We start from the raw sequence: 142,415 nt of genomic DNA, 5'->3' as shown, positions 1-142,415 counted from the left end.
CGTATGGGTACAAGCTGTCTGGTGGGAAAGCCTGTTTAAAGGTGAAAGGCATTACGCTCAATGTGAACAATTGTGAAAAAGTTAACTTTGAGAGTCTGCGGGACTTGGTTTTTGACTATGGCGTTAACCCTTATGCAGAGTGCCGGGAATTTAAACACATTTCTATTCAACAGCCGATGATCGTGCGTGTTAAAAAGGATTGGCGCAGTGAGACCCGGACCTTAAAGAAAACCCAGAAGGTGTTGTATGACAAGCGGGTGCTGCAAGAAAATTTGACATCGTTGCCCTACGGATATTAACACGATGGATGTCAGGTTAAAACACCCTTTTTCATGCATTTTGTCCGGACCCTCGAATTGCGGTAAAAGTTATTTTATAAAACAGCTCTTGGAGAACAGTGATACCGTTATGACTCGTAAACCCGAAAACATAGTCTGGTGTTACAGCTGCTGGCAACCTCTATACGCTGAGTTGCTTGTGAAATTTCCATACATTCAGTTTTGTAGAAGGACTACCGACGTCGTTTTCCGACGACCAGCTACTGCCACCGGATAGAGTAAATTTGATTATAGTTGATGATTTGATGGAGTCTGCGTGTGAAAATAATGAGATAGAAAAAGCTTTTACAAAATACGTACACCACCAAAACCTCAGCATCATGTATATCGTCCAAAATGTGTTTTGTCAAGGCCGGAAAAGTAGAACCATAGCGTTAAATACAAAGTACATGGTGCTGTTTAAAAACCCTAGAGATAAACTACAGATTACAACCCTGTCACGGCATATGTATCCCGGTAAAGCCAGATTTTTTTGGAAGCGTTTGATGACGCTACTAAAAAACCTTTCGGTTACTTGTTGGTGGATTTAAATGCCGACACCCCAGATGACTATCGCTTGTGAACAGGTCTTTTCCCCCCAGATGTACCCGTGGCTTATGTATTTAAAGAATCTAAAAGTCGGTGATCTTGCAACCACAGACTCAGTCAAAAAAACACGTTCGGGCCGTCGTCATGTCTTCACGCGTTCGGAGAAACCTGACACTTACATTTTCTGGTAAAAGCCAGCCCCAGTCACCGGAAAGCTATTCTCTGTGGGGCTGCAGATGATCTTGTACAGGCAATAGCTAAGCCTGCTAAGCAGTTTGGGACCCTGAAGAGAAAGCATAAGCTTTTAAAGACTTTGAGTCAAAGGGGGTCTTTCTCTTAAAAGAAAGAGACTCTTGGTGAACCAGTCCGGCAGTTTTATCGGGACACTGTTGAGTATTGTAGTACCATTGATTACGGAGCTTCTACAACACCGATAATGGACCACACTGAAAAAAAAATGTACCTTGTACCTCAAAAACAGCTCGATCGACTCCTAGACTGGTCCGGCAAAGAAACCGATGTGAGAAAAATAACAATCCGCAGGTTGGATGACGAAATGAGAGACATTTTTCAGAACTCGCATCTGCCTGAATATGAAAACGTGAAATTATATAATCAGGTGTTACAACGGTATTTGACATTAGTATGCCAGGAAGTTTCTGAAGAGGGGACTTTAACTGTTGTACGACCCAAAAATGCACCCGCCGATCTATCACACGCATTACCACAACAGCCGTCATCGACCGACGCTGACTTTGGGTATATTTTAGACAGTGCGTCTCAGTGGTTCCAGAGAAATGCCGAGATATTGTTAAAGACTATGGCACACAATAAACCGTTAATAGCCGGGAATTAAAGAAAATTTGTGTACAAGGGGGCACCCGTTGAGGGCTCTCACATGATTGATCTTGTCAGGGCTCTCACACAACAGCAATCAGTTGAGGCCGGTAAGAAGCTAAAAGATTGGGATGTGTTCACGAGGGCAATGGCCGAAATCAACGTACCGGGCACCTTGCTAGCCAATGCTGGTAACTGAGAGCTACTTGAAAAACTCAAGTCTGCCCCACTGTGGTGTGCAGCGTCTGTCAAAACTTTAAAACCCCATGTCCCACCCCCTTTTCAACCAATGGTGTTATTATAGGGTGGATGTCCCTCCTTCCCCCACAGAGCAGTAGTGTGATAGAGAGGTTTAACCAAACTATTAAAACAAAAATGTGGAGGTACCTGACACACAAAAACACCTTTCGATATCTCGATCTGTCTGATCTTATTTACTTTTATAATCATAGTTACCACATGACTATTAAACGACCCACGGCTTCTGTTACGACTGATAACTCCCTTGAGATGTGGAGAACCGTCTATGGCTAACACTTTAAGCGAAAACCGTCAAAGTTTTCATTTAATGTAGGTGATCATGTGCGGGTGTCCAAAATAAAAGGGAATGTTTGAGAAGGGGTATAAACAGACCTTCACAGATGAAATTTTCATTGTCAAAGAGCAGACCCCGGCACTGAGACCCTATTACAAACTGCAGGACTACGCAGACGATGACATTAAGGGCTCCTTCTACACAGAAGAGCTACAGAAGATAAACCCCACTGCTGAGAGCGTCTGTCGCATCCAAAAGATTTAAGGGGTGTGGTAAAAACAAACAGCTTTTGGTAAAGTAGCGCAGATAGAGCGATAAATTCAATAGTTGGGTAAAGGCTTCTGAGGTCAGAGAATTATAGAGGTGCTGAAAAATGAACCCCAATGTCTTCTATGTTACACTGCCCAGTAATTCATCCTCAAAGATGTTTCCAAAGAACACCAGCACATACTTCACAGAGCATCTGGCAAAGGCAATTGACCTGGACGGGAACTGTGAAGTGGGTCTGGTCGAGCTGCACTATCCGCATAAGATTTTCTGTCCATATAGTCTCATCGCTGATGAACATGTACCTTACCTAGAGGGTACTACTGCAACATCGATCAGCTCATACATGAAATGAAACGTGCTGTGGAAAAAGTTCTGTTAAACCTCTCTATTACACTAACCTTCACATCACTGGCCATAATGAATTGTTCAATATTCTCACATTTGAGAAAATTTTGGAAGGTCCTGTTAAGAAATTCTTTTCTGTCATCAGTTTGTTGCATTTTAGGAGTACGACCCTCTTGAAATATTTTTCGGAAATCACTTGTCACGACACCTCCAGACTTTTCAGTGGCACGGCCCAGGCATATTTAGACAACATGTCTATACGTGATAAGATGTAACAGAAACCATTGTTGAACTCACTGTAGTCTCTCATGTTCACCAAGTCGGCCTGCCACTGCCAGTCCATTTCAGGTACCAGCGTCCTGTTTCTCTTAAAGCTCACACGTGCTGGCTTGTGTAGCGTATAAGCCAGCTGGCCGGACAACTAGTCTGACACCAGGCTGCGGCTGGCACTCACACCCCGGGAAGTTGTGGCCCTCACCAGACTCCCCACGCTGCCGTAACTTAGTTGGCAAGACCTGGGTTCGAGCCTATACAGTGAGGCACGAACTAGGGTGGGAGCGGCAAGTGCACAAGCCCTAGAACCTGAATCCATTATAATAACAAAAGGACAGAATTAAATGGGGTTAATTTCGAAATCGCAAATATGAGATACCATAGCGCGTTTTTTTTCCCACTTCCTGGCGGAAACGGGCTTCCGTAGTTTTGTGTATTCTTGATGCATCACAAGGAGGTACAGATGCAGCCATTCAAAGTGCGCGGTACAGACACGTACCGGAGGTAATTGGCTACGGTGTCGTGCATCGTGACGCAAGATGACGCTGGGTACCGCGTTACGTGATTGGTTGACCGACAGGGGCACTCGTGGTCCGTTGGTCTGTCGTAGAAAGACTTACAGTACAGTAAACGTCTTTACTGTGCCCGTTGTAGATATTGAATTTTACCACTGAAGGGAAATCTTAGTAGCTGAGTATAAAAAGAATAGGAACATACTATAACGAATGTGAAGGCCATAAACGATATTAATTTTGGAACATAAACATACAGTATATGGCTGGTCTTGGTACTTTAAAGTAAAAAATACACACCAGTATTCCATTTCTCCCTAAACATTTTAAGCATCGAAGTCTTTAACTAAAGAGATACCGGAGTCAACAAGCATACTTTTAGAATTTGATTAATAGGGAATATAATATGGAATCGCGTATCTAAAGAATTTAATAATGATATGATTATAGTCGTGTACTGCGACAGGGCTGTGTAGGGCTGTTTCGCCTCTTTCTTCATACGACTTCCCTTGTAGCCTACTGGTCTACGTGCCTGACTACCAACTCATGGGTTGTGTGTTCAAATCCAGCTGGTGCTGGACTTTTCTTTTAACAAACATTTCTTAGAAAAAATAGAATAGTGATATTATGGACAATCAATTGACTTTTTTATTTCAAAGTATCACAACATGATCGATTCTAAGTCATTTTTGATAACAATGAATAGTCACCTTCTTGCCTTCTGACAACGGTCCCTGCTTCTGCTTCCTGCTTCTATTGTGTGTGTGTGTGTAATAGAGTAATTTTTTATAGAGAAATGGAGGCTGGACAGTATGCGTTACAATATAAACATTTATATTGATTTAAATCGTGTTTTGATTTAAATCGCAAACGCGTGTTTAATTATATGTGTTTTTTAATCATAATCAGGCTAATGCAACATAAATTGATACAGTATCTTTGTCTTCTAAGTATCTTAATAAACTTTCAGCATAGCTTTCTACCTGTTTAGATTTATATTTCTTGGGATTTTGGGATCAAACGTGGAAGGATTAGATTGTAAACGTTTTTATTTTTCAAATACGTTTTAGAAAAGTGTAATCTATACCTGCCCAGACTGTACGCCTTCCTAAACCCCGCCTTTCATTCCTGTAATGCTCTTCCCCACGCACCCCAGCCAGGCGCTCTTCAGCCTCTGTCCGGGACAAATGTATATTTTGATATTTACACCCGGCGCGGCACCGAGGGAGCGTCTGCATTTATAACTTAGTTTTTAAAATTAGTCAAGCAATATGAAGCATCTCCTTTTACTTTTAAGTCCCTTAAATACATTGAGCACAGCTTTCTCACCACTTAAGATTGCTTTTTGATACCATCCTTACACAAAGCAGAAACTTTCCGATGACATACAGTACAAGTGGAAAGATTACAGATTTTAATCGTCTTTAATTTTGTTACGTTATACGTTTTAGGAACATTTCATCTAAACAAACACCACAAAACTATTCTCGATTGTATTTCTGAGTGTTATGTTACATCTACAGTAGTTCACTGCTTTAAATACATTGAATTAAGAAAGTTAGATGTAGCACTTGATCTTTTTTTTCTGAACCAGGGAAAATCTGATCATGTTTCTCTATAACAATAATAAAAAACATTATTTTACATATCACCTTTAAAAGTGGCATCTCAAAGCAAAAACGTAGATGGGAAAAACAGTTAAAAGGGACAAAAGTAAATACCAGACAAACGCAAACGCGTTTTTTATAAAAATGCTTTTATTCATTCAGCAGAGAGTGAGAGGGACATCCAGCAGAGAGAGACACACACACACAGGTTTCCATTGACAAAAGTAATTGTTTTTTTACATTCCTCTTGTCTAACAGGAATGTTGTGTTTGTGGACAGACTGTTAGACGAGAGGAAAAGAGCACCTCCTTCTACGAAGCATTTCGTTGATCCGATCACGAATTATTTTCCAGTCGCACAAAGTAGGGGTTGAGAATCTCCGATTCACCATGCTACTAATGGTTTCCCGGAGATTGCAAGGCAAGGCACTTTTGCCTCTGGACCCATCAAAATTTACAGACGTGGTCCACCCCCAGTAAATTTCAAAAGTCACAAGATTTCGAAACATGAGGGTGGCGTAGCGGTCGGCTCTTGTTTTCCCGTCTATGCCGATGCACTGCAAGTACAACCCTCCCTCCATCTCCTGAGTGATGGGTAGCAGTTGGACATCTGGGAGAATTATTTTTCCCACTGGCGTCTGTGACTTCTGCTGTGCTTCCTGGGGGGAGATAGACGGCGGGGACAGCATCAACCAATTCCCATGCGGTGGTGAACGGAGAGGCCGGGATGGAGTGTCCTGAGGTGGTGTGTGCTCTGCGGGGGGCAGAGCTTCCGCCAGGCATTGCAACCTGCGCGGCGGGGAGAGGCACTTTTCGAGAGACAGCTGCTCAACTGTTTGACTGCTGGAACATACTGTCTCCTTCCTCTGCATTTTCAGGAGTGTCTCTAGCCTCCCAGTCCTCCCCAGTAATGCGTTGTACTGCTCCCGCTGCTGCCGAAATGTCTCCACACAGGTGCTGCTTCTACAGGTTGGCACCCTGGCCAGTGGCCGAGAGCAGAGACCCACGGCCTGTGGCAAAATAACATAATTCATGTAAGAAATAAAGTCACACAGTAGTATTCATCAGTCGCGGAACAGAAGTCAAAATAAACTTTTCTTTTTTTCCGTCTTACCGCTTTCTTTTTTACTGTCCTGGTGGTAGATCGTTTCGCCCGTGCGGTGTTTTCTTGAAGAACAGGCTACAAAGAAATAATTATAATTGAATTTAAAATTCAAAACGGCAATAATACCTTGTAATATACGCTGTAATAACGTATTTCAGATGAAGTCTGCTGTATTTGCTTACCCTTCGCTCTTTGGAAGCTGGGGCGGCAGAAGCACCCCGTCTCTTCCCGTAAAAGGTCTTGGTCTCCATACTGTACTGTGGTCGCTGTAGTGCAGGTTCGCAGTTTTTTTTGTGATGGGAGCTCACCCAATCCCTTTGTGTATTTATGCTATATTCACATGTACGGCTAGAATGTTCATTGGCTTCCAATGAAAGGTGGGTGCCTCTTGCCGAAGTCGGGAGACATTAGAGGCTTGCCACACCCGGACTGTTAAACCAACGCATTAGCACGTCAAAGCCCATTGAGGAGCCGGGCGCAATAATTGTTTTGTCCCTTGATTTACTGATCTGCATTAATTATGGAAATCGAGTTCCTGCTCTTTGCAGACGACCTGGTCCCGCTGTCGCCCACAGAACAGAGGCTGCGCCAGAACCTGGCGCTGCTGGAGCAGCACTGTCAGACCTGGGCGCCGACAGTCAATCTGGACAAGACCAGAGTTATGGTTTTCCAGAAAAAAAGCCAGACCTCAGGGAAACAGGTACAAATTCACACTTAACAACACATTAACACCAAACAACGTTTGTATTATATTCCCTATTAATCAAACTGTAAGAGTATGTACCGGCTTGTCCACTCCTCCCGCCCCTCTCTGTGTACAGTAGAGCCTACTGTCCAGCCAGCACATGTCCACAGACATTCACAACAGTGACTTATCATAAAACGTTTGCACATATAGTTAAATTATTAGTTGTTTTTCAGGAAGTTAAAAAAAACACTTGAAATACTTATCCAGTCTCTCGAAATAAAGTTATTTTTCAAGCAATGCAACAAACGTCTGGCAATGTGTTTTTTTTAATCCAACATTGACAGCCACATCTTAAATCTTGCCAGTCAGCTCTTTTTTCTCTATTTGAATTGTGGCTTACACTTCGCACGACTTTAAAAGCTAGAAAGACAGGTTTCGATTCATATTAGCTGGCGAGCCTTGTTAACAAAAAAACAGACAATACACAGGGAGGGGGAGGTCAAGCCAGAGAGAGAGTTTTTTACCCTCTGTCTAAAAACCCAAATAACCCGGGACTGAGACTCTGGGGGGATCATTGCGTGGTACAGAGCGAAGCTCAGTCAATTCTTATGGAATGTGTTTTCTTTCTTCTTTTTTTCAGCATGGAATAAACCTGTTGCTTGATTCATATGGATGCCTGGTTCCGCCGGGGATTCAAAACATTTTTTATTTTTTTTTTAATCGGGTATCAAAGGGAATAGCAGTATAACCCTGTTCATGCACAAACAGTGGCATGTTACATTATTAATTTGGGTGTCTCCTCTTCCCAGAAAGCTCTAAATTGCATTTTGAGCGCGGTTTTTGACTTTTTTTAAATTGCATTTTGAGCGCGGACAGCACACACATAATACTGAGATTTTCCTAAGATACGCTGCACAACTGGTCGCATTTGTGATTGTCACTTCTCTGCTTCAGCAAGGTCAATAAAAGACTCTGAAAGTAGTAGAGAAAAACTGAATTAAAATCATATTAGCAAAAGACGGTCATGCGCACAGAAAAAAGACAGTGCTGATTATTTTTCTGGAGACGGAGCACTGATGACCTATCCGAGCCAATTGATAAAGCCCACCCAGTGGATACTCTAGCAGAACGTGGTAGAACGATCACCATTGTAACCGAGGCAACCACAGGAACAACATCAAGAAGCACAATCAATTCCCCATTTAAATCTTTCGTGTTAGGTATGCCATGTGAAAGCATGAAGTAAATCCTCTGATCTCTTTTGAACATGGACAAGGTATTTCTGATGGAGAGCTATGAGCAAAGATTTAATAAGCTACTCCTGCCGATGATTCAGCTTAAAGAAGTAAAAGCTTCACAAACAAAAGCAGCTCGCTACCACAGCCAATATTAAATGTACTTGGTGGCACATTACCATTTGCACTGGCTCAAAAGTGGGCTTGGCAGACGTTGTTCCCTACGTAAAGCTGAAAGCGCCAAAGAGCATTTCCATTGAGAAAAAAAATCTTTCTTGATGTTAAACATAGAGAGCCTGCCTTTTAGAAGTTCTCCCTCTAAACACCTTGTGCAGCCTCCCGACAGACTAACAAAAAGCGCCTTTTCACCAACTCAATTTATAATATGCCCCTCAAAACTCACAACCGAATAACAATCCATCCGTATATTTGATTTCCAAGATCCATTCAAGGCAACTTGGCTCTTCGCAAGCAAATCATTTCAGGGAAGAAACTCAGTTTAGTCAACTACTGGTGCATTCAGCACACCACTTGCTCTTGCTTGTCAGGGTGGCCGAGTGGTCTAAGGTGCCAGACTCAAGGACATGTGTCTTTCCAGCTGGCTTGGGTGTTCTGGTCTCCAAATGGAGGCGTGGGTTCAAATCCCACTCCTGACAGCTTCTGTTTTTACCTCTCTTGAATTGTTCCAGTGCTAGCTGACAGTGAATGACTGAAATATAAAAGCAGCAGAAGAAAGCAAGCAACTCAGTGCAATTTGTGAGTATTCTGCACTGTTAAAATGCACAGGTTTTCATACTTTTTGGAATTTGTAGCTCAAGAAGTGACTCCTGTTTCATTTTCTATTCACCAACTCGATTTGCATTCCGCCCCTCACACCTCACAACAGAATAACAAACGGCTTCATGTGCCACAGCATTCCCCTGTAGATTTGGTTTGCACTATGAATTAGGCGACCCCGAATGAAATATTTTAGTGTTGGCTCAAATGTGAGGAATTTCATGAACCCTCAAAAAGGAACGCTTGCAGAAAATGCCAGCAATTCAAAGCGTGTAGGCAGCATGAACAGACCAATTCTGCAATTTCTTTTATCGCGGGCGGTGCTTTCCGAGTCGATGGCTCTGCATTAGAAATGAGAAGTGCTGAACTCTAAACACGTTCTTGCCATAACTGCTACTCCTGCTGCTACTCCTTCGTCCTCGAAAAAAGAAAAGACAGGCATGTTTTGAGTCTCAAAATGATCTTCTGGATCCACAAGAAACATGTAAATTTGATTGATTCCGCAGTATTTTGGATGTACTGTACTTATAACTTCCATCGAAGAGAGATTTCATCAGTTGCATGAAATTGAAACTTCCGACTTTTTGTCTGGTATTGAAAATATGTTAAAAAAAAAACATAAACAATTTTCTAACAAACAACTCATGAATTATTGCCAGGATCTATATTTAGCGTTCGGTGGTGATAACACTGCTTATATTGATTGAGTAGAAATCTATGATGTATTGACAGCTTTATCTGAAGCGAGAAGTCCTAGAACGCCATCTATGAAGTTTTAGGATTCATACCAAGAAATGCCTTTTGTTTCCCACCCCAACTGCTGCTTTTGCATTACACATTATGTGAACGTTACCAGTTTTGGTAGCTTCTGGGCATGATTAAACTGAAACTGAAACTTATTATAAAATTCTTAAATCAGGACTAATTTTAATATCAAATGAAATTACTATAGAAGAAAAGGTTTAACTGAAATATGATATGCAAGCCTGAAAAATAGAACAATTCAATTTATACAGATGCAGCCATTCAAAGTGCCCGGTACAGACACGTACTGGAGGTAATTGGCTACGGCGTTGCGCATTTTGGCGGAATATGATGCAAGATGACGCGGGGTACCGCGGTACGTGATTGGTTGACCGACAGGGGCACTCTTGGTCTGTTGGTCTGTCGTAGAAAAATTTACTGTAAACGTCTTTACTGTGCCCGTTGTAGTATTGAATATTCATATGGAATTTTACCACTGAAGGGAAATCTTAATAGCTGAGCATAAAAAGAATAGGAGCATACTGTAAGGCGTGTGAAGGCCATAAACAATATTAATTTTGGAACATAAACATACAGTATATGGCTGGTCTCGGTACTTTAAAGAAAACATACACGAAACATGGTTTCATTATGACCAGAATCGGTCTTGAGATATTTTTAACTTGATTTACAGTATTTGAGAGGTATGTCTTGACACCGATACTACGTAAATACTGCTCACGTATATGTTTCTAGGTTTATATTATGCATTTCATACGGTCAAATTACTTTTGAGCATCTGATAAGAAGCGCGAAACGGTATGCCCAGGGCGTTTTAGTTTCGTTTTGTGCGGGGACTCTGCTTTAACTATATCGCCGTGGATTGATTAGAGATATCAAGTACATACAAGTATTACTTTGTTCATGCACAAACAGTGGCATGTTACATTTTTAATTTGGGTGTCTCCTCTTGCCAGAAAGCTCTAAATTGCATTTTGAGTGCGGGTTTTTGACTTTTTCTAAATTGCAACCCATAAATAAACTGCGACACTTTAAACTGCGACACTTATCATTCAACCAGAGCTCGAAATACCACAAGGACCCTCAAGAGCACAGCAAAGACTGTATTAAAAGACTGTATCACACCTAAAGAAGACTATTTTAAGTTTCCTGGCGCAGTTCATTGTGCAGTTAACCCTTGTATGTGCTGTCCGCGCATATACAGGGTTATACTGCTATAACCTATTAGTATTACTTTGCAAAAGACCTGAAACTGGGACGGAGATTTATCTTCCAACAAGACAATGATCCCAAACATACAGCAAAATCTACAAAGGAATGGTTCACAAATAAACGTATCCAGGTGTTTGAATGGCCAAGTCAAAGTCCAGACCTGAATCCAATCGAGAATCTGTGGAAAGAGCTGAAAACTGCTGTTCACAAACGCTCTCCATCCAACCTCACTGAGCTCGAGCTGTTTTGCAAGGAAGAATGGGCAAGAATTTCAGTCTCTCGATGTGCAAAACTGATAGAGACATACCCCAAGCGACTTGCAGCTGTAATCGCAGCAAAAGGTGGCTCTACAAAGTATTAACGCAAGGGGGCCGAATAATTTTGCACGCCCCACTTTTCATTTTTTTATTAGTTAAAAAAGTTTAAAAAATCCAATAGATTTCGTTCCACTTCACAATTGTGTCCCACTTGTTGGTGATTCTTCACATAAAATAAAAAATTTATATCTTTATGTTTGAAGCCTGAAATGTGGCAAAAGGTTGAAAAGTTCAAGGGGGCCGAATACTTTCGCAAGGCACTGTATATAATCTCGAAGAGATGCAAACACAAAGAGATACACAACAGAGAATATATGTCAATATATATCGTTCGGTTACCAAATCGCTAAATAGTGTTATTACCCACTGTTACTCTAAACTCGGAAGTAAATGCAATACTCATGAATTAAATTGATAACAACTTGTGTTGAGGTACAATTGAATTCTCGAGACGCAATGTAGAACATGGAGTTTACTTATCCACTGTGTATGGATTTGGAATTTCCAGGCACGAACACCAAACCAGCTGACAGGCTCTGTTGCAGCCTCGGTTCCAGCGGTTGTCCAATGGGCGTTGTCCCAGCGTCCTCTGGCTACCGGCCAACCAGTCGAGGTGCAGCTCGGAGTTGGACGGGCGGAGGAATCTAACCGCGGCGCGCAGGGCAGTTGTTGCTCCGAGGGGATCTACCAGCAGTCCGGCTGGCTAGTAGAAAGTATCTATGCACAGAGTGTGACCGCAAGTCCTCACAAGTCACTCTTTTGCCCGGGAAGAAGCTGGTTCGTTCCCGGACCAGCGCTGCTTCTGAATAAGCTATTCAGGTTGTCGACGGGGGTCCAACTGTAGGCTGCCATTGATCAAGCAGAGCATTCACGTTGGTAGAATTCTGAGTACGTACGGGATCCTCGGCCTCGCGCTTAGAACAAAGTCCAAGTCCCAGTGCAGACAACAGCAGTTGTCACGTGATTGTCTCTGAGGATGCGCGAAAATGGCCAAGGAGAGCCCCGATCTGAGCTTCCAAGTCCCAGTGCAGACAACAGCAGTTGTCACGTGATTGTCTCTGAGGATGCGCGGAAATGGCCAAGGAGAGCCCCGATCTGAGCTTGCGCTCCCTTTTTGACCAAGACACAGATGTGTGCTGATTGGTTGAGAGTTTGGCGGGCATTGGAGACCCACGTGGTGTTACCACGCCCTGCCAATCCCTGATTGGTTGATCAAGGTGAGATATGAGTCACTTACTCCTGACACTTAGGAATACAGTCCAGATGTCCATTCAGCACTCCCTAGACAGATAGGCGCCAATGGATGACCATTGATCATGATAGTTAGGCTTAGCTAAGTGCATCTCCGTTTAAGAGCTGTACCTTATCAAAAGAAAACATCTTAAATCAGCCTGCATGAATACTTTCTCAGTGACTGCACCACAGAGAGGGAGAGTGAGATGGGGCCTCATTTAGGAAAGCTCAGCAATGCTTAACTCTGTCTTATTAACAAGCATTGCCGCTACAGCTGTAAACTTATTTGGTGAGCATGGACCTCTGAGAAGGAGTCTGAATCCATCAAGAAGACAGGAATTCTAATATCGCACTGCCGTCTTGTGTACAAAATATTTGTTCAGCTCTAACGTCTGTGTGCGTTGACAAGGCATCTCAAAAGGACGTATTAAATAAGAAAATTATCCTTTCTGTTACCATTCCTGCGGTTGGAGCGTTGTTTCACCCTTTTACGTTCTACAATATTTACAGACAAGGTTTTATCACTGGAGTTGTGAACAAGTGTGCATCAGTCCATGAAAATCATCAGTACTGCTGTTTTACTATGCATAGTTTAATCAAGAGCACTTAAAAGATGCAAAAGATGGATTGTGTTCTGTGAGCACCTGCACATCTCTAAGTCACTTCCACAACCTTCTATGTCGGGGATGTTCAGATGCAGCCATTCAAATTGGGTGAGGTATTTCGCGGCATACCGCGACACGCCCACCGGGGTATCACGCGGTTCACGTGTGTCACGTGACTAACTATCCGGCGTCGCCTTGTAAAACCGCCAGGGGGAGCTTAACGTCTCATGTACAGCATTTGAGCCTTTAATTTTGAACTGTGTATTACAGCATGTTAATCATCAGTCATTAAAATGTTGGTATATTTTATGAAAGCAAGATTGCTCAGTTGGACAAAAGTACACAACCTACCTTTATCAGAAATATTTATGCATCAAAGCCTTTACTGAAGATATTACTAATAGTATTAATAATGGATGACTTTGGACAAGCTGTATACTCAAAGTATAATTTCTTTAGCACATTTGTACAAGCACTTGGAATCTGTCCAAGCCATACTTTGTCAGGCATTTTGTTTTACTTCAACGGGCATAAAAACTTCCTTGCTTTTAACAGGGCGTTTCATAATTTCTAACTACGAAAATGATTTAAAATGCGACACCTATCATGAAAAGAAAAAAATACACACCAGTATTCCATTTCTCCCTAAACATTGTAAGCTTCGAAGTCTTTAACTAACGTGATACCGGAGTCAACAAGAATACTTTTAGAATTTGATTAAAAGGGAATATAATATGGAATCGCGTATCTCAAGAATTTAATAACGGTATGATTATATCCGTGTACTGCGGCAGGGCTGTGTAGGGCTGTATCGCCTGCCTGTTCATGCAAGCTGTCTTGTAGCCTACTGGTCTAGGTGCGTGACTACCAGCTAGCAGGTTGTGTGTTCGAATCCAGCTGGTGCTGGCCCTTCCAGTTTTATTTATTTATTTTTTAATCGCGTAACATAAACATATTACCGTATGCAAACTGTACTGTATACAATATGTATATGTATATTTAATGTCTTAACTGTGCCCGTTTAAGTATTGAATATTCATATCTAATTTTACCACTGAAGGGAAATCTTAACATAAACATACAGTATATGGCTGGTCTCGGTACTTTAAAGAAAAAAATACACACCAGTATTCCATTTCTCCCTAAACATTGTAAGCTTCGAAGTCTTTAACTAACGTGATACCGGAGTCAACAAGCATACTTTTAGAATTTGATTAAAAGGGAATATAATATGGAATCGCGTATCTCAAGAAATTAATAACGATATAATTATATTCATGTTGCAAAAGAACTGCAACGGACATAAAAACTCCCTTGCATGGTTTCATTACGACCAGAATCGGTCTTGAGATATTTTTAACTTGATTTACAGTATTTGAGAGGTATGTCTTAACACCGATACTACAGTGCTTAAGTACTGCTCACGTATATGTTTCTAGGTTTATATTATGCATTTCATACGGTCAAATTACTTTTGAGCAACTAATAAGAAGCGCGAAACGGTATGCGTTTTACTTTTGTTTTGTGCTGGAACCCGTGGATTGATTAGAGATATCAAGTACATACAAGTCATTTTTTAAATGTTGTAGTTCGTCTTGAAAAAATGTTACGAGTACATCATCTATCAACAATCACACAGGTTCTGTTTCCATATTGCGGATTTTGGTTAGGTATTATCAAATCCAGTGGCGCTGTGTGTTACTTTACTGAGTCCTATGTCACATGGTCTGTGATTGAAACCTGTAAAACCGGTTTAATTCGTCACAGCCAGCACTCTTCAGGTGTGAGGGTCTTCTGCTCAGAATGAAACGCTAAAATGTTTGTGTATATTCTAATGGTAGTGGGGGCAGGGTGTGTGGGAACAGGTTTGGTTGAAATTGCATTGGAGATCTATGTTCTTCACACCTGAAACATTTTCTCTGAAAGCATTTTCTTCGCAGTTTAACCGATCTTGCTACAGCATGTTACAGTTTACTATTATTAACCATATTAATTTTAAGTGCTTAATGTAAAATCTTGTGAAAATATATTTTCATTGTTCAAATATACATTAAGTCTGACTATCATATAATAAGTTAAATACAAAACTAAAGAAAAAATAGGGTTAAATATAATTCAAAATATTTTGCTAACAATGTTAACTGTTTATGAATAATAAAATGTATTAACTAAGGAGTAGGATGGCACAGTTGTTAGTATGTTTTTTGTTTTGTTTCTTTTTCATAAATACAACAGTAGTACCTGATGTCTCAGTGGCTTTCAAAATTAAATTATGCATGCAAACCTGTGAACTAGAAAGATAACTAAGATATCCATCCATTATATTCCATAATATCCATGAAATATATGGCGCCAGGGCACCTCACCGTGTCAGGCCACCAGTGTGTCACACATATTTCAGCGCCATATACGCGATTAAAAAATAAATAAATAAAACTGGAAGGTCCAGCACCAGCTGGATTTAAACACACAACCTGCAAGCTGGTAGTCACACACCTAGACCAGTAGGCTACAAGACAGCTCGCATGAACAGGCGATACAGCCCTACACAGCCCTGCCGCAGTACACGGATATAATCATACCGTTATTAAATTCTTTAGATACGCGATTCCATATTATATTCCCTTTTAATCAAATTCTAAAAGTATGCTTGTTGACTCCAGTATCACGTTAGTTAAAGACTTCGAAGCTTACAATGTTTAGGGAGAAATGGAATACTGGTGTGTATTTTTTTCTTTAAAGTACCAAGACCAGCCATGTACTGTATGTTTATGTTCCAAAATTAATATCGTTTATGGCCTTCACACGCGTTACAGTATGCTCCTATTCTTTTTATGCTCAGCTACTAAGATTTCCCTTCAGTGGTAAAATTCAATATCTACAACGGGCACAGTAAAGACGTTTACAGTAAGTCTTTCTACGACAGACCAACGGACCACGAGTGCCCCTGTCGGTCAACCAATCACGCACCGCGGTACCCCGTGTCATCTTACCTGCGGTACGTGTCTGTACCGCTCACTTTGAATGGCTGCATCTGTACACACATAGACACCGCATCCACTCTTAGGTACAGATACACTATAACTAACACTAATGCAGATACTGCCAATATTACAACACTAACACTATCATCAAACCCTATCATTGTTACTAACACTGACAAAAACAACTACTAGACTAATAATATGTATTATAACAGTAATACTGTCATGAAACCTAACATGATGATGAGTGTTAATACTCTGACACTAACAGTATAATTATCACTAAATTTAACATGAAAACTAGCATTAAAACTAAATTTAAAAGTATCTATCATCACAACGTCACATGTATACTTGTATTATTAGTAAAACTACCAGATATACTCTCACTAATATTAACATGAATACTAGCATTAATACTGAAACTATCAGTAATGTCATGATCATTAATACTCTTATAGACACTACACACAGTCTATTTCCCTGCACTATTTCACTCTTGCTTCCTTCCAATAAGGACGGAGCTGCGGGAGAAAAGGCGCTATAGATGATCGCTGTGAAGAGCTGCTGCTGTGCTTTGACATCTGAGCTCTGTGGAAAACGATCTCAATACAATTCTGAAAAACGCGACTCCCAGAACGCCAGCCGAACAAGTCTCCACAGCCGAAGCTGTATCTGCTAGGCGGCGCAGTCGTCGTGCACAAAGAAGGCTTTGAAAAGCATCAAAAGCATGTCATTCCGAGTTGGTCGTTTGTGTTTTCCGTTCAGACGTGAAATACCGGGAGACAGAGAGAGCGATGTCTTCCTCGTTAGAGACCATGGTTCGATTCCCCGACAGCGAGTTGCTCTCCTTCTACCTCCGTAGAGAAAGGACTGCCTTTCACTTCTCTGCATTTTCTTTCACAGCGTCATGCACCTTTTCATTGCTCTCACTTTCAGAGCCTGTGCACAGCACACGACTCGACATCAGGATTCGCATTGAAGTGACAGCAGGAAGCTTTGCGACATGCACTGTGCAGATCCCATAGATCCCCACACTAGGAATCCCCAAACAGTGAGCGTGGCCACTGTGTTTCCACCCGGTTTTGAACCAGCGACCTTTCGCGTGTGAGGCAAACGTGATAACCACTACACAACGGAAACGATGGGAAACCATGCACAGTGACCCAGCGCTGAGCTTCGCCAATGCGATTCAGCTGCTTCCAGTGCCTTTATTGGAGTGCGCTGATTGACCGTGCTCACCAGAGACCAGCATGCCTGTCATGGACGGAGCAGGAAAGGCGGCGCCACATTCTACAGCCCTCTCCACGGAATCGACGCAATCGGGCTACTGAAGTGGAGAAAATCTCCTCTCCAGAAAGTGCAAATATCATCTTGGAGAGTATAAATTCTATTGCCGAAGGTCAACACTATCTACCAGAGTCACCCCTCCCACCTCCTGCAGGTTTCCGAGCTGCAGTGATGATCACTTCGGCTCACAAGCGAGAGGTCCTCGGTTGGAAACACGCGCCCCTTCTTCTTGTACGTTTTGCACATGATCGAGTGGTTTTAGTGTGGCTCCTTCGTACACGGTGCTGATCTTTTGGAAAGCAGGAGGCAAAACTGACACATTCCCATACCGGGAAATGAACCTGGCCCGCCTGGGTGAAAACCAGGAATCCTAACCACTAGCCCATATGGGAGCATGCAGCCTTCTTCCGTGTGTCATGCAAGCAAACTGTAATTGCTGTTTGCACTTAGAGTGTCGAAGGGTCGATGTATACTGGGGCTCAGTTGAAATGCAACATCAGGACTTTTCCGACTCCTGTCACACGAAGAGAGCACAGCCTTTTCTGCCCTGCACGTGTGTATTGGTAACTCGCCGTGATTGTATAGTGGTCAGTACTTTGCGTTGTGGCTGCTACAACCCCGGTTCGAATCCGTGTCACGGCAGAATAGGGGTGTCTGCTTTTACTACTTGCACAAATGAAGGCAAAAAAAAGCCTATCGATGTGAACAAACGGCGGAGTACTGCCTGAGTGGATCGTTGATGAACGACAGAGGCCACTCTGACCTCTTCTCGGTTTTCTTCAATGACTTACTAAGGATCTTCTTCACATTTGCCCATGCAGGGGAAGCCAGTTACACCAAAGCAAATGCAGGAAAGTGCATTTCAAGCAGAGACCAGTGCATTTCAAGGAGGGACCTGTTTACACCGAGAGTGGTCGGAGTATGGAACAATGCGCCAAATGCTGTTGCTGTATACGATTCTTGATGAGATCTTGGGCTCACTAAGCAGGTAATGACAGGTACCGCTCGCTCCCAATGCTCGCTCGAAGACAGCCTTTTCCATCGGCCAGGGCCCCTGGCACTTTACTGTCATTCCCATTCCCTCCATGCTAGCCTATCCCGATCCGTGGTTACCGTATATCCTGGATACCGATGCAAGTGACTTGGGGGTGGGCGTGGTGCTGGCACAGGAGGGGCCAGATGGGAGCGGGTAGTTGCCTACTACAGTCGGGCTTTGAATAAGGCTGAACGGAACTACTGCGTGACCCGTCGCGAGCTTCAGGCCATACCTATTCGGGACCCGATTCCTGTTGAGGACCGACCATGCGTCCCTCACCTGGCTGCTCCACTTTAAGGAGCCGGAGGCGCAGATGGTGCGATGGATAGAGGTCCTGCAGGAGTATGACTTCACTGTTGTGCACCGTGCTGGATCTCGCCATCTCAATGCCGGCATTCTCTCGCGGCACCCCTGTGAGGTTGCGGACTGCCACTACTGCGCCCGGTGGGAGCAGTGTGAGGGAGCCGTCTGCACAGTGACGGAGGCGAGCACCTCGGCCACAGCCCTGGAGGGGCTGCTGGGGGTGGGCATGTCAGACCTGGCACAGCAACAGGCAGCTGATCCTGACGTGGGGCCGGTGCTCCGCTGGAAGGCAGCAGGAGCGCGGCCTGTGCGAGAGGAGCTCCCCCAGCACCCAAAGTCCGTCAAGGCCCTCTGCGTCCTGTAGGAGGCCTTGGAGGTAAAGGACGGGGTGCTGCGCCGGGGGTGGCAGGTACCCTCCAGTGGCGAGATATGGTGGCAGCTGGTGGTGCCACAGTCGCTCCACGCGGCTGTGCTCAGAGTGGTGCATGGCCAGCCGGGCATGGGGGATTTCGGCTGTAAAAAAACCCTGCAGCGTCTCCGAGGCCATTTTTATTGGGGTCTTTGCCACCGGGACGTGGGGCGGTATTGCCAAACGTGTGCGGTGTGCGTGGCGCAGAAAGGTCCCCTCGAGTGCTCTCGGGCCCCCCTCCAACAACACCAGGTGGGGGCTCCTATGGAGCGGGTGGGGGTGGATGTTTTGGGCCTGTTTCCGCGCACCGAGGCCAGAAACCACTATATCCTGGTAGCAATGGACTATTTCACGAAGTGGCCGGAGGCCTATGCCCTCCTGGACCAGAGTGCCCCCACGGTGGCCGATGCACTACTGGAGGGGATGTTTGCCAGGCTGGGGGTGCCGGAGGAGTTACACAGTGACCAGGGGCGTAACTTCAAGTCCCAGGTCTTCGCCAGAGTGTGCCAGCGCCTGGGGATCTCTAAGACTCAGACCATCCCGCTGCATCCCCAGAGCGACGGGTCTGTGGAGCGGTTTAATCGGACGCTCCCCACCCAGCTGGCCTCCCTGGTGTCCTGTCACCAACGGGACTGGGACCGCCACCTCCCCCTCGAGCTCTGGGCTTATCGGACCACAGTCCAGGAATCTACCGGGTGTACCCTGGCCTCACTTATGCTGGGCCGGGAAATGCAAACCCTGGTGGACCTGGTCTTCGGCCCGCCGCCCGGAGACGAGTCGGCACCACCAGCTGGACCGGACTACGACCGGACAGCTTAACCCGGACCCATCTGACTCAGGCGGGAGTCCGGCAGAAGCGGCACTACGACCTGCTCTGCAGGGGGCCTGCCTTCCTGCCCTGGGACTTGGTTTGGGTGTACAGCCCGCACCGCCGCAAAGGCCTCAGACCTAAGCTGGCGCCTTTGTGGGAGGGGGCCGCTGAGGTCCTCAGGGTGGTAGGCAAGGACTGCTACCAGGGGAGAGTGGTGGTTCTGCACCGAGACCGCCTGGTCCCCTACTGGGACCGGGAGGAGGAGCCCCGCGGGGAGGCTCCGGAGGAGCAGCCAGGGCCGGAGCCGACCGACAATGGGGTGACCGCGGGCCGCCGGCAACCACCGCTTCGTAACAGCTGCTCACGCAGAGTTCCACAGCCTTTAGCCTAGTATGAGTATAGCCTGAGGGGGGTGTTCGATGTCGGCGGGACGCCAGACGCTTCAGGTGGGGACAGTGTAACCCCCCTGGCCCGGTGGTGAGGAGGAAGTGCACCTAGGCACTCATGGTACCGTGGAGCAGGTTGGGAGATGTAGCCGGGGAGAGTGAGGGTCAGCTCGATGACCAGCAGCTGACTCTGCATATGTGAATAGTGTTATAGTAGTTTTAGTGTCCTGTGTAGCCTTATAAGTGTATAGCCTGTTGTTAAGTAATTACCACCCTAAATATGTGAACGTGTTCCATCAGTCTCCTCATGTGTGTGTATGTCCTGTGTTTGGTTTTGTGTGGTTTCGATAAAAGAATAAAGCTGTCGCTTGGTTAACTATCACGTCGCCACTTGTCCTTTTCCTGAGGGAGCCTGAAAACAGTACAGTATTATAGCATGAACCCCTGACGATTTTCTTGATACGTTTTATGTGCTCGTTTGTATTGTATGTATTTTTGTTGTTCAAATTAAAAGTAAAAGACACAACTTTCCGGATGCGGCTGCTGTAAAAATAAAATGACATCAAGGGTGCTGTACGCAGAGGTCTGAAACCTGCTCCACAGAAGATCTTTATCCAGAGGTGTTAAAGAAGTCGAGATCTCGCCATGAGAGGGGAAGCATCTCAGAAAAAGCAGGTGCAGTCGGTTCCATGGTCATAACGCCACTAAGTCGGGCGACAAGAGCAAAACCCACCCGGCTTCCTCCGGGCAAGTAATGAGCAATAATATTTCAAAATTACAGTTCGGATTTATTAGAAAACTTCACAAGCATTATTAGGTTAGGACTGTAAAATTGTTTTTTAATATCTTGGTATATTTACCTTCATTTTAATATAGATATAACCATAAATGATGTTAAGCATATTGAACTTTTGTCGTACTTTTTAAAACATTTTAGCTGAGGACACACGGCGACTATTATACCTTGTGATACATGCAAGACATCTGTAAACGAAGATGTAATTACAATAAAATTGGCAATTAACAGAAAACCACAATTTGTATAATATTATTCCTCGATATCAATGATCAATTGAAGGATTTGAAGAAACTATCAAAGAAACAGCAGCAATAGCAGATGATTTTGGTTTTGAACCCATCTTTACACCTCAATAATCCATTTGTCCTCGAAAAAAGAAAAGACAGGCATATTTTGAGTCTCATAATTATCCTCTTCTCGATCCAAAAGAAACGTTGATTGCTTCTGTAATTTTTTGGATTTTCTTACGAAGATCTCACGAAGTATTGCCAGGATCTATATTTAGCGTTCGGTAGTGATAACACTGCTGATATTGATTGAGTAGAAATCTATGGTGTATTGACAGCTTTATCTGAAGCGAAAAGTCCTAGAACGCCATCTATGAAGTTTTAGGATTCATACCAAGAAATGCCTTTTGTTTCCCACCCCAACTACTGCTTTTGCATTACACATAATGTGAACATTACCAGTTTTGGTAGCTTCTGGGCACGATTTTCCTAAACTGAAACTTATTACAAAATTCTTTAAGATGAACCATGTCCAAAAATTGTAAATCAGGACTAATTTTAATATAAAATGAAATTACTACAGAAGAAAAGGCTTAACTGAAATATGAATAAGACTATGCAAGCCTGAAAAATAGAACAATTCAATATTTATAACTTATTTTTTTATTTTTTGAGAAATGGGCTCACACACCGGAAGACACTAACATTTCTCTTCGTTAGAGTATGTGAATAACAGTTTAAGCCCAAATGTTTGTAATTGTGATTCTGTTCAAATTAAAAAAAGCATCTATCAATAGTAAGAAATTATTAAGAAAGTAAGAAATTGTGTTATTTCATAAACTGTAAGACATGAAGACATTTACAGGTTATATCCTTTGCTTTGTCTTTTAACGCAAGCGGTCAGGATCCAAGCCCATGTTCGGACGGTTGTGTTTCTCTTGTACTCATCAAATGTCATTGTTTTGTCCGTCAGTTCTTTCTCGAGTTGTACCATGGATATTTTATACCATCAATACTTTTCATGCTCTTTCGCATTTTTCTTCACATACGGAAAAGAACTCAAGGCGTTCTTGTCACTGTGCTGCACAGTACAGGACACGCAGTGAGGAATTCGCTAACATAAGAGATACTCACATAAAGTGCTTTTACTGACCATATTACAAATCACAGGAAGTAAGGTCTTAAAACATTGGGCAGTAGTGGGATTTAAACCCATGCCCCTGAGAGAGTGGAGCCTAAAATCCAGCATATTAGACCATTCAGCCACACTACCTCTGGCCCCCTCTCCTTTCCTCACGTTGCTGAGTACAGGGGCCTTCATGAAATTGAGCCAGGTTTGAATCCCAGCCAATGCATCTCCAAATCTTTTCAATTGAATCTGTGATCCTGTAGCACATCCTCTGAAACCAGCAATCGAAATTGGAAACGTCTTCTTCAACACTGAAAAGCTCAATTAGGACGAAGCAGTTGTACACAGGACAGCAGTACCATATGTGTTCTTGATTGATTCAGACTCGTTCTCAGTGGTTCTTGCTCACCAAAAATCTTAAAAGCTAAATGAGGCCCCATCTCACTCTCCCTTTCTGTGGTGCAGCCACTGAGAAAGTATTCATGCAGGCTGATTTAAGATGTTTTCTTTTGATAAGGGACAGCTCTTAAACGGAGATGCACTTAGCTAAGCCTAACTATCATGATCAATGGTCATCCATTGGCGCCTATCTGTCTAGGGAGTGCCGAATGGACATCTGGACTGTATTCCTAAGTGTCAGGAGTAAGTGACTCATATCTCACCTTGATCAACCAATCAGGGATTGGCAGGGCGTGGTAATACCACGTGGGTCTCCAATGCCCGCCAAACTCTCAACCAATCAGCACACATCTGTGTCTTGGTCAAAAAGGGAGCGCAAGCTCAGATCGGGGCTCTCCTTGGCCATTTCCGCGCATCCTCAGAGACAATCACGTGACAACTGCTGTTGTCTGCACTGGGACTTGGACTTTGTTCTAAGCGCGAGGCCGAGGATCCCGTACGTACTCAGAATTCTACCAACGTGAATGCTCTGCTTGATCAACGGCAGCCTACAGTTGGACCCTCGTCAACAACCTGAATAGCTTATTCAGAAGCAGCGCTGGTCCGGGAACGAACCAGCTTCTTCCCGGGCAAAAGAGTGACTTGTGAGGACTTGCGGTCACACTCTGTCCATAGATACTTTCTACTAGCCAGCCGGACTGCTGGTAGATCCCCTCGGAGCAACAACTGCCCTGCGCGCCCGTCCAACTCCGAGCTGCACCTCGACTGGTTGGCCGGTAGCCAGAGGACGCCGGGACAACGCCCATTGGACAACCGCTGGAACCGAGGCTGCAACAGAGCCTGTCAGCTGGTTTGGTGTTCGTGCCGGGAAATTCCAAATCCATACACAGTGGATAAGTAAACCCCATGTTCTACATTGCGTCTCGAGAATTCAATTGTACCTCAACACAAGTTGTTATCAATTTAATTCATGAGTATTGCATTTACTTCCGAGTTTAGAGTAACAGTGGGGAATAACACTGATTAGCGATTTGGTAACCGAACGATATATATTGACATATATTCTCTGTTGTGTATCTCTTTGTGTTTGCATCTCTTCGACATTATATACCTTGTATATTGATAACCCTCACAGTAAGTTCTGCCGCTTGTATCCAGGCAGACTGGTATATGTTTGGTGCACAATTTATATTAATAACTGTATCTCGTGTATTGAACCCGTGTGTGTGCGTTGTTAGTTGTTCTGGCGATTGATTTTCTAAAAGCCACAACGAATCACCTCGTGATTACTGCTGCAATGAATAATTGTCTCAGTAAACCCATCAAACCTCTACACAGCTAAGGAAGAGTAGCTCGGAAAATACCCAACTCAACAAGCGAGCGCGTTGGTTGCTCTTGCTCTTAATGCAAGGAGCTGTTTTTTTTTTCGCATTAATTATTAACCAGAAACAGCTGCACAACTGGCCGCATTTGTGATTATGTCACTTCTCTGCTTCAGCAAGGTCAATAAAAGACTCTGAAAGTAGTAGAGAAAAACCGAATTAAAATCATATTAGCAATTCTGAGCGATATCTGCATACAGGCAATCCAATAAGAACGTTGAAATCTTTGAATATCATCTCTCTATATATTGCGCTGCTTTTTACTTGGAGTAAAACTATTGGATTGAAGGGTTAAAATGTATTGTTGTTATTTGGAGAAATCAATGAACTCGTGATTTTATATGTTTTAAAAGACGGTCATGCACACAGAAAAAAGACAGTGCTGATTATTTTTCTGGAGACGGAGCACTGATGACCTATACGAGCCAATTGATAAAGCCCACCCAGTGGATACTCTAGCAGAACGTGGTAGAACGATCACCATTGTAACCAAGGCAACCACAGGAACAACATCAAGAAGCACAATCAATTCCCCATTTAAATCTTTCGTGTTAGGTATGCCATGTGAAAGCATGAAGTAAATCCTCTGATCTCTTTTGAACATGGACAAGGTATTTCTGATGGAGAGCTATGAGCAAAGATTTAATAAGCTACTCCTGCCGATGATTCAGCTTAAAGAAGTAAAAGCTTCACAAACAAAAGCAGCTCGCTACCACAGCCAATATTAAATGTACTTGGTGGCACATTACCATTTGCACTGGCTCAAAAGTGGTCTTGGCAGACGTTGTTCCCTACGTAAAGCTGAAAGCGCCAAAGAGCATTTCCATTGAGAAAAAAAATCTTTCTTGATGTTAAACATAGAGAGCCTGCCTTTTAGAAGTTCTCCCTCTAAACACCTTGTGCAGCCTCCCGACAGACTAACAAAAAGCGCCTTTTCACCAACTCAATTTATAATATGCCCCTCAAAACCGAATAACAATCCATCCAGCCAATGCATCTCCAAATCTTTTCAAATGAATCTGTGATCTTGTAGCACATCCTCTGAAACCAGCAATCGAAATTGGAAACGTCTTCTTCAACACTGAAAAGCTCAATTAGGATGAAGCAGTAATACACAGGACAGCAGTACCATATGTGTTCTTGATTGATTCAGACTCGTTCTCAGTGGTTCTTGCTCACCAAATAACTAAAAAGCTGAGGAAGAACGCTACGAAAAAATACTAATCAAAATACAAAATAATAATCAGTATTAACCAGAAACAGCAGAAAAACTGGTCACAATTGTGATTATGTCGCTTCTCTGCTTCAGCAAGGTCAATAAAGGACTCTCTGAAAGTAGTAAAGCACTAAAGCACTGCAAAACTGAATTCAAAATCATATTAGGAATTCTGAGTGGTGCCTGCTTACATGCAATCCAATACGGATGTTGTCTTTAAATAAGAATTCTCTATGTTTCCCTGCCTTGTCCCTGGAGTGAAACTATTGGATTGAAGGAATTCTTCTGACAGGTTTACAAGGTCCCGTTGATATTTGGATAAGTCTATGAACTCGTGATTTTTATATACTTTAAATAACTGCCATACACACAGAATAAAATGACAGTACTGATGATTTTTCCTGAGATGAAGCACAGCTTATCTTTCCAAGACTGCTTATAAAGGCAAGCCAGTGGATACTTTAGCAGAACATGGAAAAACGTTCAGCTTCGTAACCAACAAATTCCCCATTTAGATCTGACATGTGAGGTATGCTTTGTGATTGCTTGAAGTGAAACCCACAATCTCTTTTGAACTTAGACAAGTTATTTCTGATGGAGCGCTATGCGGAAAGACATAATCAGCTCTACCCCTGAGGATGACTCGACTTGAAAATGCAGAACATTAACGTTTCACAGATAAAAGGAGCACAACCGACATTAAAATTGAGGGCGCACTGTGATTTGCACTGACTCAAAATTGATCTTGGTAGACAAACTTCCCTGCTGAAGGTGGAACAAGAATTTGTGTTGAGAAGAAGAAACACTTTTTTCTCCCTGCTTTGATGTTAAGCTGATAAAGTAGCTTTTAACACATTGCTCCACTTGGCGGTTGTAACACAAAAACTCTTAGCAGCAGTGGGATATAAACACACACCTCCAACGAGACTGGAGCCTTAATCCAGCACCTTAGACCACTAACCACTGTGTCCTGTCTCTTTGTCTCATTACTTGCCCGGAGGAAGCTGGGTGGCTTTTGCTCTTGTCCGACAGTGGCGTTATGACCGTGGAACCGACTGCACCTGCTTTTTCTGAGATGCTTCCCCTCTCATGGTGAGATCTCGAATTCTTAAACACCTCTGGATAAAGTTCTTCTGTGGAGCAGGCTACAGACCTCTGCATACAGCACCCATGATGTCGTTTTATTTCTATAGCAGCACCCATCCGGAATTTTTTTTTGTTTTACTTTTTATTTGAACAACAAAATAGATTCAATATAAACAAGAGCACATATAACGTATTAATAGACTCGTGAGGGGCACATAAATAATTCAATTAGACTTTATGGAAAAAAGATTAAACAAAGTAAATAAAAACAAGGTCCACACAGCTTTCATGTTCCTACATTTCGAAAGACTCTGTAAATATCCATTTACGTCTATTTAGAACTATTCAAACATAGAACTCTTTGCTGATTTAGGTGGTTTATTTCCTCAATTACAGGACAGCACAAACAGTTCTTAATGCAGAAATGGAAGCCTGTCTAAATTTTCCTTTCTGTTAAAGACATTTTGGGAAGCACTTTTTTTGGGACACTGATTTTTCTCCTTTGGGGAGCTAAAGAAGACTATAGGGTCTGGAACAGTGGTAATGTAGCTGATTCTAGCTCAGAAAGTTGTGAGTTCAAATTAGGTTCAGGTCAGCTAAGAGTTCTTCACCATCTGCTGGTGCTGAACCCAGACTTCTCACCATGTAGTTGAGTTCTTCTCAGCATCTCCAAAACATCATGTCCAACTTTAGAGACAGCTACATCAGACAATGAAAGTTTGAGACCACTTTATTATTACAGGTTCTAGCAAACCTGATAGCTAAGGCGTTTCAGGTCACTTTTTTAATTAAAAAAGTGTCTGAAGCCTCTAAATAAAATTAGGCTTTTTTAATTGTGTATGAAATTCACTCCCATGGGCTCTGAAAGGGGAAATATACTGTTGGGATCCTTGCAAGTGAGGTGTCTCTTCTTGTGGTGAAGCACAGTCATACCTGACTTGTTCGGAATGACCCAAGACAGACTTTATCCAGAAGTGACGGCACCACTCCAAGTAGAATGAGAGAGAAACACAACACGACACAGGGAGTCAAGAGGCTCCCACAATTCACCTTTCCTCACATTACTGATTTCTTGACTAACATTTTGACCGTTTTACAATCATAATGACCGTTTCACATTAAATAAGTTTTTAAACCATCAATATTTAAGAAAAAAAATAGTACTTTTTTTCAGTTATTTAAAAAAAACATTAAATGCCTTGATTGCATAAAGTTTCACAGACAGAAGCAGCACGCCAGCACAACCAACATTAAAATGGAGGGCACACTATGATTTGCATTGACTCAAAAGTAATCTCGGCAGACGTCATTCCCTGCATAACGCAAAAGGTGGCAAACCGCATTTGGTTTGAGTGGACGCAAGAAAGTTTTTGTTTTTTGCCTTGATGTCAAGCTGACAAAGTATCTTTAAACACTTTGCTTAGTTTCTCGAGAGACTGCCAAAAAGCAGCTCCCTCCCTTTTGAAGTCAGTTGGAAGGGGTCTGAACAGAAGCACCTAACAAGGTGAGATTCAAACCCAAGCCCCTGAAGGGGCTGGAGCCTTAACCCAGCACTTTCCACTGTTCAACCACAGTTACCACTGTACTGTGTCTCTTTGTCCCATTACTTGCTCAGAGAAAGCCAGGTGGCTTTCGCTCTTCTGGTCAGACTTAGTGGCATTACGACTGTGTAACGAACTGCACCTGCTTTTTTTGAGATGCTGCCATTCTCGTACTGAGATCTCGACTTCTTTAACACCTCTGGATATAGTTCTTCTATGAAACAGGCTTCACACCTCTGCGTACAGCGCCCTTGATGTCATTTTATTTTTACAGCAGCCGCATCCGGAAAGTTGTGTCTTTTACGTTTTATTTGAACAACAAAACTACATACAATACAAACAAGAGCACATATAACGTATCAAGAAAATCGTCAGGGGCACATGCTATAATACAATTACACTTTATGTAAAACATTTACACGACGTAAATAAAGATAAGGTCCGCACAGCTTGTTCTTACATTTCGAAAGAGTCCGTAAATACCCCTTTACGTCTATTTTGAACTGTTCAAACGTAGGACTCTTCCAAGACCATTTCACTTTATACCACATTCCGAAACGAGGATGCATCTCCTGTTTTAGAACTATTTTGGGCGGTATGGCTTATACAACACACCCACAGTATTCTAATGGTGGACTGCAGATCTGTGCTATAGTTCAGTCGAATTCGAAGGATCCAGCAATCGTACTGGATTTGACTGGGATTCTGAAATGTCTCTTGCAAAAGTATTCGGGTTTGCTTGAACCTTTGATAAAAAAAGTGATCTAATCTGAAACTACCCAGCTTACAATCTCTGAGGTAGTTGTCACTAAACTCGGACGTGATGTGGCACACATGTGCCGTGTGCCTTTACTTTTGTAAAAAACTGATATCGGGAAAAGTTTCTTAATATTTCTTTTGATTAGCATGCAAGAAAATGTGATCATTACCTATGGAGCCTGCCTTTAAGAAGTTCTCCCTCTAAACACCTTGTGCAGCCTCCCGACAGACTAACAAAAAGTGCCTTTTCACCAACTCAATTTATAATACGCCCCTCAAAACTCACAACCGAATAACAATCCATCCGTATATTTGATTTCCAAGATCCATTCAAGGCAAATTGGCTCTTCGCAAGCAAATCATTTCAGGGAAGAAACTCAGTTTAGTCAACTACTGGTGCATTCAGCACATCACTTGCTCTTGCTTGTCAGGGTGGCCGAGTAGTCTAAGGCGCCAGATTCAAAGACATATGTCTTTCCAGCTGGCTCGGGTGTTCTGGTCTCCAAATGGAGGTGTGGGTTCAAATCCCACTCCTGACAGCTTCCATTTTTACCTCTCTTGAATTGTTCCAGTGCTAGCTGACAGTGAATGACTGAAATATAAAAGCAGCAGAAGAAAGCAAGCAATTCAGTGAAATTTGTGAGTATTCTGCACTGTTAAAATGCACAGGTTTTCATACTTTTTGGAATTCGTTGCTCAAGAAGTGACTCCTGTTTCATTTTCTATTCACCAACTGGATTTGCATTCCGCCCCTCACACCTCACAACAGAATAACAAACGGCTTCATGTGCAGCATTCCCCTGTAGATGCGGTTTGTACTATGAATTAGGCGACCCCGAATGAAATATTTTAGTGTTGGCTCAAATGTGAGGAATTTCATGAACCCTCAAAAAGGAACGCTTGCAGAAAATGCCAGCAATTCAAAGCGTGTAGGCAGCATGAACAGACCAATTCTGCAATTTCTTTTATCGCGGGCGGTGCTTTCTGAGTCGATGGCTCTGCATTAGAAATGAGAAGTGCTGAACTCTAAACACGTTCTTGCCATTACTTCTACTCCTGCTGCTACTCCTTTGTCCTTGAAAAAAGAAAAGACAGGCATGTTTTGATTCTCAAAATGATCTTCTGGATCCACAAGAAACATGTAAATTTGATTGATTCCGCAGTATTTTGGATGTACTGTACTTATAACTTCCATCGAAGAGAGATTTCATCAGTTGCATGAAATTGAAACTTTCGACTTTTTGTCTGGTATTGAAAATATGTTTAAAAAAAACCATAAACAATTTTCTAACAAACAACTCATGAATTATTGCCAGGATCTATATTAAGCGTTCGGTGGTGATAACACTGCTTATATTGATTGAGTAGAAATCTGTGATGTATTGACAGCTTTATCTGAAGCGAGAAGTCCTAGAACGCCATCTATGAAGTTTTAGGATTCATACCAAGAAATGCCTTTTGTTTCCCACCCCAACTGCTGCTTTTGCATTACACATTATGTGAACGTTACCAGTTTTGGTAGCTTCTGGGCATGATTAAACTGAAACTGAAACTTATTATAAAATTCTTAAATCAGGACTAATTTTAATATCAAATGAAATTACTATAGAAGAAAAGGTTTAACTGAAATATGATATGCAAGCCTGAAAAATAGAACAATTCAATTTATACAGATGCAGCCATTCAAAGTACCAGGTACAGACACGTACCGGAGGTAATTGGCTACGGCGTCGCGCATTTTGGCGGAATATGACGCAAGATGACGCGGGGTACCGCGGTACGTGATTGGTTGACCGACAGGGGCACTCTTGGTCTGTTGGTCTGTCGTAGAAAAATTTATTGTAAACGTCTTTACTGTGCCCGTTGTAGTATTGAATATTCATATGGAATTTTACCACTGAAGGGAAATCTTAATAGCTGAGCATAAAAAGAATAGGAGCATACTGTAAGGCGTGTGAAGGCCATAAACAATATTAATTTTGGAACATAAACATACAGTATATGGCTGGTCTCGGTACTTTAAAGAAAACATACACGAAACATGGTTTCATTATGACCAGAATCGGTCTTGAGATATTTTTAACTTGATTTACAGTATTTGAGAGGTATGTCTTGACACTGATACTACGTAAATACTGCTCACGTATATGTTTCTAGGTTTATATTATGCATTTCATACGGTCAAATTACTTTTGAGCATCTGATAAGAAGCGCGAAACGGTATGCCCATGGTGTTTTAGTTTCGTTTTGTGCGGGGACTCTGCTTTAACTATATCGCCGTGGATTGATTAGAGATTTTTTAAACGTTGTAGTTCGTCTTGTAAAAATGTTACGAGTACATCACCTGTGAACAATTGCACAGGTTCTGTTTCCATATTGCGGATTTTGGTTACGTAATATTATTTTCTAATTTCACGTTGTGAATATATGATTTGGGCAAACAGAGCCGCAAAGAAGTACATTATGGGTTGTTGTTTTTTTTTTTGCAGTTTTATCTAGAACAAGCGATGCTTAAACCTTTGTCTGATTCTTGTGAAACTATCCACACGAGAGTTACCTAGGAGTTGACTTCAGTGATGTCACTGATAGGATGTTTCTAAAAATCCATCCACTGTAAAACGTCTTCTCCAGTTGTCCTGCATATGTATTTGCTAATGAAGCTGTGTGTTCTGAGCCTGGTTCTCTACATTTCTGTATGAACCAGCTTAGAGGGCTAAAGCCAGCCTGTGTTTAAATTGAGTGTAAGGTAATTTATGCTTCTAAAGTCATGGTCAGCATTTATTATTGTACTGTGCTGTAAACTTGTTCTGTGCCTAATTACATTATTTTATAGCTTTATCAAATCTGTACATTGTCTGTTGATAATTTTTCTGTAGTGCTTTTTCAGCCCTCAGCATGTGACTGTGCTGGTGGTGCTGTGGGTTAGTTTCCTGATTCCCATGTAACTATGACTTTATTTTTTAACAAATATTTCTTTGAAAAAATGAAACGTTTCCCTTGGTCAGAGATTAAATAAAACCTCACTCGCACCAAACAAATTTATATTTCTAAATATCACAACATGATCGAATTTAAGTATTTTTATTAACAATGAATAGTCACCTATACGTTACAAAATAAACATTTATATTGATTTGAATCGCGTTTTGATTTAAACTGTAAATGCGTGTTTAAATATATGTATTTAAAGGCAATATACTGTATAAAAGCGCTGATTCTTATGGAATGTGTTCCGCCGGGGATTCAAAAAATTATTTTTTTTTAATCGCGTATCTAAGGGAAATTGCAGTATAACTTTGTTCATGCACAAACAGTGGCATGTTACATTATTAATTTGGGTGTCTCCTCATGCCAGAAAGCTCTAAATTGCATTTTGAGTGCGGTTTATGACTTTTTCTAAATTGCAACCCATAAATAAAGCTGATACAGTTTAGACTTACTGTATTCTAAACTGTATTACAGCAGCACATTGGACAATGCAACGTAAATTGCAAAAATGCACTTGGAATCTGTCCAAGCCCTACTACAAAAATTATTTAAACTGCGACACTTATCATTCATCTTTAAATAAACTTTATTTTATATAGCGTTTTAAGCAAATAGGTAATTAGATTGCTCATAAACCTAATCGCTTTTTCTACATAAACACAGCGTGATTGCTCTCTGAAAATGCTTTTTCTTTATATTTAGGCTCAGATTTCAACTATAGATCGTATTATTATAAACTTTCTTGGAAAAATGTCTTTTACATAAACCATGTTTGCTATTAATTCATTTAGGGCTAGAATACATTCATTGTCTTCTAATCGAATGTTAAAGCGATTTCATTGATTTATTTTAGTTAAAATTTTATATATCACCTTTAAAAGTGGAATTTTAAAGCAAAGTAAATACCCGACACTGATTGTACCCATCTGTCATGCTAATAAAACACCTTGAATTGAATTGAATTGAGGGAGAGAGGGGGGGGAGGGCGAGTGAGATAACCAGGACGTAAGGCAAATAAGATACAGTACACTCCACAGACATTCACAACAGCGACATATGAAACGTTTGCACATATAGTTAAGTTATTACTTGGTTTGCAATGAAATACAATATTGTTGTTGTTGCTGTTCTTGTTGTTTTTATCCTGTAAAGCGTTTTGAGAAGCCACCTTTAAAAGCGCTGATTCTTATGGAATGTGTTCCACCAGGGATTCAAATTGATTCAAAGCTCTAAATTGCATTTTGAGTGCGGGTTTTTGACTTTTTCTAAATTGCAACCCATAAATAAACTGCGACACTTTAAACTCCGACAATTATCATTCAACCAAAGCTCGAAATACCACAAGGACCCTCAAGAGCACAGCAAAGACTGTATTAAAAGACTGTATCACACCTAAAGAAGAATATTTTAAATTTCTTGGCGCAGTTCATTGTGCAATTAACCCTTGTATGTGCTGTCCGCATTCAAAATGCAATTTAAAAAAAGTCAAAAACCACGCTCAAAATGCAATTTAGAGCTTTCTGGCAAGAGGAGACACCCAAATCAATAATGTAACATGCCACTGTTTGTGCATGAACAGGGTTATACTGCTATTCCCTTTGATACCCGATTAAAAAAAAATAAAAAATGTTTTGAATCCCCGGCGGAACCAGGCATCCATATGAATCAAGTAACAGGTTTATTCCATGCTGAAAAAAAGAAAAAAGAACGCAATGATCCCCCCAGAGTCTCAGCCCCGGGTTATTTGGGTTTTTAGACAGAGGGTAAAAAACTCTCTCTCTGGCTTGACCTCCCCCTCCCTGTGTATTGTCTGTTTTTTTGTTAACAAGGCTCGCCAGCTAATGTGAATTGAAACCTGTCTTTCTAGCTTTTAAAGTCGTGCGAAGTGTAAGCCACAATTCAAATAGAGAAAAAAGAGCTGACTGGCAAGATTTAAGATGTGGCTGTCAATGTTGGATTAAAAAAAACACATTGCCAGACGTTTGTTGCATTGCTTGAAAAATACCTTTATTTCGAGAGACTGGATAAGTATTTCAAGTGTTTTTTTTTTAACTTCCTGAAAAACAACTAATAATTTAACTATATGTGCAAACGTTTTATGATATGTCGCTGTTGTGAATGTCTGTGGACATGTGCTGGCTGGACAGGAGGCTCTACTGTACACAGAGAGGGGCGGGAGGAGGGGACAAGCCCCTCTCTGTGTAGAGTAGAGTTTGATTAATAGGGAATATAATACAAATGTTGTTTGGTGTTAATGTGTTGTTAAGTGTGAATTTGTACCTGTTTCCCTGAGGTCTGGCTTTTTTTCTGGAAAACCATAACTCTGGTCTTGTCCAGATTGACTGTCGGCGCCCAGGTCTGACAGTAGTGCTCCAGCAGCGCCAGGTTCTGGCGCAGCCTCTGTTCTATGGGCGACAGAGGGACCAGGTCGTCTGCAAAGAGCAGGAACTCGATTTCCATAATTAATGCAGATCAGTAAATCAAGGGACAAAACAATTATTGCGCCCGGCTCCTCAATGGGGTTTGAAGTGCTAATGCGTTGGTTTAACAGTCCGGGTGTGGCAAGCCTCTAATGTCTCCCGACTTCGGCAAGAGGCACCCGCCTTTCATTGGAAGACAATGAACATTCTAGCCGTACATGTGAATATAGAATAAATACACAAAGGGATTGGGTGAGCTCCCATCACAAAAAAAACTGCGAACCTGCACTACAGCGACCACAGTACAGTATGGAGACCAAGACCTTTTACGGGAAGAGACGGGGTGCTTCTGCCGCCCCAGCTTCCAAAGAGCGAAGGGTAAGCAAATACAGCAGACTTCATCTGAAATACGTTATTACAGCGTATATTACAAGGTATTATTGCCGTTTTGAATTTTAAATTCAATTATAATTATTTCTTTGTAGCCTGTTCTTCAAGAAAACACCGCACGGGCGAAACGATCTACCACCAGGACAGTAAAAAAGAAAGCGGTAAGACGGAAAAAAAGAAAAGTTTATTTTGACTTCTGTTCCGCGACTGATGAATACTACTCTGTGACTTTATTTCTTACATGAATTATGTTATTTTGCCACAGGCCGTGGGTCTCTGCTCTCGGCCACTGGCCAGGGTGCCAACCTGTAGAAGCAGCACCTGTGTGGAGACAATTCGGCAGCAGCGGGAGCAGTACGATGCATTACTGGGGAGGACTGGGAGGCTAGAGACACTCCTGAAAATGCAGAGGAAGGAGACAGTATGTTCCAGCAGTCAAACAGTTGAGCAGCTGTCTCTCGAAAAGTGCCTCTCCCCGCCGCGCAGGTTGCAATTCCTGGCGGAAGCTCTGCCCCCCGCAGAGCACACACCGCCTCAGTACACTCCATCCCGGCCTCTCCGTTCACCACCGCATGGGAATTGGTTGATGCTGTCCCCGTCATCTATCTCCCCCCAGGAAGCACAGCAGAAGTCACAGACGCCAGTGGGAAAAATAATTCTCCCAGATGTCCAACTGCTACCCATCACTCAGGAGATGGAAGGAGGGTTGTACTTGCAGTGCATCGGCATAGACTGGAAAACAAGAGCCGACCGCTACGCCACCCTCATGTTTCGAAATCTTGTGACTTTTGAAATTTACTGGGGGTGGACCACGTCTGTAAATTTTGATGGGTCCAGAGGCAAAAGTGCCTTGCCTTGCAATCTCCGGGAAACCATTAGTAGCATGGTGAATCGGAGATTCTCAACCCTTACTTTGTGCGACTGGAAAATAATTCGTGATCGGATCAACGAAATGCTTCGTAGAAGGAGGTGCTCTTTTCCTCTCGTCTAACAGTCTGTGCACAAACAAAACATTCCTGTTAGACAAGAGGAATGTATAAAAACAATTACGTTTGTCAATGAAAACCTGTGTGTGTGTCTCTCTCTGCTGGATGTCCCTCTCACTCTCTGCTGAATGAATAAAAGCATTTCTATTAAAAACGCGTTTGCGTTTGTCTGGTATTTACTTTGGTCCCTTTTAACTGTTTTTCCCCATCTTCTTTTTTGCTTTAAGATGCCACTTTTAAAGGTGATATGTAAAATAATGTTTTTTATTATTGTTATAGAGAAACATGATCAGATTTTCCCTGGTTCAGAAAAAAAGATCTAAAGTGCTACATCTAACTTTCTTAATTCGATGTATTTAAAGCAGTGAACTACTGTAGATGTAACATAACATTCAGAAATACAATCGAGAATAGTTTTGTGGTGTTTGTTTAGATGAAATGTTCCTAAAACGTATAACGTAACAAAATTAAAGACGATTAAAATCTGTAATCTTTCCACTTGTACTGTATGTCATCGGAAAGTTCCTGCTTTGTGTAAGGATGGTATCAAAAAGTAATCTTAAGTGGTGAGAAAGCTGTGCTCAATGTATTTAAGGGACTTAAAAGTAAAAGGAGATGCTTCATATTGCTTGACTAATTTTAAGAACTAAGTTATAAATGCAGACGCTCCCTCGGTGCCACGCCAGGTGTAAAGATCAAAATATACATTCGTCCCGGGCAGAGGCCGAAGAGCGCCCGGCTGGGGTGCGCGGGGAAGAGCAGGACAGGAGTGAAAGTGGTCAGGGTGGAGTTTAGGAAGGCGTACAGTCTGGGCAGGTATAGATTACACTTTTCTAAAACGTATTTGAAAAATAAAAACGATTACAATCTAATCCTTCCACGTTTGATCCCAAAATCCCAAGAAAAATAAATCTAAATGGGTAGAAAGCTATGCTGAAAGTTTATTAAGATACTTAGAAGACAAAGATACTGTATCAATTTATGTTGCATTAGCCTGATTATGATTAAAAAAACACATATAATTAAACATGCGTTTGCGATTTAAATCAAAACACGATTTAAATAAATATAAATGTTTATATTGTAACGCATACTCTCCAGCCTCCATTTCTCTATAAAAATTTACTCTATTACACACACACACAATAGAAGCAGGAAGCAGAAGCAGGGACCGTTGTCAGAAGGGAAGAAGGTGACTATTCATTGTTATCAAAAATGACTTAGAATCGATCATGTTGTGATATTTTGAAATATAAAAGTCAATTGATTGTCCATAATATTGCTATTCTATTTTTTCAAAGAAATGTTTGTTAAAAGAAAAGTCCAGCACCAGCTGGATTTGAACACACAACCCGTGAGTTGGTCATCGGGCACGTAGACCAGTGGGCTACAAAGGAAGTCGCATGAAGAGAGAGGCGAAACAGCCCTACACAGCCCTGTCGCAGTACACGACTATAATCATATCGTTATTAATTTCTTGAGATACGCGATTCCATATTATATTCCCTTTTAATTGAATTCTAAAAGTATGCTTGTTGACTCCGGTATCACGTTAGTTAAAGACTTCGATGCTTAAAATGTTTAGGGAGAAATGGAATACTGGTGTGTATGTTTTCTTTAAAGTACCGAAACCAGCCATATACTGTATGTTTAAGTTCCAAAATTAATATAGTTTATGGCCTTCACACGCGTTGCAGTATGCTCCTATTCTTTTTATGCTCAGGCACTAAGATTTCCCTTCAGTGGTAAAATTCCATATAAATATTCAATACTTAAAGGGCACAGTTAAGACATTAAATATACATATACATACTGTATACAGTACAGTTTGCATACGGTAATATGTTTAGGTTCCTAAATCAATCTCTTTTATGAGCATGTGAAAGGTGTAGAGAAAACCGGTTTAGGGACGCCAAATAGGTAATCATAGTGGCTCTCTGAAGGCACCAGTTCTGTAGGGTTTGGGCATTTACTGAGACAACTATTAATTGTAGCAGTAAATCACAAAGTTGATTCTTTTGATGGCTTTAGAATCCAACCATGCGACATAACTCAAACAACGCGCACACACAGGTACTAATACACAAGGATACATTTATTAATACATAGAATATGCATATAAACCTAACAGATCTTATCGAGAGGGTTATCAGAATACAAAAGATATATATTCAATCAGTTACAAAGTGTTACACATATCAAGAGGACATACGTTCAGTATATCATTCATTAAGACCGTTTCGTAAAGTGAACTTGGTTACAACTTCTACATTAGATACTCAAACAAGTACATAACTCTTAGGAATTAAATTGATATCAACTGGTTGGGATAACAATTGAATTCTCGAGCTGTAATGCATTGAAGTTGAATACTCATCCAATCTCTGGGGATTCAGATCTCCTGCGGACTCAAAGAAACAGTTGCAGGCTGTTGCTGTCCAATCCGCGCTCTCTGGCTCGGTGCCAGGCTGTGCTGTGCGGCTTGCGACGGTGCGCTGCTGATGCTCATTGTTGGCTTTAACTAGCAAAGTTTGTGCACAGGAGAAAAGATGACTGTGGGTCCCAGCAAGTCAGGAAGAGGACCGGTTCGTTCCTGATGAAGAGCTAGTTCTGAATAGTAATTCAGCTGTCCACAGTTCCGACCTGTTCACGAGGCCTGCTGCTGGTTACTCTCTGGCAACCTCAACTCTAGACTCTTAGAACAAAGGAAAGTTCTGGCACTCGGACACACTGGCCGTTCTGTGGTTGTCCGGGCTGAGTCTCAGGATGGTCAGGAGGTGCGCTGCGAGAATGTCCTGCCGTTGGGAGCCTTCTGCTCCTGGGCCGTCCTGCCCTGGAATTCTCACAGAATCTTGTTGAATCTGAATCTGAAAACTCCAGGCTCTCTGTGTTGCCTGTTTTTACCTGGAGGAACTTCAGCTCATTGATTGGCTGAAAGTTCCATGGGCATCAGAGTCCCACGTGGGTTACTCGGCCCTACCAGTCCCTGATTGGTTGATTAAGGTGAGATATGAGTCACTTAGTCCTGACACTTAGTAATGCAGTCCAGATGTCCAACTGGCACTCCCTAGACAGATAGGCACCAATGGATGACCATTGATCATGATAGCCAGGCTTAGCTTAGTGCATCCCCCTGTGGGAGCTGTCCTTATCAAAAGAAAACATCTTGCATGAATAGTTTCTCTGTGGCTGCACCACAGAGATGAACAGAGAAATGGGGCCTCATTTGGGAAGCTCAGAAACACTTAATTCTGCATTATTATTAAGCCTCGCCGCTACATATCCCCCCTTTTTGAAGGTCACGAGGTCCTGAGGCGTTGTTGCCTTCAAAACAAAACAGAGTTAAGTGATGTCCCTTGCCATTAGAACATTAATCTTAAATGTCTACATTACTCCTCGAGAATTCATACCGGAACCAGCATTGGATACAAACAGGATGAATAACATCTGGAGTATGTATAAACACGGTAGGAGACATTATCTCAGTCTAGGAATTACACATCAGGAAGTTCACTGTCAATATCTGATACCTCTGTGGTAGATATTTGGGGAGAAGTCACTTCCTTTCTTTTGACATGCTACCTTTGACTCATTCATGCTACCCAGAGTACATCTTGATGTGAGAGTACATCATTCAGAGTACACTGTCAGTCATGATCCAGCTACCTGGCAGTAGTGTTACAATAACAACAGTTCCTGTTCCCAGCCCCCGATAAACCACAACACCTGTGTTGGGTATCTGCTAGGGTGGTTTGGAGGTTTGTTCCATTAAAGCAAACTAACTACCTGTACCTCTTCAGGGTTTACTGTTTCTTGGATTTCTATCCAATTGAATAGTGTGGCACCTGAAGGCATCTTAGACCTCAAGTTTGGTCTTATATTGTCTGGTTCCAGACCGTACAGTGTTAAGTTACCATGCTGTACTATGGCCTCCTCGGGAACTTACAGGAAAACTATTGGTTAGATAGCTGCATTGTGGTAGCTGTATCATGCCCGTCACAAGTCATAGTGTCAGTTAAATGTGGTGTGCTGACCAGCCATTTACTTCCCACCTGCTCTTCATGGGGTTCATTAACCTCCCTCTGCCCATTAGTAGCTTTACACCCTTCATTGGTGAATCGTTTAGACACAGCCAATGGATAGTTTTGGTAGCCATACCCATCTCAAGATTTGGAACCGAATTCAATCTTGGTTTGCCTTCTGGGTGAGCTATGAGCGATGGGGTTAATGTCACATACTCCTCTACTGAGAAGAGTGGAATCAAGTGGGTTGGGAATTGTGCCATGGCTAGACTGGCTACAGTGGCACTAAACTCCCTTAACAGGTCTTGTGTCAACATTCTGGCCTGTTGCACACAAGCATAAACCCACTGTATAACACCAACAATCATGTCCACTGGTTGGGGAATAAGATTTAACCCTGTTGCATAGGAAATTGCCTGTAGGGTTTTCCCTAAGCTTTCCAACTTTTGCTGCTGTCGATACAGTCTGTCACTACCCTCTGGCATCTCTGACCCCTGCCTTCTTGGGGCAGTCAGGGTGAGAGTGCCAGTAGCACACAAACCTACCAGAAATAGCAAATGCATAACAGTGGTGGCAGCAATCAGTCCTCCCAAAAGTCTTTTCGGGTGGCTGATCCCAGTCATCTCCTTCTGTGTGACTGTTGCCTTTCTAAGCTGGCGCAGCATGTACATGGTGTCTTTCTCAGTATGCCCTGTGGCATCTTGGGCACCAACATCCTGGAAATCTGGGGGGATCTGACGCAGCGGCTGATGCTGCTCCTCCGTTTCCAGGGCATCTGTTTTTTCGATTTGTTCATGCCTGTGCTCTAGGAACCCTGCAGGGGGCGGTGCAGCGGTGGAGCATGCCTGACCCTCGGCTGAGTGGTCATCTGGAGCACCTGAGTGATCTGGGATTGTTACCCTATTCTCACTGTTCAGGTCCACCCTGCACACCTCCTGATTGAGGAATCCCTCTATCGGCATGTTTACAATCGTTCGCTGGGCATGGGTGTAGGACACCAGCTCGCTCCCCCCTTCCCTCGCTAGGGGTTCAGGGAGCTGCCCCAGCAGTGCGATAGCTAGTTCACTGTCTTTGAACTCACTATCACTCACCAGGCCCATGTCAGTGCAGGCGGGGATTCTGACACCCCTCTTTGCGATGTCCTGCACTGGCAGGCGGGTGACTTTACCATCCAGCTCCAGTCTGGCTGAACCACTGTTGGTCAGACTCAGACTGACAGACTGAGCTGGTGGCTGTAAGAAAACCGGCTCGGCTTTCATTCCCTGTCCCTTCTGGGGGACTGGGTGTGTTGGCAACCCTGCCGTTGAGGCAGGAACAATCAGGTCAGTCTCACTCACTACCTGGTAGTTGTGAGAAATAATGTTACCTGACTGCAGGTTCCCTGGGTCAAAGCAGAGGGAATCGGCATCTGGGATCAAGTGTGTCCACAGCGCAGTAGTCTCAGCGTCGAGCTGGACCTCCTGTCTAACCTGTGAATGTTGCACCAGGGGCTCCTGGCGGTGGCCCTGTGACAGCTGCTCAAGCAGATCCTCACTAATAGAGGACCTCTCAGGGCTAAGGGTGAGGGCTACATCACCAACCTGCTCTCCTGCCATCTGGATCCCTTCCACCACTGCAGGGTGGTGGTCCTGACCCCTCTTGGGTGCCAGGGTGTACAGGGAAAGCTCCTTTTCATCGCCAGGTGGGGAGATCTGCTCCTCTTTAGGGATGTAAAAGGGGTGTGCTTTACCTGGTGGATCAGCCGGCTGCTCGGAGCAGCGCTCCTGTGGCAGGGAGGCTGTTGGGACCTCAGCCGGGACACGACTTCCCTGTATATCTGGGGAACAAGGAAATATTTTTATTTCTTGTCCAGAGGGAACAGAAGGAATCTCCGCATAGGCTTCTGTGTTTGGTGGGCACTGTGTGAGCACAGTCTGCCTCTTGGCCCCCCTTTCCTTCTGTACAGAAGGCTTAGGAGCCTTGACCTGTTTCCACACCTTGCCTTTCTGGTGATCCACCAAAGGTTCCTCTCTGAGTCGCATGCCCTTTTCTTTTTCTACCCGTTTGAGCTTGCCGTGTGACTTCAAACACCTTTCAACCTCAGTGTCAATCAGTGTCTCACTGGGTAAGACATCTCCTATGGCAGCCTTGAGGTAAAAGCTTCTTGCTTTTCCTCTGCGTTTTACTGCCTGCTCTGTGACTTCAGGGGTGGAGTCAGCACTTACTTGGGAGTGGCTGACCTTATCCAGGCAGGACCCCTTCCGCTCAATCAGATAGACTGAGGGAGGGAGAGGGGGCGGGTCTCCGCCTCCTCCAGTGGAGAGTATCAGCTCATTCACGCTTCCGGCAGCCTTGGGGAGCGGTTGTCCCTGTCCTAATAAAGCTTGTTCAAGCCTGGCCAGGCGGGCGGCTACTGAATCCTTTTGTTCAGCCTTTTCTAGCCCTTTCCCTCCCCCGGTGTTCTCATGGCACTTAGGACGCTGGGTGCGGTCCTGTGTGAGTGCTTTGGAACGGGGCTTAGCCAGCTCAGGAGCCTGTGCTCCTTCGAGCAGGGGGGAATTAACCCTGCTGGCTCTGACGGCGAACACAGTCGCTTTAACAGCTTTTTGCTCAGAGCGACTTTGGACATCATACTCCCAGGCCTTCTGCACGAATCTCTTAATATCAGTCATTTTCATGGTCTGTGCATCTGTATGCATTAAGATCATCTTTCTGACTGATGGGTGGAGATTCACAATGAATAAACCCTTGAAATGTGTGTTCTTTTTGCAACCCTCATCATTTCACCCTGCAAAATAAGTTCGCCTAAGTCTCTCCTAATATTCGCGAGGGGACTCTGCTCTCTCGTGCTTAATGTTAAGAGCGGCGGCTATCGCAGCAGTCGGGTCAATAAACGCACTGTATTCTTCGATAAGTGCTTGACAAAGCTGCTCAAAGTCATTACAGACTTCTTTCATCTGCCTAGCCATCCACTCATGTACAGCTCTGCTGGTAGTTTTCCTGACCAGAAACACTTTCTCCTGTTCTGTGGCGTTTGGCAGGTACTGCAGGTTATACCTGAGGTCCTGAATATAACTCTCGATATTATTCTCTGACACTGCGGGGTCAAATCTCTCTATGTCCTTCGTTAGCTCTCTCAGAGAATGGAGATTTATTCTCCTAGCTTCTCCGCTGACGGAGATATGGAAGAGATCGTGGTCAGACCTGTCGCTGCTAGAGAGAGTGCTTAATAGCGACTCGAATTCAGACCTTTTAGCAACCATCGTTAAACTTAAAGAGTATTACTTTTAAGTACGAAATCACAGTTTTACCACAGAAAACCACAAGATCAAGTATGCAATCAACCCGGTAGATCGCAAATGATCACAAAACAATCAAGCACTGCTTAAAGAGCAAGGGGAACTTTTTCTTTCGGCTTTCAGCACACTGTATTGTCGTGTATGAAACCCGCGGCGTTTTATATTGAATTATTCCGCTTGGTTGACTCATTTCAGTCTTGCCACGCCCGTGCCAGAGACGCCAAATAATGTAGATTAAGCCGGTTCATAGCCGTTTCAGGGACGCCAAATATGTAATCATAGTGGCTCTCTGAAGGCACCAGTTCTGTAGGGTTTGGGCATTTACTGAGACAATTATTAATTGTAGCAGTAAATCACAAAGTTGATTCTTTTGATGGCTTTAGAATCCAACCATGCGACATAACTCAAACAACGCGCACACACAGGTACTAATACACGAGGATACATTTATTAATACATAGAATATGCATATAAACCTAACAGATCTTATCGAGAGGGTTATCAGAATACAAAAGATATATATATTCAATCAGTTACAAAGAGTTACACATCAAGAGGACATACGTTCAGTATATCATTCATTAAGACCGTTTCGTAAAGTGGACTTGGTTACAACTTCTACATTAGATACTCAAACAAGTACATAACTCTTAGGAATTAAATTGATATCAACTGGTTTGTATAACAATTGAATTCTCGAGCTGTAATGCATTGAAGTTGAATACTCATCCAATCTCTGGGGATTCAGATCTCCTGCGGGCACAAAGAAACAGTTGCAGGCTGTTGCTGTCCAATCCGCGCTCTCTGGCTCCGTGCCAGGCTGTGCTGTGCGGCTTGCGACGGTGCGCTGCTGATGCTCACTGTTGGCTTTAACTAGCAAAGTTTGTGCACAGGAGAAAAGATGACTGTGGGTCCCAGCAAGTCAGGAAGAGGACCGGTTCGTTCCTGATGAAGAGCTAGTTCTGAATAGTGATTCAGCTGTCCACAGTTCCGACCTGTTCACGAGGCCTGCTGCTGGTTACTCTCTGGCAACCTCCACTCTAGACTCTTAGAACAAAGGAAAGTTCTGGCACTCAGACACACTGGCCGTTCCGTGGTTGTCCGGGCTGAGTCTCAGGATGGTCAGGAGGCGCGCTGCGAGGATGTCCTGCCCTTGGGAGCCTTCTGCTCCTGGGCCGTCCTGCCCTGGAATTCTCCTTTGAATTCCCTTTAGAACAGTCTCCAGAATCCCTTCTAGAATCTTGCTGAATCTTGTTGAATCTCTCAGGCTCTCTGTGTTGCCTGTTTTTACCTGGAGGAACTTCAGCTCATTGATTGGCTGAAAGTTCCATGGGCATCAGAGTCCCACGTGGGTTACTCGGCCCTACCGGTCCCTGATTGGTTGATCAAGGTGAGATATGAGTCACTTAGTCCTGACACTTAGTAATGCAGTCCAGATGTCCAACTCGCACTCCCTAGACAGATAGGCGCCAATGGGTGACCATTGATCATGATAGCCAGGCTTAGCTAAGTGCATCCCCCTTTGGGAGCTGTCCTTGGACCTTAAATCACCTTGCATGAATGGTTTCTCTGTGGCTGCACCACAGAGATGAACAGAGAAATGAGGCCTAATTTGGGAAAGCTCAGAAACACTTAATTCTGTCTTATTATTAAGTCTCGCCGCTACAGTGTCTTGCATTCGTCACAGAGAGTGTATGTGACGTCACGGGCAGCAACTAATACTACTACTAGTGTATTCATTTTAACATTAGTGAGAGTACAACTGGTAGTTTTAATGGTAGTGTTCATAACAAAGTGTAAGTATTAATAACAAAGCGCTTGTTTGTTAATCGCGTCTCCACTCGTCCTTTGTTCTGAAAAGAACCTGTAAATGCTACAATATTCTTTACTCAGCAGCTTATTAAAAACAGCTCCCGTGATGTTCAAACCGATTTTTTACACAGAACACTGACACAGCTTTGCGTTCTGAATCTCTTTTTCTCGTGCGTTTATTTAATGTGGCACAATGCACTGGGATAAGGGTCCAATAGCATTTAAACCACAGCCCAGGTTCGATCTGTCTCCCAGAATCACCAGGGCGCACACACACACACACCCGTGCCGTTGAAGTGCTCTGCTTCATTTCTAAGGGCAACTCAACATTCACTCCTACCCCGAGTGCAGAAAAGACAGCATCCACAGCAACAACAGCTCAGGTCTCTGCACAGGAGCTAAGCTGCCCTCATCTCCTCTGCTCTGCGGCTCCTGCGGAGTGGAGTCCTGCCTGGAGCCGTGTTTGCAGGCGGCGGCTCTCTGCGCCCTGTCTGGGCGTCGTGTCCAAGAGCTCCTGGGAGGAAGAGCGAGCCCTCCCACTCGGGGGCTTTTCCACGGTCTGTGTGAGGAGGGGCGGGTGTGTCCAGTAGCTTATCGAGGGGAAGCCTGGGGCGGCGGAGAGCTGTGATCGTGCAGACCTTGAGGTGTCACCTCTTTGTCTGCTTTCCCGCCCCCCCTCCGCCCAAGCTCTGCTCCAAAGTAGCCCGGCAACCCCTCACACCTGCACGTGTCACAACCTAAGGTGCGGTCATGAGACACCCATGGGGTGTCGTTCTGTTCTTGCTAATTGTTTCCTGCCCGTCGCAGGCAGGAGTCCATGCGAGGAAGATGCGCTGGACAGAGCTCAGAGGGCGCAGCTGGGTGGCTTTCCTTCTGAGTGACGTTCCTGCAACACTCTCCCGCTACTCTTGGTGCGCTCATGCCACAACACAGGAAGGCTGGAGCAGGTGGCTGTGGGCTTTGCGCACCGCCGAAATAGCTCAGTTGGGAGAGCGTTAGACTGAAGATCTAAAGGTCCCTGGTTCGATCCCGGGTTTCGGCATTTTGTTTCATCGCGCCCTTTGTTCCTCTCTCCAGCGCCCCCTGCCTAAAGTGACGCGTCCCTTTCTCAGCCCGAAACGCAAGCGAGACACCAGCAGCGATCCCTACAGGTTTCCGTAGTGTAGCGGCTATCACGTTCGCCTAACACGCGAAAGGTCCCCGGTTCGAGACCGGGTGGAAACAGCCTCGTTTTGCATGCTCCTGTACTTCACAGAGGTCTTGAGCGACCGGTCATTTGTTCCCAATGTATTTCCGGTGCCTTCGTGCACTCTTGTACCAAACGCACGTTCCTTCTGTACGCGGAGCCGATCATTTGCAATTGGGCTGTGCCGACAGACCAGGTCGAGCTCTGTCGGCTCAAAAGCAGCGCAGGACCTGCAAGAACAACAGAAAGATTAGCATCCAGCGGGGGCCTCTTAGTGAGCCCAAGAGCTCATCAAGAATCGGCTCCAGCAACAGGGCTGGGCGCATTGTTCCATTCTCCGCCCACTCTCGGTGTAAACAAGTCCCTCCTGGTCTCTGCTTGAAATGCACTTTCCTGCGTTTGCTTTGGTGTAACTGGCTTCCCCTGCATGGGCGAATGTGAAGAAGATCCTTAGTAAGTCATTGAAGAAAACCGAGAAGAGGTCGGAGTGGCCTCTGTCGTTCATCAACGATCCAGTCAGGCAGTACTCCTCTGTAAAGCGCCGTTCGTTCACGTCGATTGGCTTTTTTTTGCCTTCATTCGTGCGAGTAGTAAAAGCAGACGCCCCTATTCTGCCGTGACCCGGATTCGAACCGGGGTTGTTGCGGCCACAACGCAAAGTACTGACCACTATACGATCACAGCGAGTTACCGAGACACACGTGGCAGGGCGGAAAGGGCTGTGCTCTCTTCGTGTGACATAATTCGGAAAAGTCCTGACGTTGCATTTCAACTGAGCCCCAGTATACATCGACCCTTCGACACTCTGAGTGACAACTCTCTTGCGTGTTTTCTCATATTTATGTAGTTTGCTTGCATGATGCCGGGAACAGCATGGTTGTTCGCTGCCATATAGTCTAGCGGTTAGGGTTCCTGGTTTTCACCCAGGCGGTTCTACTCGGTTTTGCCTCCTGCTTTCCAAAAGATCAGCACCGTGTACGAAAGAGCCGCATTAAAACTACTCGAACGTGCAAAACGTGCGAGAAGAGGGGGCGCTTGTTTCCAACCGAAACTTCTCGCGTGTGAGACGAGCTGATCATCGCTGTGGGAGGGTTACTCTGGTAGACAGGGCTGACCTTCGGTAACTCGCTGTGATCGTATAGTGGTCAGTACTTTGCGTTGTGGCCGCAACAACCCCGGTTCGAATCCGGGTCACGGCAGAATAGGGGCGTCTGCTTTTACTACTCGCACGAATGAAGGCAAAAAAAAGCCAATCGACGTGAACGAACGGCGCTTTACAGAGGAGTACTGCCTGACTGGATCGTTGATGAACGACAGAGGCCACTCCGACCTCTTCTCGGTTTTCTTCAATGACTTACTAAGGATCTTCTTCACATTCGCCCATGCAGGGGAAGCCAGTTACACCAAAGCAAACGCAGGAAAGTGCATTTCAAGCAGAGACCAGGAGGGACTTGTTTACACCGAGAGTGGGTGGAGAATGGAACAATGCGCCCAGCCCTGTTGCTGGAGCCGATTCTTGATGAGCTCTTGGGCTCACTAAGAGGCCCCCGCTGGATGCTAATCTTTCTGTTGTTCTTGCAGGTCCTGCGCTGCTTTTGAGCCGACAGAGCTCGACCTGGTCTGTCGGCACAGCCCAATTGCAAATGATCGGCTCCGCGTACAGAAGGAACGTGCGTTTGGTACAAGAGTGCACGAAGGCACCGGAAATACATTGGGAACAAATGACCTGTCGCTCAAGACCTCTGTGAAGTACAGGAGCGTGCAAAACGAGGCTGTTTCCGCCCGGTCTCGAACCGGGGACCTTTCGCGTGTTAGGCGAACGTGATAGCCGCTACACTACGGAAACCTGTAGGGACTGCTGCTGGTGTCTCGCTTGCGTTTCGGGCTGAGAAAGGGACGCGTCACTTTAGGCAGGTGGCGCTGGAGAGAGGAACAAAGGGCGCGATGAAACAAAATGCCGAAACCCGGGATCGAACCAGGGACCTTTAGATCTTCAGTCTAACGCTCTCCCAACTGAGCTATTTCGGCAGTGCGCAAAGCCCACAGCCACCTGCTCCAGCCTTCCTGTGTTGTGGCATGAGCGCACCAAGAGTAGCGGGAGAGTGTTGCAGGAACGTCACTCAGAAGGAAAGCCACCCAGCTGCGCCCTCTGAGCTCTGTCCAGCGCATCTTCCTCGCATGGACTCCTGCCTGCGACGGGCAGGAAACAATTAGCAAGAACAGAACGACACCCCATGGGTGTCTCATGACCGCACCTTAGGTTGTGATACGTGCAGGTGTGAGGGGTTGCCGGGCTACTTTGGAGCAGAGCTTGGGCGGAGGGGGGGCGGGAAAGCAGACAAAGAGGTGACACCTCAAGGTCTGCACGATCACAGCTCTCCGCCGCCCCAGGCTTCCGCTCGATAAGCTACTGGACACACCCGCCCCTCCTCACACAGACCGTGGAAAAGCCCCCGAGTGGGAGGGCTCTCTCTTCCTCCCAGGAGCTCTTGGACACGACGCCCAGACAGGGCGCGGGGAGCCGCCGCCTGCAAACACGGCTCCAGGCAGGACTCCACTCCGCAGGAGCCGCAGAGCAGAGGAGATGAGGGCAGCTTAGCTCCTGTGCAGAGACCTGAGCTGTTGTTGCTGTGGATGCTGTCTTTTCTGCACTCGGGGTAGGAGTGAATGTTGAGTTGCACTTAGAAATGAAGCAGAGCACTTCAACGGCACGGGTGTGTGTGTGTGTGCGCCCTGGTGATTCTGGGAGACAGATCGAACCTGGGCTAAAAGAGAGGGGGCTTAGCCCTCTTCCATTTGCTAGTTCAAAGTTGTACAACCCCTTTGTATCTGCTAGGCGGCGCAGTCGTCGTGCACAAAGAACGCTTTGAAAAGCGTCAAAGGCAAGTCATTCCGAGTTGGTCGTTTGTGTTTTCCGTTCAGACGCGAAATGCTGACATGATCTCTCGGCTCCTCGGTTGTCATTTCTGCTCCGTAAAGGGATCACAGCACGCGTCGGCTTCCAGCATGCTGGGTCGGGACACGATGCCGGGGGTTGGAGAGAGCGATGTCTTCCTCGTTAGTATAGTGGCAAGTATCCCCGCCTGTCACGCGGGAGACCGGGGTTCGATTCCCCGACGGGGAGTAGCTTTTCTTTCACCTCCTTAGAGAAATGACTGCCTTTCACTTCTCTGTTTTCTTTCACAGCGTCGTGCACCTTTTCATTGCTCTCGCTTTCAGAGCCTCCGCACGGCAGTCGACTCGACATCAGGAAGCACATTGAAGTGAAAGCAGGAAGCGCTGCGACATGCACTGTGCAGATCCCGCCACACTAAGAGGTGAGTGGGTCTGTTCGATGCACAAAGAACGCTTTGAGAAGCGTCAAAGGCAAGTCATTCCGAGTTGGTCGTTTGTGTTTTCCGTTCAGACGCGAAATGCTGAAATGATCTCTCGGCTCCTCGGTTGTCATTTCTGCTCCGTAAAGGAATCACAGCACGCGTCGGCTTCCAGCACGGTGGGTCGGGACACGATGCCGGGGGTCGGAGAGAGCGATGTCTTCCTCGTTAGTATAGGACCTGTCACCTGTCCCCACCTGTCACGCGGGAGACTGGGGTGCATCAGGACGCGCCTTGAAGTGAAAGCAGGATGCGCTGTGACATGCACTGTGCAGATCCCGCCACACTAAGAGGTGGGTCCAGTGGGTCTGTTCGATCACAGCGCTAGGCGAATCCCCAATCTCCTTTTGTGCCTGGCGACAAAAGATGTCTGTTTCGGCCCGGGGACCTTTCGCGTGTGAGGCGAACGTGATAACCACTACACTACGGAAACGGTGGTAAGATGTGTCCAGCGGCCCAGTGCTGAGCTTCGCCAATGCGATTCAGCTGCTTCCAGTGCCTTTATTGGAGTGCGCTGATGGACCGTGCTCTCTCTCCAGAGACCAGCACGCCTGTCATGGACGGAGCAGGAAAGGCGGGGCCACATTCTACAGCCCTCTCCACGCAATCGACGAAATCGGGCTACTGAAGTGGAGAAAATCGCCTCTCCAGAAAGTGCAAATATCATCTTGGAGACTATAAATCCTATTGCCGAAGGTCAGCCCTGTCTACCAGAGTAACCCTCCCACAGCGATGATCAGCTCGTCTCACACGCGAGAAGTTTCGGTTGGAAACAAGCTCCCCCTCTTCTCGCACGTTTTGCACGTTCGAGTAGTTTTAATGCGGCTCTTTCGTACACGGTGCTGATCTTTTGGAAAGCAGGAGGCAAAACCGAGTCGAACCGCCTGGGTGAAAACCAGGAACCCTAACCGCTAGACTATATGGCAGCGAACAACCATGCTGTTCCCGGCATCATGCAAGCAAACTACATAACTATGAGAAAACACGCAAGAGAGTTGTCACTCAGAGTGTCGAAGGGTCGATGTATACTGGGGCTCAGTTGAAATGCAACGTCAGGACTTTTCCGAATTATGTCACACGAAGAGAGCACAGCCCTTTCCGCCCCGCCGCGTGTGTCTCGGTAACTCGCTGTGATCGTATAGTGGTCAGTACTTTGCGTTGTGGCCGCAACAACCCCGGTTCGAATCCGGGTCACGGCAGGATAGGGGCGTCTACTTTTACTACTCGCACGAATGAAGGCAAAAAAAAGCCAATCGATGTGAACGAACGGCGCTTTACAGAGGAGTACTGCCTGACTGGATCGTTCATGAACGACAGAGGCCACTCCGACCTCTTCTCGGTTTTCTTCAATGACTTACTAAGGATCTTCTTCACATTCGCCCATGCAGGGGAAGCCAGTTACACCAAAGCAAACGCAGGAAAGTGCATTTCAAGCAGAGACCAGGAGGGACTTGTTTACACCGAGAGTGGGCGGAGAATGGAACAATGCGCCCAGCCCTGTTGCTGGAGCCGATTCTTGATGAGCTCTTGGGCTCACTAAGAGGCCCCCACTGGATGCTAATCTTTCTGTTGTTCTTGCAGGTCCTGCGCTGCTTTTGAGCTGACAGAGCTCGTCCTGGTCTGTCGGCACAGCCCAATTGCAAACGATCGGCTCCGCGTACAGAAGGAACGTGCGTTTGGTACAAGAGTGCACGAAGGCACCGGAAATACATTGGGAACAAATGACCGGTCGCTCAAGACCTCTGTGAAGTACAGGAGCGTGCAAAACGAGGCTGTTTCCGCCCGGTCTCGAACCGGGGACCTTTCGCGTGTTAGGCAAACGTGATAGCCGCTACACTACGGAAACCTGCAGGGACCGCTGCTGGTGTCTCGCTTGCGTTTCGGGCTGAGAAAGGGACGCGTCACTTTAGGCAGGTGGCGCTGGAGAGAGGAACAAAGGGCGCGATGAAACAAAATGCCGAAACCCGGGATCGAACCAGGGACCTTTAGATCTTCAGTCTAACGCTCTCCCAACTGAGCTATTTCGGCGGTACGCAAAGCCCACAGCCACCTGCTCCAGCCTTCCTGTGTTGTGGCATGAGCGCACCAAGAGTAGCGGGAGAGTGTTGCAGGAACGTCACTCAGAAGGAAAGCCACCCAGCTGCGCCCTCTGAGCTCTGTCCAGCGCATCTTCCTCGCATGGACTCCTGCCTGCGACGGGCAGGAAACAATTAGCAAGAACAGAACGACACCCCATGGGTGTCTCATGACCGCACCTTAGGTTGTGACACGTGCAGGTGTGAGGGGTTGCCGGGCTACTTTGGAGCAGAGCTTGGGCGGAGGGGGGGTGGGAAAGCAGACAAAGAGGTGACACCTCAAGGTCTGCACGATCACAGCAAACTTAATTCTAATCACGACTAATTTCACTAAAAATAATGTAATATAAAACGGATGTTTTTAACTTTATTGTAGTGTTTTAGAAACGAATATGTCTTCAAAAATTGTTATTTTTCACTCCTAGGAATGAAAGCTGTTGTTATATGATGTTTATTTTCAAATTTTGAAAAAAGGATTCTAGCTTTCTCCCCTTGCAGGCATCGGACACAGAGAACCTCATGGTTTTCCTAAAAATCTTTTTTTTATGTTCCCTGGTGTTCCAAACTTAGTTTTAATCAATTTTAATTTGTTATTATGTTAAAAACAAGGTAATAACTTCTTAATTGGACTATAAATAATGTCATATTGTCTGCTATAAAACTGATGTTTTCAACTCTATAGTAGAGATTCAAGAATCAACTAATAGAGAATTGAAATATAAAAAGGGCATAAGAAGACAACAACGACCACAAGATAGAGATATTGTCCAAAGAGGCAAGAAGGGCAAAGCCGCAATAAGGTAAAATCCTTTTTTGAAAGAGATTGCTGTCAGAATGCACATCCGTATCCCAAACAGAATCTCTAGTAAAATATGATCATTTGTGAAACAGACAAATGAGTGTCTGCTACAATATGATTGCAACATATCTGCATTTGTTGGTTTTTAAGGAGTAAGAGTGCAGGGGGTTTAAACCTGCGATCCAGTGTGTTGAAGAATTTCACAACACTACCTCTAGCACATCTGGAAATAAATCCTCAGGCTGCTTACTGCCCTGGGCATATACCAGGAAATTACAGGAGCACATCTATATATCACTGCGTTGAAGCAGGAGACACACAGTCACTGCAAACACATCCTAAATACAGTGTTTCAGCACTTTTGACCTCATCCAGAACGTATCATTTCTTGAAAGGGATTGCTGTCCGAATGCACATCTGAATCCCAAACAGAATCTCTAGTAAAATACGATCATTTGTGAAACAGACAAATGACTGTCTCAGGGGCCCATTCCTCATTCTCAAGACACATGTATGCAGTACGTACACCATGCATTGAGCAATAGGGACTGAAGACACCACAGGTAAGGTTAGATGTCATGTTCTATGATCATTTCATTCAGCATTAGGGACTAAATATAGTAAACGTATGATGCTAAAATGTTATTTTCACATATATTAATAACTGATTGCTTATGCTTTATAAACAAATCTAATTAAAATAAAAGCTTATGTTTTGTATTTATCTTGTACCATAGAACATGATTTTCTTTGTATTTCAAGCCCACAAAGTGTCCAAATGTTCTATGATTATTTCTTTCAGCATTAGGGACTAAATTTACTAAACGTATGATGCTAAAATCCTGAAAAAAGGATGTGCTCCATCTCGTCAGTAGATTGGATTCCAAAACTGATTTGGGTCAATATACATTACCTTTGAAGATAAGGTACAGTCTACTGTAGGGAACCATCAACTTAGAAAGCATTGGCCTTCCCTGGGGGGCAGGTAGGTGCAAAAGATAAACCTTTATCCTATCTTTATCTTAAGATAAGTGGCCAAGCAGTATTTTTCCAAGTTTCACCAAGCTCATCATGTTGCCATAGTAGACAAAGTTCTATAAAATGTTAAATAACTTTTAAAAAAAGCATCTTGGTCTTTCAGTACTGTACAAGGTGAATTAAACTGTCCCTGGTAATGCAAAGTAATTAGAAGCATCCCAGAAACTTTATCTCTAGAAACATTAGCTGTTTTATATCATGTAATTTAGTGTGATGTTGTCAGAATTCAAGGACATTATCACACACAGAAATTGGTTCAGTTAAATCTAAAAAACACAGCTAAACATGGGTTTAAATGTAAAATAGAAGTCTTACCTATTGTCAAAAGATTTAATTCAAGAAGTGATGTAATAAATGATTGCTTATGCTTTATAAACAAATCTAATTAAAATAAAAGCTTATGTTTTGTATTTATCTTGTAGCATAGAACATGTTTATCTTTGTATTTCAAGCCCACAAAGTGTCCAAATGACGCACTACATGATATAAGGAAGATTATCACATGCATATCGGTATTATCTTTCTTATGAAAATGCATTCCTTTCATTACCGTTTACTTTTTAAAATGAACTCAAATTGTGTATAATGTAATAATTTAAGTAGAATAGATTCAGGTAGAAAATATAGAGTCATGATGTTTATGGCTAACATCATTTCACATGGGTGAATTTTAAGCTAAGAAATAAAAACATTTACAATGAAGATACCATTGCTTAATTTTAAATGCCTTTAAAAAATAAATACCTCCTGAGAATAATTTGCCACTACCAGATCCGTGGTAAGGTACTGTTTGAATTCAATCAGGAGAGGAGCATCCATCTATAGAGTCCAGCTTGGGCCGCTCTCTTCTGGAGAGCCTGCTGATACTTTTTAACTACTCGGGGCCTGTAAGGATATAAAACACCGGTTTAAACATTTTATACCTATAAGACAAATTAGACTTTTAGTAAAAAATAGATCTGAAAATTAAAAAGTCTTACTGCTGATAGAGTTCTTCAGATCTCACATCTTCCCCTTCCTTATCCGCTTCTGCTTCAGTTTCTAGAGCAGCCTCTGGCATCTCTTCCTCCTGGACAGTGGCCTCTTGCTCTGGGCCGCTGGAATGCAGGTAGATTCTTTTCAACATGCTTTTACATAATATGTTGTAACAATGATTTCAAAAAGAAACTACAGAAGCCTTACAGATTAATAATATCTCACCTTGCCAATGTGTCTTCAGGCTTCCCATGTACAAAAAGGCCCAAGGACTCTAGCAGTCTTACAACCGCTATCCTGTTTGCCTCACCAGACACGATCTCTATTCTGTTGTAATCCACAATGACCCGTTCTTCAGGTGATTTATCATGTCCTTCCTCGCCTGTTGAGAGGCCATCCTGATCTCTTCTGCCGTGGCGTGCTTCATACACGCCCTCTTCAAGTGAGCAGGAAGCTGATCAAAAGTATTCAGGCACATCTTGCACACCAGGGGAATCCTCGCGGGTTTCCTTTGAAAATAAATAATACCATCTGTGTATAGAAACAAGCTAAGACTGATTTCTTAAATTATCCTTAATTTTCTCTCTCATAGTTTGAGCATAATGATTTTATTGCATTTATATAAGAAATGCTCATTGCTCCAAAATAAATAATGGTTTCATAAAAAAGTGAACACTTACTTGGTCTCAGTCACAGACTTTCTAATAGGAGCCATTGTGGAGTTCAGCAACTGCAGGTCCTAGAAGTGGGGAAGGAATTTTAAAAGAGAAATTGACTTACAATACAGAAAGAATGGCTGAGGGATCACTAAAATATATATATATACAAATTCCAAAGACTGAGTCCATATAGAAACAACTACCTTTCATATTCAGTATAAGATGGAGAGATGAATTGGCCCTGAAAATCCACTGCAATGAGAAACTGCTCCTGCCATTGTGTAAGAACAAACATACATTCTCATCTATATTAATTTGCAGTTACACTATTGCAATTAATCTGTATCCATTCTGCATTCATATCTACTAGAAAGAGCTCTCAATTAATTAAATGCCCCATTGAACTGGCCCTGATTATACAATGCAAGGAGAAGTCTTCTAAGCCAATACTTGTAACCAGAAAGAGGCTGTATTTCAATTATACAATATATAAAACAATACCATTTAACACAAAGATATATTCCACACCTCAGCATGCACATGATGAGATTCTTGATATTAGATTAGTAAAAACAATATCAATGCACTGAGAGCTGCTTAAGAATAAAGATGCATCTGCCTGACTGCATATTAGTTTTAAAAGGTTATCAGCAAATGCATTTAAAAGTAAAAATGTCAAGTCTTACCTCTTGATCGTAGTGGTGATTCAATATCCAGGACCTTAGTCAAGTCTCAGAGTTACTGTACCTCCTGTCTCGATTGCAGGTGAAAAGTGAAAGGTATATTGCACTCAGCAGAAAGTTACCCCGAGCAAAGACTCCACCCCTCCCAGAAAACAGCACTTCCCTTTGGCAAAGCAGTGGGTGGATGAAGCCTTTGCTACCATTATCAAACACAGAAATCGTTATAATATAATTTTAAAAACATGGCTAAGCATGGCTTTAAAGTATATTCAACAGTGCAGGTGCATTCAAAGAAACAGAGTTTCCCAAGCCCTCGGAAAGATTGACCATTTCTAAAGATGTCTAGTTTCAAGCATTAACATCTGAAGTACCTGTCTTAGCTGGGGCAGGAAGTTTGCCAAGCCACCTGAAAGAATTACCATTAAGAGTGAGATTTTTTATCAGAACTGGAGGGAGCCAAAAGAAGGACATGATCTAAGGCTGCAAGAGAAGAGAATTAAGGTCCTGGGGGTGTATTTTGGAGAAGAGGTGGGAACAGTAAATTGGCAGAACAAATTGCCAATCTTAAACAAAAAACTGATGCAATGGAAGGACCGAGACCTCACCATGACAGGGAAGGTGCTGGTCATCAAAGCCGAGCTCTTGCCTGTCTTGAATTTTCTGGCTTCTACCTTCCCAATCCCACACCGTGTTGCGGCGGTGCCAAGGAGATTGATGTTTCAATTTCTATGGGGTGGGAAGCAGGAAAGACTCAGAAGGGAAATAATGTACAGGCCGCTACCCTGAGGGGGGAAGTCTGTCCCAGATATTCTTACGAAGCTGCTGTGCATTTTCCTGGCCTCTGTGCTGAGAGGCATTGCAACAGCACTTGCAGCACGTACCTGGACTTATTTTTCCAGGCTCTGGGTAGATAGGGAGGTGTTCAGAGTGTGGGGTGTCAGACCCAAGCTTGATGTCCCACTCTCTGACACATGCCCTGCAATTTATGGGACAGTTAAAAGTTTTCTAAGATCTCACCCAATTGGCCATATTCCCCTCCGAGATGTCAGCATCCAAAAACTGGAAGATTTCGTTGCAACCCAGAACAATGGGCAGACCCCTGTGGGCATTTTAACATCAGCCCAAACAAGGAAGGTGTGGAAACACACATCCTCTAAGTTTCTGTGCAACATTCACAGAGATTTAGCCTGGAGTGTCGTCCACCAGTGCTTACCGGTACGAACTTTCTTGTACCGTAGGGGCCTCACCCCCAGCCCTCGCTGCGTTAGGGTGGGCTGCGGCGAGGAGGAGACTGTGACCCATCTCCTGTGGTCCTGCTTTTTTGCTAAGGCCTTCTGGGCACAGTTTGAAGATTGGTTGCAAGCTCTCTCGCCCCAATTTACCCTGACCGCTGCTTTTGTCATATATGGCATCTCTCCTGTCAAACTTCCTCCTGACGTGTTCGACAGGATCTGGGCCGTGGTGAACAGTTTGAAAGACGCCCTGTGGAGAGTGAGGAACATGGGGCTGTTCAAAGGCATCGAGGTCCCAGTCAAGGCAGCAGGTAGCCTGGCCCTGTTCATCACCCGAGAGAACTATTACCTCAGAGATCTGTGGAGAGAAGGGAGGGAGGAAGCAGAAAATCTGTGGGAAATAGAGGTCATAGGACAGTATCTCAAGATGCTGCGAAAAACATTATCATGTTTAAGTAAAGAATGTAATTTGCACCAGAAAAAAAGAAATTGTCGCTATGTAACTGGTACCGTGTCAAAATGTAATGAGATGTGATCATATATACTGTTTTAAGTATGTATATTAATGTAAAGCTTTCTAATTTGTGATGTCCTGTATTTTTTGGTGAAAAGAAAATAAAGTTCTTAAAAAATCGGTTCACCCAGGGTGAGGCTCGGCCATTGCACTCCGGCTATGCTGACCCCTGCGAATTCCCCAAATGTGGGAATCTCGACTGCATAATTTCTGGTAGTGGGGGACTGCGTTCGCGCTCTCCCCTGATGTGCTTGGTCCAATATCAGATACAGAAGAGTTACGACACCACGATCTGCGATAGGATCCCAGTTCGAAAGGAGTCGATGCCACTGCTGGTTCCCAGTTTCTTTTAGTTAGAGGTCCGGAGAAGCATTTCAAGCTGGTTACACTACTCCTTCCAGACATTCATTCCCTTTTCAAAGTCAGTCGTTTTGCTGTAGTCTGCATTATTTAGGCTGATTATCGAGGTTAGCCTTTATTTGGTCATGGGGGCCTCAGTACTGTATGCTAATTCTCAAGACAGTTTCACCCGTTTTCTGATTGCTAGGTTCTGTACCAGTGCAGACAAGTCAAACAGTGAATGGTTGTACCTCTATTGTATCCGTGCTCAATGAATGAAATCAGTAATAAATGAATATATATATATAGTTATACGAAAAACAAGTGGTTTATCGACTCATCTTTGCAGATTTAGAGGCAGCTTCGATATTCGTTTTACAAACGGGTTTTTTTTTATAAGGGTCACACACATGCCATAGCAACAAAACATCTCTAGAGATGAAGCTATAGATCACCTTTCCATCCTCCAGGTTTTCCTCCCAAAGCCTACGGTACCAACGGCGACCCCTGCTGGCCGAGAGAGCAAAAGCTTGCAGCACCTGGTATTCCCAGGAAGTCTCCCATCCAAGTACTAACCAGGCCCAACCCTGCTTAGCTTCCGAGATCAAACAAGATCGGGCACATTCAGGGTGGTGTGGCCACAAGCGAAAGCCATGGCGCCTAACTCGCTACTTGAAGCTGTGTGTGGCTGGGGCTCTGTGCCCCCCGAGCGGGACTGAAGGATCGTTCGTGTGCAACTCTTTGGGAAGACTCTTTTGCGTACCTGGATGTTGGCGAATGTGCTCCCTTGTGTTGGCTTGTCCCGCACTGGAGGAGAACAAACAAACTGCACGGAGGAGCACAAGCCAAGTCTTCACAAGACAAAAACCTCCAGTGCACAGCACTCTGAAAACATTTCTGGGCTGTCGCGGGTTTATTTCAGCACATAAAGCGCACCAGTCCAACGCGTTCGCGCTTTGCCCCCGGTCTCTTGCCCGAGTACTAAATCTCACGGCGCCAGCCAGCAGCAAGGAGACAAGTACAATATCGCGGGACGGGGGCCTCGTCATTGATTGTTACATATGAGACGGGGATTAGGAGGAGACCCCGACTGATTGGTAAAGGGGAACACTAACACCAGAGAAACACCCCCGGAGTCTCTTTTTGAGAGACGCCCTGGGATTTCTTAATGGCCAAGGAGGGTCGGGACTTCGGTTTTATGCCTCCCCCGAAGGACGGCGCCTGTTTGTGCAGCAGAGTGTCGCCATCAGGATGCTGGGGCATAAGAAAGCTACACAGACCGCAGGGTGAGCGCTCCCTACTGGTCCCAGTCACACCTCTTGCAGGAGCAGCAGCAACCTGAGCTTTTCCGGGGGGAATCTCCCATCCGGGTGCCGGCTAGGCTCACACCTGCTGGGCTGCCGTGGGTGAGCCCAGTCGAGAGTCGCAGGGTGAGATCTAGTCACCGGGGAGAAACGATACAAGCGAAGGATTACTCGGCTCCCAGCACTTGAAAAGACCGACAAATGACTCGTTCCCGCCGGAGCTGAATGTACCTGCATGTGTCGTGTCGTCTTCTTCCCCCGCCCCGCTGTGTTTGCTTTATTGTCTTTGAAGCCGGCCCCCAGGACGAGACGGGCTGTTCCTGTGCCCCAATTAACACTTTACAGGTGCCATTCCCCGACATTGTGGCCATTGTCGGTGGTCACACGCGATAAGATAAGGTGGAGGAGAGCGGGGCATGCCCAGCGCCAGACATTCGAAGAGGGGGCTGTGCGAGGTGAGGTGAGGTGCGACATGCCGGAGCCCTGACGCTGCTAATGCGGAGCACTTGTTGAACTGGCATTGAAAGGACGTGTGCGCACGGAGCGAGCCTTCCTTGCGGCGGAGCGTGGAAACTTTCTCCCCGCGCTGCAGGAGTTGTGTGCGCTGCAGTGGTGCCGAGAGAACAGCACAGAAGGCAGCAGTCTCTGGAGAGCGGGTAAGAGACGGAGCCTTGTGGGCAGGCGAGCAGGCCCATTTTTTGGAAATTGCTTAAAAGGCTCCGGTGTTTGTTCGGTGTGTGGCAGGCACACGACGCAAGCTTGCGTAGCGATTTGTGGGTCTGGTGTTATGCAAATGAGGCCAAATTGCATCCCGGGACATGCTGCGAATGCGCATTGGCGACTGCAGATGTGTAGGAAACGGCGCGCTCGTTTTCTCGTTTTGCCCACCCTTTTGAGTGTTAGTGTGGCGTGTGAGTGTGCGAAAGAGTGGGCCCAGCAGGAGGCAGTGGCTTGCGGGGCGAGTAGCTGGCCTAGGCTGCGCGCTTTGTGCTGTGGCTGTGGGCCGCTTGCAGGGCCTTATATAACTTATACTTACCTGGCAGGGGAGATACCTTGATCATCCTGTAGGTGGAGTAGTTGGATTGTTTTCTTGTTTTGTGGAAGCAGTGTTTGTTTTGCAGTTTACGAAATGGCAACTTTTGGATCCCGCAAGAATGCTGTGCGTTTTGAGCTTTTGGATGACCTCTTCATGGATCGCATGCAGTTCAGCAGAAAAGTGTTGCAGAAGGAACTTGGCTTTGAACCTCGGCACTTGGATTTCATCTTCGCTCTCCCAGGTCAGAAAGCATTTGAGGTTGTTTTTGCTACCTATTCTCTGTTTGAACGATGTGTGGATGTGTTTGAGGCAAAAAGAGGGAAAGTTCCTGCCCTTGAGAAGATCAACTTGCAGCCTCTGACACAGAGAGAGAGGAAAACGGTGCATGTTGTTATGTTCTCGGATCTGGCAAAGACGGAGGACATTCACACCTGGCTTAACCAGTACTGCACTGTCCACCATGGAACTGAGGTTAGAGATGTTGACAGTATAAAAACAGGAGCAAGGAAATTCGAGGTTCGTTTGCTACCGGACAATGTAAATGGAGGCTTAAGGCACCTGCCCTCTACAATCCGGCTGGGCGCCTGCAATGGCTATGTTTTTTATGTGGGACAACCAAAGGTGTGTCAGCGCTGTGGTGCTGTGGGACACCTGGCATCGTCCTGCACTGTGAAATGCTGCATGACCTGTGGCAAACAGGGACATTTAGCCTCTGACTGTTCAATGCTGCCAAATTGCAATTTATGTGGCTTGGAAGGACACGTTTTTAAGAACTGCCCTCACGCCTACGCCAATAAACTCAAAATGAGAAAGGATGAGGCAGTGCTTGTTTCAGCCAAACCGGCCTGAAAATCCAAAGCAAATAACAAGTCAAACAAAGAACCCTTGTTGGACAAAGACTCTCAGCCTCCAGCCAGGATCAGTCCTGCTGTGGCTCCGGGGCCGGTGGAAGAGAAATCCACTACGCCCCCACAACTGCAGACTGCACCAGACAAGCACGAGGGTTTGAAAACCCCCGAGAACAGCGAGGACCCCTCCCCCACTCCTGCTCCTCAGAACGAGGGCCAGTGTGGGGCCTCCCGGTGGAGCGGGTCCAGCCAGTCCATCAAGGAGGATCTGCAGCAGCTGGTGGGTGAGGGGGAAGAGGAGACTGGTGCATCGGCTGCACCCCTTTCCCCTCAGTGCTCCCAGGAGCTGGACTTGAGGAAAAGGAAAAATGACTCTGTTTTCTCCCCGAGCGAGGAGGAAGGAGAGCATGGCGATGGGGACAGCTGGAACCCCTCCACCCCTCCCTCTACCCCCTTCCTTGAAATGGACTCCGTGAACGCTATTACTGCTGCCACCCTGATGAAGGCTCATTCAGAGGATGGCTGGCAGGAAATTGGTAAGAAGAAAAAGAAAAAGAAGTAAATCAAGAGAGGTATAAAAGCTTTGAAGATAGGTGGGATAAAGGGCCTTCTGATTGGTCAGGGGACAATAACAACAGAACCTCTGGCGTGGCCATTCTTTTCAAAGGATGGGCATTCAAATTGAAAAGTATTCAGAGGGTCATAGATGGCAGGTTGCTGTGTGTGGATGTGGAATGGGGGACCGTTAACCTGCGTCTAATCAATGTGTATTGTCCTACTGACGTTGGAGGAAGGGTGGAGCTACTCAAAGCACTCTCTCCCCTATTGTTATGTAGCACAGACGTGATAGTGGGAGGGGATTTTAATTGTATCTTAGAGCACACAGATAGGCAGTCTAGCTCTCCGATAAAATTGGATTCCAGCTCACTGGCCCTGCAAAACTTAGTTCAAGACTTTAAACTCTCAGACACATATAGATGTATATATCCCACAATAGCAGGATATACATGGTCAGGGAGGAATAGCAGCTCCAGAATTGACTATTGCTTTGTCTCAGAGAGAGTGAAAGTTGTTGGGGTCACTCTTCAGCCTGTCTTCTTCTCAGATCATCAGGCTTTAGGGTGTAGAGTGGAACTCCAGGGCGGGACTGTCTTTGGCCCAGGCCTCTGGAAACTCAACACAAAGCTGCTAGAGAATGAGGGGGTAGTATCCCGCTACAAGGAGAAACTATCACAGTGGCTGTCCTTGCAGTGTCTGTACGAGTCAGTAGGAGAGTGGTGGGAGGAGGTGAAGGTGAGGACAAAGGCCTTTTTCATGGCTGAGGGAAGGAAGGCTGCTGCCAGACGGAGAAGAGTGCTAGCCAGGAAACAGAGGAAGCTGCAGCGTCTCTACACGAGACAGTGGCTTCAATGTGCTCGAGGATATCACCCTTTTAAAAAAGGATGTCCGGAGCATAGCGGAAGAAAGTAGTCGAGGAGTGCTGTTAAGAAGCAGAGTGCAGTTCTTGGAAGAAAATGAGAAGTGTACTTGCTTCTTTTTCAGGAAAGTGGTAGGCTCCAATTCTGTCATGGAAAGTGTAGTTGATGAGGAGGGAAGAGAGAGAACAGAGCCGAGTGCTATCCTCTCCTGCATCGAGGCCTTCTTGTCACGGACGTCCAAGGGGACTAACCGTGGGGAGCAGGAGGGCGGAAAAAGACCCATATGCTTAGCGGCGATACGGGAAAAAGGCCCGGGCTCATTAGTGCAAAGAGTTCAGGAATGCCGTATAGAAACCTGTGCCCTCAGGGAGCGGACGTGGGGCGCCCTGGTGCTAGGCGGGTCTCAGGACATCCGAACGTCAGTGCTGAGCGAGGACAGAGTGCAAGACCCTGAAATATTTAGCCAAGGGAAAGAGAGGGACAGGAAGGACAGCAGACCAGAAACTAGGGATAGGACATAGAAGGACCGCCCTCTGGCTGCAGAGGGCGTGACACTTCTACTCAAGACTGTACAGCTCTACAGAGGTAAAGGATGAAGAAATTCATTTTTTTACCTCAAAGCTAGAAAACGTTTTGAGTGAAGAAGATAGGGAAGTACTTGAAGGGGATTTGACAGTAGAAGAGCTGAGAGGCTATGGAGAGCTTACAGAAGGGGAAAACGCCGGGTGCTGACAGGCTCCCTAAAGGGGCGTCTGCTTTTACTACTTGCACGAATGAAGGCAAAAAAAAAGCCAATCGATGTGAACGAACGGCGCTTTACAGAGGAGTACTGCCTGACTGGATCGTTGATGAACGACAGAGGCCACTCCGACCTCTTCTCGGTTTTCTTCAATGACTTAATAAGGATCTTCTTCACATTCGCCCATGCAGGGGAAGCCAGTTACACCAAAGCAAACGCAGGAAAGTGCATTTGAAGCAGAGACCAGGAGGGACTTGTTTACACCGACAGTGGGCGGAGAATGGAACAATGCGCCCAGCCCTGTTGCTGGAGCCGATTCTTGAGGAGCTCTTGGGCTCACTAAGAGGCCCCCGCTGGATGCTAATCTTTCTGTTGTTCTTGCAGGTCCTGCGCTGCTTTTGAGCCGACAGAGCTCGTCCTGGTCTGTCGGCACAGCCCAATTGCAAATGATCGGCTCCGCGTACAGAAGGAACGTGCGTTTGGTACAAGAGTGCACGAAGGCACCGTAAATACATTGGGAACAAATGACCGGTTGCTCAAGACCTCTGTGAAGTACAGGAGCGTGCAACACGAGGCTGTTTCCGCCCGGTCTCGAACCGGGGACCTCTCACGTGTTAGGCGAACGTGATAGCCGCTACACTACGGAAACCTGCAGGGACTGCTGCTGGTGTCTCGCTTGCGTTTCGGGCTGAGAAAGGGACGCGTCACTTTAGGAAGGGGGCGCTGGAGAGAGGAACAAAGGGCGCGATGAAACAAAATGCCGAAACCCGGGATCTTTAGATCTTCAGTCTAACGCTCTCCCAACTGAACTATTTCGGCGGTGCAAAGAGCACACAGCCACCTGCTCCAGCCTTCCTGTGTTGTGGCATGAGCGCACCAAGAGTAGCGGGAGAGTTTTGCAGGAATGTCACTCAGAAGGAAAGCCACCCAGCTGCGCCCTCTGAGCTCTGTCCAGCGCATCTTCCTCGCATGGACTCCTGCCTGCGACGGGCAGGAAACAATTAGCAAGAACAGAACGACACCCCATGGGTGTCTCATGACCGCACCTTAGGTTGTGACACGTGCAGGTGTGAGGGGTTGCCGGGCTACTTTGGAGCAGAGCTTGGGCGGAGGGGGGGCGGGAAAGCAGACAAAGAGGTGACACCTCAAGGTCTGCACGATCACAGCTCTCCGCCGCCCCAGGCTTCCGCTCGATAAGCTACTGGACACACCCGCCCCTCCTCACACAGACCGTGGAAAAGCCCCCGAGTGGGAGGGCTCTCTCTTCCTCCCAGGAGCTCTTGGACACGACGCACAGACAGGGCGCGGGGAGCCGCCGCCTGCAAACACGGCTCCAGGCAGGACTCCGCTCCGCAGGAGCCGCAAAGCAGAGGAGATGGGGGCAGCTTAGCTCCTGTGCAGAGACCTGAGCTGTTGTTGCTGCGGACGCTGTCTTTTCTGCACTCGGGGTAGGAGTGAATGTTGAGATGCCCTTAGAAATGAAGCAGAGCACTTCAACGGCACGGGTGTGTGTGCGTGCGCCCTGGTGATTCTGGGAGACAGATCGAACCTGGGCTAAAAGAGAGGGGGCTTAGCCCTCTTCCATTTGCTAGTTCAAAGTTGTACAACCCATTTGTATCTGCTAGGCGGCGCAGTCGTCGTGCACAAAGAACGCTTTGAAAAGCGTCTAAGGCAAGTCATTCCTAGTTGGTCGTTTGTGTTTTCCGTTCAGACGCGAAATGCTGAAATGATCTCTCGGCTCCTCGGTTGTCTTTTCTGCTCCGTAAAGGAATCACAGCACGCGTCGGCTTCCAGCATGCTGGGTCGTGACACGATGCCGGGGGTTGGAAAGAGCGATGTCTTCCTCGTTAGTATAGTGGTAAGTATCCCCGCCTGTCACGCGGGAGACCGGGGTTCGATTCCCCGACGGGGAGTAGCTTTTCTTTCACCTCCTTAGAGAAATGACTGCCTTTCACTTCTCTGTTTTCTTTCACAGCGTCGTGCACCTTTTCATTGCTCTCGCTTTCAGAGCCTCCGCACGGCACACGACTCGACATCAGGAAGCACATTGAAGTGAAAGGAGGAAGCGCTGCGACATGCACTGTGCAGATCCCGCCACACTAAGAGGTGAGTGGGTCTGTTCGATGCACAAAGAACGCTTTGAGAAGCGTCAAAGGCAAGTCATTCCGAGTTGGTCGTTTATGTTTTCCGTTCAGACGCGAAATGCTGAAATGATCTCTCGGCTCCTCGGTTGTCATTTCTGCTCCGTAAAGGAATCACAGCACGCGTCGGCTTCCAGCACGGTGGGTCGGGACACGATGCCGGGGGTCGGAGAGAGCGATGTCTTCCTCGTTAGTATAGGACCTTTCACCTGTCCCCACCTGTCACGCGGGAGACTGGGGTACATCAGGACGCGCATTGAAGTGAAAGCAGGATGCGCTGTGACATGCACTGTGCAGATCCCGCCACACTAAGAGGTGAGTGGGTCTGTTCGATTACAACGCTAGGCGAACCCCCAATCCCCTTTTGTGCCTGGCGACAAAAGATGTCTGTTTCCGCCCGGTTTCGAACCGGGGACCTTTCACGTGTGAGGCGAACGTGATAACCACTACACTACGGAAACGGTGGTAAGACGTGCCCAGCGGCCCAGCGCTGAGCTTCACCAATGCGATTCAGCTGCTTCCAGTGCCTTTATTGGAGTGCGCTGATGGACCGTGCTCTCTCTCCAGAGACCAGCACGCCTGTCATGGACGGAGCAGGAAAGGCGGCGCCACATTCTACAGCCCTCTCCACGCAATCGACGAAATCGGGCTACTGAAGTGGAGAAAATCGCCTCTCCAGAAAGTGCAAATATCATCTTGGAGACTATAAATCCTATTGCCGAAGGTCAGCCCTGTCTACCAGAGTAACCCTCCCACAGCGATGATCAGCTCGTCTCACACGCGAGAAGTTTCGGTTGGAAACAAGCTCCCCCTCTTCTCGCACGTTTTGCACGTTCGAGTAGTTTTAATGCGGCTCTTTCGTACACGGTGCTGATCTTTTGGAAAGCAGGAGGCAAAACCGAGTCGAACCGCCTGGGTGAAAACCAGGAACCCTAACCGCTAGACTATATGGCAGCGAACAACCATGCTGTTCCCGGCATCATGCAAGCAAACTTCATAAATATGAGAAAACACGCAAGAGAGTTGTCAGGACTTTTCCGAATTATGTCACACGAAGAGAGCACAGCCCTTTCCGCCCTGCCGCGTGTGTCTCGGTAACTCGCTGTGATAGTATAGTGGTCAGTACTTTGCGTTGTGGCCGCAACAACCCTGGTTCGAATCCGGGTCACGGCAGAATAGGGGCGTCTGCTTTTACTACTCGCACGAATGAAGGCAAAAAAAAGCCAATCGATGTGAACGAACGGCGCTTTACAGAGGAGTACTGCCTGACTGGATCGTTGATGAACGACAGAGGCCACTCCGACCTCTTCTCGGTTTTCTTCAATGACTTACTAAGGATCTTCTTCACATTCGCCCATGCAGGGGAAGCCAGTTACACCAAAGCAAACGCAGGAAAGTGCATTTCAAGCAGAGACCAGGAGGGACTTGTTTACACCGAGAGTGGGCGGAGAATGGAACAATGCGCCCAGCCCTGTTGCTGGAGCCGATTCTTGATGAGCTCTTGGGCTCACTAAGAGGCCCCCGCTGGATGCTAATCTTTCTGTTGTTCTTGCAGGTCCTGCGCTGCTTTTGAGCCGACAGAGCTCGTCCTGGTCTGTCGGCACAGCCCAATTGCAAATGATCGGCTCCGCGTACAGAAGGAACGTGCGTTTGGTACAAGAGTGCACGAAGGCACCGGAAATACATTGGGAACAAATGAGCGGTCGCTCAAGACCTCTGTGAAGTACAGGAGCGTGCAAAACGAGGCTGTTTCCACCCGGTCTCGAACCGGGGACCTTTCGCGTGTTAGCCGCTATACTACGGAAACTTGATGGGACCGCTGCTGGTGTCTCGCTTGCGTTTCGGGCTGAGAAAGGGACGCGTCACTTTAGGCAGGGGGCGCTGGAGAGAGGAACAAAGGGCGCGATGAAACAAAATACCGAAACCCGGGATCTTTAGATCTTCAGTCTAATGCTCTCCCAACTGAGCTATTTCGGCAGTGCGCAAAGCCCACAGCCACCTGCTCCAGCCTTCCTGTGTTGTGGCATGAGCGCACCAAGAGTAGCGGGAGAGTGTTGCAGGAACGTCACTCAGAAGGAAAGCCACCCAGCTGCGCCCTCTGAGCTCTGTCCAGCGCATCTTCCTCGCATTGACTCCTGCCTGCGACGGGCAGGAAACAATTAGCAAGAACAGAACGACACCCCATGGGTGTCTCATGACCGCACCTTAGGTTGTGACAAGTGCAGGTGTGAGGGGTTGACGGGCTACTTTGGAACAGAGCTTGGGCGGAGGGGGGGCGGGAAAGCAGACAAAGAGGTGACACCTCAAGGTCTGCACGATTACAGCTCTCCGCCGCCCCAGGCTTCCGCTCGATAAGCTACTGGACACACCCGCCCCTCCTCACACAGACCGTGGAAAAGCCCCCGAGTGGGAGGGCTCTCTCTTCCTCCCAGGAGCTCTTGGACATGACGCACAGACAGGGCGCGGGGAGCCACAGCCTGCAAACACGGCTCCAGGCAGGACTCCACTCCGCAGGAGCCGCAGAGCAGAGGAGATGAGGGCAGCTTAGCTCCTGTGCAGAGACCTGAGCTGTTGTTGCTGTGGATGCTGTCTTTTCTGCACTCGGGGTAGGACATCAGGAAGCACATTGAAGCGCTGCGACATGCACTGTACAGATCCCGCCACTACTGGGCCCGATTTCCCCGGATCGAAACCGGGCGGAAACAGGCCCGTTTCGTTTGTTGCACGCACACTGTTTAGGGATTCGCCTAGCGCTGTGATCGAACAGACCCACTCACCTCTTAGTGTGGCGGGTCTGCACAGTGCATGTCACAGCGCATCCTGCTTTCACTTCAATGCATGTCCTGATGAACCCTGGTCTCCCGCGTGACAGGTGGGGATACTTGCCACTATACTAACGAGGAAGACATCGCTCTCTGCTTAGTGTGCAAAACACTTACTTGCAGCATTGTGGGTGCTGTGGTTTAAATGCTATTGGTTTGTGAACAGAATACCCCTATCCCAGTACATTGTGCCACATTAAATAAACACACGAGAAAAAGAGATTCAGAACGCAAAGCTGTGTCAGTGTTCTGTGTAAAAAATCGGTTTGAACATCATGGTAGCTGTTTTTAATAAGCTGCTGAGTAAAGAATATTTTAATCTTCTTGCTGTCAGTAGTATTTTGCATATAGTTGACTCTTACCTGAATGAAAACAGGACGTAAAGGAAGGGTTTGAGAATTCAGACAAAGCTTTATTCGCGTGCTTACAGTCTGAGTAATTGGAGACTGCGCTATTCTGTTGCCTATGGTCATATACGGGTTTTTCGCATGAAGCCGTATTGAACAGTATTTCTCGCGTTGTGAACTTGTGTATACAGCGGTCCCCCGGGTTCCAGTTAGTGCGTAATTACTCATCGATGAAAAACCGGAGGTTTAAAAAAAGATAATTAGCTCACTGATACTTTGATGTAGAGGCTGTGGAAATATCCACGTCGTGGTCTTTAAAATGCATTTGGTTTGAAGGCGTTCTGTGCTTCCGTTGCGAAGATATGGACAAAAGAATATTCGTGCTTGGTCCAAAAAATGTAATATAAACGAAAAAGTAAAGGCTGAGAAAGCATTCACAATGTATTTTATGCACAAAGCAAGTATTCTCGCGATTCTAAGAGGTTTCGTGTAAACGCTACAGGCGTGCCAAAATCGTTTTCGAACTTCAAGCTAACTTTACCCCGGTCTGGTACCATAGGTCACGTACAGTAGCTTAAAATCCCAGTCATGTTTTTTTTTCTATCTTGTGGTACATAACGTACCATTTCGGACTATCACAAAGGGCTTGATTTCGTTAAATGCATGTATTCATTTCCTTTCTGGAAAACTTGTATTTCAAGAAATTCACACAGCTTGCGAGAAATTAAATTCAATTCTTGATTATCAGTGCAGAAGAAATATTGCCAGCTGGCAAAAAAATATTTTTTTTTAACCGGAAAGTTGTGATGTGAGACACGAACCCACCATTCCGTCTGTGTGGCGCATTCGGTTGTTAACTGAAAAGTCGGTGGTTTGAGTCCACCAAAGGACAGGTTTCTGTTGCGATGTAAACATTGTCTTCGCAAAGGTCGATTGGATTTCTCAGCGAAACCTTTACCATTTTAATATTTGCAGGAAATGCGAGTGCTTAACAGGTGTCAGAATTACCGGGAAATGTCCAGTTACTGTATGCCCAACATCGCAACTCCCCAGAAAACCATATTCACCCAAGAAAAGAGTTGAAGGATCTGATGAGGTTAGTTATGAAAGTTATGAAAGGAAGTTGATGTGGAGCTGTTAGCCGTAAAAACTCCTTAATGTCCTTAATGTCTTTGATGTTGTCATCAGCGATAAACTGCATTCAGCAAAGATAAAAAGAAAATTATCTTTGCTTACTGCCCTGTCTTTCTCACACCTGAAGAAGGCTCCACAGCCGAAACATTGTGATTCTTTTCTTCTCTTTTCAGCAGGAATAGTCCTTTACTTGTTCCTTTGCAGCCTACGCATGCTGACGCAGCTACCCACCCGATATCTAACATTCTATAATCACAACTATGAATGTCCACTTTGGGTATTTTTTCCATGATTATTTATTATTTTTATTTATTCTGTCATTGAAGCATATTTTATGTCATACTGAAGTGTCATAATCACTGAAAAAATATTGTTTTCATTTAGAAAGTAAGAAAATGATAAATCACTAGGAATTGCATTTAGCCTATTCTGATCTAGATTTTCTATATACTTTAACATGCCATGTTCACAATGTCACAACTCATAAATGAAACAGTGAAGTGTTGTAATTACAAATGTACATAGTGCCGGGACATTGAGATGTTTTGGTAATGAGGAAGGAGGGACATGCAATGTTCACAGGGTCAAATTTATAAAACGCTACAGTAAAATTTCTTGTATTTCGGGATTATGAGAGCCTGTTACATTGTGTCTCACACCTCAGTGTCAGAATTTTGAGACATTTTTATAACCAGGGGTAGGTTCATAGCAATAACCAGAAAGTGCGATCATCCTTTGCTCATCCTCGGTTAACCATATATTCTCATATGCCATGTTCTGAATGTCCCATTTAAAACTGCTATATTAAAATTAAGACTTTTTATGATCAGAAGGCAAGGTTGTGGTAAATATGCATAAAGTGCAAGTGAACTTATGTTTTGCCTTTGTCTTGTTATTGTGAGTTTTGAAAATTGGTTTTCGATTTTCTGAAATGTGTTTCACACAAAAATGCAATTTGGATAGTCACTACTTATATATTCCCCTTTACTGAGGATATGTACAGTAATCCATCCCGATTAGTACTTTTAAAAATTACTGTAGAGAGCCATCAGAAAGGGAATGAAAACTTGCATTAAACAAAATCAAGCTGCATGTAATCATCCATAGTGATACATTTTGTAAGACAAGACAGGAAGAAAGACACTGCTGGGATTTGAACGCAGAATCTCCTGTTTAATAGGAAAACACTTTAACCAAATCAGCCAAGATGCTGTCAGAGTATTAACATCATGTCTGCATCAGTGATTACAGCTGACTATCGCTGGAGGACAGTGAAGTCAGCCTGCATAATGAGGGGGAAGAGACTGACCTCTGTGATGCACTATAGAGTTACACTAACCTTCTATCCAACTGTTCTATGCTGCATTCTATCCTAGTGGTAAATATTGGTTTCCGTGCGTGTAATATTCCTTTTTTTGTCAAATATTTTCAAGCACAAATTTTGTTGTTGAAAATAAGCCTTGTGGTTTTCAATGTTGTCATCCTTTTCCCCCAGTGTCACCCAAATTGATACACTGTGCTTTGGCAATTCTTCAGGCGATATTGTTTAGAGGAGCTCAGTTGAATTAGTTTGCGTATATAAAGTATTTCTTTTCCCTTTAATCCTTTAAAACATATTACATTTTCAAAACATTGTATCTTTCTTCCTACTAATTATAGCGGCAATGCTTGTTAATAAGACAGAATTAAGTGTTGCTGTGCTTTCCCAAATGAGGCCCCATCTCTCTCTTCATCTCTGTGGTGCAGCCACAGAGAAGCTATTCAGGCAGGCTGATTTAAAGATGTTTTCTTTTGATAAGGGACAGCTCCCAAATGGGAATGCATTTAGCTTAGCCTGGCTATCATGATCAATGGGCATCCATTGGCGCCTATCTGTCTAGGGAGTGCCAGATGGACATCTGGACTGCATTCCTAAGTGTCAGGAGTAAGTGACTCATATCTCACCTTGATCAACCAATCAGGGACTGGTAGGGCAGAGTAACCCACGTGGGTCTCTGATGCCCATGAAACTTTCATCCAATAAACGAGCTGAAGTTCCTCCAGGTAAAAACAGGCAACACAAAGCTCCAAGACTATTCTAAAGGGAATTCAAAGGAGAATTCCAGGGCTGTGAGATAATTCCAGGGCGGGACGGCCTAGGAGCAGAAAGGCTCCCAAGGGCAGAACATTCTCGCAGCGCGCCTCCTGACCATCCTGAGACTCAGCCTGGACAACCACGGAACGGCCAGTGTGTCCGAGTGCCAGAACTTTGCTTTGTTCTAAGTGTCGAGAGCGGAGGTAGCCAGAGAGTAACCAAAGGATCCACCCGAGGTTAGCACCAGCAGCAAGCCTCGTGAACAGGTCGGAACTGTGGACAGCTGAATCACTATTCAGAACTATCGCTTCATCAGGAACGAACTGGTCTTCTTCCTGACTTGCTGGGACCCACAGTCATCTTTTCTCCTGTGCACAAACTTCGCTAGTTTCAGCCAAAACTAACTAGCCGGTCTTCAGAGAGCATCAGCAGCGCAACGTCTCAAGCCACACAGCACAGCCATGCACGGAGCCATTGAGCCCGCAAGAGACCTAAATCCCCAGAGATTGGATGAGTATTCCACTTCACTGCATTACTGCTCGATAATTCAATTGTTATCCCAACCAGTTGATATCAATTTAATTCCTAAGAGTTATGTTCTTGTTTTGAGTATCTAATGTAGAAGTTTTAAACAAGTTCAATTACGATTCTAAATGAATGATATACTGAACGTATGTCCTCTTGATATGTGTAACTGTAACTGAATGAATATATATCTTTTGTATTCTGATAACCTTTACGATAAGATCTGTTAAGTTTACATGCATATTCCATATATTGATAAATGTATCCTCGTGTATTAGTACCTGTGTGTGCGTTTTTTGAGTTATATCGCATGGTTGGATTCTAAGACCATTAAAAGAATCAATTTTGTGATTTACTGCCACAATTAATAATTGTCCCAGTAAATGCCCAAACCCCTACAGAACTGGTGCCTCGTGAGAGCACACTACAACAGTGTGTGATCTCCTGTCCCAGCCTGAGGAGCAGACAGCGAGCCTGTCTCTCAATAATAATAATACAGTGTGTCATTTCCTGCCCCAACCAGAGGAACAGACAGTGAGCATGTCTCTCAACAATAATATGAATAAACTGTGTGATCTCCTGTCCCAGCCTGAGGAACAGTCAGCCCGTCTCTCAATAATAATCCTAATAATAATAAGTTTTCCTATCAGTTTTCCTATTCACCACCACACCCCCGTCTCATCCTACTTAAGCACATGTCTTTCCCTACCTCCTTGCTCAGTATTGGTTTCCCTTTCGAGCTTCCTGGTTGCCCTACTCCTTCTTCTACCTAGTGTTCTTCTTGGCTTTCCGTTTACGGTTTTTCCCCTTTTGACTACAGCTTTTCGGATCACGGCTTGGCTTCGTTACTCACGCTCTGTTTTGGATCTCTGGCTACCCCTGGACTATCGGATTGCTCTATTGTCTACGATTTCGGATCACGCTTTGACTTCGGTAACTCGTTCCCTTTTGGATCTCTGGCTTCCCCTGGACTCTCGGCTCGTTCCTTCGACTACGGCTTTCTTTGGATCACGGCTTGGCTTTGTCAGCTCCTGCAAGTGGGTTCTCTCACTGGTTTCGGTTTCTCTTACCGAATCCGTAACATATACGATGTGTGATCTCCTGTCCCAACCTGAGGATCAGACAGGAGTGAGCCAGTCTCTCAATAATAATAATACAGTGTGTGACTTCCTTTCCCAGCCTGAGGAAAAGACAGTGAGCCTGTCTCTCAATAATAATAATACAGTGTGTGTCTTCCTGTCCCAGCCTGAGGAGCAGACAGCGAGCCTGTCTCTCAATAATAATAATACAGTGTGTCATTTCCTGTCCCAGCCTGAGGAACAGACAGTGATCCTGTCTCTCAATAATAATAGAACAGTGTGTGATCTCAAGTCCCAGCCAGAGGAACAGACAGTGAGCCTGTATCTCAATAATAATAATAATAATAATAATAATAATAATAATACAGTGTGTGATCTCCTGTCCCAGCCTGGGGAACACTGAGCCTGTCTCTCAAAACTAATAATACAGTGTGTCATTTCCTGCCCCCGCCAGAGGAATAGACAGTGAGCATGTCTCTCAACAATAATATTAATAAACTATGTGATCTCCTGTCCCAGCATGAGGAACAGACAGTGAGCTTGTCTCTCAATAATAATACAGTGTGTGATCTTCTGTCCCAGTCTGGGGAATAGAAAGTGAGCCTGTCTCTCAGTTATAATAATATAGTATGTGATCCACTGTCCCAGCCTGAGGAACAGACAGGAGTGAGCCCGTCTCTCAATAATAATACAGTGTGTGATCTCCTGTCCCAACCTGAGGAACAGACAGGAGTGAGCCAGTCTCTCAATAATAATAAAGCAGATTATGATCTCCTGTCCCAGCCTGAGGAACAGACAGTGAGCCTGTCTCTCAAAAATAATAATACAGTGTGTGACCTCCTCTCCCAGTCAGGCGAGTCAGGCGCCATGGCTTTCGATTGCGGCCACACCACCCTTAATGTGCCCGATCTTGTCTGATGTCAGAAGCTAAGCATGGTTGGGCCTGGTTAGTACTTGGGTGAGAGACCACCTGGGAATACCAGGTGCTGCAAGCTCTTACTCTCTCAGCCAGCAGAGGTTGCCATTGGTGCCGTAGACTTTGGGAGGAAAATTTGGAGGATGGAAAGTTGATCTATAGCCTCATCTCTAGAGGTGTTTTGTTGCTATGGCATGTGTGTGACCCATATAAAAAAAAACCCGTTTGTAAAACGAATATCGAAGCTGCCTCTAAATCTGCAAATGAAGATGAGTCGATAAACCACTTGTTTTTCGTATAACTATACATATATTCATTTATTACTGATTTCATTCATTGAGCACAGATCCAATAGAGGTACAGCCATTCACTGTTTGACATGTCTGCACTGGTACAGAACCTAGCAATCAGAAAACGGGTGAAACTGCCTTGAGAATTAGCATACAGTACCGAGGCCCCCATGACCAAATAAAGGCTAACCTCGATAATCAGCCTAAATAATGCAGACTACAGCAAAACGACTGACTTTGAAAAGGGAATGAATGTCCGGAAGGAGTAGTGTAACCAGCTTGAAATGCTTCTCCGGACCTCTAACTAAAAGAAACCGGGAACCAGCAGTGGCATCGACTCCTTTCGAACTGGGATCCTATCGCAGCTCGTGGTGTTGTAACTCTTCCGTATCTGATATTGGACCAAGCACATCAGGGGAGAGCGTGAACGCAGTCCCCCACTACCAGAAATTATGCAGTCGAGATTCCCACATTTGGGGAATTCGCAGGGGTCAGCACAGCAATGGCCGAGTCTCGCTCTGGGTGAACCGATTTCGATTTTTAAGAACTTTATTTTCTTTTCACAAAAAAATACAGGACATCACAAATTAGAAAGCTTTACATTAATATACATATTTAAAACAGTATATATGATCACATCTCATTACATTTTGACACGGTACCAGTTACATAGCAACAATATATTTTTTGCTGGTGCAAATCACATTCTTTACTTAAACATGATAATGTTTTTCACAGTTTCTTGAGATATTGACCTATGCTCTCTATTTCCCCCAGATTTTCTGCTTCCTCCCTCCCTTCTCTCCACAGATCTCTGAGGTAATAGTTCTCTCGGGTGATGAACAGGGCCAGGCTACCTGCTGCCTTGACTGGGACCTCGATGCCTTTGAACAGCCCCATGTTCCTCACTCTCCACAGGGCGTCTTTCCCACTGTTCACCACGGCCCAGATCCTGTCAAACTTCCTCCTGACGTGTTTGACGAAAGCAGCGGTCAGGGTAAATTGGGGCGAGAGAGCTTGCAACCAATCTTCAAACTGTGCCCAGAAGGCCTTAGCAAAAAGCAGGACCACAGGAGATGGGTCACAGTCTCCTCCTCGCCGCAGCCCACCCTAACGCAGCGAGGGCTGGGGGTGAGGCCCCTACGGTTCAAGAAAGTTCGTACCTGTAAGCACTGGTGGACGACACTCCAGGCTAAATCTCTGTGAATGTTACACAGAAACTTAGAGGATGTGTGTTTCCACACCTTCCTTGTTTGGGCTGATGTTAAAATGCCCACAGGGGTGTAACGAAATCTTCCAGTTTTTGGACGCTGACATCTCGGAGGGGAATATGGCCAATTGGGAGAGATCTTAGAAAACTTTTAACTGTCCCATAAATTGCGGGGCATGTGTCAGAGAGTGGGACATCCAGCTTGGGTCTGACACCCCACACTCTGAACACCTCCCTACCTACCCAGAGCCTGGAAAAATAAGTCCAGGTACGCACAGCACAGAGGCCAGGAAAATGGACAGCAGCTTCGTAGCAACATCTGGGACAGACTTCCCCCCTGAGGGTAGCGGCCTGTACAGTATTTCCTTTCTGAGTCTTTCCTGCTTCCCACCCCATAGAAATTGAAACATCAATCTCCTCAGCACCGCCGCAACACGGTGTGGGATTGGGAAGGTAGAAGCCAGAAAATTCAAGACAGGCAAGAGCTCAGCTTTGATGACCAGCACCTTCCCTGTCTAGTGAGGTCTCGGTCCTTCCATTGCATCAGTTTTTTGTTTAAGATTGGCAATTTGTTCTGCCAATTTACTGTTCCCATCTCTTCTCCAAAATACACCCCCAGGACCTTAATTCTCTTCTCTTGCAGCCTGAGATCATGTCCTTCTTTTGGCTCCCTCCAGTTCTGATAAAAAATCTCACTCTTAGATTTGTTAATTTTTGCAGAGGAAGCCAAAGAGAAACGATCACAGCACTGCAGAGCTCTGCTAATTGAGGCATTGCCAGAGAGGAGCAGGGTGACATCATCCATGTATAGAGATGTCTTTACCTCTCCTGCCCCACTTCCAGGCACTGGTATCCCATTAATGGCCTGATCCTGGCGCAAGGCACAGGCTAAGGGCTCCATAGCCAAAACGAATAACAAGGGGGGTAATGGGCAGCCCTGCCTCACCCCTGAACAGACTTCAAAGGGGCCTGATCTATTGCCATAAACCATTACTCTGCTGTTGCTACCTGTGTACAGCAGGTTAATCCACTTTCTCATGATGGGGCCAAACTTCATGTGCTCAAGTACCGATGTTAAGTACTGCCGGTTTAGGCGGTCAAAGGCCTTTTCTAGGTCTACACCTAAAATGCACAGAGGGAGGGAGCGATCCTCTGAGTACAGACAGACATCCCTCAACAAGGCCAGGTTGTCGCTCATCAGGCATCCTGCTATCCCACAAGTCTGTTCTTTCCCTACCAGTGAGGCCACTACATTTTGTAGGAGCAGGAAAAGGGCTTTGGACAGGATCTTAGTGTCCATGCCTAACAGGTTGAAGGGTCTCCAGTTCTTTATGTCATTCTTTGCTCCTTTCTTAAACAAGAGAGAGATAGTGCCTTCTCTTAAGGAGTCAGGCAGCAATTCTGTCTTATAGCTTTCCTCGAATAGGAGCAGTAGCGGATCCTGAAGCAGATCCCAAAAGGTGCAGTAAAAGTCTTTAGGGAGCCCGTCAGCACCCGGAGTTTTCCCCTTTTGTAAGCTCTCCATAGCCTGTCTCAGCATTTCTACTGTCAAATTCCTCTCAAGTACTTCCTTATCTTCTTCACTCAAAACGTTTTCTAACTTTGATTTAAAAAAATGAATTTCTTCATCCTTTACCTCTGTAGAGCTGTACAGTCTTGAGTAGAAGGCCTCGGTGCAGGAGAGGATAGCACTCGGCTCTGTTCTCTCTCGTCCCTCCTCATCAACTACACTTTCCATGACAGACTTGGAGCCTACCACTTTCCTGAAAAAGAAGCGAGTACACTTCTCATTTTCTTCCAAGAACTGCACTCTGCTTCTTAACAGCACTCCTCGACTACTTTCTTTCGCTATGCTCCGGATGTCCTTTTTTAAGAGGGTGATATCCTCGAGCACATCGAAGCCACTGTGCAGCATCGTGTAGAGACGCTGCAGCTGCCTCTGTTTCCTGGCTAGCACTCCTCTCCGTCTGGCAGCAGCCTTCCTTCCCTCAGCCATGAAAAAGGCCTTTGTCCTCACCTTCACCTCCTCCCACCACTCTCCTACTGACCCATACAGACACTGCAAGGACAGCCACTGTGATAGTTTCTCCTTGTAGCGGGATACTACCCCCTCGTTCTCTAGCAGCTTTGTGTTGAGTTTCCAGAGGCCTGGGCCAAAGACAGTCCCGCCCTTGAGTTCCACTCTACACCCTAAAGTAGGCTGGGCAAACGATTTTTAAAATTTTTAAAAAAGAAATAAAAAACGAGATATAATGATGTGTTCCTGCTCAACTTAGACATTGCACGACTTTAAAACCTATAAAAATGGGTTTCGAGAGTTAAAAACCACTTTTTATGCGCGAAAAATGGGTGATTTTTCTTCCTCGTGATCAGCTCAGAATCTCTGTGTACGCTGTAAGGTTTTTACTTCTTAATTAAACGTTTAAAATTCACGAATTTCATAAAGACAACACACGTTTCGAAGAGAAAAAATCCCATTCTTTTCTCTTCCTGTTGTGTGAAACTCATCAGCAGGTCTTTTTTTCCCAATCAGAGGCTCTGAAAATAGCGTACCGCCCACTGCGCTCCGTCAGAGAGGGGCGCGGCACAGAGAGAGGGAGGAGGCGCGGAGCTCAGCAGCACAGAACGAACGTTCTACTGCCTGGAGCGCTTATGGCAGCGATCGCGTCTGCATTTATAACTTAGTTTTTAAAATTAATCAAGCAATATGAAGCATCTCTTTTTACTTTTAAGTAACTTAATTATCAAGCACAGCTTTCTCACCACCTAGACTACTTTTTGATACCATCCTTAGACAAAGCAGAAACTTCTTGTTCTGTCTAATGACATTACAATTGGAAAGATTACAGATTACATTCGTCTTTATTTTTGTTATGTTATACATTTTAGAAACGTTTCATCCATACAAACACCACAAAACTATTCTCGATTGTATTTCTGAATGGTATGTTACACTTAGTTCACTGTTTTAATTACACCTAATTAAGAAAGTTAGGTGTTAGCATAAACTATTAGCAATCAATATTAAATTTAGCACTGTAATAAGTTGTTGCACTTTCCCCCGCATCTTGTAAAAATATATTTTCATTGTTCAAATATACATTAAATCTGACTAATAAGTCATATATCATATAATAAGTTAAATACAAAACTAAAGAAGAAATAGGGTTAAATATAATTCAAAATATTTTGCTAACAATGTTAACTGTTTATAAATTATAAATTGTATTAACTAAAGAGTAGGATGGCACAGTTGTTAGTATGCTTTTTGTTTTGTTTCTTTTTCATAAATACAACAGTAGTACTTGATGTCTCAGCGCCTTTCAAAATTAAATTATGCATGCAAACCTGTGAACTAGAAAGATAACTAAGATATCCATCCATTTATAATGGTGGCAAAGTGGTTAGCATTGCTATCTTGGAGCACTGGGGTCCTAGATTCAATTCCTCCCATCCTGTGTGTGTGGTGTTTGCATGTTCTCTCTGGGTTACATGGTTTTTCTCCATATGTGTGATATGACTCCCTCTCGCACTCCAAAACATACTGGTAAGTTAATTGGTTTATGGGAAAACTGGCCCTGGTGTGTGTGTGTTTGTGTCTGTCTGTCCTGTGATGGACTGGCGCTATGTCCAGGGTGTATTCTGCCTTGTGTCCGTTGCTTACTGGGATAGGCTCCAAATCCTCTGTACTGGATAAAGAGATTAGAAATAGATGGAACTATACACAGTGTTAGAAACCCACTATGAAATGGCAGCATCTCACTGAGAATAAAATATTTTATAGTGCTGGCCTTTCACCTCTCTTGCACATCAGTATCCATACCTAGTTATTTAAACAAATTACCTCTAATTAAAAACATCTTAATATGCTGGCTCTGTGGATCCGCATCAGCTATGTTTGCCAATTCCTTCAATTCATGTGCATCCAACACACAGTTCAATACTAGTAACTGCACAAAATCTAAAATACAATCCTCATTTCAGTATCTATGTAAACATACAGTCTGTTAACTTCATCCTCTTCATCAAAAGTATGCCTAACCCCATTAGGAAGTGTTCTTGTTATCAGTGTATTCCTTAGCTTTCCCAAAATTATCTTCTTCTTACCAACATCTCTAGTCTTTTATTCTGCAATAACTCAGCCAACACTTAAATCCCCAAAAGCTGCTTGTGTTAATTTCTTTAAATCACAAATATCATGTGTAAATACTGGCCATTTAATACTCTGCATTGTGGGATAATAGTTTATTTTAAAGGGAACTAGAGAAACTAAGAACTAGAGAAATTAAGAAAGGCTTTTTTTCCTAGAATTAATAAATGCACATCCTGTTCACTGGGGAAATTAAATCCACACTGAGCAATCTTCAATATGTTCAGAATATGACAGCAAGAATCCTATCAGGGATGCATTACACCTGTTTTCAAGTCCTTGCACTGGTTACCTATCAGGTTTCGAGTCAACTTCAAATTCCTCATCCTCATTCTGTACCTACAGTATATGGCTTATTATCTGTCTACTCCCCCACCTTTGTCCTTTTGACTCTGGTCTTCTAGCTGTCCTCAAGAACATCTACATTCTGTGGGTGACAGGGTCTTCTCTAGCTGCACCCCAGAGCTCTCAATTTGTATTCCCAGTGATATCAGTCACGTACCCTGAGTGCATTTAAATCTAACCTCAGAACCTTTCTTTTCAGAAGACTTAGTGTCTGTATCTGCTTCATTTTCTAATTTTGGTAGCACCTCTAACTGCTTGTCTTTCTTATATGTATTTACTTTGTAATCTGAGGTCCTTTTATCTGTTTTTACATCTACTGTATTGCTTTGAGATGCCACCTTTAATGGTAATATATAAAATAAAGTTTTTTTATTATTGTTATAGGGAAACATGATCAGATTTTCCCTGGTTCAGAAAAAAAGATCTAAAGTATACTAGTTTGTCACTCTTCTCATTCCCTTTGCTAAATGACTTTTCATACTAATCTGATCAATCTAACTGCCAGTTTTCTGTGCTTTCTCTATCCTGCTAGATTTGCAATTATTCTGAAAATTTTCATCTTGAAATAACTCATTTCTAAATACCCTTTTCACTGTTAACATCTTATAGCAACTCTGCGACAAAATATACACTTAGCTCAACCTGACAGTTCATCCTGCTACCAACATTAAATAAAACAAATCTTAAGATTTCTATATTTATGTCTTTATTTAGTGGTTTCATTAGTGACAAAGGCTAAACTTTCTTGGAAAAATGTCTTTTATGTGTTGCGGAAAAAACTGACTTGCTTTAACAAAATATGTTTACAAGTCCTTTCACCTGGCAGTTTACCTAAATGCCCAACTATCTGAGAAGCCCTCCATGAAACCATAGTTGCTATTAATTCATTTAGGGCTCACTGACAGAATTGCTGTTTTTTATGCATGCTAATTTCTGATTCCTCACTCTGTTTCATGTTTATAGATAAGACTATTGATCGCGAAGGGAAATTGATGTACATGTTTACATGTTCTTTTGTAACATACACCTTTTTGTGATTTTTCTGTATATCTAAGCAAGTGTTCCTGCATCCCTCTTCTGCACTATAGGCATGGCTTTTATTCTGTTTGCTCCATTTCTAAAACGTTTTGCTCATGTGCATTTTTGTATTTTTTTACACCTCTAGCACTTTCACGTCCTGAATTTTCATTTGCCTTAATTTGTAGAATGAATTTGAGTTTTAGCCTTAAAAATCTTAAGTTTTCACTATCTTTTGTTTCTTGTCCTACAACTGTTATTATTGATCACCATGACTTCATTCAGCCTTTCCTGAACGTCTATGACAGGCAGAGAGAGTGCTGTTTCTGGTGCGATCTTTTGCAGCTGACATTTCACTGTTTTAAACGAACAAGAAATTAGATTGCTCATAAATCACTTATTCTCTATAAATACAGCGTAATTGCCCTCCGAAAATCCTCTTTTCTTGTTTGTTTTAGAGACCTTGATCGAAACTGATTTTAGATGTCAGAAAGGATTTATTTTCTCTGTATTTCCTACATTGCTTTGTCGAGATTTTAACTTTATATTTAGGCTCAGATTTCAACTATAAATCGTACACTAATTAAAAGCAGTAAATACTGATGTTTTGCTCCCTCTTACCACAAAAATATATATGTTTTGTAGCTGGGATGAACGTTATTTCGTATGCGTAGCTACTGCGATTTGGACACGAAGCGGTTAAAGATGGCGGCAAATCAGGCACCCAGAGAGGGGGGGGGGGGGCGTCTTCTCGCCTCCATAACTAAAATGCCAAATAGGAGTGGCTAAAGCGACATACGCAGTCGTGTAACTGACAGTTTGAGGTAGCCTATCGTGTAAATTTCGCTTTGTTGCTGATAGGTTAAGCTTTCGAAACTCTGCCCCAAAGTCATGTGACTGATTTTTCGCCCTGTTTCGTTGGTTAAACGCAATGATCACAAGCACCACCATGGTTACTGGGATGTGTAGTTTTTAATTCCGTTTGAATTATAACTGTACGTACTGTCTTCATATTTGGCCAGGGCTTTAAAGAGAAGGCGCGCCAAAAAATTTCGGTGCCGTCGTCTCCGCTTTAAAGGTACCCCGTGCTGGAAGAATTTGACCTCGGAACGTTTGCCCAGCGTACCTAAAGCCTGATGATCTGAGAAGAAGACAGGCTGAAGAGTGACCCCAACAACTTTCACTCTCTCTCTGAGACAAAGCAATAGTCAATTCTGGAGCTGCTATTCCTCCCTGACCATGTATATCCTGCTGTTGTGGGATATATACATCTATATGTGTCTGAGAGTTTAAAGTCTTGAACTAAGTTTTGCAGGGCCAGTGAGCTGGAATCCAATTTTATCGGCCTTTTGGCTAAGATCAAGTTCAAGTGGCATGCCCGCAGTTCTTGTCTTTCCAAAGTTCTAGAAGGCGATCGAAGATCCTGAAGAGCGCTTGAGCTGGTATCGCCCTAGGTTGAGCCTAGGGGGTTAAGGCCAAGCAGCAGCTGAGCTGGGAGGGATCCGGCAGCAATGTTCTCCCTCTCTCTCTCTCCTCCTGCGCCTGCACCTAGCTGGGCTTTGCCCACAAGGACAAAGGCCAGGGCTCCCTCACTGCTCCTTTAGCAGCTAAACCCTCCTCTCCACAGGACCTTGCTCTCTCTCTTTCTCTCCTTTTTTCTTTTTTCTCCTTTCCAGATGGCAGACAAGAAGACACTGATCCGGTTCCACTGGACCAAGAAAACAGAGACGATGCTAACTGCGAAATCCTTTTTCATTACCTTCCTAAGAGGGATCCTGCAGTTGGTGGCCGGAGATCTCTACTGCCTGCAAGACAACAAGGCAGAGAGATACATGGAGGCCTACATGGCCACGGACGCCTCATATGAAAAGGCAACGAAAATGATCAAATGAAAAAGGTAAGCACCCCGGCTTCTCTGATTTCAGGCCGGAGCCTATGAGGAAGACAAACCAGAGGACCATCACAGTCCTCACATACAACCCCTACGTACCAATGGAACTGGTAACAGCGTACCTAGGGAGGTATGTAACTGTGGTGGACAAACCGACGGAGATCAGGGACAGTTGTGGCGTCTGGTACAGCAAACACCTGTACCGAGTCCTCCTGAAAGAGGACCTAGAGGGCGTAGACGGTTTCCAGCACCCCCCGGCCCACTTCAACATCGGAGCCGACAGGGGGTAGCTTTACTACCCCAGGATGCCGGATGTCTGCAAGAAGTGCAGACAGTCCAGCCACAAAGAGAACACGTGTGACATCGTCAGATGTCACAACTGTAACAAAGAGGGGCACCTGGCAAAAACCTGCCGGGCAGCCAAAAAGTGCGATGGATGCGGCGCCGAGGGACACCTCCTTCACTAATGCAAGGTAAGCAAACCTTCCTTTGCGCAGGTGGTGGAAGCCGACCGGCAGAAACCGGTCTCAAGACAAAGGGAGAGAGGTGAGAACAAAGAACCTGCACCTCCCCCGCAGAGAACCGAAACTGCCAAGGCCACACCCCCAGCCGCACCAGTGCCTCAAGATGGCCGCCAGGACAACGGACAAAATGGCTGACCGGAGGAAGGGCCCTGGATAACTCCCAGCAAGAAGGGAAAGAGGATCCACCTTCAGAAGGACAAAAGAAAAGAGTGGTAAGGGAGAACTGTTTCCTCCTCCTAGAGGAAACGGAACTTTCTTCCCCCGAGGCCCAGGAACAACCGGAGGAGGCAGCCCAGGAAATGGAAACCCTCCCCCCCCAGGGCCCACGGACAACAGGAGGAGGCAGCCCAGGAAGAGGTTACCCCCTCCCCCGAGGCCCAGGGACAACAGGAAAAGGCAGCCCAGGAAGAGGTTACCCCCTCCCCCGAGGCCCAGGGACAACAGGAAGAGGCAGCCCAGGAAGTGGAGCCCCCCTCCCCCAAGGCCCAGGAGCAACTGGAGGTCCCCGAAACTCCTGGAGAAAGGGAAGAAAAAAGCCTTCCCGAAATGGTGGTGGAGAGTATCCTCAAGGAAGACGAGGATTACTTTGAAGCCGCCCTGGAGCCGGGACTGATGGTAGGGCTGGACCTGTCCAGCATGTTTACCTTTCAGTCCCCAGCGAGACCTGGAGGGAGCCCAGCATATTCCCCCCAGGACCCAAACAAGAGGAGTTACATCTAGGCTAAACAGTGCCCAGATGTAGAATCCCAAGTTTTCCCCACTGTAAGCACAAAGAGAGGAGGTTCAACTTTCACTTGTTTAATCATGACTGTGAAACTTATCTTTCTAACAACTAACGTGAGAGGGCTAAGAGACCCGGTGAAAAGACGGGGAGTCTTTCATGATCTGGCCTCAAAGTCTTTCTCAGTTTGTTTCTTACAGGAGGTCCACCTGAAGGATGAAAGCGACAAGCTGACATTCAGCAGGGAATGGACGAAGGGAGAATCTTGCTGGAGCGTAGGAGGGGTCCATTCTTCCGGAGTGGGAATCCTCCTCGGAAACCCAGAGATGACGCTGGTTTCCTCCTTCTCGGTGGTGCAGGGCCGGATCCTGGTCGCAGACATCGACTGGAGGGGGCAGAAATTGAGAGCAATTAACGTCTATGCTCCGATGGAACCCTCTCTCCGGAAGGAAGTGTTTGCTGACCTGGCCAGCTGCTGCACCACCAACAGACAGGTGGTGCTTGGCGGGGACTTCAAAGTCGACCGGGAGAAGGGGAGCGACGCTAGCTCAGCAGAGCTGGAGTCGCTACTCAAGCAGTTCTCCCTGGTAGACGGTTTCAGACGGTGCCGCCCTAACGACGGGAAAAACTCCCGGGGAGTGTGCAGCCGCCTTGGACTACATCTTTCTGCACACGACCTGCTCCCTGGAGTCGGCGACGGTGTCCCCGGAGTGGTATTCCGACCATGAGTGCGTGACAGTGGTGGCTAACACCAACCTGCCGGCATTCGGTCGTCGGTATTGGAAGCTGAACCGGGAGATATTGGAGGAAGACGACTTCAGGGCACTGTTCAGTAAAGACTACGCAAGCTGGGTCGACATGAAGGATGGCTACAGCTCCGTGGTGGAATGGTGGGAGTTCATGAAGGACAGGACCCGAACGCTGGCGCAGACGTACTGCAGACGGAAGGTGGCCAGGGAGAGGAAGGAAGCTGCGCAACTCCCGAAACAACTAGAGGAGGAGTACAGCTTGGCTAACAGGGGAGGAGCCTTCAATTCAGCCTGGGCATGGGACCTGAAGGAAAGGATCCGCAAGCTGCACACCAAGAAAGCCAAGGCTTTCCTGGTCAAGGCACAAAGGGAGCATTATGAAAATAATGAAACCTGTTCCTCTTATTTCTTCAATCAGGTCCGAGAAGCCCAGAAAAAGAGGGTGATCTACAGCCTGAGACGGGGAGATGGAGAGGAAGTGCTGGACGAGAGTGACAAGGTAGAAGCGACCACCACTTTCTACAAGGAGCTCTTTTCAGAAAAGCAGACAGAGGTGAAGGCAGGTGATGCTTTTCTGGAGGGGCTGAAGGCACGAGTACCAGAGGAGGTGAGGGAGGACTTGGAGGGTCCAATCACGGCCGAGGAGCTGAAGGCTGCGCTCTTGTCCATGGAGAATGGCAAGGTGCCGGGACCGGATGGACTCCCCAAGAAATTCTACACATGCTTCTGGGACACCCTGGTGGCAGATCTGGTGGAAGTGGTGCAGGAGATCTTCCGCGGGGGAAACTCGGAAACACCATGAGGAAGGGCGTCATCTCCCTGCTCTTTAAGGGAGGAGATGCCGACGACCTCAAAAACTGGAAGCCGATCACGATGCTCTGCATGGACGTAAAGATCCCGTCCAAGCTTCTGACCGCCAGACTGAGAACCGCCCTTCCCCACATCATCCACAGCAACCAGACATGTGGGTGGAAGGGCGATCCGTCAGCTGGAACCTCCAGCTGACCAGAGACACCAGCGCCTGGGGCGAGGACCGGAATATGCCCATGACTGGACCAGGAGAAAGCCTTCGACAGAGTGAACCATAGCTATCTGTTTAGGGTGCTGGAACGCTTCGGTTTCGGAGAGAGTTTCAGCCACTGGATTAATATACTGTACTCTGACATAGGCAGCAGAGTCAACGTGAAAGGAAACCTGGGGGATTTCATTCCCCAGGAATCCGGAGTATGACAAGGCTGCTCCCTTTCACCCCTTCTCTATGTTCTTTTCACAGAGCCCCTAGCAGAGGCGGTGAGACGGGACCCTGTCATCAACCGCCTGGAGATACCGGGAGGTGCGGGGGAAGCCCTGAAGATCTCCCAGCACGCTGACGACACGATGCTGTTCCTGAGGTCGGACAGGGGGCTAAGAAGAGCCCTGCAGGTCATGGAGCAATACTCCAGAGCCTTGGGGTCGAAGCTCAACCGCCGAAAGAGCAAACTGAAGTTCTCCGGGCCCTGAAAGCACAGGACGACGGAGCCGGAGGGTCTCGAGCTCTGCACGGAGCCTCTCAAAATACTGGGGGTTTCCTTCAAGAGCTAGGACAACGAGACCATCAACTGGACCGAGAGGATCGCCAAGGTGAATGCGATGCAGGGTCTGCGGTGTACCCGCTGCTGGCCAGACTCAGACGAGAGCTGCAAGGGATGATCTTTGGCTTCGTCTGGGGCGGCAAGTACGAGTACATCACGAGAAACCGGATGTGTCAGCCGATCGAGAAAGGGGGTCGAGATGTCCCACATTTCCCCCTGAAACTCGACTGCATCTTTTTCTGCAACTTCTGTCGGGCGCAGCGGGAGCCCATCGGCCACAAGTACGAGTACTTTGTCAGGCTGTGGCTCTCCGTCCCAATGAGGCACTTGGTCCAGTGGTCAAACACTGGGCCCAAGGCAGAAGGCGACCGGAGTTCTACATCCGCGCTGTCAAGTGGAGCAGGAGGTACGAGGCCACGAGACAGCCAGAGCTCTGCACCAACCACAGAGACTTGTACAAAGACAAGTCTGGGAAAGGACGCAGCCCAAAGAACTTGGAAACCAACTGAAGGACCTCAACTGGATGGCTGTACACAAGAGACTGGCTACCAGAAAGGTCCTCTACAGACACTCGATCTCCAGGAATCCGCATTGCCCCCGGTACGCGTGTTTTGTCGAGGAGACTCAGGAGCACGTGTTCTGGAGCTGCCTCTTCGCCAAGGCAGTGTGGGGCAGAATGGACAACATTATGCAACTCCTGGGAACGGATGCAGTGCTCAGTTACCAGTACATTCTGCTGGGGGCTGGCACCCACCGGACTGGACAAGGGGACACAGGACCTGCGGGGGCTGCTGCTGTCCCTCACAAAACAAGGACTGTGGAAGGCGAGGAACACTCTCATCCGGCACAACATAAAGTGGGGGGCGAGGGAGCTGGAGGAGAGGATCCTGGCGGACCTCAGGAGGAAGACGAAGCACCACGTCACCAAATGGGGTCTCCCCACGGCGAGGGAGCGCTGGAAAGGACTTTGGGCCCTATACAGGGATTAAAGGACAATAGCAAGTGGTAGGTTTGGAGGGACTCTCTTAATTGCGCAAATCCGCCCCCACTTGCAAAGATTGATAACGAACAATCAATCTCCGTTCCGCCGTTGTTTTTTATTACATGGAGTGCTAATATGTGTGAGATGTTCCTTTTGAGATGTTTTTTTTTGCGGAATAAAGTATATTTTGTAGAACAAAAAAAATCTTATGACAAGGTTTACAAGTTATCTGTTGAACTACATTCTAATAGGTGTGGTCACATTCCAGGTCATTTGTTTACATTTTTGTTTTTGCAGCAACTGTTAGATGAAATGTGCTAATATGTAACCTAACTCCAGTGTGAATAACTAGAAGAGGGGAGCAGCTCCATTCCAGACCAAGGGAGCTTTGGGAGTGGCTGGGGCAGATCTCTCATTTGCATATCTGATTTGGAAATATAACACTAAACCCCCTTCTTGCATGGATTTAACTTGCACCCAAGAGTCCCCTACTGTGTATTGCTACTTATTTTTTTATGATAAGTGGTGATTACCAGTTGACAGGTTTTATTTGTTGAATTATAAATGGTTTTGTATTATCATCCTGAATGGCCTGTACTCAAGGTTTGGTAGGGTATGTGTTTTCATTTCATTTACCAAATTGAATTTTTGCTCTTTTAGTATTTGTCTAGAAGGCTTTCTGAAGTCAGGAAGCCCATTTATTTGGTGAAAAAAGATTCTGTATTAATATTAATATTTCTCATACAACATAAATAGGGTCTTTTATGAATAAAAAGATCTTGCACTTGGAAATCTTGATAAAGCTGTGTGCTTCCATACACTCTAGCAGTTTTGATTCCTAATATTTGACCTTAGGTGTGGGAACGGGTCTTTTTTGCAATTTGATTTCCAATTGATCAGCACGGTATAGAAAATAGACCCATAAAACAACCTCAGCAGTGACAAATGTCACTGGGTCACTTGGGTTTATACGTCGGGGTCCAGTAGTGAAGCTCCGCTCCTGTTTAGCCTCCGAAGCCGTACAGGGTGCGGCCATGGCGCTTCAGCGCGTACACCACGTCCATGGCAGTGACGGTATTCCTCTTGGCGTGCTTGGCGTGCTCGGTGTAGGTGACGTTCTCCAGGAACACCTTCAGCACCCCGCGGGTCTCCTCGTAGTTCAGCCTGGAGATCCGCTTCACTCCCCCACGGCGAGCCAGGCGGCGGATTGCGGGCTTGGTGATTCCCTGGATGTTGTCGCGGAGAACCTTACGGTGACGCTTAGCACCTCCTTTCCCGAGTCCCTTTCCGCCTTTGCCTCTTCCAGACATCTTCTAGTTATCAGCTGTGAACACGACACACACTGCTCATCTTTGATGTATAATAGACATCTTTCTTTGATGTCTATTATACATCAAAGAAAGATTTTTATAGGTGTAGAAACTAGTAAATAAAGCCAATGATTTGTTTTAGAAATGTATTCTTAAAATATACAATTATTCACACCTGGACAATATGTAGTTCAAATTATACATTATATACAATATTGTATTCAAATGTCAAATCATCATAAAAAACACAACTAGTAAACTTCAGTTACAAATTCTAGTAACATGGCAATATATATAGTAATGACAAACACAAACTAATTACATGAACACGCTAATATTTAACTCAAAACCACATTTCGATTCAAATATAAATTTTTAAAATTTACAACTTCTTTATTTCCATGAAAATATTATTAATGTAGCACAATCGCTACTTTCTAATAAAGACAGAAAGAAACTGTTTGTTTTGTGTCTCATGGTGATCCTCCTCTCGATACTAATGAAATGTTTAATATGATCCCTCGAGAAAAAAAAGGAATCAATTTCCGCCTGGAATGATTGATGCCCCATCAAACATTTTGTAATATCCCTGGAAGTTTATACAGTAGAATCCTGGTTCGTGGCTTAAATTCAAGGTAAATGAGACTAAGGAAACGAGTTGGAAACTTGATGTCGAAGTGGGATTTAAATCCCGTTTCACATTTTACTTCATTGGGCAGTATGTGCCAGAGAGCAATGCTACAGCATCTCTTCGATAGCTCAGTTGGTAGAGTAGAGGACTGTAGTGGAGTCAACAGGGAATCCTTAGGTCGCTGGTTTGATTCCGGCTCGAAGAAAGGTGCTTTTCATGTAATTTAATCAAAGAGTTAAAAAAGCGACTCTGTTTTATTCAGACATTGATCAAAAGCTCAATCATCGACAAAGCAAAGGCTCCTGTTCCGAATTCAGCCCACGTCTGATTGTCTTTTTTTTGCCAAGATCTGATCTTTGAATTAAGGGACTACACTGTCTGTTTTGTAATTCAAAAATACATACAAATGTCAAGTTTTTTGTAGATATAAAGGTGTTCTCTGTTTTCAAAGGATAGTTACTTAATTGGCATAATGATTTGGTATTGATTTTGTATCGTTGTATTATAAAGTTTGTGCTTTCTGTGTTTTTATCGTATTGTGAACTTATTTTTTAAACAAATGCTTACAAAGGCAAACACGGCACACATCTGTTTATACCAGCGGTGAAAAGTACAAGCTACTGTGCACTTCTGGGAGTATAACAGGTTCGATATAAAGTGGCAAAAATATAAAAGGGGAAAATACCCCAGACTGCGTGTAAAGCCCTCGTTGTGACTGTTTTAGATAAAAATGGCGTACTGTGCACGAAATTTTGCAGAAACACAATCTGATATTTTGATATTTATTATTTTAATAATTTTATAAGTATGAGGCCCCGGATCCAAATCTTCAGTTCTGATTTTTTTAAGTGATATCTTTCCTTCCTGTCGTGGAAGTCACACGATGTGAGCAATTGTTTTTTTTATGTTACGATCCAAAGAGCCTCAGACTCACTGTAACCAAACCAGGATGGATTCTGCTGGGAGCCGGACTGAGCTCATTCTCACTCCCTGTGCTGAAAACAGAATTAGCTCTTCCCCGAACATCGTCTACAGCTGCTGGATTGTGCTCTGCATCTTACTGCTCCGGCAGTTACTTTGACGAAAGACAAATCACTTGTGCGCTTTTAACCTTCTCGCAGCTACGGGCGAGACTGACGCTCACGATATGAAGGCACCCGCTGGTATACCTTCTCTAACTTTCAGTCGCGACAGACTTCGCTTTTTTAAAAAAAAAGTAGATATAGCCCTGAAAAAAGCATTAGCTTTATCAGTTTTATATTAATCTATTTTGAATCAAAGTTTGATATTTTGTTTTATTTTTTATTGCATTTTACATAATAATAATAATCATTATTGCTTACACTTATATAGCGCTGTTCTGGATACTCCACTCAATGCGCTTTACAGGTAATGGGGACTCCCCGCCACCACCACCATTCTCCTGAATGATCACAGAGAGTCAGGACCTTGGTTTTACGTCTCAGCCGAAGGACGGCACCTGTTTACAGTTTAGCGTCCCCGTCATTGTACTGGGGTATCAGGACCCGCATGGACCGCAGGGTGTGCGCCCAGCGACAGAAACCAGACGTGTGTCGGGCTCGGCTGCGAGCAGGACAATGATGTCACGGGGACAAAGTAGAGGAAATCAAAACAGTTCTATAAAAGACCTGTGTCAGCTGTTGGTTTGCAGTCTGGACTCTAAATCCTCCGATCCGATTTTAAATCTCTCTAATACCTGAGCTGCGGCTTCTTCCGAGTATTTATTCGTATACTTATTATGTGTAAGTGTATAGATGAAACCTTTCATAGTGTAACGCTTACGGCCGACAGGCACTGTGTAAGAGCCGGTGTACCAGAGCAGGTGACGTCACTGCCCTTCCCTGTGATAGCAGGACCACAGCCCGTGGGTTGTGGGGAGATCTCTCTTTAGCTCACCGGGCTGGGTCGCTGCAGAGAGACATGGGAGTCCCGGGTTCGAGCCCCCGACGGTGGGGGGCCGACCTAATGCGGCGACGGCGCCCGCCTGAGCCCTTGTTGCGTTACAATATATTGTTCAGTTTAAATCAAAATGCTTTACTAATACAAGAGAGAAGTATAGTATGAAGGATGTGACAAATGTATGATTTCACGGAACAAAACGGTTTTTATTTGCATTCGAAATGAAGCGGAATTTTAGCGCAACACACAAGCCCTTTGTCTTTTTTAGTGATTTTTAAACAGACGTAGAAAACGCGTTTTTTTAACACTATAATAGCAGGGTCAGTGGCATAATGAATAACGCGTTAGGCCTCGTGTCAGAAAATTATAGGTTCGACTGCCATCTGGCTTGTTGAGTTTATACCACTTACATTCTTTTATATAAATGAACTGCACCTGAAAGCTATAGAAAACACTTTGGGTAAGTTGTCTGCAGCCTCCTGCGTCGACAATTTACCCAAAACACTGTACTGTCTGGAGATCAGCTCCAGCTCTGAACTCAATTGCAATGAAAAACCATGCGTAACAAAACTGGAGAACAGCTGAACTTGTGCTCAGTTCGGTGATGAGGGTTCAGAACTGTCGTTGTTGTAATTAGCACGAACTGCACAGGCTCTGAATCAGACCATGTCAATTAGTCTGATCAGTGTAGGACACGTTAATGTAGAATTATTAATAGGTTTATTAGTTAGTTAGTTAGTTCAGGTTTACCCACCTGAACTAATGTAGAATTATTACTTGGTCTGTCTCTTGTTTGTATATAAATGAATGTCTCTGACAACTTAATGTTAGTTTTACGATGTAGGTCAGGCGTTGACATATGCACGAGTATACGAAATGTCTCACTCCTGATTCAACTCATGTTCTATAGGAGATTGGCGATTCCTCCTGTTTCTCATACAACCATATCAGAACAGAAGCCCGTGTCACCCAGCTGTGATTCAAGATCGACTCGCATCTTTATCCCTTTTTTGTTCATGATCATTATTTTCTTTAGTTATGATCAATATTTAACTTTTTTTAAATGAAATGACAATAATCAAACATGCAGGCAGATTTTTGAAAAGTATTCGGAATTGACAGGGTGCCCCTTTGGAACAGTCATCAGAAAATGTGAGAAAATGAAAGTTATGTAAGCTCTCACACAAAGCATTGAAGATTGGAATCTGAGTGTAAAAAAGCTACCTGTCTCCCAATGATAGGCAGGGATACACACCATGACTCGAATAGACTCAGCGAACTTTAACACCTATGATATTACGAGTGCTTTGCACGTGTCGAATTTCAAGAAGGAACTACTACAACAGTTTGGACATAATTCAATACCACCGGCAAAGTCCAATGCCGGCAACTTCTGAGAAAATAATGTTCACTCATGGAATTTGGTCTTTGAATGGCTGGCAGGAAAATTCATTTATACTCCTTTTGCACCCTCAGTTGAAACATGTTAAAATAACAACGCAGATTTGTTGGAGAACCTGACAAGAATTATTGGGTTAGTACTGTATGTATTCTTGTATATTTACTTTAATTTTAATATAAATGTAAACATGCATGCTGTATAAGCTATTGTAATTTTAAAATATGTTAGCTGAGGATGCGAGGGGGGCTATTATACCTTGTGAAACACACAAGGAACTGTAAAAAAGGCTGATATTTGAATAAAATTGGCGATCACAAGAAAACCACAATTTATGTGGTATTATCATCAATATCCTTCAAAATCGACGTTCAAATGAAGGATTTGAAGAAACTATGAAAAAAGCAATAGTAGTAGGAGAGGATTTTGATTTTTGCTCTTCAAGTCAGTAGATCGACGTAGAGTTGCGCCCCTACAAACAGCACAAAGGATGAAACTCACCTCCTTCGTTATTGCTATGTTTGTGCAGGTGAAAGTAGCATTTGTGCTATTGAAAGCATCTCGGAAGATGAAGGTGCAGCCACTTCCACGTGTCATGATATCATTAGATCCGACGACAAGAGCTGAAGCCCCCCCAGTCCAAGCCAGCAATGTGAGGAAGATGGACATGGAGGAAGGTAGCGTGGCCGAGCGGTCTAAGGCGCTGGATTTAGGCTCCAGTCTCTCTGGGGGCGTGGGTTCGAATCCCACCGCTGCCAAATGTTAATGTTTTAAGACCTGCAATACGATCAGTAAAAGTGCTTTTTGTTAGGCTGCAGGAGGTGTTAAGAGATAAACTTTCTAAAAGACAGGCTTAACATCAAGGCAGAAAAAATATTTTGTTTTCTCAACAGAAATTCTCTTTGGCACGTTCAGCTTTATGTAGGGAACAACATCTGCCAAGATCACTTTTGAGGCAGTGCACATGATAGTGTACCGGCAAGTACAGTACATTCAATATTGGCTGTGGTGGTGAGCTGCTTTTGTCTGTGAAACTTTTAATTCTTCACGCCGAATCGTTGGCAGGGGTAAAGCTTATTAAATCTTTGAACATAGCGCTCCATCAGAAGTACTTTGTTCGTGATCAAAAGAGATCAGAGGATTAACTTCATGAATTCACATAGCATACCTTACAGGAAAGATTTAAAAGGGGAATTGATTGTGCTTCCTGATGTTGTTCCTGTGGTTTCTTTGGATACAAAGGTGAATGTTCTTTGACGTTCTGCTAGAGTATCCACTGGGTGAGCTTTATCAATTAGCACGGATAGGTCATCAGTGCTCCGTCTCCGGAAAATAATCAGCACTGTCGATCACGAGTTTACAGATTTCTCCAAATAACAACTATACATTTTAACCCAGCGGTTAGCATTCCTTCAATCCAATAGTTTTACTCTGGGTAAAAAGCAGAGCAATCTACAGAGAGATGATATTCAAATATTTCAACGTTCTTATTGGATTACCTGTATGGAGATATCGCTCAGAATTCCCAATATGATTTTGAGTTCAGTTTTGCTTTACTACTTTCAGAGTCTTTTATTGACCTTGCTGAAGCAGAGAAATGACATAATCACAAATGCGACCTACCTGTGCTGCTGTTTCTGGTTAATAATTATTATTGCGAGGAAAAAAAAACAGCTCCTTGCATTAAGAGCAAGAGCAACCAACGCGCTCTCTTGTTGAGTTGGGTTTTTTCCGTGGTGCTCTTCCTCAGATGCAAAGTTATTTGGCGAGCAAGGACCTCTGAGAAGGAGCCTGAATCCGTCAAGAACTCTGAAATTCTAATATCGCACTACCGTCTTGTGTACAGAGATCTGCTTCTTCCTTTTTGAGTGTTTTGGTGTTTAAGAGCACACTTCCTACCTCGAATGTTAGTTTCAGGAGATGTGTTACCAGATCACAGATCATCTTGAAAAGATTTGGGATGCACTGGCTCAGTTATTTGAAGGAACCTATACCACCAACGCACTTCTGAGAAGCACCTGCACATTTTCGCAATCCTCTCTCTCACCTACAAAGTTATGAAGACACAGACGACCAACAAAAACTAATTTGATTCACTCAATTATTTGTCCATCTCTAAAGCCTGTGTGTATTGACAAGGCAATTCAAAAGCACATATTAAATAAGAACACGATCCTTCTTGTTACCATTCACGTGGTTGGAGCGTTGTTTCGCCCTTTAACATTCTTCTACAATATTTACAAAAGGGCTTTATCACTGGAGTTGTGTGCATCAGTCCATGAACATCAACTGTACTGCTGTTTTTCTATGCGTAATTTAATTGCAAGCACTTAAAAGATGCAAAAAGGTTTCAAAGAAAACATAATTGAAAGACAGTCGAGTAAGGAGATAGAAAAACGCACTCCCCCATTGAAGAATCAACCACCGTCGCCCATGTGACTGGATATAAAAATAAATTATTCACTGCAATTATTCATGAAGGGTGGATTGTGGTCAGTAAACATATGCACATCTTTAAGTCAGTTCCACCATCTATGCCATAGGGGATGTAGCTCAGTGGTAGAGTGCATGCTTTTCATGTATGAAGTCCTGAGTTCAATCTCTGGCGTCTCCAGATGTCTTATATTATTGTGCTCACATCGCAATCTTCTGTTGAGTAAGAACTCTTTGCTCGTGTTCATAGAGAGCCAGGTTTACACAATTAAATTCAGTCACACACGAAGTGCTACAGTCTTGCTCTGCTGTTTTAAATGTACCTCCAAAGCATTTCGTTGTGTTAACTACCAAATGATTTGAACTAATTTTACGTCATATTCAGGAAATCCAGAGAAGGTCATCAGACTTTTAGTGGCTGTTGAAGAAAACACCTGTTGAATCTCACCAGGGATTTCTTGACAGATCATTCAGCGAGCAAGTCCTCCCTCTGGACTCCAAATATTTTGGGTTAAACTGTTATTCACATACTCTAACGAAGAGAAACGTTAGTGTCTTCCGGTGTGTGAGCCCATTTCTAAAAAAAAAAAGTTATATAAATTGAATTGTTCTACTTTTTAGGCTTGCATAGTCTTATTAATATTTCAGTTAAATCTTTTTTTCTGTAGTAACATCAGTTGATATTAATATTAGTCCTGATTTATAATTTTTTTGTCATGGTTGATCTTAAATAATTTTGTAATTAGTTTCAGTTTTGAAAAATCATGCAGAGAAGCTACCAAAACTGGTAATGTTCATATAATGTGTAATGCAATAGCAGCATTTTGGGTTGAAAACAAAAAGTATATCTTGGTATGAATCCTAACACTTCATAGACAGCGTTCTAGGACTTCTCGCTTCAGATAAAGTTGTCAATACATCATATATCAATATCAGCAGTGTTATCGCTACCGAACGCTAAATATAGATCCTGGCAATACTTCGTGAGATCTTCGTAAGAAAATCCCAAATACTACGGAAGGAATCGAATTTATACGTTTCTTTGGATCGAGAAGATGATCATTATGAGACTCAAAACATGCCTGTCTTTTCTTTTTTCGAGGACAAATGGATTATTGAGGTGTAAAGATGGGTTCAAAACCAAAATCACCTGCTATCGCTGCTGTTTCTTCAAATCCTTCAACTGATCATCGATATCGAGGAATAATATATAGTTTCTTCAAATCCTTCAACTGATCATCGACATAGAGAAATAATATTATACAATTGTGGTTTTCTGTTAATTGCCAATTCGACTAATTACATCTTCGTTTACAGATGTCTTGCATGTATCACAAGGTATAATAGTCGTCATGCGTCCTCAGTTAAAATGTACGACAAAAGTACAACATTTATGGTTATATCCATATTAAAATGAAGGTAAATATACCAAGATATTAAAATACAATTGTACAGTCCTAACTTAATAATGCCTGTGAAGTTTTCCAAGAAATCCGAATTGTAATTTTGAAATATTATAGCGGAGAATGAAAAGAGAGTACAAAGATCAAATTCAATGAGTGAAAATGCACCAGTAGTTCTCTAAGATGAGTTTCTTCCCTGAACATGACTTGCTTGCGAAGCACCAAGCAGCCTTGAACGGATCGCGGAAATCAAATATACAGTACAGATGGATTCAGAGTGTGCTTTCCAACTTTTGTGCAACATTTTCCTTTGATAGGGTGGAGTTGTCTTCACAATCTGGGTTAAATAAAAAGGAGTGACGTCAGTGTTAAACAGCTTTCCTTCTTGGAGAACAATGGTTGTGTTCCATATTTCTAATTATTTTGGTTTCAAGATCGCAATTTAGTGTGAAACATAAAAGCCAGCTGGATAAGCTTTATTAATTTCCCTCATGGGATCAATAAAGTATCTACAGCAGTGGTTCTCAAACTTTTTGGACCAAGTACCACCCCTAATCCAACCAAAGCATCCAAGTACCACCTACAAGTCATCATCTCATAGGAACCCCAGAAATTCTCAATGACCAACATGAGTGTACGTGCACATACTCACACATACATATAATAAATATTATAATAATGAACTTTATTTGATATAGCGCCTTTAAAGGTGGCTTCTCAAAGTATTTTACAGAAAAAAAAACATTAACAACAACTAATAAAAAAGCACCATTTCAGTGAGAGTGGTGAGCCTATTTAGTTGAGCAAAGGAGATGTGAATTAATTTTTCGAGCCTTGATACAATTCACAACAGAGTCTAACAGATATTAAATCATCAGGCATTTTCTTGACGGCAAAGGTCTCGCGGTGGATGTTGTAATGCGTACATTAATTTCTGGAGCAACCTCTCTAATTCGTGCAACTGCACCGTTATGTCGGCTTGTCATTGCTCTAGCACCGTCTGTACAAACTCAGATGCATTTTATCAAGTCGAGGTCGTTCTCTTCGATAAATTCATTCTGAAGCTGAAATATGTGCTCTCCTGTAGTTCCTGTTGGTAGCGGTTTACAGAACAGAAAGTCTTCATGGGACATACCCTCAAACTCGTATCTAACGTAAACGAGCAAATTGGCCAAATCGACTACAGACTCATCTAATTGCAGTGAAAAACATCTGCTCATCTTAACGCGCTCTATCAGTGTACTTTTGATATAATCCTTCATTTCAATAATTCTATGAATGACTGTGTCTTTCAGGGGAAGGGGGGCAGCAGGTCGAGCTGTTTAGCAGCTTTTTTTCCACACATAATACGTGTCAGCTCTTTTGCCAACGGTAAATAAGGTTCTTCAAAAATAGTGTAGCTTACCTGCTTTAGCAATCCGCAAGCTTTTTCCGCGTTTCCGTTTTTATTTCCGTATTTATTTAAAGTTTTTATTTCATGTGCATGGGAGCGAAACACAGAGACGCTCGGTTTATTTTTCTCAAATTCGAACAGTTCTTAAATATTTTTCTATCACGCTTTCGTGTGCTCACAAGATTGCCTGCGTTCATAGCACGTATTTCTATGCATTCCTGTGTTTACAATGTTGGCATTGTTCCAAAATCACGCACATTCTCCTTTCTCCCTATTTGCTGGAGATACAATAGCTTTTTTTAAATACAATTGGTCACTTGCATCCGTAGCACGCATTCCTATAGAGTGGTATAGAATTACAGAGTATCTCTTGTGTCTACTGAAGTATTAGCACGCACTGTATCGTAGTATGTAGGCTGCGTATTCGACAAGTATTAAAATACAAAATATGAAAACCCGTCCCGATTTTTCAGTGCACACTACACAGTTCCAGGGTCATTTGGCGTACCACCTGGTGGCACTCCACATACCACTGCCGGTACGCGTACCACAGTTTGAGAACCACTGATCTACAGTATCTATAAATCTCTTACACGTCATTTACAATGGCTTTTCAACTAATAGCCCGTGCAGGGATCAAACCCTAGCTGTTGGTACAGTACGAGTTGCATAAGGCTCTGTAACGCGCAGATGAGAAACTAACCTCTGCTTCTTCATTATATACACAGTGAGCTATATATGCGAGCTTACTGCCTCCTACGGGCTCTGTATTTGATTGCGGTACAAGACCGGCCGTGGAGATAAAGTGAGACGGGTGTGTACATTAAAAGGCTCATAGTGTCCCTGGGAGGGCTCAAACCACCACCCTTTTGGTTAACAACCGAACCACAAAGACTCATGTACAGCTTAACACTTCTCGGTCTCAGTGAAAGTGATACACTCCGTAAAATTTCCAGAGATTCATTTATTTTTAAAGGAAAATCACCAACAGCGGCCGAGATCTACTGGAGTTTTTTCATTCTATACTGCGATTTCTGAAGGGTACTCTGTGAAAATACGAGTTTTGACGAGAAGGGATGGACATATAAGGTCAAAAGGCTTGAGGAATTGAACCTTAAGGTGAAGACTGCGGGTTCAGTAGCAGCAGAACCTGATCAGTATCAGTTGACTCCGATATACTTTGAAAATGAACTTGGGGATTTAGAGTCAGACGTGCTACCGTTGCACCATGGGGTACTTAATTAAAAAAAAAAATAGAAAAAAGATCAGTGTTCCTGGATCTGTAATTGAGAACAACACCTGCACAAGAGCTGCGCAAGAAGAATAAAATGTGGTCTGGGAAGAAGAGACTCTCTTCGGAGAGCTGCGCTCTTCACAGGAGATTTTTTTTTTTGTGAAGCTGATTTGTCTCCTTTGGGAAATTCAACAGAACTGACAGCCGTGACTTCGTGGCGCAACGGTAGCGCGCCTGACTCCAGATCAGAAGGCTGCGTGTTCAAATCAAGTCGAGGTCAGCTGCTACTTTTTCAGGTTCTGCTGGTCCTGAACACGGAATTCACCCCATGCAGTTGAGTTCTATCTGTACACCACATAGATAATCAAAACAAAATAGAGCAGTACAGGACACGCAGTGTGGAGCTCACACAGGCTTACAGTCTCCAGCATTGGAGTGGAGGGGAAAAAAGAACTTTGTTTTTTTTTTTTTAAGAGAAAAGGCACAGTTCACATCTGCTTAACATCACGTCCAACTTTAGAGACAGCTACATCAGATAATGGAATCCCGGAAGTTTCAGATAACTTTTTTTAATACAGGTTCAAGCAAACCTGAAAGTTAATGAGTTTCCGGACACTTGTGTTTTTTTAAGTGTCTGAAGCCTGAAACCGTAATTTGAAAACAAAACCCGCTATTGGACATTAGCAGGTGCTTTTTGTAACGATTTGCTATTTCATGCTGTAAAACCAATTAAACAGACCCAACGTTTGCTTTCAGGTGCGGTTCATTACATAATATACATCTATTACTGAGGAGCTTGAATAAAATTTACACGAGCCAGGTAGAAGTCGAACCTACAATCTTATGATCCGAAATCAGACGCGTTGTTTATTAAATTGCTGGCATTTCACATGACCTGAATTCCCCCATAGTGTGCTCAGCACCGCTACTAGTAATGCACCGCTCCGTCTAAAATTTCAAAGTGAGAAACATATTTTTTATGAGTTTTAAAATATAATCTCTTTAAATCAGACAAGGGGTTTATGTTTCGCACTGAAATTCCGATTGCCTGAGAATTCAAAGAAAGACTGTTTTCTTCCACAACACCGTATAATTATCACATCCACCAGACTCTCCAACCTCTCCAGATCTTGCTGGTCGAGCAATTGCTCCGATAAATTAGGTCACGTATCATGTTAAATCATTTCTTCTCAACACAACATTTCCTGGTGCACGTTTTCTCTATGAAAAAAAAGACATTTTTCCGTTGCACGATTTCTCGTTTTTTATCAAAGCGTACAGAAATAAAAAAGAAGAAGAAATAGTGTCGCAAAAGAACTCTGTCGCCCTTGGGAGATGTCAAACGCATTGGACATGAAAATGGCAGATAAAAGCCAGTTCTCTTCGTTTCTCAGTGTCGGGGCTGCTATGTAAAAGAGGCAATTTGCTCTGAGCGCAGGTTCAGCGCTTACTGAACGCAGATGTCTCAGAGCGGTGTGTCCAAGCGGCTGTAAAAGGTGAAGGTTGTCCTGTCACCGTAGCCTAGTTGGTTAAAGCGCTTCTCTATTAAACAAAAGAACCGAGATTCAAATCCCAGCCGTGTCTTTCTTCCTATCTTGTAGTACAGAACGTATCATTTCGGGCAATCATAAAGGGCTTGATTTCGTTAAATGCATGTGTTCATTTCCTTTCTGGAAAACTTGTTTTTGATGAAATTCACACAGCTTGCGAAAAATGAAATTCAATTCTTGGTTATCAGTGCAGAAGAAATATTACAGGCTGGCAAAATAAACGGGAAGAGATTTTTTTTAACCCAAAACTTGTAATTCGAGAAATGACCTTACCAGTCAGTCTCTGTGGCGCAATCGGTTAGCGCGTTCAGCTGTTAACCGAAAGGTTGGTGGTTCGAGTCCACCCAGGGACGGCGTTCTTTTGCGATATAAATATTGTCTTCAGTCGATTGGATTTCTCAGCGAAACCTTAACCATTTTAATATTTGCAGGAAATGCGAGTGTTTAACACGTGTCAGGGTCACCGGGAAATGTCCAATAATGCCCAACATTGCATTTGCATTGCATTTTTATAAGACGTTGCGCTGTAAAAAAGTTCAGCACTTGGTCCCTTCTAAAACTTGCCCTTTCTCTAGGAGAAAACAGATTACATCATAGAGCGAGAGAAGAAAAACTAGATTTGTTATTCAAAGCTTATCAGTTACTTTCAGCTAATTCTAATGACCCAGACAGCATATATTGTTTTGGTACATTGTCTTCTAAACTAACCTAAACAGTGTACTTTGTTGACGAACTGTTTTCTAAAATTCTGCGCGCACTGTAGCACAGCAGTTACATCCTTGAAATATATTATCTAAAAGCACCAATATATTTTTTCAAAGCTCTCTACATTTTTAAGAATCAATTTACTTATTAGATTTCCACTTCACCGGCATCATGCAAGCAAACTACATAAATATGAGAAAACACGCAAGAGAGTTGTCACTCAGAGTGTCGAAGGGTCGATGTATACTGGGGCTCAGTTGAAATGCAACGTCAGGACTTTTCCAAATTATGTCACACGAAGAGAGCACAGCCCTTTCCACCCTGCCGCGTGTGTCTCGGTAACTCGCTGTGATCGTATAGTGGTCAGTACTTTGCGTTGTGGCCGCAACAACCCCGGTTCGAATCCGGGTCACGGCAGAATAGGGGCGTCTGCTTTTACTACTCGCACGAATGAAGGCAAAAAAAAGCCAATCGACGTGAACGAACGGCGCTTTACAGAGGAGTACTGCCTGACTGGATCGTTGATGAACGACAGAGGCCACTCCGACCTCTTCTCGGTTTTCTTCAATGACTTACTAAGGATCTTCTTCACATTCGCCCATGCAGGGGAAGCCAGTTACACCAAAGCAAACGCAGGAAAGTGCATTTCAAGCAGAGACCAGGAGGGACTTGTTTACACCGAGAGTGGGCGGAGAATGGAACAATGCGCCCAGCCCTGTTGCTGGAGCCGATTCTTGATGAGCTCTTGGGCTCACTAAGAGGCCCCCGCTGGATGCTAATCTTTCTGTTGTTCTTGCAGGTCCTGCGCTGCTTTTGAGCCGACAGAGCTCGACCTGGTCTGTCGGCACAGCCCAATTGCAAATGATCGGCTCCGCGTACAGAAGGAACGTGCGTTTGGTACAAGAGTGCACGAAGGCACCGGAAATACATTGGGAACAAATGACCGGTCGCTCAAGACCTCTGTGAAGTACAGGAGCGTGCAAAACGAGGCTGTTTCCGCCCGGTCTCGAACCGGGGACCTTTCGCGTGTTAGGCAAACGTGATAGCCGCTACACTACGGAAACCTGTAGGGACTGCTGCTGGTGTCTCGCTTGCGTTTCGGGCTGAGAAAGGGACGCGTCACTTTAGGAAGGGGGCGCTGGAGAGAGGAACAAAGGGCGCGATGAAACAAAATGCCGAAACCCGGGATCGAACCAGGGACCTTTAGATCTTCAGTCTAACGCTCTCCCAACTGAGCTATTTCGGCAGTGCGCAAAGCCCACAGCCACCTGCTCCAGCCTTCCTGTGTTGTGGCATGAGCGCACCAAGAGTAGCGGGAGAGTGTTGCAGGAACGTCACTCAGAAGGAAAGCCACCCAGCTGCGCCCTCTGAGCTCTGTCCAGCGCATCTTCCTCGCATGGACTCCTGCCTGCGACGGGCAGGAAACAATTAGCAAGAACAGAACGACACCCCATGGGTGTCTCATGACCGCACCTTAGGTTGTGACACGTGCAGGTGTGAGGGGTTGCCGGGCTACTTTGGAGCAGAGCTTGGGCGGAGGGGGGGCGGGAAAGCAGACAAAGAGGTGACACCTCAAGGTCTGCACGATCACAGCTCTCCGCCGCCCCAGGCTTCCGCTCGATAAGCTACTGGACACACCCGCCCCTCCTCACACAGACCGTGGAAAAGCCCCCGAGTGGGAGGGCTCGCTCTTCCTCCCAGGAGCTCTTGGACACGACGCCCAGACAGGGCGCGGGGAGCCGCCGCCTGCAAACACGGCTCCAGGCAGGACTCCACTCCGCAGGAGCCGCAGAGCAGAGGAGATGAGGGCAGCTTAGCTCCTGTGCAGAGACCTGAGCTGTTGTTGCTGTGGATGCTGTCTTTTCTGCACTCGGGGTAGGAGTGAATGTTGAGTTGCCCTTAGAAATGAAGCAGAGCACTTCAACGGCACGGGTGTGTGTGTGTGTGCGCCCTGGTGATTCTGGGAGACAGATCGAACCTGGGCTAAAAGAGAGGGGGCTTAGCCCTCTTCCATTTGCTAGTTCAAAGTTGTACAACCCCTTTGTATCTGCTAGGCGGCGCAGTCGTCGTGCACAAAGAACACTTTGAAAAGCGTCAAAGGCAAGTCATTCCGAGTTGGTCGTTTGTGTTTTCCGTTCAGACGCGAAATGCTGACATGATCTCTCGGCTCCTCGGTTGTCATTTCTGCTCCTTAAAGGGATCACAGCACGCGTCGCCTTCCAGCACGGTGGGTCGGGACACGATGCCGGGGGTTGGAGAGAGCGATGTCTTCCTCGTTAGTATAGGACCTGTCACCTGTCCCCACCTGTCACGCGGGAGACTGGGGTACATCAGGACGCGCATTGAAGTGAAAGCAGGATGCGCTGTGACATGCACTGTGCAGATCCCGCCACACTAAGAGGTGGGTCCAGTGGGTCTGTTCGATCACAGCGCTAGGCGAATCCCCAATCCCCTTTTGTGCCTGGCGACAAAAGATGTCTGTTTCCGCCCGGTTTCGAACCGGGGACCTTTCGCGTGTGAGGCGAACGTGATAACCACTACACTACGGAAACGGTGGTAAGACGTGCCCAGCGGCCCAGCGCTGAGCTTCGCCAATGCGATTCAGCTGCTTCCAGTGCCTTTATTGGAGTGCGCTGATGGATCGTGCTCTCTCTCCAGAGACCAGCACGCCTGTCATGGACGGAGCAGGAAAGGCGGCGCCACATTCTACAGCCCTCTCCACGCAATCGACGAAATCGGGCTACTGAAGTGGAGAAAATCGCCTCTCCAGAAAGTGCAAATATCATCTTGGAGACTCTAAATCCTATTGCCGAAGGTCAGCCCTGTCTACCAGAGTAACCCTCACACAGCGATGATCAGCTCGTCTCACACGCGAGAAGTTTCGGTTGGAAACAAGCGCCCCCTCTTCTCGCACGTTTTGCACGTTCGAGTAGTTTTAATGCAGCTCTTTCGTACACGGTGCTGATCTTTTGGAAAGCAGGAGGCAAAACCGAGTCGAACCGCCTGGGTGAAAACCAGGAACCCTAACCGCTAGACTATATGGCAGCGAACAACCATGCTGTTCCCGGCATCATGCAAGCAAACTACATAAATATGAGAAAACACGCAAGAGAGTTGTCACTCAGAGTGTCGAAGGGTCGATGTATACTGGGGCTCAGTTGAAATGCAACGTCAGGACTTTTCCGAATTATGTCACACGAAGAGAGCACAGCCCTTTCCGCCCTGCCGCGTGTGTCTCGGTAACTTGCTGTGATCGTATAGTGGTCAGTACTTTGCGTTGTGGCCGCAACAACCCCGGTTCGAATCCGGGTCACGGCAGAATAGGGGCGTCTGCTTTTACTACTCGCACGAATGAAGGCAAAAAAAAGCCAATCGATTGTGAACGAACGGCGCTTTACAGAGGAGTACTGCCTGACTGGATCGTTGATGAACGACAGAGGCCACTCCGACCTCTTCTCGGTTTTCTTCAATGACTTACTAAGGATCTTCTTCACATTCGCCCATGCAGGGGAAGCCAGTTACACCAAAGCAAATGCAGGAAAGTGCATTTCAAGCAGAGACCAGGAGGGACTTGTTTACACCGAGAGTGGGCGGAGAATGGAACAATGCGCCCAGCCCTGTTGCTGGAGCCGATTCTTGATGAGCTCTTGGGCTCACTAAGAGGCCCCCGCTGGATGCTAATCTTTCTGTTGTTCTTGCAGGTCCTGCGCTGCTTTTGAGCCGACAGAGCTCGTCCTGGTTTGCCGGCACAGCCCAATTGCAAATGATCGGCTCCGCGTACAGAAGGAACGTGCGTTTGGTACAAGAGTGCACGAAGGCACCGGAAATACATTGGGAACAAATGACCGGTCGCTCAAGACCTCTGTGAAGTACAGGAGCGTGCAAAACGAGGCTGTTTCCACCCGGTCTCGAACCGGGGACCTTTCGCGTGTTAGGCGAACGTGATAGCCTCTACACTACGGAAACCTGCAGGGACTGCTGCTGGTGTCTCGCTTGCGTTTCGGGCTGAGAAAGGGACGCGTCACTTTAGGCAGGGGGCGCTGGAGAGAGGAACAAAGGGCGCGATGAAAAAAATGCCGAAACCCGGGATCAAACCAGGGATAGATCTTCAGTCTAACACTCTCCCAACTGAGCTATTTCGGCGGTGCGCAAAGCCCACAGCCACCTGCTCCAGCCTTCCTGTGTTGTGGCATGAGCGCACCAAGAGTAGCGGGAGAGTGTTGCAGGAACGTCACTCAGAAGGAAAGCCACCCAGCTGCGCCCTCTGAGCTCTGTCCAGCGCATCTTCCTCGCATGGACTCCTGCCTGCGACGGGCAGGAAACAATTAGCAAGAACAGAACGACACCCCATGGGTGTCTCATGACCGCACCTTAGGTTGTGACACGTGCAGGTGTGAGGGGTTGCCGGGCTACTTTGGAGCAGAGCTTGGGCGGAGGGGGGGCGGGAAAGCAGACTAAGAGGTGACACCTCAAGGTCTGCACGATCACAGCTCTCCGCCGCCCCAGGCTTCCGCTCGATAAGCTACTGGACACACCCACCCCTCCTCACACAGACCGTGGAAAAGCCCCCGAGTGGGAGGGCTCTCTCTTCCTCCCAGGAGCTCTTGGACATGACCCACAGACAGGGCGCGGGGAGCCGCCGGCTGCAAACATGGCTCCAGGCAGGACTCCACTCCGCAGGAGCCGCAGAGCAGAGGAGATGAGGGCAGCTTAGCTCCTGTGCAGAGACCTGAGCTGTTATTGCTGTGGATGCTGTCTTTTCTGCACTCGGGGTAGGAGTGAATGTTGAGTCGCCCTTAGAAATGAAGCAGAACACTTCAACGGCACGGGTGTGTGTGTGTGTGTGCGCCCTAGTGATTCTGGGAGACAGATCGAACCTGGGCTAAAAGAGAGGGGGCTTAGCCCTCTTCCACTTGCTAGTTCAAAGTTGTGCAACCCATTTGTATCTACCGGGGTAAAGTTAACTTGAAGTTCGAAAACGATTTTGCCACGCCTGTAGCGTTTACACGAAACCTCTAAGAATCGCGAGAATACTTGTGTATAAAACACATTGTGAATGCTTTCTCAGCCTTTACTTTTTCATTTATATGATATTTTTTTGACCAAGCACGAATATTCTTTTGTCCATATCTTCGCAACAGAAGCACAGAACGCCTTCAAACCAAATGCATTTTAAGGACCACGACATGTGGATATTTCCACAGCCTCTACATCAAAGTATCAGTGAGCTAATTATCTTTTTTTAAACCTCCGGTTTTTCATCGATGCGTAATTACGCAGTAACTGGAACCTGGGGGACCGCTGTATACACAACTTCACAACGCGAGAAATACTGTTCAATACGGCTTCATGCAAAAAACGCATATATGACCATAGGCAAAAGAATAGCGCAGTCTCCAATTACTCAGACTGTAAGCACGGGAATAAAGCTTTGTCAGAATTCTGAAACCCTTCCTTTATGTCCTGTTTTCATTCAGGTAAGAGTCAACTATATTCACAATACTACTGACAGCAGGAAGATTAAAATATTCTTTACTCAGCAGCTTATTAAAAACAGCTCCCATGATGTTCAAACCGATTTTTTACACAGAACACTGACACAGCTTTGTGTTCTGAATCTCTTTTTCTCTTGCTTTTATTTAATGTGGCACAATGCACTGGGATAGGGGTATTCTGTTCACAAACCAATAGCATTTAAACCACAGCACCCACAATGCTGCAAGTAAGTGTTTTGCACACTAAGCAGAGAGCGATGTCTTCCTCGTTAGTATAGTGGCGAGTATCCCCACCTGTCACACGGGAGACCGGGGTACATCAGGACGGCCACAACGCAAAGTACTGACCCTTATACGATCACGGCGAGTTACCGATACACACGTGGCAGGGCGGAAAAGGCTGTGCTCTCTTCGTGTGACATAATTCGGAAAAGTCCTGACGTTGCATTACAACTGAGCCCCAGTATACATAGACCCTTCGACACTCTGAGTGACAACTCTCTTGCGTCTTTTCTCATATTTATGTAGTTTGCTTGCATGATGCCGGGAACAGCATGGTTGTTCGCTGCCATATAGTCTAGCGGTTAGGGTTCGTGGTTTTCACCCAGGCGGTTCGACTCGGTTTTGCCTCCTGCTTTCCAAAAGATCAGCACCGTGTACGAAAGAGCCGCATTAAAACTATTCGAACGTGCAAAACGTGCGAGAAGAGGGGGCGCTTGTTTCCAACCGAAACTTCTCGCGTGTGAGACGAGCTGATCATCGCTGTGGGAGGGTTACTCTGGTAGACAGGGCTGACCTTCGGCAATAGGATTTATAGTCTCCAAGATGATATTTGCACTTTCTGGAGAGGCGATTTTCTCCACTTCAGTAGCCCGATTTCGTCGATTGCGTGGAGAGGGCTGTAGAATGTGGCGCCGCCTTTCCTGCTCCGTCCATGACAGGCGTGCTGGTCTCTGGAGAGAGAGCACGATCCATCAGCGCACTCCAATAAAGGCACTGGAAGCAGCTGAATCGCATTGGCGAAGCTCAGCGCTGGGCCGCTGGGCACATCTTACCACCGTTTCCGTAGTGTAGTGGTTATCACGTTCGCCTCACACGTGAAAGGTCCCCAGCTCGAAACCGGGCGGAAACAGACATCTTTTGTCGCCAGGCACAAAAGGGGTTTGGGGATTCGCCTAGCGCTGTGATCGAACAGACCCACTCACCTCTTAGTGTGGCGGGATCTGCACAGTGCATGTCACAGCGCATCCTGCTTTCACTTCAATGCACGTCCTGATGTACCCCAGTCTCCCGCGTGACAGGTGGGGACAGGTGACAGGTCCTATACTAACGAGGAAGACATCGCTCTCTCCAACCCCCGGCATCGTGTCCCGACCCACCGTGCTGGAAGCCGACGCGTGCTGTGATTCCTTTACGGAGCAGAAATGACAACCGAGGAGCTGAGAGATCATTTCAGCATTTCGCGTCTGAACGGAAAACACAAACGACCAACTCGGAATGACTTGCCTTTGACGCTTCTCAAAACGTTCTTTGTGCATCGAACAGACCCAGTGGGCGAAAGACGTATAATATACGTCTATTAAACGCATACCTTAGACGTCTAAATGTGGTCTACAATTCGTCTAGAATGAAATTCTAATATACGTCTAAAGTTATACGTCAATTATACGTCTATGTTTAGACGTTCATTATACATAAATGGTTGGAGTTCTATTATATGGATAACTTTAGAGGACTATTATACGTATATGGTTAGAGGTCTATTATACGTATAACTTTAGAGGTCTATTATACGTATATGGTTAGAGGTCTATTATACGTATAACTTTAGATGTCTATTATACGTATAACTTTAGATGTCTATTATACGGATAACTTTAGACGTCTATTATACGTATATGGTGTAGCGGCAATGCTTGTTAATAAGACAGAATTAAGCTTTGGTATGCTCCTAAAAGAGGCCCCATCTCACCCTCCATCTCTGTGGTGCAGCCACAGAGAAAGAATTCATGCAAGCTGATTTAAGAGTGTTTTCTTGTGATAAGAAACAAGCTCCCAGACGGGGATGCAATTAGCTGAGCCTGGCTATCATGATCAATGGTCATCCATTGGCGCCTATCAGTCTAGGGAGTGCCGAATGGACATCTGGACTGCATTCCTAAGTGTCAAGAGAAAGTGACTTATATCTCACCTTGACCAACCAATCAGGGACTGGCAGGGCGTGGTAATACCACGTGGGTCTCCAATGCCCGCCAAACTCTCAACCAATCAGCACACATCTGGGTCTTGATCAAAAAGGGAGCGCAAGCTCAGTTCTGGTTTCTCCTTGGCCATTTTCGCGCATCAGCAGAGACAATCACGTGACAACTGCTGTTGTCTGCAAAAAGGACTTGGACTTTGTTCTAAGCGCGAGGCCGAGGATCCCGTACGTACTCAGAATTCTACCAACGTGAATGCTCCGCTTGATCAACGGCAGCCTACAGTTGGACCTTCGTCGACAACCTGAATACCTTATTCAGAAGCAGCGCTGGACCGGGAACTAACCAGTTTCTTCCCAGGCAAAAGAGTGACTTGTGAGGACTCGCGGTCACACTCTGTGCATAGAGACTTTCTACTAGCCAGCCGGACTGCTGGTAGATCCCCTCGGAGCAACGACTGCCCTGCGCGCCGCAGTTAGATTCCTCCGCCCGTCCTACTCCGAGCTGCACCTCGACTGGTTGGCCGGTAGCCAGAGGACGCCGTCACAACGCCCATTGGACAACCGCTGGAACAGAGGCTGCAACAGAGCCTGTCAGCTGGTTTGGTGTTCGTGCCGGGAAATTCCAAATCCAAACACAGTGGATAAGTAAACCCCATGTTCTACATTGTGTCTTGAGAATTCAATTGTACCTCAACACAAGTTGTTATCAATTTAATTCATGAGTAATGTATTTACTTCCGAGTTTAGAGTAACAGTGGGTAATAACACTGATTAGCGATTTGGTAACCGAACAATATATATTGACATATATTCTCTGTTGTGTATCTCTTTGTGTTGGCATCTCTTCGAGATTATATACCTTGTATATTGATAACCCTCACAGTAAGGTCTGCCGCTCGTATCCAGGCAGACTAGTATATGTTTGGTGCACAATTTATATGAATAAATGTATCTCGTGTATTGAACCCGTGTGTGTGCGTTGTTAGTTGTTCTGACGATTGATTTTCTAAAAGCCACAACGAACAACCTCGTGATTACTGCTACAATTAATAATTGTCTCAGTAAACCCATCAAACCTCTACAACCACGATACACCACCATAAACTATATTAATTTAGGAACATAAACATATAGTGTAAACTGTATATGGCTGGTATTGGTAGTTTAAAGAAAAAATACACACCAGTATTCCACTTTCTTCCTAAACATTTTAAGCATCAAAGTCTTACATGTATTAAGATTTTACCACGTTTCGGAAACGTTTTTACATGCTCCTTCTGACCATCTTAAGTTTATATACTTTGTGAAAAGTCATAAGATATTAACATTTTCTGTGAATGTGCTCGTTATCGGAGTAAACAAAAGCATACTTTTAGAATTTGATTAATAGGGAATATAATATGGAATCACGAACCTAAAGAAATTAATAACGATATAATTATTTTTATGTACTGTAGCTCAAATAGTAGTATAATACACTTTCTATGGATACATGTGCTTCTACGCAACGCAGAAGCACATCCACAAGTAACATTACCTAGCTAAGAGAGGACATTGGCTAGCCAATATGATAAATACAGTGGAAAAAAGCAATTGGGAAAATAAGACCTGCTGATCTGTTATACATACCAGGAAGAGAACAGAATATGATTTTTTTCTGTTCGAAACGTGTGTTGTCTTTATGAAATTCATGTATTTTAAACGTTTAATTAAGAAGAAAAAAACTTACAGAAAGATACTAAGCTGATCACGAGATAGAAAGATCACCCGTTTTTCGCGCATAAAAAGTGGCTATTAACTGGGTGAACTGTTATTAACTGGAGTCAACTGGGTGAAAACACATAATATGAACATGAAACAAAAAATAAAAATAAGATACAATCTACAGACATTAAAACCAGTGTCATGGAAATTTAACTATCAAGGAAGCCACAAGAGAGAGTTCTCACCTGAGTAAGGTCTTTATTTCAATATTGCAATATTGGGAGCACTGCTGCCACTTCGCAAAGTGCAACCAGAGACTCAATTTGTTACAAGCAGTACAGGGTTTTTATAAGACGTTGCGCTGTAAAAAAGCTCAGCGCTTTGTCCCTTCTAAAAGTTCCCCTTTCCCTAAGAGAAAACAGATTACATCAAAAAGCGAAAGAAGAAGCACTAGATATGTTATTCAAAGCTTATCAGTTACTTTCAGCTAATTCTAAAGACCCAGACAGCATATATTGTTTTGGTACATTGTCTTCTAAAGTAACCTAAACAGTGTACTTTGTTGACGCACTGTTTTCTAAAGTTCTGCACGTACTGTAGCACAGCAATTACATCCTTGAAATATATTATCTAAAAGCCCCAATATATTTTTTTGCAAAGCTCTCTACATTTTAAGAATCAATTTACTTATTAGATTTCCACTTCAAGACTTGTTCGGCCGGCGTTCTGGGAGTTGCGTTTTTCAGAATTGTATTGAGATCGTTTTCCACAGAGCTCAGATGTCAAAGCACAGCAGCAGCTCTCCACAGCGATCCTCTTTAGCGCCCTTTCTCCCGCAGCTCCGTCCTCATTGGAAGGAAGCAAGAGTGAAAGGCTGAAGTGAAATAGAGCGGGGACGAAGGCAGTTGAGAGAGAGAACGTGGGAAGAAGAGAAAAACGCAAGGGAAAAAAAGCAGCGTAGTAAAAGAGGTGACGGAGCTGCCCTCTCTATAAGAAGGGTGCCAGCGACCCCTGCTCTTGCTTACGGGCACACCCCCTTGAGCACACTTGATCTCGGAAGCTAAACAGGGATGGGCCTGGTTAGTATTTGGATGGGAGACCGCCTGGGAATACCAGGTGCTGTAAGCTTTTAAGCGCAGGAGGCGCCCTATCCCCGTTCGCTCGCTCATTCCCCTGTTCACACGTGCAGTGCGGCTTGTCCGTCTGTTTATTTGTCAGCTTTGGCGAGACACGGGTGCTTGTGTATTAGCGTGAGCGTTTTTTATTCTGATCATGAACAGTTTTACAAGTCCGCAAAGGATCGAGGAAAGGTTTATCGCCAGCTGAAAAGAGACAAAGCGCTTCGGCTGTGGAGACTTGTTCTGCTGGCGTTCGGGGAGTCGCGTTTTTCAGAATTGTATTGAGATCGTTTTCCACAGAGCTCAGATGTCAAAGCACAGCAGCAGCTCTCCACAGCGATCCTCTATAGCGCCCTTTCAGCTCCGTCCTCATTGGAAGGAAGCAAGAGTGAAAGGCTGAAGTGAAATAGAGCGGGGACGAAGGCAGTGAAGAGAGAGAACGTGGGAAGAAGAGAAAAACGCAAGGGAAAAAAAGCAGCGTCGTAAAAGAGGTGACGGAGCTGTCCTCTCTATAAGAAGGAGAAGAAGAAGAGGAACAGAGGATTTGTTTGTCTTAAGTAAGACTTTGTTTTTTGTGGTTTTTTGGTGTTTTTGGTTGATTTTTGAAGCCCTCCCCTTCAGCCTAGCTCTGTTTGGTGAGGATAGAGACTTTTGTTTTTTTTTGTTGCTTTTTTGTTGCTTTCTGAGTCCTGTTTGTGTTTTAATGGAAGGAAAAAACATGGAGGCAGAGAATGTTATTGTAGTGGAGGAGGAGAGTGGTGTAGGAAAGAGAAGGATGAGGAATTCGGACCGACCCCCCCGGCGGGTTTTTGCAAGGGCGCATACTGTTGTGGTGGATGTGAGCGGCGTGGAGAAACCGTCTGCGGGTGCTATTATCGCAGCTGTGCACGGCGTCTGTGGGGAGGGCTCTCTTTTTGCCTGCCACCCCCGGACGCCAAAAGAGTTTGAACTGACTCTGGACTCAAAGGAACATGCAGACGCGGTGGCTGTGGGGCTGGATGTGCAGGGCACACCCTCCTACTGACGCTGGCTGGAGCGGAAGGAGGTAGTGGTGTCCTTCCTCCATTTCCCGGCATATATCTCAGACGAGACTATCAAGGAGAAGCTGAGTAGCTGGGGGGTGAGAGTGATTTCGGACATCAGGATGCGCCACTACCCCGGGACCACCATTGCTGATGGCATGAGGTTTGTTCGGATTCGCTTTCCCGAGCATGTAGCCTCGTTGCCATACAGCATCCGCTTCGCCACGGCAGAGGGGGACCAGTACTTCAGGGTCCTCCACGACCTTCAACAAAGGGTGTGTCATGTCTGCCTGGACTCGGGGCACATCGCCAAGGACTGCCCTGAGTTCCTCTGCTATGAGTGCAGACAGCCCGGCCACCGCGCCAGGAACTGCACCGCTGCCAAGTGCCCGGACTGCCTCCACGCGCTCATGAGCTGCAACTGCGAGCCGGAACCGGAAGATCCAGCCGCCGCAGGAGCAGCTGCCCACAACGCCGAGGGGGTTGAAGATGGACTACGGGTAGCCGCTGTAGCTGAGCATGGAGAGTTGCCAGCAGCGGCGCCCCAGGACCCCAGTGAGCCAGCAACGCCCCAGCCGGTGATGGGGGAGAGGCAGAGGGAGGCCCCTCCAATCCTGGGTACAGCGCAGCAGAAAGGAGCCGGGGACCAGCCAGCATCTCCACCAGCAGGGGCGCCCCGTTGCCCTAACAATCCTGCTGCATCCCACTCTGTGCCGCAAGAGAAGCAGAGGGAGGTTGCTCCACAACATGCGGCGGTGCAGCATGGTGCAGCTGAGATCCTACGGGCACCACCACCACCAGAGGCTGCCCCTCAGCGTACCAGTGGGCTTTTGACACCCAAGCCTGTGCAGGGAGAGAGGCAGAGGGAGGAGGCGACGGCACCAGCACCACCACCACCATCACCGCGGTTCCCCAGCTGTGGGCAAGCCGGGGTACAACCGCCTGGGCCCTCGAAGGCTGGAATCCAGTGGCACCACGTCAGGCCTCAGCCCAACCTGAAGCCCAGTTCAAGAGTTGTCCGCAGACCCATCCCTGATGTCTCTGCGGTGGCGGAGACAGGAGGTGGGGAGGAAGCGGCAAGTGTTGGCAATGAGAATGTGGCAGAAAGGGCGGGGGAACTGTCGCGCGGGCCGGAGAATTAATTTCACTCTTATGGCCATATGCGTGATGGCAACTTTCGCCTCTTTAAACGCCAACGGGCTGAGGGACTGAGCAAAGCTGGGGGCAGTGTTGGCTCTGCTGGGGCGGACGGATGTTGTCTGCCTCCAGGAGACCTTCTGGGACGAGGAGTGTGTCCGGAAGGTGCGAGCACAGTGGGACTGGGAGCTGTTTTACAGCAACGCATCCGGCCTGTGCAGGAGGGGGGTGGCTGTGCTGGTGAGGAGGGGAGTGTACGAGAGCGTAAGGCTCCTGCACCGCGACACGTAGGGCCAGCTCCTGCAGGTCTGTCTTGGGTTTCCTGGACAGTCCGTGCTGCTGAGCAACATCTACGCCCCCAATGGGGAAGCTGAGCGGCTCGCCTTCTTCAAGCAGCTGGAGGCGAGCTGCTTTCAGCAGCCAGGGCTGGTCGTCGGAGATTTTAACTGTGCACTGAGTGCGCTCGATGTCGCGGTTGGGATGACCTTTAAGAGCAGTGCGGAAGCTCACTGGTTCGTGGATGCGTGGCGTCAGGCTTAGTGTGCGCGGAGGGACTTTTCTCGGCGGCAGGTCGTCGAAGGTGTCTTGAGACAGAGCCGGATCGACCTGTTGCAGGGGCACATGAGTCTCTTCCCGTGCCTGAGCCAGATGCGCTATGTGTTCATGACCCTGAGCGACCATGCTGTGCTTCACTTTTCTCTAGCAGGGGCACAGGAGGACCGGTGCCCCGGCCTCTGGTGCTTTAATAAGGCGCTCCTGGGGAGGCTTCATTCTGTCAGGGCATAGAAGACCTTATCCGGCAGCAGCTGCAGTGTCCCCTGTATAGGTCAGAAAAGCTGGTCTGGTGGGATAATCTCAAGTACGCCATCAAAGAGTTCAGTATCTAGTATGGCCTGTCCCGGGGGCGGGAGAAGGCCAGGCGGGAGAGACAGCTTCGGGCTCGGATCACCTCAGAGCTCGGGCTCCTGGCAGATCACGGCGGGGGCTGCGAGCTCTTGCTGGAGCTGAGGGGTGAGCTGCAAGCCCTGGAGGAGGAGAAGTGGAGAGGAGCCAGGGTGCGCAGCAGAGCCCAGTATCTGGCCGAGGGCGAGAAGAGCACGAGGTTCTTTTTCGGCCTGGAGCAGGAGAGGCAGCGCAGCTCCTTCATCGAGGAGCTGGTGGGAGAGGACGGTGTGCGGCTCTCTGCCCCCGAGGCCGTTAGGAATGAGGTGTTTTCTTTTTATAGCGCCTTGTTCTGGCCGAAGTGGTGGATGAGCAGCAGACCCGGGCCATGCTGGCTTGGGTGAGTACCCGCCTGTCACAGAGCGATCATGAGCTCTGTGACAGTGCGCTGAGCTTGGAGGAAGTGCTTGAAGCACTTCGGGGCTCGTCTCCTAACAAGAGCCCTGGGTGGGACGGGCTCTCCTCCAAGCTCTACAGACACTTTCAGCAGTCCCTGGGGCCCCTCCTTCTGGAGGTGTTCCAGGAGATTGCCAGGACCGGCGCTCTGACCCCATCTATGAGAAGGGGGGTGATGTCTCTTGTCTACAAAAAGCAGGGGGATCCCTCCCTTTTGAAAAACTTTCGCCCGATCAGTCTGTTGAACACAGACTATAAGATACTAACTCGTGTTCTCTCCCTCAGGCTCGGGAAGGTTCTGCCCAGGATCCTGTCGCCTTCGCAGACCTACTGCGTCAAGTGGAGAGACATCGCGGACACGGTGTGCTCCATCAGAGATGTTGTGGACCTTATGCGGGAGCAGCCGAGGGGTGGATACGTCCTGAAACTGGACCAGGAGAAGGCCTTCGACAGGGTGGAGCATTCCTTCCTGTTTGAGGTCTTGAAGAGCTTTGGCTTCGGCGAGGCCTTCATCTCCTGGGTGAGGCTCGTGTACAAGGGGATCGTGAGCTGTGTCAAGGTGAATGGTTCCCTCACGAGCTTCTTTCCAGTGACCTTGCCTGGGGGCACCGCCACCTCGTTGATCTACCAATATGCTGACGACACCAGACTGACGTTGGCAGAGGTGGCGGAGATCTCGGCCATTTTAGAGGTGGTGCAGGCCTACTGCGCTGCCTCGGGCGCCAAGGTAAACTTGGAGAAGTCTGAGGTCATGCCGGTGGGGAGGGCAGACCTTGCCCCGCTCTTCGGTTACCCTTTCAGGGTTGAGACGGGTCACCTGAAGGTCCTTGGCATCTACATTAACGCTGATGAGCAGGCCACTGGGCTTCTCCTGTGGAAGGAGAAGCTCATTAAGATGAGGGCAAATTAAATCGGTGGAGACACAGGTCCCTGACCCTAAAGGGAAGGGTCCTGCTCGTTAACACACTGTGCCTGTGCCTCTTGTGGTACCCAGTGTCTGTGATGCCTCTTCCTGAATGGGTAGAGAACGAGATTAGGCAACTTGTGGTGGGATTCGTGTGGGAGGGGAAGCCTCCACGGGTTGCTCATGACACCCTCATTGGGGAAATCTCCAGGGGTGGGCTGAAGCTGTGTGATGTAGGCCTGAAGCTGAAAAGCTTTAGGCTGAAAGTAGGCTGGGCAAACGATTTTTAATTTTTTTTAAAAAGAAATAAAAAATGAGATATAATGATGTGTTCCTGCTTAACTTAGACATTGCACGACTTTAAAACCTATAAAAATGGGTTACGAGAGTTAAAAACCACTTTTTATGCGCGAAAAATGGGTGATTTTTCTTCCTCGTGATCAGCTCAGAATCTCTGTGTACGCTGTAAGGTTTTTACTTCTTAATTAAACGTTTAAAATACACGAATTTCATAAAGACAACACACGTTTCGAAGAGAAAAAATCCCATTCTTTTCTCTTCCTGTTGTGTGAAACTCATCAGCAGGTCTTTTTTTCCCAATCAGAGGCTCTGAAAATAGCGTACCGCCCACTGCGCTCCGTCAGAGAGGGGCACGGCACCGAGAGAAGGAGGAGGTGTGGAGCGCACCAGTACAAAACGAACGTTCTCCTGCCTGGAGTGCTTATGGCAGCAATCGCGTCTGCATTTATAACTTAGTTTTAAAAATAATCAAGCAATATGAAGCATCTCTTTTTACTTTTAAGTCACTTAATTATCATTAAGCACAGCTTTCTCACCACTTAGACTACTTTTTGATACCATCCTTAGACAAAGCAGAAACTTCTTGTTCTGTCTAATGACATTACAAGTGGAAAGATTACAGATTTTAATCGTCTTAATTTTGTTACGTTATACATTTTAGAAACATTTCATCCATACAAACACCACAAAACTATTATCGATTGTATTTCTGAATGGTATGTTACACTTAGTTCACTGTGTTAAATACATCTAATTAAGAACGTTAGGTGTTAGCATAAACTATTAGCAATCAATATTAAATTTAGCACTGTAATAAGTTGTTGCACTAAAGAAAAAATAGGGTTAAATATAATTCAAAATATTTTGCTAACAATGTTAACTGTTTATAAATAATAAATTGTATTAACTAAAGAGTAGGATGGCACAGTTGTTAGTATGCTTTTTGTTTTGTTTCTTTTTCATAAATACAACAGTAGTACCTGATGTCTCAGTGGCTTTCAAAATTAAATTATGCATGCACACCTGTGAACTAGAAAGATAACTAAACTGTCCATCCATTTATAATGGTGGCAAAGTGGTTAGCATTGCTATCTTGGAGCACTGGGGTCCTAGGTTCAATTCCTGCCATCCTGTGTGTGTGGGGTTTGCATGTTCTCTCTGGGTTACATGGTTTTTCTCCATATGTGTGATATGACTCCCTCTTGCACTCCAAAACATACTGGTAAGTTAATTGGTTTATGGGAAAACTGGCCCTGGTGTGTGTGTGTTTGTGTCTGTCTGTCCTGTGATGGACTGGCACTATGTCCAGGGTGTATTCTGCCTTGTGTCCATTGCTTACTGGGATAGGCTCCAAATCCTCTGTACTGGATAAAGAGATTAGAAATGGATGGAAGTAAAGGCAGTCCAGATGTCCATCTGGCACTCCCTAGACAGATAGGCGCCAATGGATGACCATTGATCATGATAGCCAGGCTTAGCTAAGTGCATCCCCATTTGGGAGCTGTCCCTTATAAAAAAAAACATCTTTAAATAAGCCTGCATGAATAGTCTAGATGAAGAGAGAGTTGGGGCCTCATTTAGGAAAGCACAGCAACACTTAATTCTGTCTTATTAACAAGCATTGCCTCTACACCCCTTTCCTGATTTCTTATTTTTTTGCATGTTTGTCACACTGAAATGTTTCAGATCATCAAACAAATTGAAATATTAGACAAAGATAACACAAGTAAACACAAAATGCAGTTTTTAAATGAAGGTTTTTATTATTAAGGGAAAAAAATCAAAACCTACATGGCCCTGTGTGAAAAAGTGATTGCCCCCCTGTTAAAACATAAATCAACCGTGGTTTATCACATCTTTGGAAAGTTCAATTTCTCTAGCCACACCCAGGCCTGATTTCTGCCACACCTGTTCTCAATCAAGAAATCGCTTAAATAGGATCTGCCTGACAAAGTGAATTAGACCAAAAGATCCTCAAAAGCTAGACATTATGCTTTCCAAAGAAATTCAGGAACAAATGAGAAACAGAGTGATTGAGATTTATCAGTCTGGAAAAGGTTATAAAGCCATTTCTAAAGCTTTGGGACTCCACTGAACCACAGTGAACCACAAATAGAGGTGCGGGTTCAAATCCCACTCCCCACAGTCAAGTGTTTTACCCTGTCTTTTTTAATTGTCTTGACACTGCTCTTGTTGTGCTCACTGACAATCACAATAGGAGGAAAACAGAGAAACTGTTTCGCAAGAACACAATGGACAGGAAAAAGCTTCATGAACACTTGAATGTGAGTAGCAAAAGTACGGTATGCATTCAAATGTTGAAGCCTGAATTATAAAAGCAGCATAAGAAAGGTGCAGCACAATACAATTTGTGAGAATTAGCAGGTTTGATGCTGCTATTTCATTTTCATTTTCAAACTTGCAGAGCCAAATAACAAAAAGGTTTCATGTGTGACAGCATTCCGTTGGAAATACCGTTTCCATTATGTATTCGGCGAACCTGAATGAAATATTTCAGTGCTGGCTCAAATGCGAGGAATTTCAGAAAAACCTGGAAAAGCAACGCTCACAGTAAATGACATAAATTTAAAGCGTGTAGTCTGCATGAACAGAGCAACGCAGCGGTCTGTAAAACAGATCTGAAGCCAAAAGTCCTCTTTTATCTCGGTCAGCGCTTTCCGATAAGATGGCTCTGCAGAAGACATGAGAAATGCTGAACACGTTGTTGCCATTAGTGCTACTCATGCTACTGTAGTTTTAAGCTCTTATCAGTGGGCATGTACAGTTGTACAGGGGCTAGACTACTTTGCGCCGTCCAAATTCCATTATGTGAATTTAAGTTTTTTTTAATAACAGCATTAAAATTACAATGTGTGCTCAAAAACCGTTACTTATTAGCTTAAGAAGTAGAAGTGTTTTGACAAAGTGTGGTGTTCGAACAATAAACGCTGAAGTGTTTAATACTTGTGAGCAGATCTCCCTCGATTTAGACAAACTCCTGCTCGCCCGATGATTTCAGAAAAAATATCTGAATCGAGGCTCAAAGTGGAAAGAAAGCTGAATCCCGCAAAGTCATAAGACATTGGGGGTCACTGTACGCTATCACGTCCTGCCTGCGCTGTCCTATTAAAAGGGATCAGAAAGGACACAAACACAAGGACCCTTGAATCCATGATCTTGAACTTAAGGGTCGCGAGCTCTGCCGATTGTGCCTCTCTAGCTCCTCTATTACAACAATAATATTACTCGCGTTGATTCAACATAGTATAGTTGGCTGCTAGCTAGAGATGATGGCATGGTGGCCAAGTGGTAAGGCATCTGTCTCGTAACTCGTCTGTTGAGGGTTTGAGCCCTGTTTATGCCTCCATTCACCGTCATGTTCTTTTATCTAGATCTTCAAGTAACTTGCAAAATGTCTCTTATTGTTACTCTTTCTCAAAATCGAAGCACAAAGTTATCTGTTATAGCCATAACAGAATGCCGAACTTTATTATCTTTTTACAAATCAACACAGAATAACACAAAGAAGACATTTTATAGTCTTATATTGAAACCACTAACGCACTATGCACACATTCACAAGAATTTACAATGCCAATAGAAAAACACATTTGCTCCGGTAAATTAGATCACATACCTTGTTAACTCATTTCTTCTTAACACAACATTTGTTCGAATGGAGGGAAAGGCAGTTTCGCAAATAACCCACAGGTCTGTCACCCTCGGGAGATGTCAAGCACATGGAACTCCTTGCACATGAAAAGTGCCAGATAAAAGCTATATGGCAGCGAACAACCATGCTGTTCCCGGCATCATGCAAGCAAACTACATAAATATGAGAAAACACGCAAGAGAGTTGTCACTCAGAGTGACGAAGGGTCGATGTATACTGGGGCTCAGTTAAAATGCAACGTCAGGACTTTTCCGAATTATGTCACACGAAGAGAGCACAGCCCTTTCCGCCCTGCCGCGTGTGTCTCGGTAACTCGCTGTGATCGTATAGTGGTCAGTACTTTGCATTGTGGCCGCAACAACCCCGGTTCGAATCTGGGTCACGGCAGAATAGGGGCGTCTGCTTTTACTACTCGCACGAATGAAGGCAAAAAAAAGCCAATCGATGTGAACGAACGGCGCTTTACAGAGGAGTACTGCCTGACTGGATCGTTGATGAAGGACAGAGGCCACTCCGACCTCTTCTCGGTTTTCTTCAATGACTTACTAAGGATCTTCTTCACATTCGCCCATGCAGGGGAAGCCTGGAAGGCTCCACAGCCGAAACATTGTGATTCTTTTCTTCTCTTTTCACCAGGAATAGTCCTTTACTTGTTCTTTTGCAGCCTACGCATGCTGACGCAGCTACCCACCCGATAGCTAACATTCTATAATCACAACTATGAATGTCCACTTTGGGTATTTTTTCCATGATTATTTATTATTATTATTTATTCTGTCATTGAAGCATATTTTATGTCATACTGAAGTGTCATAATCACTGAAAAAATATTTTTTTAATTTAGAAAGTAAGAAAATGATAAATCACTAGGAATTGCATTTAGCCTGTTCTGATCTAGATTTTCTATATACTTTAACATGCCATGTTCACAATGTCACAACTCATAAATGAAACAATGAAGTGTTGTAATTACAAATGTACATAGCGTCGGGACATTGAGATGTTTTGGTAATGAGGAAGGAGGGACATGCAATGTTCACAGGGTCAAATTTATAAAACGCTACAGTAAAATTTCTTGTATTTCGGGAATATGAGAGCCTGTTACATTGTGTCTTACACCTCAGTGTCAGAATTTTGAGACATTTTTATAACCAGGGGTAGGTTCATAGCAATAAGCAGAAAGTGCGATCATCCTTTGCTCATCCTCGGTTAACCATATATTCTCATATGCCATGTTCTGAATGTCCCATTTAAAACTGCTATATTAAAATTAAGACTTTTTATGATCAGAAGGCAAGGTTGTGGTAAATATGCATAAAGTGCAAGTGAACTTATGTTTTGCCTTTGTCTTGTTATTGTGAGTTTTGAAAATTGGTTTTCGATTTTCTGAAATGCGTTTCACACAAAAATGCAATTTGGATAGTCACTACTTATATATTCCCCTTAACTGAGGATATGTACAGTAATCCATCCCGATTAGTACTTTTAAAAATTACTGTAGAGAGCCATCAGAAAGGGAATGAAAACTTGCATTAAACAAAATCAAGCTGCATGTAATCATCCATAGTGAAACATTTTGTAAGACAAGACAGGAAGAAAGACACTGGTGGGATTTGAGCGCAGAATCTCCTGTTTAATAGGAAAAAAACTTCAACCAAATCAGCCAAGATGCTGTCAGAGTATTAAAATCATGTCTGCGTCAGTGGTTACAGCTAACTATCGCTGGAGGACAGTTCACTGTGAACAAGTCAGCCTGAATAATGAGGGGGAAGAGACTGACCTCTGTGATGCACTATAGAGTTACACTAACCTTCTATCCAACTGTTCTATGCTGCATTCTACCCTAGTGGTAAATATTGATTTCCGTGGGTGTAATATTCCTTTTTTTGTCAAATATTATCAAGCACAAATTTTGCTGTTGAAAATAAGCCTAGTGGTTTTCAATGTTGTGATCCTTTTTCCCCAGTGTCACCCAAATTGATACATTGTGCTTTGGCAATTCTTCAGGCTATATTTTTTAGAGGAGCTCAGTTGAATTAGTTTATATAAAGTATTTCTTTTCCCTTTAATCCTTTAAAACATATTACATTTTCAAAACATTGGATCTTACTTCCTACTAATTGTAGCGGCAATGCTTGTCAATAAGACAGAATTAAGTGTTGCTGTGCTTTCCCAAATGAGGCCCCATCTCTCTCTTCATCTCTGTGGTGCAGCCACAGAGAAGCTATTCAGGCAGGCTGATTTAAAGATGTTTTCTTTTGATAAGGGACAGCTCCCAAAGGGGGATGCACTTAGCTAAGCCTGGCTATCATGATCAATGGGCATCCATTGGCGCCTATCTGTCTAGGGAGTGCCAGATGGACATCTGGACTGCATTCCTAAGTGTCAGGAGTAAGTGACTCATATCTCACCTTGATCAACCAACCAGGGACTGGTAGGGCCGAGTAACCCACGTGGGACTCTAATGCCCATGAAACTTTCATCCAATGAACGAGCTGAAGTTCCTCCAGGTAAAAACAGGCAACACAGAGAGCCTGTGAGATTCAGATTCAGTAAGATTCTGAGGAGAATTCTAAAGGGAATTCAAAGGAGAATTCCAGGGCAGGACGGCCCAGGAGCAGAAGGCTCCCAAGGGCAGGACATTCTCGCAGCGCACCTCCTGACCATCCTGAGACTCAGCCCGGACAACCACGGAATGGCCAGTGTGTCCGAGTGCCAGAACTTTCCTTTGTTCTAAGAGTCTAGAGTGGAGGTTGCCAGAGAGTAACCAGCAGCAGGCCTCGTGAACAGGTTGGAACTGTGGACAGCTGAATCACTATTCAGAACTAGCGCTTCATCAGGAACAAACTGGTCTTCTTCCTGACCTGCTGGGACCCACATTCATCTTTTCTCCTGTGCACAAACTTCGCTAGTTTCAGCCAAAACTAACTAGCCAGTCTTCAGAGAGCATCAGCAGTGCACCGTCGCAAGCCGCACAGCACAGCCTGGCATGGAGCCAGAGAGCCTGCAGGAGACCTGAATCCCCAGAGATTGGATGAGTATTCCACTTCACTGCATTACTGCTCGAGAATTCAATTGTTATCCCAACCAGTTGATATCAATCTAATTCCTAAGTGTTATGTACTTGTTTTGAGTATCTAATGTAGAAGTTGTAAACAAGTTCAATTACGAAACGGTCTAAATGAATGATATACCGAACGTATGTCCTCTTGATATGTGTAACTCTTTGTAACTGAATGAATATATATCTTTTGTATTCTGATAACCCTTACGATAAGATCTGTTAGGTTTACATGCATATTCTATATATTAATAAATGTATCCGCGTGTATTAGTACCTGTGTGTGCGTTGTTTGAGTTATATCGCATGGTTGGATTCTAAGACCATTAAAAGAATCAATTTTGTGATTTACTGCCACAATTAATAATTGTCCCAGTAAATGCCCAAACCCCTAAAGAACTGGTGCCTCGTGAGAGCACACTACAACAGTGTGTGATCTCCTGTCCCAGCCTGAGGAGCAGACAGCAAGCCTGTCTCTCAATACAAATAATACAGTGTGTCATTTCCTGCCCCAGCCAGAGGAACAGACAGTGAGCATGTCTCTCAACAATAATACGAATAAACTGTGTGATCTCCTGTCCCAGCCTGAGGAACAGACAGTGAGCCTGTCTCTCAATAATAATAATACAGTTTTTGATCTCCTGTCCCAGCCTGGGGAACAGACAGTAAACCTGTCTCTCAATAATAATAATCCAGTGTGTGATCCCTTGTCTTAGCCTGAGGAACAGACAGTGATCCTGTCTCTCAATAATAATACAGTGGGTGATCTTCTGTCCCAGTCTGGGGAACAGAAAGTGAGCCTTTCTCTCAATAATAATAATATAGTGTGTGATCCACTGTCCAAGCCTGAGGAACAGACAGTCAGCCCGTCTCTCAATAATAATAATACGGTGTGTGATCTCCTGTCCCAACCTGAGGAACAGACAGGAGTGAGCCTGTCTCTCAATAATAATAATCTTGTGTGGAATGTCCTGTCCCAGTCTGAGGAACAAATAGTGATCCTGTCTCTCAATAATAATACAGTGGGTGATCTTCTGTCCCAGTCTGGGGAACAGAAAGTGAGCCTTTCTCTCAATAATAATAATATAGTGTGTGATCCACTGTCCAAGCCTGAGGAACAGACAGTCAGCCCGTCTCTCAGTAATAATAATACAGTGTGTGACTTCCTGACCCACCCTGAGGAACAGACAGTGAGCCTGTCTCTCAATAATAATAATACAGTGTGTGACCTCCCGTCCCAGCCTGAGGAACACTGAGCCTGTCTCTCAATAATAATACAATGTGTCATCTCCTGTCCCAGCCTGAGGAACAGTGAGCTTGTCTCTCAATATTAATAATAATAATACAGTGTGTGATCTCCTGTCCCAGCCTGAGGAACAGACAGTGAACCTGTCTCTCAATAAAAATAATACAGTGTGTGATCTACTGTCCCAGCCTGGGGAAAAGACAGTGATCCTGTCTCTCAATAATAATAGAACAGTGTGTGATCTCCAGTCCCAGCCAGAGGAACAGACAGTGAGCCTGTATCTAAATAATAATAATACAGTGTGTGATCTCCTGTCCCAGCCTGGGGAACACTGAGCCTGTCTCTCAATACTAATAATACAGTGTGTCATTTCCTGCCCCAGCCAGAGGAACAGACAGTGAGCATGTCTCTCAACAATAATATTAATAAACTGTGTGATCTCCTGTCCCCGTCTGATTAACAGACAGTGAGCCTGTCTCTCAATAATAATAATACAGAGTGTGATCTCCTGTCCCAACATGAGGAACAGACAGTGAGCCTGTCTCTCAATAATAATACAGTGGGTGATTTTCTGTCCCAGTCTGGGGAACAGAAAGTGAGCCTGTCTCTCAATAATAATAAATAGTGTGTGATCTCCTGTCCCAACCTGAGGAACAGACAGGAGTGAGCCTGACCCTCAATAATAATAATACAGTGTGTGACTTCCTGTCCTAGCCTGAGGAACAGACAGTGAGCCTGTCTCTCAATAATAATAATACAGTGTGTGACCTCCTGTCCTAGCCTGAGGAACAGTGAGCCTGTCTCTCAATAATAATAATACAGTGTGTGATCTCCTGTCCCAGTCTGAGGAACAGACAGTGAACCTGTCTCTCAATAATAATAATAATACAGTGTGTGACCTCCTGTCCCAGCCTGAGGAGCAGACAGCGAGTCTGTCTCTCAATAATAATAATACAGTGTGTCATTTCCTGCCCCAGCCAGAGGAACAGACATTGAGCATGTCTCTCAACAATAATACGAATAAACTGTGTGATCTCCTGTCCCAGCCTGAGGAACAGACAGTGAGCCTGTCTCTCAATAATAATAATACAGTTTTTGATCTCCTGTCCCAGCCTGGGGAACAGACAGTAAACCTGTCTCTCAATAATAATAATCCAGTGTGTGATCTCCTGTCTTAGCCTGAGGAACAGACAGTGATCCTGTCTCTCAATAATAATAATCTTGTGTGGAATGTCCTGTCCCAGTCTGAGGAACAAATAGTGAGCATGTCTCTCAGTAATAATAGAACAGTGTGTGATTTCCAGTCCCAGCCAGAGGAACAGACAGTGATCATGTCTCTCAACAATAATATTAATAAACTGTGTGATCTCCTGTCCTTGTCTGAGGAAAAGACAGTGAGCCTGTATCTCAATAAATAATAATAATACATTGTGTGATCTCCTGTCCCAGCCTGGGGAACAGACAGTGAGCCTGTCTCTCAATAATAATACAGTGTGTGATCTTCTGTCCCAGTCTGGGGAATTGAAAGTGAGCCCGTCTCTCAGTAATAATAATATAGTGTGTGATCCACTGTCCCAGCCTGAAGAACAGACAGGAGTGAGCCGGTCTCTCAATAATAATAAAGCAGATTATCATCTCCTGTCCCAGCCTAAGGAACAGTCAAGAAAGAGCAAGTCTCTCGATAATAATAATACAGTGTGTGATCTCCTGTCCAAGCCTGAGGAACAGACAGTGAGCCTGTCTCTCAATAATAATAATAATAATAATAATAATAATAATAATAATAAAAATAATAATAATAATAATAATAATAATAATAATAATAATAAACTTTATTTTATATAGCACCTTTAAAGGTGGCTTCTCAAAGCGCTTTACAGGATGACAGTAACAATAAATAAGAAGACTACAACAATAAATAAGAAGATTTCACAAGATAGGATAGAATTATAATTACAACAATACAACAATAACAATAGAGGAGACCGTGGAAGGTGGTATTAAGTAGAGCAGAGGGGTGAAGAATGGAACCAGTTAAGTAAAGGCTTTTCTGAAGAAGAAGGTTTTGAGTCTGGATTTGAAGGAGTTTAGAGAAGGTGACTCTCTAATATCCTTGGGCAAAGAGTTCCAGAGCTTGGGGGCATAGCAGGAGAAGGCCCTGTCGCCCATACAATGTAGACGGGCTTGGGGGACAGTAAGGAGGGCAGAATTTGAAGAGCGGAGGTTGCGAGGTGGGGAGTAGGGCGATAAAAGTTCAGACAGGTATTGAGGTGCCAAGCCATGTAAAGCCTTATAGGTGAGCATGAGGATTTTAAAGTCTACGCGGAATGTGACCGGAAGCCAGTGCAAGGACTCCAGGATAGGAGTAATGTGAACACTTGCACTAGACCTGGTCAGGATTCTGGCTGCTGAATTTTGGACATACTGCAGCTTGTTCAGAGTAGATTTAGATACCCCAGGGAGTAGAGCATTGCAGTAGTCAATTCGAGAGAATACAAATATGTTGATCAGCTTTTCAGCCACAGTTAATGATAGCATAGGGCGTAGTCTTGCGATATTTCTAAGGTGAAAAAAAAGATGTTTTGACAGTATGCTGTACATGTGGGAAGAATGTTAAGCCAGAATCGAATATAACCCCAAGGTTTTTCAATTTTGATTGAAGCTCAAGTACAGAGCCATCTACAGACAGGGTTACAGGAGTGGCTTTACGAAGTTGATGGGGGGTACCAATAAGCATGACTTCAGTCTTGTCACAGTTAAGATGAAGGAAGTTTTGAGTCATCCAAATTTTTATGTCAGAGATGCAATTAGATAGAATAGAGACAGCCACATCAGTGTCGGGTTTGGTATGGATGTATATTTGAGTATCGTCAGTGTAAAAATGAAAGCTGAGGCCATGTGATCTTTAAAGCTGACCAAGTGGGAACACGTAAATGCTGAAGAGCAAGGGGCCCAGTATTGAGCCCTGGGGGACACCAGACTCGACAAGACCAAGACCTGTACCCACTGAGAGAGACAAACTGACAGAGATCAGTGAGGTAAGACTTAAACCATTTGAGGGCAGTGTCAGAGACTCCAAACAGTCTCGAGACGAGAAAGTAAGATGTTATGGTCAACAGTGTTAAAGGCAGCACTGAGATCAAGAAGGATGAGTATGGAAAGAGAACCAGAATCAGAAGCTATTAGGAGATCGTTGGTGACTTTGACTAGGGTGGTTTCTGTGCTGTGAAGTTGACGGAAGCCAGATTGGAGGGGTTCGAAAAGGTTGTTTGTCATGAGGTGGTTATGTAACTGAAGTGTGACAGCACGTTCTAGAATTTTAGAGAGAAAGGGTAAGTTGGAGATGGGGTGGAAGTTGTTAAGATTGTCGAGAGCCATATTAGGCTTCTTTGGCATGGGGGTAATAGCAGCAGTTTTGAGGACCGCTGGTACAATGCCGGTGCTCAAGGATTCATGTATTATATTGAGGACAATGGGACAGAGAGAAGAGAAACAGGACTGGAATAAAGTGGTGGGAATGGGATCTAAAATAGATGTGGTGGGTTTCATGTGCGTAACTAGTTTGTTTAGGGATGCTGAGTCAAGAAGAGAGAAGCTGGAGAGACGGGAACCAGAGAAGTTGGATGAGGAGGGAGGAGGTATGGAAATTATATCCGTAGTGGAGAGAATGTGATGCCGGATGTTGTCAATCTTAGAACTAAAGAAATCTAAGAATGTGTTGCAAAGTTGTGATGAGGCAGGTAATGTGGTAGGGCAGTTTGGCTTGAGCAGTCTGTTGATGGTGGAGAAAAGATGTCTGGGATTGTTTGGGTGATTTTCAATGATGTGAGAGAAGTAGGTGGATCTAGCAGACTCTATAGTAACCTTATAATCAGATAAGTAATCTCTCCAGGCCTGATAATGTACATTTAGGCCGGAAAGATGCCACCTATGCTCAAGTTTGCGAGAGGCTGCCTTCATGAATCGCAGATGGTCATTGTACCAGGGGGCAGGGCGAGAGAAGGAGATGGTTCGAGTTTTTAAAGGAGCAAAGGTGTCGAGGGTAGATAAAAGAGCATTGTCAAGTAACTGCATTTTGTCCTCTAGAGGGTCAGCGGAAGAGAAACAGGATAAGGAGGACAGAACAGAATTTGCAAACCTTGGGTGATCAATTGATCGCCAGTTGCGGAAATTTACAGAGCGTGAGGGGGAAGTGTTAGAAACAGGTAATTCCAGATTGAAGAGAATGGCTAAGTGTCAGAGAGGCCTAGATCAAGGGGAGTGCAGTGGGAGACAAAGGAGTCATTTGCAATAATTAGATCTAAGGTGTGTCCTTTGTTATGTGTAGGGGTACAAACAAACTGAGTAAGGTCAAAGCATCCCAAAAGAGAAAGGAAGTCTTTAGCCAGACTGGAAGAGGTTGAACCAAAGTGTATATTAAAGTCCCCTAGAATAAGGAACCTTTTAAATTTAAGGGATAAGAATGAGAGAAAATCACCAAACTCACCTAAGAAGACTCCACTGGGTTTGGGTGGTCTGTAAACTGTGCCAATAATGGTAGATTAGGGGATAGAAACATTTAAAACAAGACACTCAAAAGAAGAGGGAGGAGGTATAGCTACAGGACTTAGACTGTAAAAAAGGTTGTAAATAACAATGATGCCCCCGCCTCTGCCTTAAAGACGCGGAAGGTCAAACAAACCATATCCAGGAGGAACTAGTTGGTTGAACAGGAGTCCATCATTTTGTTTGTGCCATGTTTCGGTTAAACACAGAAGGTCCAGTTGTTTTTCTTTGATAATGTCACATAAAAGAAGAGCCTTGCTGTTGTAGATTAAACTGACCCAGGGACGCCAAATAATGTAGATTAAGCCGGCCCAGGGACGCCAAATAATGTAGATTAAGCCGACCCAGGGACGCCAAATAATGTAAGGAAAACCGGTTCAGGGACGCCAAATATGTAATCATAGTGGCTCTCTGAAGGCACCAGTTCTGTAGGGTTTGGGCATTTACTGAGACAATTATTAATTGTAGCAGTAAATCACAAAGTTGATTCTTTTGATGGCTTTAGAATCCAACCATGCGACATAACTCAAACAACGTGCACACACAGGTACTAATACACGAGGATACATTTATTAATACATAGAATATGCATATAAATCTAACCAATCTTATCGTGAGGGTTATCAGAATACAAAAGATATATATTCAATCAGTTACAAAGTGTTACACATATCAAGAGGACATACGTTCAGTATATCATTCATTAAGACCGTTTCGTAAAGTGAACTTGGTTACAACTTCTACATTAGATACTCAAACAAGTACATAACTCTTAGGAATTAAATTGATATCAACTGGTTGGGATAACAATTGAATTCTCGAGCTGTAATGCATTGAAGTTGAATACTCATCCAATCTTTGGGGATTCAGATCTCCAGCGGGCACAAAGAAACAGTTGCAGGCTGTTGCTGTCCAATCCGCGCTCTCTGGCTCCGTGCCAGGCTGTGCTGTGCGGCTTGCGACGGTGCGCTGCTGATGCTCATTGACCGGCTAGTTAGTGTTGGCTTTAACTAGCAAAGTTTGTCCACAGGAGAAAAGATGACTGTGGGTCCCAGCAAGTCAGGAAGAGGACCGGTTTGTTCCTGATGAAGAGCTAGTTCTGAATAGTGATTCAGCTGTCCACAGTTCCGACCTGTTCACGGGGCCTGCTGCTGGTCACTCTCTGGCAACCTCCACTCTAGACTCTTAGAACAAAGGAAAGTTCTGGGGGTCGGACACACTGGCCGTTCCGTGGTTGTCCGGGCTGAGTCTCAGGATGGTCAGGAGGCGCGCTGCGAGAATGTCCTGCCCTTTGGAGCCTTCTGCTCCTGGGCCGTCCTGCCCTGGAATTCTCCTTTGAATTCCCTTTAGAATTGTGTTGCCTGTTTTTACCTGGAGGAACTTCAGCTCATTGATTGGCTGAAAGTTCCATGGGCATCAGAGTCCCACGTGGGTTACTCGGCCCTACCAGTCCCTGATTGGTTGATCAAGGTGAGATATGAGTCACTTAGTTCTGACACTTAGTAATGCAGTCCAGATATCCAACTCGCACTCCCTAGACAGATAGGCGCCAATGGATAACCATTGATCATGATAGCCAGGCTTGGCTAAGTGCATCCCCCTTTGGGAGCTGTCCTTATCAAAAGAAAACATCTTGCATGAATGGTTTCTCTGTGGCTGCACCACAGAGATGAACAGAGAAATGGGGAAGCTCAGAAACACTTAGTTCTGCCTTATTATTAAGCCTCGCCGCTACACTGTTAACGGAGCGGGTGTTGAGTAGCGCTGATCTGGCCAGTCTCGGGGATGCAGGGGGAGGCGGAGTGCGGTCCAGGTGCGGTAGTGAGAGGAGATTTTTTAGATCAGCGCCGGTACGTGATGGACTTACAGACGTGCGCCGAAAGGCAGGGATAGAGACTCCGCAGGCAGACAAATGAAAAAAACGGCGTCCTGTGCTGCGATGGATGTAGCGAGTCGGTTGTAAAATCCCAGTAAAACGGCAGTAATCGAATGTGTCTTTGACCAGGAAGTAGCTGTAGTAGTGTTTTAGTTGAAGAAGTTGCAGTGCAGTGTTGCAGTGAACTCTTGCTTCCTTCCAATGAGGACGGAGCTGTGGGAAAAAGGGCGCTATAGAGGATTGCTGTGGAGAGCTGCTGCTGTGCTTTGACATCTGAGCTCTGTGGAAAACGATCTCAATACAATTCTGAAAAACGTGACTCCCAGAATGCCAGCCGAACAAGTCTCCACAGCCAAAGCGCTGTGTCTCTTTTCAGCTGGCAAAACCTTTCCTCGATCCTTTGCGGACTTGTAAAACTGTTCATGATCAGAATAAAAAACCATCACGCTAATACACAAGCACCCGTGTCTCGCCAAAGCTGACAAATAAACAGACAGAAAAGCCGCACTGCACGTGTGAACAGGGGAATGAGCGAGCGAACGGGCGCCTCCTGCGCTTAAAAGCTAACAGCACCTGGTATGCCCAGGCAGTCTCGCATCCAAGTACTAACCAGGCCCGTCCCTGCTTAGCTTCCATAATCAGACAAAATAAAGCAAGCTCAAGGGGGTGTGGCAGCAAGCGAGAGCAGGGCTCACTGTCACCGTTCTTATAGTAGGCTGGGCAAAAGATTTTTAAATTTTTTAAAAAATAAATAAAAAATGAGATATAATGATGTGTTCCTGCTTAACTTAGACATTGCACGACTTTAAAACATATAAAAACAGGTTTCGAAAGTTAAAAACCACTTTATATGCGCCAAAAATGGGTGATTTTTCTTCCTCGTGATCAGCTCAGAATCTTTGTGTACGCTGTAAGGTTTTTACTTCTTAATTAAACGTTTAAAATACACGAATTTCATAAAGACAACACACGTTTCGAAGAGAAAAAATCCCTATCTTTTCTCTTCCTGTTGTGTGAAAGTGATCAGCAGGTCTTTTTTTCCCAATCGGAGGCTCTGAAAATAGTGTACCGCCCACTGCGCTCCGTCAGAGAGGGGCACGGCACCGAGAGAAGGAGGAGGTGTGGAGCGCACCAGTACAAAACGAACGTTCTCCTGCCTGGAGTGCTTATGGCAGCAATCGCGTCTGCATTTATAACTTAGTTTTAAAAATAATCAAGCAATATGAAGCATCTCTTTTTACTTTTAAGTCACTTAATTATCATTAAGCACAGCTTTCTCACCACTTAGACTACTTTTTGATACCATCCTTAGACAAAGCAGAAACTTCTTGTTCTGTCTAATGACATTACAAGTGGAAAGATTACAGATTTTAATCGTCTTAATTTTGTTACGTTATACATTTTAGAAACATTTCATCCATACAAACACCACAAAACTATTATCGATTGTATTTCTGAATGGTATGTTACACTTAGTTCACTGTGTTAAATACATCTAATTAAGAACGTTAGGTGTTAGCATAAACTATTAGCAATCAATATTAAATTTAGCACTGTAATAAGTTGTTGCACTAAAGAAAAAATAGGGTTAAATATAATTCAAAATATTTTGCTAACAATGTTAACTGTTTATAAATAATAAATTGTATTAACTAAAGAGTAGGATGGCACAGTTGTTAGTATGCTTTTTGTTTTGTTTCTTTTTCATAAATACAACAGTAGTACCTGATGTCTCAGTGGCTTTCAAAATTAAATTATGCATGCACACCTGTGAACTAGAAAGATAACTAAGCTGTCCATCCATTTATAATGGTGGCAAAGTGGTTAGCATTGCTATCTTGGAGCACTGGGGTCCTAGGTTCAATTCCTGCCATCCTGTGTGTGTGGGGTTTGCATGTTCTCTCTGGGTTACATGGTTTTTCTCCATATGTGTGATATGACTCCCTCTCGCACTCCAAAACATACTGGTAAGTTAACTGGTTAATGGGAAAACTGGCCCTGGTGTATTTGTTTGTATCTGTCTGTCCTGTGATGGACTGGCACTATGTCCAGGGTGTATTCTGCCTTGTGTCCATTGCTTACTGGGATAGGCTCCAAATCCTCTGTACTGGATAAAGAGATTAGAAATGGATGGAAGTAAAGGCAGTCCAGATGTCCATCTGGCACTCCCTAGACAGATAGGCGCCAATGGATGACCATTGATCATGATAGCCAGGCTTAGCTAAGTGCATCCCCATTTGGGAGCTGTCCCTTATAAAAAAAAACATCTTTAAATAAGCCTGCATGAATAGTCTAGATGAAGAGAGAGTTGGGGCCTCATTTAGGAAAGCACAGCAACACTTAATTCTGTCTTATTAACAAGCATTGCCTCTACACCCCTTTCCTGATTTCTTATTTTTTTGCATGTTTGTCACACTGAAATGTTTCAGATCATCAAACAAATTGAAATATTAGACAAAGATAACACAAGTAAACACAAAATGCAGTTTTTAAATGAAGGTTTTTATTATTAAGGGAAAAAAATCAAAACCTACATGGCCCTGTGTGAAAAAGTGATTGCCCCCCTGTTAAAACATAAATCAACCGTGGTTTATCACATCTTTGGAAAGTTCAATTTCTCTAGCCACACCCAGGCCTGATTTCTGCCACACCTGTTCTCAATCAAGAAATCGCTTAAATAGGACCTGCCTGACAAAGTGAATTAGACCAAAAGATCCTCAAAAGCTAGACATTATGCTTTCCAAAGAAATTCAGGAACAAATGAGAAACAGAGTGATTGAGATTTATCAGTCTGGAAAAGGTTATAAAGCCATTTCTAAAGCTTTAGGACTCCACTGAACCACAGTGAACCACAAATAGAGGTGCGGGTTCAAATCCCACTCCCCACAGTCAAGTGTTTTACCCTGTCTTTTTTAATTGTCTTGACACTGCTCTTGTTGTGCTCACTGACAATCACAATAGGAGGAAAACAGAGAAACTGTTTCGCAAGAACACAATGGACAGGAAAAAGCTTCATGAACACTTGAATGTGAGTAGCAAAAGTACGGTATGCATTCAAATGTTGAAGCCTGAATTATAAAAGCAGCATAAGAAAGGTGCAGCACAATACAATTTGTGAGAATTAGCAGGTTTGATGCTGCTATTTCATTTTCATTTTCAAACTTGCAGAGCCAAATAACAAAAAGGTTTCATGTGTGACAGCATTCCGTTGGAAATACCGTTTCCATTATGTATTCGGCGAACCTGAATGAAATATTTCAGTGCTGGCTCAAATGCGAGGAATTTCAGAAAAACCTGGAAAAGCAACGCTCACAGTAAATGACATAAATTTAAAGCGTGTAGTCTGCATGAACAGAGCAACGCAGCGGTCTGTAAAACAGATCTGAAGCCAAAAGTCCTCTTTTATCTCGGTCAGCGCTTTCCGATAAGATGGCTCTGCAGAAGACATGAGAAATGCTGAACACGTTGTTGCCATTAGTGCTACTCATGCTACTGTAGTTTTAAGCTCTTATCAGTGGGCATGTACAGTTGTACAGGGGCTAGACTACTTTGCGCCGTCCAAATTCCATTATGTGAATTTAAGTTTTTTTTAATAACAGCATTAAAATTACAATGCGTGCTCAAAAACCGTTACTTATTAGCTTAAGAAGTAGAAGTGTTTTGACAAAGTGTGGTGTTCGAACAATAAACGCTGAAGTGTTTAATACTTGTGAGCAGATCTCCCTCGATTTAGACAAACTCCTGCTCGCCCGATGATTTCAGAAAAAATATCTGAATCGAGGCTCAAAGTGGAAAGAAAGCTGAATCCCGCAAAGTCATAAGACATTGGGGGTCACTGTACGCTATCACGTCCTGCCTGCGCTGTCCTATTAAAAGGGATCAGAAAGGACACAAACACAAGGACCCTTGAATCCATGATCTTGAACTTAAGGGTCGCGAGCTCTGCCGATTGTGCCTCTCTAGCTCCTCTATTACAACAATAATATTACTCGCGTTGATTCAACATAGTATAGTTGGCTGCTAGCTAGAGATGATGGCATGGTGGCCAAGTGGTAAGGCATCTGTCTCGTAACTCGTCTGTTGAGGGTTTGAGCCCTGTTTATGCCTCCATTCACCGTCATGTTCTTTTATCTAGATCTTCAAGTAACTTGCAAAATGTCTCTTATTGTTACTCTTTCTCAAAATCGAAGCACAAAGTTATCTGTTATAGCCATAACAGAATGCCGAACTTTATTATCTTTTTACAAATCAACACAGAATAACACAAAGAAGACATTTTATAGTCTTATATTGAAACCACTAACGCACTATGCACACATTCACAAGAATTTACAATGCCAATAGAAAAACACATTTGCTCCGGTAAATTAGATCACATACCTTGTTAACTCATTTCTTCTTAACACAACATTTGTTCGAATGGAGGGAAAGGCAGTTTCGCAAATAACCCACAGGTCTGTCACCCTTGGGAGATGTCAAGCACATGGAACTCCTTGCACATGAAAAGTGCCAGATAAAAGCCATTTCTCATTTTTTTCTCTTGGTGTAGACAGGAAATCATGGGTCCGAATGCTATCCTAGCCTTTCTTTGTGTTTCATGGTACAGAGTTCATTGCTAAGGGCAGTTGTCTTGGTTTAGATTAACGCAAGCACTCATTAATTTTAAAGAAATTCATACAACTTGCAAAGATGAAAAACAAATCTTCCTTATCAATACAGAAGAAATACTGCCAATTGGCAAAACAAATCCAGCATTTATTTTATTCTTCAACCAAAAAACCTGACTTAAGAAAAGTGACATGTCAGAGACCCTGCGGCGCAATCAGATGTTAATGTAACGCATATGGCCGACAGGCACTGTGTAAGAGCCGGCTTACCAGAGCGGTGACGTTGCCGCCCTTCCCTGTGATAGCAGGACTACAGCTACTGGGCTGTAGAGAGGTTTCTCTTTGGCTCACCGGTCTGGGTCCCTGCTGAGCGATGTGGGAGTCCTGGGTTTGAGCCCCTGGTGGTGCGGGGCCGACCTAATGTGGCAAGGGCGCCCACCTGAACCCTGTTGCATTACATTAAACTAATAATGCCTGAATTCTGTCTGTTTTACTTCTAAGTTCTCCAAATAATCTGTTTTGTATTTTGGAAATATTTTAACTGAGGATGTAACAGGTCTATAAATGAATTATCCTGCCACCCATTAGAAGATAAAATTTTACAGGTGAAAATAATTTTCTTGGAAGTTGGAGCTGTTAGTCATTATTAAAGATTCATGGTAATATCGACTTATTAATGATTATAGCCCGTCTACATCAAGCATACAATCCTGCAGCCTTTGTGGCACCCAGCGAGTGCATCCACTGCGTTGAGGTGGAGTCTGGTGGTCCGGCCCCTCAGCCCCCCCCGGCCCGGTGAAATCTGGACCTGGCTGCTCCCCAGGCTCCTTTGCGTCCTCCTGTTCCAGGTTCCAGCGCCCCCTCGAGAGACCTGAAGGGTGCTAGGTGGTCTCGGTGCAGGACCACCACCCTCCCCTGCTTCCCAAACCAGACACAGTAGCAGACCTCCCCCACGACATCTAGGACCTCCCAGGGTACCTCCCAGGCCAGAACCAGCTTCGGGCTGAGGCCCTTGCGGTACCGTGGGTTGTAGACCCAGATGAGGTCCCCAGGTCTAAGAGGGGTCCCCCTGCAGTGCAGATCATATTATCGATTCTGCTGTACCCCCGCCTGAGTCAGGCTGCTTCGAGCGAAGCTGTGTACTTGCAGCATCCACTGCTGCAGGTCCCGCTCATTATCCGTCCCTGCTGGCTGTACCAGCACTTCTCCCAGCGGCCAAATCCACCGGGGTGCGCAGTTCCTGGCCGCGGCACCACAAACTGCCACCTTAACTCGCCGCTGGAGGGCACCCGCCAGCCCCGGCGCAGCACCCCCTCCCTCACCTCCAAGGCCTCCCACAGTGCGCACAGTGCTGAGACAGAGCGCCTTCACGGACTTGGTGTCCTTTCAGCTCCACCTTCCAGCGCAGCACCTGCCCAATGTCTGGGTTCAGGGACGTGGCTGTGGGAGGCCTCCTCACGCTTCTCCCACTGGGCGCAATAGCGGCAGTCCGCTGCCTCGCACTTTCCTTTTAACCTGCAACTCCCTCGTTTCGTCTGAAGTACACGTATATGGCATCTTTGCATCAGATTTCACCACGAAAAGATCAAACAGTGTCGGCAGAGGATAAGGAAATCTCCTGGGCCCTATGGGGATTAAACCAGCAACCCTGGCATTAGTGGAACCACACTAACCAACTGAGCTAACCAGCAGCAGGGCTGGTAGTGCTCTCTGTGCAGCATAAAAGTTGAATTTAGAGATGTTTTTTTTTTGTTTTCTAATCTGAATTCCACAAAAAATGGACAAAAAAGGTCCAAGTCACCGATTTGCAAGTCATCTTGGAAGAGGACTGTGCAGCATATTAGGTATTTAGAGCATTTTTTACTAAGAATTGAAACCCTTGCACTTGTGTGTTGCTTCCCCGTGAAGTGACTGGAGAAAAAAAAGAAGAAAACCGACACTTAACTGGTGCTGTTAGGTCAGTGTGTGTGCGTTTAAAAATAGTGTCTTTAACTTCCACACTGGTGGGAATATAGTGGAGAGATGCAGATTGAAGTGGGAAAGATTTGTGTGATGTAGCGGCGAGATTCTTTACTGGAAACTGGAAACTGAACTGCTGTTGTTTGGTTTTGGTGCTGAAAACATCTGTAACACAGTAACGGGACTGAAAACACCTTGTTCAAACAAAATAACTATCAGTATTTTAGAACTCATGCCATTTAAGGATATTTCATTACCATTGTGTTTATATGTTATATATTGTATTATGTTAATAATTGCTCTTTCCGTTCCCCAAAGCAGCCAGCATAATATTTCCAGCAGACAAAAGCTTAAACGCATTCATAAAGGTCCAGAGTGAAAGCTTATATAATATTGTTTTACACAATCTCCTAGTGTTTTGCAAAGTTTGTTTATTTATAGGTGGCACAGTGGTTAACATTGCTACCACTCAGGTCTGTAGCCCTTTGTTAAATTCCTGGCAGGTTGTCTCATGTTGTGCCTGATTTTGTCTACAGTGTTTTTTTGTCCTTTGTGTGGATCAACTTATACAAATAAGTTGATAACAAACATTTAAAATTTCCTCCTCCTCTGTGGTTGATATTATCATTGTGCTGATGAAGTGGTCAAAGACTCTACTTTTAATATCTTTTAGCAATCATTATGCTAAAAAATAAAAACCCTGTGCTCAGGTTGATGATATAATCACACTGTTGCAGGAAGTCCTTATTGAAAATGTTACAACAACGCAAGTCCTTATACTCAAAAAGTAGATGGGCGGGCAAAAGTCAAAAACCAGGCTGGAACACTACAATTGAGACAACAAATCCACATCGCAAAGGCACAAATGAGGTCAGAAACAAGTGAGAGTCCAGGAAGCAATGATGAGTTCAAACCGAAAGAAGAAGAGTACAGGCACTAGGAAGCTCCAAAGAGAATCCGAATTAGTGAGGGATGGTGAGGGAAAAGAGGAGGGTTAAAGTAGTGACGGGAGTGAAAGGCGATAGGAATATTAGTTGCGGCGTGAGCGTCTGTTTAAGTGGGTGTGTGTGGGAATGTGAAGGCGTTTGTTAGAGCGGGTTAATGCGTGACCGTGTGAGTGCGTGCGGAATTCGTAACAAAATCATACTTTAGAAATTACATGCAGATAACAAAAATGGTTTTAAAAACTTTATTGCAGAGCAAAATTTTAATAACAATCAAATCAGTTACAATCAAAAGTGGTACATTCAGAATTATACATCAATTAATGTTTTTTTTCTAATTTCTGAAACATCAAATTATAAAAAAGAAGAAAGACTGAGCAGAATGGGATGTTCAAGCCTCCGTTTTGTAAAACACAAGCTGTAGACACAGACACTGAGGACTGTATGGAAACAGTGGAGTGAAGTGGACTCAGGACACAGACAGTGTCAGTGTGGAAACAGTGGAGTGAAGTGGACTCAGGACACAGACAGTGTCAGTGTGGAAACAGTGGAGTGAAGTGGACTCAGGTCACAGTGTCAGTGTGGAAACAGTGGAGTGAAGTGGACTCAAGACACAGACAGTGTCAGTGTGGAAACAGTGGAGTGAAGTGGACTCAGTTCACAGACAGTGTCGGTGTGGAAACAGTGGAGTGAAGTGGACTCAGGTCACAGTGTCAGTGTGGAAACAGTGGAGTGAAGTGGACTCAGGTCACAGTGTCAGTGTGGAAACAGTGGAGTGAAGTGGACTCAGGTCACAGTGTCAGTGTGGAAACAGTGGAGTGAAGTGGACTCAGGTCACAGAGAGTGTCAGTGTGGAAACAGTGGAGTGAAGTGGACTCAGGTCACAGAGAGTGTCAGTGTGGAAACAGTGGAGTGAAGTGGACTCAGGACACAGACAGTGTCAGTGTGGAAACAGTGGAGTGAAGTGGACTCAGGTCACAGTGTCAGTGTGGAAACAGTGGAGTGAAGTGGACTCAGGTCACAGAGAGTGTCAGTGTGGAAACAGTGGAGTGAAGTGGACTCAGGTCACAGAGAGTGTCAGTGTGGAAACAGTGGAGTGAAGTGGACTCAGGACACAGACAGTGTCAGTGTGGAAACAGTGGAGTGAAGTGGACTCAGGTCACAGTGTCAGTGTGGAAACAGTGGAGTGAAGTGGACTCAAGACACAGACAGTGTCAGTGTGGAAACAGTGGAGTGAAGTGGACTCAGTTCACAGACAGTGTCGGTGTGGAAACAGTGGAGTGAAGTGGACTCAGGTCACAGTGTCAGTGTGGAAACAGTGGAGTGAAGTGGACTCAGGTCACAGTGTCAGTGTGGAAACAGTGGAGTGAAGTGGACTCAGGTCACAGTGTCAGTGTGGAAACAGTGGAGTGAAGTGGACTCAGGTCACAGAGAGTGTCAGTGTGGAAACAGTGGAGTGAAGTGGACTCAGGTCACAGAGAGTGTCAGTGTGGAAACAGTGGAGTGAAGTGGACTCAGGACACAGACAGTGTCAGTGTGGAAACAGTGGAGTGAAGTGGACTCAGGTCACAGTGTCAGTGTGGAAACAGTGGAGTGAAGTGGACTCAGGACACAGACAGTGTCAGTGTGGAAACAGTGGAGTGAAGTGGACTCAGGTCACAGTGTCAGTGTGGAAACAGTGGAGTGAAGTGGACTCAGGACACAGACAGTGTCGGTGTGGAAACAGTGGAGTGAAGTGGACTCAGGTCACAGTGTCAGTGTGGAAACAGTGGAGTGAAGTGGACTCAGGACACAGACAGTGTCAGTGTGGAAACAGTGGAGTGAAGTGGACTCAGGACACAGACAGTGTCAGTGTAGAAACAGTGGAGTGAAGTGGACTCAGGTCACAGTGTCAGTGTGGAAACAGTGGAGTGAAGTGGACTCAGGTCACAGACAATGTCAGACAGTCTCAGTGCTAAGAGCAGGTCTAAGACTGTGTGACTCTGTTGGTGAAGCTCTTCTGTGTCTAGACCTTTAGGAGGAGCTTCTCCCAGACAGCCCTATCAGTCTCACAGCACCCATCTTCTCCCTGAAACTCGTCCCCAACATCATCGTAGTTAGTACTGTCAGGGGCTCCTTCTTCAGAGGGCAGTGTGTGCAGGACCCTGTCCACTCCAGGGCCAGTGTGGGTGACACCTGACCGAGAGACACAGATATTTTAGTTGATATAGAGTCATCCCTGCCCATCAGATGTCTTCTGCCTGTCCCCGCTGAAGAGATAAAGCTGCTGAATACAGAATATGACCTACAGTTACATTTCTCTCTTTGTGAACCTGGATGCTACAAAATGAATGGCAATCTATCTCCCTGTTCTAAAAATGCTCCCACTGGCCAGGAGAGGCTGTTTTTAGCCAAGGGAATCTCAGAACAATTAAAGTTTCTAGAAACAACTAAAGTGAACTGAGGTAAACATTATGGTTGCTTTGATCACTGAATCACACATCCCTACATCTTAGCATACATCTCCTTACTTTGAAGGCCCTGAGAATTGGAAATGTTGACAATAGCCAGGCGTATCTAGATTTTTTAAAACACTTCCATAGTCACAATAGTATAGTGAATGGATGTTTTAAGTTGTTGTAATAATCAGAGATTGTAACAGTACATTGTGAGAGTATTTGCTGATTTTATGAACCAATCTAAATAAACAATATACAATTTATTGATAGAAGCATGACATGATCTGCAGTGATACAAATGGCTGGTAGTGGAGTAATGGTTGGAGTAAACAGAATAGTTGTTACAATACTGTAGTCAAAAGCCTTGAAGTAAGTTAGTGATTTTCCATATAAAATTAGGAAGAATTTATGATTTAGTGCAAATGTGACTTATGCTCATGAAGTACTAATTCTCTAAATACAGTGAGGAAATACTTTGACAGTATTTTCTGGATTTATTATTTCTCCCTGCAGTCAGAAAACACAATTCCTGATCTTGGGGATTCTGAAGCTTTGTTCTGCCCAGATCTCACTCTCTCAGAATTGATTGGCTGCTGATCAAATTAAATCATCTGATTGGCTGGATGTGACAGTAGGTGGGTTTCAATGAGACTCTGATCTATGAGATCTAACCTTGTAGCAGTGCAGTCTCTCAGCCTGTATTGCCTAATATTGATCGGGACAGAGCAGAGTGAAGCCACTGTTACTGCAAAATGCCTGAAGCCCCCTTGTCTTGGATGAGAGTGGCACAGAGATGGATTACTGGGGGTTATCTTCCCATCCCTGAACTACCTCACCCACACTGGCTGTAACCCCATTTACCTAAAGTGATGTCTCCCTCACTGTCCCCCACACCATTGTATTCAAAGGGACTCTCATCAGAGAGGAGTCTCATTGTGAAATGAAGAGCAGGTCAGTAATGGCTCTGTCATTCTGACACAGACTGGCCTGTAAAAGAGCTCTTCTCTTCTGGTTAGTGTTTATTTGCTGGTGTGAAATTAGGTTGAAACTAATTTCTAATGACAAAGGTTAGTGCAGGCTGGTACAGGGCGTACTCATAAGTCTTATTTATAACTCATCTGACACAGTGTCTGGGCTCTGGGGCACAGTTACAGCATCATCGTAGTGCTCTGGAGCCTCTTCTTTAACAGAGGACATCAGCTCTCCTGAACCACACAGAGACAGTTTTACTGTTACATATCAAATTTAAAATACAGGAGACCAGGGAACATGATTATATAATACATTTCAAATTAACTCTATTTTGTTTAAATTAAAATGGTGAATGAC

General features: G+C 44.8%; 1 protein-coding gene, 29 non-coding genes and 2 pseudogenes across 30 annotated transcripts; 19 read left to right on the top strand and 13 right to left on the bottom strand.

Moving 5' to 3' along the window:
* Window positions 1–8,815: 8,815 nt before the first annotated feature.
* Window positions 8,816–8,928, top strand: trnal-caa (transfer RNA leucine (anticodon CAA)). The gene is made up of 2 exons: window positions 8,816–8,853; window positions 8,883–8,928. It is a non-coding gene; the product is annotated as a tRNA-Leu (tRNA).
* Window positions 8,929–29,364: 20,436 nt separating this feature from the next.
* On the top strand, window positions 29,365–29,477 carry trnal-caa (transfer RNA leucine (anticodon CAA)). The gene is made up of 2 exons: window positions 29,365–29,402; window positions 29,432–29,477. It is a non-coding gene; the product is annotated as a tRNA-Leu (tRNA).
* A 16,326-nt stretch (window positions 29,478–45,803) lies between these two features.
* On the top strand, window positions 45,804–45,876 carry trnaf-gaa (transfer RNA phenylalanine (anticodon GAA)). Its single transcript has one exon. It is a non-coding gene; the product is annotated as a tRNA-Phe (tRNA).
* A 109-nt stretch (window positions 45,877–45,985) lies between these two features.
* On the top strand, window positions 45,986–46,058 carry trnav-aac (transfer RNA valine (anticodon AAC)). The gene has a single exon. It is a non-coding gene; the product is annotated as a tRNA-Val (tRNA).
* A 574-nt stretch (window positions 46,059–46,632) lies between these two features.
* On the bottom strand, window positions 46,633–46,704 carry trnah-gug (transfer RNA histidin (anticodon GUG)). Its single transcript has one exon. It is a non-coding gene; the product is annotated as a tRNA-His (tRNA).
* A 443-nt stretch (window positions 46,705–47,147) lies between these two features.
* Window positions 47,148–47,219, top strand: trnah-gug (transfer RNA histidin (anticodon GUG)). The gene has a single exon. It is a non-coding gene; the product is annotated as a tRNA-His (tRNA).
* A 574-nt stretch (window positions 47,220–47,793) lies between these two features.
* trnav-aac (transfer RNA valine (anticodon AAC)) lies at window positions 47,794–47,866 on the bottom strand. The gene has a single exon. It is a non-coding gene; the product is annotated as a tRNA-Val (tRNA).
* Window positions 47,867–47,975: 109 nt separating this feature from the next.
* Window positions 47,976–48,048, bottom strand: trnaf-gaa (transfer RNA phenylalanine (anticodon GAA)). Its single transcript has one exon. It is a non-coding gene; the product is annotated as a tRNA-Phe (tRNA).
* Window positions 48,049–49,072: 1,024 nt separating this feature from the next.
* trnad-guc (transfer RNA aspartic acid (anticodon GUC)) lies at window positions 49,073–49,144 on the top strand. Its single transcript has one exon. It is a non-coding gene; the product is annotated as a tRNA-Asp (tRNA).
* A 1,377-nt stretch (window positions 49,145–50,521) lies between these two features.
* trnah-gug (transfer RNA histidin (anticodon GUG)) lies at window positions 50,522–50,593 on the top strand. Its single transcript has one exon. It is a non-coding gene; the product is annotated as a tRNA-His (tRNA).
* A 574-nt stretch (window positions 50,594–51,167) lies between these two features.
* Window positions 51,168–51,240, bottom strand: trnav-aac (transfer RNA valine (anticodon AAC)). Its single transcript has one exon. It is a non-coding gene; the product is annotated as a tRNA-Val (tRNA).
* Window positions 51,241–51,349: 109 nt separating this feature from the next.
* Window positions 51,350–51,422, bottom strand: trnaf-gaa (transfer RNA phenylalanine (anticodon GAA)). The gene has a single exon. It is a non-coding gene; the product is annotated as a tRNA-Phe (tRNA).
* A 6,027-nt stretch (window positions 51,423–57,449) lies between these two features.
* LOC138243630 (U1 spliceosomal RNA) lies at window positions 57,450–57,614 on the top strand. Its single transcript, XR_011192285.1, has one exon. It is a non-coding gene; the product is annotated as a U1 spliceosomal RNA (small nuclear RNA).
* A 621-nt stretch (window positions 57,615–58,235) lies between these two features.
* LOC138219129 (5S ribosomal RNA) lies at window positions 58,236–58,354 on the bottom strand. Its single transcript, XR_011181575.1, has one exon. It is a non-coding gene; the product is annotated as a 5S ribosomal RNA (ribosomal RNA).
* Window positions 58,355–63,629: 5,275 nt separating this feature from the next.
* On the bottom strand, window positions 63,630–63,702 carry trnav-aac (transfer RNA valine (anticodon AAC)). The gene has a single exon. It is a non-coding gene; the product is annotated as a tRNA-Val (tRNA).
* Window positions 63,703–64,894: 1,192 nt separating this feature from the next.
* Window positions 64,895–64,966, top strand: trnad-guc (transfer RNA aspartic acid (anticodon GUC)). Its single transcript has one exon. It is a non-coding gene; the product is annotated as a tRNA-Asp (tRNA).
* A 616-nt stretch (window positions 64,967–65,582) lies between these two features.
* On the bottom strand, window positions 65,583–65,655 carry trnav-cac (transfer RNA valine (anticodon CAC)). Its single transcript has one exon. It is a non-coding gene; the product is annotated as a tRNA-Val (tRNA).
* A 640-nt stretch (window positions 65,656–66,295) lies between these two features.
* Window positions 66,296–66,367, top strand: trnah-gug (transfer RNA histidin (anticodon GUG)). The gene has a single exon. It is a non-coding gene; the product is annotated as a tRNA-His (tRNA).
* Window positions 66,368–74,051: 7,684 nt separating this feature from the next.
* On the top strand, window positions 74,052–74,170 carry LOC138218917 (5S ribosomal RNA; annotated as a pseudogene).
* A 14,013-nt stretch (window positions 74,171–88,183) lies between these two features.
* On the top strand, window positions 88,184–88,239 carry LOC138243795 (U7 small nuclear RNA). The gene has a single exon (XR_011192413.1). It is a non-coding gene; the product is annotated as a U7 small nuclear RNA (small nuclear RNA).
* Window positions 88,240–88,545: 306 nt separating this feature from the next.
* On the bottom strand, window positions 88,546–88,851 carry LOC138242645 (histone H4-like). The gene has a single exon (XM_069198196.1). It carries the CDS (start codon window positions 88,849–88,851, stop codon window positions 88,546–88,548), a length of 306 nt encoding a protein of 101 aa, XP_069054297.1.
* A 748-nt stretch (window positions 88,852–89,599) lies between these two features.
* Window positions 89,600–89,687, top strand: trnay-gua (transfer RNA tyrosine (anticodon GUA)). The gene is given in 2 exon segments: window positions 89,600–89,636; window positions 89,652–89,687. It is a non-coding gene; the product is annotated as a tRNA-Tyr (tRNA).
* A 3,790-nt stretch (window positions 89,688–93,477) lies between these two features.
* On the top strand, window positions 93,478–93,559 carry trnal-uag (transfer RNA leucine (anticodon UAG)). The gene has a single exon. It is a non-coding gene; the product is annotated as a tRNA-Leu (tRNA).
* A 5,913-nt stretch (window positions 93,560–99,472) lies between these two features.
* On the top strand, window positions 99,473–99,544 carry trnaw-cca (transfer RNA tryptophan (anticodon CCA)). The gene has a single exon. It is a non-coding gene; the product is annotated as a tRNA-Trp (tRNA).
* Window positions 99,545–101,093: 1,549 nt separating this feature from the next.
* trnan-guu (transfer RNA asparagine (anticodon GUU)) lies at window positions 101,094–101,167 on the top strand. The gene has a single exon. It is a non-coding gene; the product is annotated as a tRNA-Asn (tRNA).
* Window positions 101,168–101,864: 697 nt separating this feature from the next.
* On the top strand, window positions 101,865–101,936 carry trnah-gug (transfer RNA histidin (anticodon GUG)). Its single transcript has one exon. It is a non-coding gene; the product is annotated as a tRNA-His (tRNA).
* Window positions 101,937–102,510: 574 nt separating this feature from the next.
* On the bottom strand, window positions 102,511–102,583 carry trnav-aac (transfer RNA valine (anticodon AAC)). The gene has a single exon. It is a non-coding gene; the product is annotated as a tRNA-Val (tRNA).
* A 109-nt stretch (window positions 102,584–102,692) lies between these two features.
* trnaf-gaa (transfer RNA phenylalanine (anticodon GAA)) lies at window positions 102,693–102,765 on the bottom strand. The gene has a single exon. It is a non-coding gene; the product is annotated as a tRNA-Phe (tRNA).
* A 1,233-nt stretch (window positions 102,766–103,998) lies between these two features.
* Window positions 103,999–104,071, bottom strand: trnav-cac (transfer RNA valine (anticodon CAC)). The gene has a single exon. It is a non-coding gene; the product is annotated as a tRNA-Val (tRNA).
* A 694-nt stretch (window positions 104,072–104,765) lies between these two features.
* On the top strand, window positions 104,766–104,837 carry trnah-gug (transfer RNA histidin (anticodon GUG)). Its single transcript has one exon. It is a non-coding gene; the product is annotated as a tRNA-His (tRNA).
* Window positions 104,838–105,412: 575 nt separating this feature from the next.
* Window positions 105,413–105,485, bottom strand: trnav-aac (transfer RNA valine (anticodon AAC)). The gene has a single exon. It is a non-coding gene; the product is annotated as a tRNA-Val (tRNA).
* Window positions 105,486–111,937: 6,452 nt separating this feature from the next.
* Window positions 111,938–112,046, top strand: LOC138219186 (5S ribosomal RNA; annotated as a pseudogene).
* Window positions 112,047–142,415: the final 30,369 nt, after the last annotated feature.

Source organism: Lepisosteus oculatus, chromosome 14 (genome assembly GCF_040954835.1).
Source record: "Lepisosteus oculatus isolate fLepOcu1 chromosome 14, fLepOcu1.hap2, whole genome shotgun sequence".
Classification (NCBI taxonomy): Eukaryota; Metazoa; Chordata; class Actinopteri; order Semionotiformes; family Lepisosteidae; genus Lepisosteus; species Lepisosteus oculatus.
This window is presented reverse-complemented; position numbering and strand designations above follow the sequence as displayed.

Coding starts and splice junctions, on each gene's coding strand:
- LOC138242645 (XM_069198196.1), bottom strand. CDS start 88,851: ATGTCTGGAAGAGGCAAAGGCGGAAAGGGACTCGGGAAAGGAGGTGCT.